Genomic DNA, 144179 nt, shown 5'->3' on the forward strand with positions numbered 1-144179 from the left:
TTAATCCCCCTTCCTAATTTAATTGAGTTCATTAAGCAATTTGATTAAATTCCCCCTTTCATCTACTTATTAATAAATCTAAGGATTTATTTAATAGGTTCATTTTCATAGTCCCCTTTGATTAATTAATTCAAATTAATTAATCCTCCCCCCACTTTAAATCAATTCTTCTAATCCTCTAATTAAGTAAAACAAATCAATTTATGAGTTGTTGAGAATTAATTAGTCTTTTTCTATTATTTGAATTTTTGAATTCAAATTACCCACATGCCTCTTAACTTCTAACCACCTAACCTAACCATCCCTCTAACCTAACTCATTCCACCTAACCTTGGGTTTAGCTAACTCTATCCTATCTTGCACATTCTAATCTCCTTATCCTAACCTCCTATGGTGTGGATATTTTCTTCTTAAGACGCATGGCACTTTGGCCACATGTCTCCTCTCTTGGACACTTACCCTTGTTGGCATATGGACACTCCAATGAGACATTGTGTGTGATTGAAGGTTTTGTCATTGATGGCAACCTTGCAATCCTATGGCACCAACAAAGACATTATACCGACAAAGCATTACACAGGCAACCTTGCAATCCTATGGCACCGGCAAAGACATTATACCGGCAAAGCATTACACAGGCAACCTTGCAATCCTATGGCACTAACAAAGACATTATACCGGCAAAGCATTACTCAAACAGAACAGTGCACCGACATCAACAAAATCAATGTACACCGGCACCGACACAGAAGGAAATATGTATACTGGCACAGAGGCCGACAGGATTTTTGATATGTAATATTTTGTTTATCATTGTAAGCCAACTTGGCAAATTGTAAAATGACTCTTGTATATAAAAGAGATCATTGTAGGCATTTGTAGGATATGGAGAGAATGTAATAAATAAATTATAAGGCAGACCTAATGTGCGAATTGTAGGTCAAGGGTATATGTAAAGAACAGAGCAGGAACTGGTACTGAATCTGGCATTGAAGATGCGATTGTAAAGCAGTACATAATATTGGATTTGTGTAAATCCTCTTTGTAAGTTAGTGTGACTTCTTGTTGAGCAGTGAGCTCTAGGCAGTTGGCCTTCCTGCATGTGCAGGCCCCTATTGTAAGTAATATTCTCTTATTGGCCAGTAAGTGAATATTGTGGGTCACAAATCCCATCAAGGTTTTTCCCACACCGGGTTTCCTCGTTAAAAATCTTGTGTTATGGTGTTCTTTTCATGTGGATGCTTTTGATTTTGTTATTTGCATTAATTCTTGCATACTGGTATACTATTACTTTATATTCTGCATATTCAGTTTTAAGAAAATCTCATAACCAGTCAGATACTGATTCACCCCCCCCTCTCAGTATTTGTGGGAACTCTAACAATTGGTATCAGAGCCTGGTCCTCTATTTTCAGAAGCCTAACAGCTTGAGGAAGATCTTGACACTGGTAAAGATGGAAAATCTGATGAAGCAACTTGAAGGAGCTCTTACTGACTATGATGCAAAGAAGTTGAAAAATATCAAATTAGAAGATGATTTAAAAGCAGCTCAGGACATTATTCAGGCACTTCAAGAAAATCTTACTGTTACAAGAAACAAGAGAAGAGAACTTTGTGAAAAGTTGCAAAATGAAAATGATGAAAAGGAATCATTAAATGATATGATGAGAAAATTGAAACAAGAGATCATGACAACAAAAAATGAAATGCAGGATATGACTATGAGATTCTGCAAAGAGATTGAGGACAAAAAGAGGAATCAAGAAGAATTGACCAGAAGACTAAGTGATGCAGCAAATGAGAACACAAGACTTAGCTATGAAAATGATATGTTGAAGACAGATCTGATGCATACTCAAAATGACTCGAATGAACTAATGAGACAAAAAGAGATCTTGGAAAGGGAATTGGAAACTGCAAATCAACACAAAGAAAAATTCAAGAAAAGCTCAGAAGAACTTGGTACCTTATTGAAGAATAAAAAACCCAAAGGTGACACTTCTGGAGTTGGATTTGAAGTTGGAGAAAGCTTTGGTACTGCAAATACCTAGGATCAAAGCAAACCGGTAAGACCCTCTAATACTTACAAATTCAATGGAAAATGCTTTAACTGTAATAAATATGGTCATAGGGAAAATGAATGTAGATCTAGGAATTATCAGAACATCAATCCTCCCACCGGTCAATGCACCAAATGCAACAAAATTGGTCATAAGTCTGAAAATTGCAGAATGAATGTAAGATGTTATGTTTGTGGAAGATTTGGTCACTTATCAAATAAATGCAGAACGCAAACTGGCATAGGTTATGGGAAAGCTATTCAGAAAAATAATGTAACTTGTTATGCATGTAACAAAATTGGTCATATTGCAAAATTCTGTAGAAGTAAAGGTACACCGGTAGATAACAAAAGTACTAGCTTGAAAGGTAAAGAAAAGGTTGAAGAGGTTAAGCAATAATTTTCAAAGAAATGGATTAGAAAAGGTAATCTAAATATTGGGGTTACTCCTCCACCGGTAGAACCAACAAATGCTTCACCGACAGGACAATATGATGCTCCACCGGTAGGACAGAGCAATGCTCCATCGGCAGGATGTTCTTCATCAAATTGAAGAAAATTATCTTGAGGGTTTGGCAATTTAATGACACATGTGCTATTATTCCCTCGGTTAGAGAAAAGAAGTTGAAAATCCTTCATTACTGACAAATAAAGTTGAGTTAATACATTACCAGCAAACAATTAATGTGGTAGGTGGCAGAAAAGACTTTATAAATTAAGTTTTTGGCTCCATTTCATTTCACTGGGAATTCAAACTTTCAGAGAGCGCGAAGATTTCCGAGCTAAGACATTCCAAGCAAAGAGTCAAAGCACTTCAGCAATCAGTCCATCCAAAGGCAGAAAAAGGTATTTATCATCATGGCATCCTCCTCTGCACCTGAATTCATAGAAAACCCTATAGTAGTCGAGGTTATAAAATGACCTAGGCCCGTGTTTGAGCTAGTTCCCGAGGTAGCTAAGAAAGATGACAACACAGGTGCTTTTTCCCAAATTCCAAAGGGTGTTGTTTATGCAGAAGACCCTAGAATGTACATTCATTGCAACATAGAGGAATTAGGTGATGAAGAAATCAAAGACATGTACAAATCTGTTATATGTGACAATGCCGGAAATGTGAAACCTGAACACCAAATTGTTGAAACCCTAGGATTCACTGAAATCCTCTGCATTCCTAAATTTCCCAAGGAAGTGATTAGGATAGTTCTCAGCAGGGTACATGGCTCATTCTTTTGGTTTGACTCAATACACAAAATTACAAAGGTAGCTGTGAAAGCAGTAATAGGGTTACCTTCCACCGGTACCAGACCTGACAAAACCAAGAAGGTCTCCAATGACCTAGTAACGAAACTAACTGGTGCAACATCAAACAAAAGATCATTGAGGGTTAATGATGTAACTGATAAAAATGTGAGATTCATTAGCATGATTCTCGGTTACAAAGCAACTCATGCAAATAGGCTTAATTCTATTTCCAGTTTATGCATAAAAAGTGCTTATGACATGGTTAAGAACAATGTAAAAATTGACATCTGTGAATGGTTAAAAGATGAGTTAATTGACAACTTGGCAAAAATCAAGAAGGATAAGAAAGGAACCTTTAGATTTGGAAATTTGCTTGTATTCTTAATGCTACATATAACCAAACAGCCTCCCGATATAGGCAACAAGGATTTTGGATTTGACATACCGGTAGGAAAACAATTGTCTGACTTATTCAACAACATGGGTGAAAACAAAGAAAAGAATATCCATGAGTATTTTCAAGCACTAAAGGTCAAAATGAATAAGAGGATCAGACTATCATAGGAAATTATCAACAAATACAAGGATGACATTTGTTTTGTAATAAAAAATGATGAGATCTAGATGGAAGCAGTCATCCCAAGAACAATCTGGGTTACAGAAATGGGGTATGAAGCAGATGACCACATAGTGGAAACTTATGCCAAAGCACTTCTGGAAGCCCCCCATGAACCAAAGGAAGAAGTATTTGGTAGTGCTGAGCACATTGAAAGTCAAATTCAATCCAAGAAGAGAGTAAATAAAGTTGAGGTATCTGTGAGGAAAGGAAGCAGGCAGGCAAAAGCCTTAAAAGATGATATACTAAAGAAAACCGGCATAACCGAAGATGAGTTGGCAGCCCAACAACCTGAAACTCACCTATCACCGGTAGATACCTCCTCAGAAGGAGATATGCCAGCAACTTTCAAAAGAGTTGTGAGGAAAAGAGACCCCTCACCGGTATCCACTCCTTCACCTAGAAGGACAAGATAGAAGCAATAAGCTATGAGGTCTCCAGTCAAGAAAGCCACACCTAAGAAAAAGCTAACCCCCAAAAGGAAGAAGAAGACAGACACTGACTTGGCCCCTTTTGACATATTACTAGGTGAAATCACAGAGGAAGGAAAATTCAAAAACATAGGAAAAATCTATGACATCCTATCAGAAGATGAGAAAGGACAAATTGAGGAAAGTGTTATACTACACATGGACATGTATAAAAAGTTTTTGATGCAAGTCCTAAATGAAATTCTTGATGAATTATATAAGAGACTTGACACCTGAAGGCAAGGAATAATTGAGTTGGATAAGAAAATAAAAATAGAAAAATTACTTGCAGTATACCCGGCCAACTCACCTAAGGAAATTGATGATTTGATAGCTCAGGCCAACCAGACAGTCTTTTCCACTGCACACCGGCAAATATCATTAATGGTAGGTAGAGTTACTGAAGTCTCAACTAAAACAGAAGATGGTTGGGATAGATTCTTGGTTGAAAAAGAAAAACAAGAAGAATATATGAATCCCAAGCCCATTCTGGTATATCAAAAGGACAAAGGGAAAGGTAAAGTTGGTGCACCGCCAAGTATCAAGATTAGAGACAACTTACCCCCACCTCCTTTAAATACTCCACCGATAAAAACAACTGCAGAAGATTAACCGACAGCTGAGAGCATGGACACAGATGATAACAATCCTAATCTTGAAGTCCTATATACTGTGAATGTTGATACTAAAAAAATCAACATAGTGGTAGATAAGGATACCACAGATAAATCTGATAATAAAGAGCAACCGGAAACAGTAAACCAAGAGCAACCGGCAATAGATTCAGAGAAAAAGAAGGAATCTGGAACACAAATAGAGCAACCAATAGAACTAAAGGCTCCAGAACAGATGCCACCGGTAAGAAATGATGCAAGAAAAACTGTGGAGACACAAACAGACCTACTAGAGGTCAATACCAGCATGGTCCCTTCCACCGGCACTCAGTTTACTGGGTCATCATCAAATGTAACAGAGGTATTGCTTGATTCTATCAAGAAAATAACTGATTATAGCGCACAAGCATATAAAGCAATAGATGATTCAATTACAGTTTTGAAATTAATAGCTCCAAATTGTAATATAGCCAACAAAGATTCTTTAGGCCAGTTGGATACACTTTGTAAATATATTTCTGGAAATTTTGAGCAAACAAAGGTAGAAACTATAAAGGAAAGTGTAGAAAAAGAAAAACAAAAATTCTTTGAGGAAGGAATAAAGAAGTGTAACAGGGAATTTGACACACTTCTACCGGAACTGTGCAATTTATTGAAAGAATACAAAACTTTGTATAAAGACACCTATAAGATAAACTTTTTGACCACGGATGTAGACAAAAAGATAAGCAAGGTACAGGAAGAGATCAATAAACTTGCTGATAATTTTGTTAACTCACCCGATACATTATCAGTTTTTGAGGAAAAGATAACAAATTTTGAGGAAGAATTGCTTAAATTAGAAAGAGAAAAAGAGAAAATAATAAACAAGGCAAAATTTTTGAGATCTAAACTAAGTCCAAGATTGGACTATTTAGCATCTCTGCATAAGGAAATCTTAGAGGCACTAAAACAGGGTAGCAAAACATCGACAGAGCACTTGCAACATCTCACCGGTACAATACACAGAACTGAGATAGCAATAAAGGAGAGCAAGAAGTTTATGGATGGTATAAACTTAATTTTGGGAGATATTCTTCAGCTAATAACTACCCAACTACAAGGTTGAGGTTATGTATTGGTACAACTACAAATCTACTAACCTTTGTCATTGATGCCAAAGGGGGAGTAGTAGATGAGAAAATTCAAAACACAGGGATCACATGCTCAGGGGGAGCCCTCATATTTTTGGTATACACATTTTTGGATATCTTTTTGAAATTTCTCATGAGTGTTGCCATCAATGCCAAAGGGGAAGATTGTTGGCATATGGACACTTCAATGAGACATTGTGTGTGATTGAAGGTTTTGTCATTGATGGCAACCTTGCAATCCTATGGCACCGGCAAAGACATTATACTGGCAAAGCATTACATAGGCAACCTTGCAATCCTATGGCACTGGCAAAGACATTATATCGGCAAAGCATTACACAGGAAACCTTGCAATCCTATAGCATCGGCAAAGACATTATATTGGCAAAGCATTACTCAAATAGAACAGTGCACCGACATCAACAAAATCAATGTACACCGGCACCGGCACAGAAGGAAATATGTATACCAGCATAGAGGCTGATAGGATTTTTGATATGTAATATTTTGTTTATCATTGTAAGCCGACTTGGCAAATTGTAAAATGACTCTTGTATATAAAAGAGATCATTGTAGGCATTTGTAGGATATGGAGAGAATGTAATAAATAAATTATAAGGTAGACCTAATGTGTGAATTGTAGGTCAAGGGTATATGTAAAGAACAGAGCAGGAACCGGTACTAAATTTGGCATTGAAGATGCTATTGTAAAGCAGTACAGAATATTGGATTTGTGTAAATCCTCTTTGTGAGTCAGTGTGACTTCTTGTTGAGCAGTGAGCTCTAGGCAGTTGGTCTTCCTGCATGTGCAGGCCCCTATTGTAAGTAATATTCTCTTATTGGCCAGTAAGTGAATATTGTGGGTCACAAATCCCACCGAGGTCTTTCCCACATCGGGTTTCCTCATTAAACATCTTGTGTTATGGTGTTCTTTTCATGTGGATGCTTTTGATTTTGTTATTTGCATTAATTCTTGCATACCGGTATACTGTTACTTTATATTCTGCATATTCAGTTTTAAGAAAATCTCATAACTGGTCAGATACTGATTCACCCCCCCCTCTCAGTATCTGTGGGAACCCTAACAACCCTTTTATGAGAAAATCTCCTTGACACTTGTCACCATAGAGATGAAAAGTGTCTCTTCCTCCAACCTCTTCTTCAACCTCCTCCACTTTCACCCTTGATATCTTGAGACTCAATCTTGACCATTGATTCCTGCCACCTCACCCCTGGCCTTGGAAATCCTCTAAATATCCCCCATTTTGGAGCAATAAGTATCCCATCTCATTTTCATCTTATGCATTGTTACGATAGGCATATCCATTCTAGCATATCATTTGAGCATTGTTATTATAGGCAATTGTATCTTAGATCTAGTTTAAACTGATCATTTTCTAGCATAATTATTGAATCATGTAGCTTAATCAATCTCTTTTCTAGCTTAATTGCATGATTGTAATAGCTTAATCATGCATATCATTAGCTTAATTTGTCTCTTGGATAAATCTAACATAATCAATCTCATCTTTGCATATCATTATCATTTCAAATCCTCCATCTAGGTGTACTCAAGTCACTAGGATTGCTTATCTAGATTTGAGAGAAAATCCATACTCGCATCTCTTAGGAGGCAATAGGTCACTTTGTCATGGTTCATCTTTGTTTTCTTATTATTTTCTAACCATGCTTGTAATGATCTATTGAGTGTTTTGTGTTGCAGTAGCAGGTATCACACTTCACAAACACAATAGTTATTGCTATTGTCTTGTAAACCAGTATGATAAACTTTGAGGAAGATGTTGTAAACTAGTATATGGTAGTTTGTAAGTTGAAACATTGTAAAGGGTTAAACCTTTCTATGCTACGTAACCGGTAAACCCTACCAGTTATTTTTGTTAAACCCTAACCAATCAAGTTTGTTGGTTTAAGATCTAATGATGAGCGGTAATGATGGAGACACATGTGATCATTGTATGAGGATAAGTTCATATTGTTTTGGCACATTTGTTTTCTTGGAAAGGAGGAAAGTGGATTGCATCTAATGCATAGCACGTGATGAGTTACAAGTCCGATGAAGCGGTGATCATGGAGTGGTTGGAATTTTCTTGATTAATGTGAAGAGATTGTTATGATTTCTAATGGTCAAGATTGTACCAACTTGTTTGTAATCTTGATGATGAGAATTAGGTTTTTGTTGTGTTACCAACCTAGTTGATTTGTATTTAAGGTTGATGATATTGCTTTGTTAAGTGTTGGCAAAGTTGGCAAGATTGGCAGAAACCAGTTGAGTGTGTGGTTGCCTAACCGGTGGATGGATCTGTAGTTTGAGTAAAGGCAGATTGAAGCTTAAGAAGGATCTGATCAAGAAAATGTAGTGCTATTCAGATGGAACAAGAAAACCTATTGTTTTCTAACAATTACAACAAAAATTGAAATCCCCTAACCGGGTAAGCTCTAACAAGCTTGGTTACTTTCTAAAACCTCTAACAAGGTGTTCCATTAGTTTGGATTCTAAATCCTCCAACGAGGTTACTCCTAACAAGGTATTGTGCTTTTCATCAAGGCATATATGTAAATCCCTTAACCAGGTGATTCCTAACAGAATAAGTTCTTAATAGGACTTATTGTAAAAGCTTTAATAGGCTTGGATCCTAACAGGGAGAACTTCAGAAGAGTTCAGATAGATATCCTTGTGAGTATCATCTCATCATGGTTTTTACCGATTTGGGTTTTCCACGTATAAATATTTGTGTCAAGTGGTGAATGCTTTTGTGATTATGATCTTATTTGTTGATTTGATCAACTAGTTAACTATTCTGATAAGGCATGATAACTGGAAGCATTGAGAGATGAATATGTTGACATATGATTAAGCATTTTTCATGTTTACAAGATTGAAGTTGTTTACTATTAATTTGTCATAACAGTCAAACCGGTTGATGTTGGTAATCTTTAAGATATTATATTTATAGAGTTATTTGTTGATAAGTTTATTTTGAGTTTGGGAGTTTGTATCAGTTTTTCAGTTTACTGATTCACCCCCCCCCCTCTCAGTAATCTACCAGATACTTATTCTTTCATCATACCATCAACATATATCTATTCGGTATCGCTTCTTGATGGAAAAGGTGTTGGATAATGAAGTAAAGCTTGAGTATGTACCTTCAAAAGAAAAGATTGTAGATATATTTACAAAGGAATTGTGTAAAGATACTTTTGAGTATCTCTGACAAAAGTTAGGGGTATTAGCCATTCGTATTTTTAACTAATGTACATTTGGTGTGCATTAGTCCAGTGAACTACTTGCATATTCCTATCTAGAGGAATCCTTGGATGCTTCCTTTTAGGGGGAGAAAGAGTGCATTTATTAAGGTAGTTTTTCCTGCCTTTGTCATTATTTTCAAAGGGGGAGAGAGAGAGATGCAGAGATATGCATAGAGAGTTATGTGTTTTTTGTTGGTGGATGTTGCCATCAATGACAAAGAGGGAGATTGTTGCAAATGTGATGTTGATGATTGTGTTGGTTGTGATTGATGTCAACACATGGTTTTGGTGTTGGTTATCCAGAAGATGTGTTCCCAGAATCCTTGGTGCTCTGGAAGATGTGTTCTAGTTGGTATTCAATGCATATTAGTTCAGTTGATGGTGATCCAGATTACTATGTTTTTGGATATGGTGTTGATAAATTGTATTCATGTGTATCTTGGTTCCATTCTTATTTTTGTTGCTTTGGGTAGTGCTATTTTGGGTTCGGGTTAAGTCTGGAATTTGAGGATGAGTAATGACATTTGTGTAGCATGTGAGTCATGATTTGGGTCCATAATTCATGAAGGATGTAACATGTTGATCTGACCGATTATGTGTGTTGTGGTATGGTCTACTTCTCATTTATTCCCACCATTAGAATGTTTAGTGTTGACCTATTTTAGATCTCTATCTTGGCCAACTTAGAAGATTATGCTTTTCGGAGATAGTATATATATTAGGATGATCTGAATAAGGTAGTATGGCATTTTGTGGAATATATGCGAGACTTAAAAAGAAAATTCCTATTGATGTTGATGTGTGAAGTGTGTGATTGATATTGAGGCACCATAAGTAGTCTGATATTTCTAATTGTGTTACAATAGTGGATTCTTTCTTTTCTTTATTTCTTTCTTTCTTTGATAGTGAGCCTTTTCTAGGCAGTGATGCCTCCTACAGTGAGCATTCTAGCAATGAGCCACCCTTTATAAAAATTACCTTAATTGATGTTAAATATTGAGAACTAACATTCTCCATGGTTTTTCCCTTCTTGGGTTTTCCACGTTATATCTGGTGTTCATTGTGTGATGTGTTGTGTGTATTTGTTTTCATGTTATATATGTTTTAATTAATTATGTTGGTTACTCCAAATATGTAAAAGCATTGAAGATATTGTTTAAGTTGTCAACTGATTCACCTCCCCCCTCAGTTTCTTAGATATTTAACATAGAGAACTACACTAACCATATCATATGTCCTCATCATAACCCCCTAACCAATCTCATAAAGATCCTATATACCTAGCTCATCCACCTCACACTCATACAAGTCACACAATGTTGTGATCCTTGATTAACGATCATTTTTAACCCTTTCCCCATGGATAGGAATGTGAAGCATATGTCATATGTCCTCCGAAGTCATAGATGCCTCTCCATTAGGTAATTTAAAGGAGCTCATCTAATAATTCCATCACTCCACAAGTACTGTAATCAATTCCATATTGGTCGTAACCTTGAGAATGAGTAAAATATGGTACAAACTAATTTGACAAAAGAAATCTCGCTCCTCTTCTAGCTGATGACGCAAGGCAAGGCCCTTAGGCCTATTCTCATGCGCACTAAACATTGGGAGAATTTCCTATAAACACATTTTATTGTCAACCTTGACCAATCACAATCCCTAATTTTCCAAGTGCAAGTACCTAATTAGAATCACAAATGTAGAAAAAAAATCTAAATTAACAGTTGCAAAAATTTGTCAAAACAAATGTGACACTTTGAGACAATTACAAAACTCAAAAATCACATGTAAAAATTAAAATACAAATGTGAAAATGAATGAATAATTACAAGATAATTAATATACAAATGTGAAAACCGATAACCAAATGCAGAACACTAAACAAATGCAAAAATGTATGAACAGTTGCAAAACAAAATTAACAAATTCAAAAAAATTGCTTTACAAATGTGAAACCTTTTAAAAATTTGACATTAGACAAAAATTTTTTTAGATGCAATTAATGGTACAAATAAACACAAAGGTATGATTTACATACTCCAACATGCAAGCCAACTATTTTTCAGAATTATCTGACTTGATCTTAATGGCGTTGCCTCTACCTGACTCTTGTTAGAGCTCCTTATACACTCAACTTAAGCTCCAAATTTGCTTTGAAATATCCAAGTTCCAAGGTTGCAAATGGTCAAAATGAAACCCTAAATTCCTATATATAGCCCAAAATGGAGCCCTAATTAGGGTCTCCTACCCTATTGGTCACTATGAATTTTAACTTCAAACACCTTGTAGGTCATTCATATGAGTCTGAAACTTCTCCAAACTTCATATTTGAGATCCTGGTCACATTATTGTCAAATTGGTCTGTACATCATAGTATTTTGACCAATTTCTCAAGGGGGAACCATTATACCCTATGGTTGTTGGGGCATACAGGGGCATGTTTTCTTGATTATTCTTTGAAACTATTCATGAAAAAACATTGTCTCAAACAAGGGAAAATGTAGATACTCAAAATTATCTTGCATCTCCATAACGTAAATCTCGCTAATTATTCTGTTATGTTTTTTATTAAGGAAAAAGTAGGTTTTGAAGGGGGCTTGAAACCCTTTACAAGTAGAACTTAAACAGAAAAGCTACGAGAAATAGAAAAGAACAGAAACCACAAAAAACCAACAAAAAACCAAAGAAAACCAAAAAAAGCCCCAAAAGGCCAGCAGGCCTTCCAGCATTCAGATTTTTTCCAGGGCTTTAGCCAAGGTCTTGCTGATATCATACAACTCTTTGATGTTGTCTTTGAAGTTAGGGGGATCCTTTGCTGAAGCAGCCACAACTTTCATGATACTGGCCCTGGTTCTGTTCGTAGTACCATCCACCGGATTAGCATCACCGCTTCCAGTCTAGATGGTCTCTTCCTCCAAGTCAAGATCCATGACCGGTTTAGGAGTGCAGGCATGATCAATGACCTTGGTGATGTCCTCCAGGTTTTTAATGACAGCAAAGAGGATACTTGGGATAACTCCCATCAGATTTTTCATCGCTTCTTTTCCCTCTTCCAGCGATTTAACCTTATTCTCCATTTCCTGCTTCCAATTAATCTGCTCTCTATTTTCATCCTCCCTCTTTTCATCCATTTTAATCCCTTTCTTATCTAGGTTTTTTAGGGTCTCATAGGTCCATCTATTGAAATCCATTCTCGTCTCAGAGAGCTTCTTGAGGTTATCCAGGATAAGCCCTTTACTAGCACTTTCCTTGTCCTCACTATCCCTATCCTCAGTTAGGTCCTTCTGAGAGTCTTTGTTCATTTCCTTCTCAAAATTCACTTCAGTTTCCTCATTATCCTTAGGATCCACTTCTTCCATTAGATGGTTGTTGTCCTTACCAGGGTATTCACTGAGGGTAGGGCTTTCTTGACTAGGCTCATTGTTGCCGCTTTCTTCCTCCTTACCCAACTCCTCATCTTCCAACTATCTTCACCGTTGGAGTCATCCATCTCCATTTCACTGCTTTCCTTAACAATGTCCTCTGTTTCCAACCTAGGGACACTTTTACTTTTTTTGTTGGAGGACATCTTCTCCTTGCTAGTTTCTCCCTCCTCCATCTTTCTCTTGCCCGGAGAGGTGAAAATCCTCTTATTCTCCAGCAGGGCGAGGGTTTTGTAATGCTCATAGATGAGGAGCAAAAGCCCGCAGTGGAGAATCGGGCTGGAAGGGTTAGTCCTATGTTTGTTGAGGGACCTGGAGAGGGACCGAAAGAGGTAGTAGGGTAGGGACATCTTTTTGTCATGTCTGAAATGGTTTAAGAGCATGAAGTGGTAGGTGTGGGTCCTGGAAAAATGACCTTCAACCGTGATGTACTCCATAATTGTGTTCAGAACCCAGCCCCACAACTTCTTGATGTTTGTAGCTTCGTAGTAGCCCCCAGTAGCCTTGCCAATTTTAGCTCTCTCTTTCTCTTTTCACGGGAATAGGTTAACCGCGTTGTTGGAGACCTTAAGGTCTCGAAAGAAATTAAGCCCAGAATGGGGCATTCTGGTCATAGTGGAAATGAGCCCAGCATCCAGCTTAAACTTAACTCCATAAAGTTTAAAAGAGCCATTAGACCAATTTTTGGAAATCTTGGAAATGACTAAGTTAACCCTACCTTTGTCATAGTCCTCAAGTTTCTCCATGAAGCTGGTAAGAGAGCCCTTCTCCAATTTTGCCCAGACTTTTGGTATCGCTTTCCAGGTCGACGTATTGTTTGGTTCTTCCCGCCTTAGGTCTCCTTCCATCTTCGGATACGGGTTGTCTGCTCTATTTCTCTATAAGATATCACCTTCTTTTCTGATGTTGCTCAAGTTTTTGAACTAGGTAACCCACAAAGCATGCGACACTTTATTAGAGATAATAGAAGATTTGTCGTGGTGCCAAGTAATGATGGCCTCTCTAGCAAGGCATAAATGATTCTTTTTACTTGTCATGATGTAAATTGTCCTTCTCTCCCCGTATAACAGTCCTTTCTAATGAACTCTTTGATATTTAAATTGAGATCCTCCTTGTGCCAAATCATTTCGGAGTCAGAGTTAACTCCAATATTCGCTAAGCAATCCGCCATGTTGTTTTTCTCTCTGAAGGCATGTTGAATAATTATTTCTTTAAAAATGGCAATGATCTTCCTAGCTTTCATGATGATATTTTCAATAGACCAAGAAGGCTCCGATTCCCCCTTTAGGCACTTTATGATATTGAGTGAATCTCCCTCAAGCCATATTTTATCATAATTTAGATTTTTGGCTATAATTAAAGTATTCAAGGCTGCAGAGGCTTCAACAAAATGGCTAGTTTGATTCCCCAGAGGACCAGCCACCGCCTTAAGACAACTTCCAGCAAAATTCCTGACAATGCCCTCATATCCAACTTTACCTGGATTCCCTTTAGAGGCCCCATCAAAGTTATCCTTAATCCATCCCTGTGGGGGAAAACACCAGACGAGACCTTCTCTTCTAGTCTCCTTGCTAGTAGTAGTGGTAGAAAGGTTCCACCTGTCTTTAAAATCATCTTTAGCAGCAGGTCCCTGATTAGTGTAGTAGACTCTTTCAAAGATACACCTAAAGATTTTATCTGCAACCACTTCAGGAGAAGCCCTTTTATCCCTAAAAATCTTGTTGTTGTGCTCTTTCCAAATATTCCAGATAATAATCGGCAGAGTAAGTTTCCAGGTCTCCACAATTTTAGGATTAGAATTAGGGCAATGCCATTGAAGCCAGGTGTCACCAAGAGAGTTCGGGAAGACCCAACTTAGGTTCCACCTGGAAAGGATGATTTTCTAGATATCCTTGCTAAAGGTGCATTGATTGAGAATATGACAAGTTGTCTCTTCTTCCCTGCAGCAAAGAGAACACCTGTTAGGAAAAATAATACCTCTTTTGTGAAGATTGTCTAGGGTTAATACCTTATTTTGGATGAAAATCTAGAAGAAGATATTGACCTTAGGAACTAACTTCTTGTTCTAGACTTTAGCCCAGATGGGAATTTCTTCCACCGGTACATTGTGAATAGCCACAACAGAGGAAACAGAGTATTCCCATCCAGAGTTTCCCTCCATATCAATCTATCATCTTTGTTGTCTCTAGGGATTTTGGCAGAGAGTGCTATTTGAAGGAACTTGAGTCCCGGACACTGCTGGCTAAAGTCAATCCATTTCCCATTTCTCCAGTAATCTCTAACCATTTCTCCATACCTACTTTTGAATCAGTCTTTCCAATCTTTAAGGATTGGGATTTCCTCTAGAGGTTTATCCAGGATCCATCTATCTTCCCAAAATCTTATTCTCCTCCCATCTCCAAGGTTCCAAGTTCTACCAGCAGCAACCCAGCTTTTAGCTGATTACACAGCATTCCATATGGTAGATCCTTCAACATTAAAAGAGTTGTCAAAGAATTCTTCTTCAGAAGGTTTCATATAGAGATATTTGTTTTTCCAGATAGAGTTCCATTCTCTTTCCTCCCCTTTGAATCTCCATATTTGTTTGGCTAATAAAGCTTTATTCATAGAACCAATGTTCCTTAAGCCCAGCCCACCAGAGGCCTTAGGGGAGCAAATTTTATTCCAGGCAATAAGGAGAATTCTATTTTTAGCTTCCACTCCTGATCAAAGGAATGTTTTTTGGATTTTTTCAATGGCTTCCACAAACTTTGAGGGGATTTTGAACAAGCTAAGAGCATACATACGAATATTTTGGAGAGTGGCTTTGAGCAGAGTGATTTTTCTTGCTTGACTTAGGACAACCCCTTTCTAGCTAGCAAGTTTCAAGTTAATTCTGTCAATTAGCTTGTTCCAAAAGGAATCCTCAGGCTTGAGACACAGAGGAAGCCCCAAATAGGTAGAGGGAAAATCAGAGATGTTGCAACCAAGAATCCTGCCAATCCTTATTTGCCTTTGAACCGAGGTATTGATGAAAAACAGAGAGCTTTTATCCCAGTTGATTTTTTGGCCAGAGGCAGATTCATAGGTATTCAAAATAATCTTCATATTTTTAGCTTCCATGATGGTGGCTTCCCCCATGGTGATAGAGTCATCAATGAATTGTTCATGAGAGCAGACAACATTGGAAGAAGAAGGTTTCAGGCCCTTAAGATTGCCATCTTCCACATTTTTAAGGATGAATCTTCCCAGGCATTTAGCAAGAATAGTGAACAGAATAGGGGATATGGGGTCCCCTTATTTGAGACCTCTATAGCTTTTGAAAAAACTGGATGGGGAGCCATTGACAATAACAGCAAAGGAGGAAGTTTCCATTAGTTGAGAGCAGAGCTAAATAACTTTGTCACCAAAACCAAATGCTTTCATGATCCTAAGGAGAAACTGCCAGTTCACTCTATCAAAAGCTTTAGCCATGTCTAACTTTAATAAGAATCCCTGGTTATTTGCCACTTTCAGGGAGTGGATGTTTTCATGAATGGAAATGATGGAGTCCAAAATCTATCTTCTAGGGACAAAGCCATTCTGCTGGACAGATATAATCCTTGGAAGAATCTCCAATAACCTAGAAGTCAGAACCTTAGATAAGATTTGTAGACAGAGTTACACAAGCTAATGGGTCTAAACTTGTTAAGAGAATCAGCTCCGGGGATCTTTGGGATTAGGACAATGAAGGTAGCATTCAGTTCCTTTAGGAGTCTTCTAGAGCCAAAGAATTCCTCAACACCATTGCATATGTCAGCCTCCACTATGTGCTAGAAATTTTGGAAGAAAAACATGGGGAAGCCATCCAGACCAGGGGATTTATCCCCCTGAAAGAACACCGCCTTTCTGATTTCCAGATTAGAGGGGATACGGGATAAAAGGTGGTTGTCAGCTTTCGACAGGATAGGAGGGATAGCTTGTAAAAGGGTGTTTTGCTTGCTGAAATCCAGGATTTCCACATCACCCAGCAGGGTACTGAAATGCTCGAGAGCTTCCTTCCTTATGTCACAGTCCTCTGTTAAAATGAATTGACCATTTTCCCTTTTAATTAATTAAATAATTTTATTATTTAATTAATCTCGATTATCTACTTTAATTAAATGATCTTTATTGTTTAATTAAAATTGTATTTTCATAATTAAACAGTTCTTTAAATTATTTAATTATCTTATTATGTCCTCTTAATTAAATAAATTAACTAAATTTATTTAACCTAATTTCCCCTTCATTTCAAATAAACCAAATTTCTCCCCAAATTCGATTTCAATGCATTTCCCACTAATTTCAATTGCATCTCACATTTTTGAAAACTCAAACACAACTTAAATGACATTTCCTCCTAATTTCCTACATCACTTGTGGAAATTGCTAACTAAGACTAACATCTAGTTCTAACCAGTGACTCAACAACCACCTTTTTTGACTAGTCAATTACTTCACCATTTTTGAAATTAGTTTTTCCTTACTTCTAAGTTAAGTCAATTCCACTCCCAATCGTGTCTCTAAACTAGTCAGTTAAGCGAGTTAATATCTTCTTTTTTTTTTTTCAATAAAAGTGGATTATTCCACTAAACTTTTTTATTAATATTTTTTTATTTTATTTTTTTACATAGGATTCAAAGAGCATACTAGAGGAAAGAACCCTAGGAAGAAAATCTCTAGTCACAGCTCATAAAATAAACCTATAGTATCTAGTAGATTAGTTTATACACCCCATGCAAACCACATACAAAATGCGGTCACAACACATATAATATCGATTTTACATAGAGCCCATATAATTTTCAAATGTAGACTCCATAGTTTCTTTCAATGGAAGAAGACAAAATTTTCCAAAGCCCTATGCTAAATCCCATGAGCCAAAAACCTTCCTGCCAAAAAAGAAAGTATCAAAAAACCTTTGGAAAAACACTATTGTATCAAATACCATGAGCTTGAACACTCCTCCAGACAATGAACATGAATACTTGAAATGAAAGGGGAAAGCGGGAATAATTATCATCATAAAATTTTATGTCAACATTATTCAAGAAAATCACATAAGTATTACTCCAAACCTTCCCATACCCTAGAAGGAATTTCCTCAAAACCCACCTCTTGTTGATTAGCATTGCTATCAATGGCTAAATTTTCCAAATAATCTACAATCTTATTAACTTCTCTGTAACAATGGGATAACAAAAAAGATTCAAACAATTCTATTTTTGTAAAATTAGATCAAGTATATATCGCAAATTCCAACAATTTGATTTCTTTTTCATAACACATTGAATAATCACCATACAATCACCTTCAATTATTAAGTCCTTAATTCCCAAAGAGATTGCCATATCGAATCCAAAAGACAAAGCATGAAATTCTGCATAATTGTTAGTTTTAAAACCAATAGCATGACACTTAGCTCGAATAAAATTTGCATTGTGATCATAAATTACCATGCCTACCCTAGCCAACCCAGGGTTACCATGAGAGGCCCCATCAAAATTTAGTTTAAAGTGCCCCTTTGGAGGAGGTTTCCATCTAGCAGAGCATCTCTTACCTATTGCATCATTCTTTTTCAAAATTGAACCATGAGAGGGTAAAACTGACAACATCTTCCAAGCTCTAGTAACTCTACTATCCCAGTGTGAAAAAGAAGTAAGATTGTCCAAATTCTTATAAATAAATGACAAAGCAACCTCAGAGATTGAAGACTCAATTTTTGATAGAACCTCAGACACAGGAGAACTTGTTTTTTTAAATATCCTATTGTTTCACTCTAGCCAAATATTCCAAATCACAATAGATGGAGATATGATCCAAAGGCATCATAAAAAGATGAGGCAAACATAAAGGGCCAAGATCTAAAATGGGAATTGAGATCCTTACCAATAACAAAGGATGTATTTAACTTCTCAAACAACCACTGCCAACATTCATAAGCATAATCACAATGTCGGAACAAGTGTGAAGAAGATTCCAAATTTTTGTTACAAAGGACACAAGAGAAAACAATAGTAATACCAAGCCTATCAAGTCGCATACTTGTAAGGACTCTATCCTGAACTGCCAACCACGAAAAGGCTCTAGCTTTAGGAAGACAAGCCGAATGCCAAAACAACTTATAAGGCCAGGATGACAAATCTTTAGTAACCATAAGAGAGTTGTAACCATTTTTAACAGTGTACTTGCCAGAAATATTCTTTGTCCAAATAAGTTCATCCTCAAAATCAGAAAGAAATACAATTCTATCCCCCAAAATCTTCTCAAAATCTAATTCCATACTTTGATCAACATCTAAGAAATCAATCGACTTCCATCTAGCTAGCTTAAGGGGTCCACTAGTCACAATTTCAAAATAATCTACTACAAAAATACCCCAAAGGGAGGAAAGAATAGTGATCAGAGGAGACCAATCCCTAATATTCACCAAAGGTGTGTATCCATTCCATACTTCATCCCAAAATGTGACCTTTCTACCATTGTGAACAATGCATGAGAGGTGAGGCAAAATAACTGATCTACATTTACAAAGGAAATTCCAAATGGCAGAATGCAAAGGCAAATTTGAGACTTTAAAAATGTACTCTCTCAGTCCATTATTTAAATATTTGGCAAACATAATCTGTGCCCATAAGGAGCTAGGCTTGTCATATAAATTCCAAACCAACTTAGCACCTAAGGCTAAATTCTGATTCTCTAGACTCTAAATTCCTGTTCCCCCAAGTTCCTTAGGCAAACATACCTTATCCCATGCAACTAAAGGGAATTTTTTCTTGCCATCTTTATTATTGTTCCAAAGAAAATCTCTAAGGGTATCTTGTAAACTAACAATAACTGCTTTTGGAGACTTCAAAATAGACATGAGATATATGGGAACAACATTCAAAACAGACTTGATGAGAACAATTTTACCCGCCAAAGTTAACCATCTATGGTTCCATGAGAGAATTCTTGTAGAAATGACCAAAATAATCTTATCCTGTTTAACAAAGAAAGGAATCCCAAGGTAAGTACATGGAAGATTTCCAGTCTCAAATCCCCAAAAGGATTGCAACCTATGCTGAACCTGTTGTGATGTATTAAGGAAGAAAATCTTTGATTTATCACCATTCACTTTCTGACCAGAAAACGATGCATAATTTTGTATTATTCCTTTAATCACTTTTGCCTCAACTAATGAAGCATGTCCAAATAACAGAGTATCATCTACAAAGAGACAATGAGAAATAGTTTGGGAAATATTATGAATCCTTATACCTTTCCAAAGCCCCCCCACTTTAGCAGCCCTAATAGCCCAACTAAGGTTTCAGCTAGGAGAATAAACAAAAAGGGAGAAAGGGGATCACCCTGTCTCAAACCCCTGATGGAAGAGAAAAAACCACAAGGAGAACCATTAATTAAAACTAAGAATCTTGCAGAAGAAATACATGCATGAATCCATTTAACCCAGGCTTTGGAAAAACCTAACTTCTCAAGAACAACACATAAAGCCCCCCACTCTACTCTATCATAAGCCTTCATCATGTCTAGTTTAAGTATCATGGCCGGTGTTCTTTGGGTGGAAATAGAATGAAGAACCTCATGTGCTACAATTGCACCCTCTGTCGTCTCCCTTCCAGGAACAAAACCACCTTGCTCCAATGAAATGATCCTAGGTAGAATTTTTGCCAACCTAAGGGAAATTGCCTTCGTAAATATCTTGTACAAAGTGTTACATAAAGCAATGGGGCAGAAGTCAGCAAAATTCTTAGTATCGTCTTTTTTTAGAATAATTGCAATCATTGTAGTATTAAGTTCTTTTAAAATAGACCTATTTCTCCTAGCTTCCTCGAGAGCCAATAAAACATCATTTCCCACAAAATCCCAACATTTTTGAAAAAATAAAGGAGTAAAACCATCTGGTCCCAGAGCTTTATTCGGATTATGGAAAAGATAACACTCTTAACTTCTTCTAAGGAAAAGGGAGACATCAACATCTTATTGTCTTCCAAAGATACTAAAAGAGGAATATTAGATATAATATCATTGCTAAGATTTCCATTTTCTGAAGATAATAATGACTTAAAAAACCTAACTGCCTCTGAAGCAATATCCTCTAGCTCTATCAATAAATTCCCATTCTAACACTGAATACAAGATATCCTATTCTTACATCTTTTAATCTTAGTTGAAGAATGAAATTTTTTTGTGTTCTTATCACCATCTGAAAGCCATAACTCTCTAGATTTTTGCCTCCAATAGATTTCCTCTCTAGCTAACACCTCCTCAAGCTGTAAGTTTAGTGACTTCAATTCATCAAAAACTTGTGGCACCATACCATGTTGAAGCACATGAGTATTAAGACACTCAATCATATCTTGAATCCTTTGTTTCTCCTGAAAAATGTTCTTAAAATGCGAGATATTCCATTCCCTAATATTCAATTTCAAATAACTTAACTTAGAAATCTGAATCATACGGGACCCAAAATAGAAAGGAGCAGAATTCCACCATTTTATAAGTAGAGGCAAAAAGGAAGAATCCCTAAACCACATGGGCTCAAATTTAAATGAAGACTTTAAAGAAGCCCTATCCTCAATAACTGATAGGGAAATTGGAAAGTGATCAGAACTCGAGACCGGTAGAATAGAGGAAAAGAATTCAAAATCTGAATCAATCCAATTCTCAGATAACAAAAACCGATCTAATCTCTCAGCAATCTGAGAAAAATCCCTTCTCATGTTTGTCCATGTGAAAACCCCATTTTGAGGCTTACAATAAAAAAGGCTCATATCAGAAATGAAATCCCCAAAGTCATCCATAATCTTTTTATTAGGGAAAACACCTCCTCTTTTCTCATCTAAATCAGTGATAGCATTAAAATCACCCCCAAAGATAATAAAGGAACCATGTCTTAAGGGAAAAGAAATCCTCTTTAATTCACCCCATAACTTACTCTTCCCTTGAATTCCTGACGGGGCATAAATATTAAAAAGCTAGAATTTAACCTTTGAAATCTTGCTTATAACTAAAGTCAACATCCAATTTGTAGCAGATGCCACTAACTGTACCTCAATATTATAATTATTCAAAAGTAGTGCCAAACCTCCTGAAGCACCACAAGAAGGAGAAGAAAGAAAATTCCACCTTCTCCAAGATGAAAAAACCAAATCAGCAGACTCCTTTGACAACTTTGTTTCTTGCAATATAAAAATATCACACTTAAATAAGTCCATCTGAGACTTAATTAAGCATCTCTTGTTAGGGGCATTTAAGCCCCTAACATTCCAAGAAATAATTCTCATTTTCCTTGAGGGGAGGTCGAAGCTCCCCTCTTCCCATTAGTCGGAGAATTTTTGCTTTCCCCAAAGCAACCTTGCAAATTCGTTTTACAGCCCCTGACCTTGTCACAGGAGGTCTAGTCATAGATCTTTTACTCCTCTTTCTTTTTACACTTACAGGAGTTAGGCATGTTTTCTTAGGCCTACCAAGAGAGACTGAATGCCTTAGATAATCTAGTCACAATCATTACTTGTCTAGATTACCAACCTGTCTCATTGAATATCAACTATTGATCAATCCTATTCCCAAATTGATCTCAGCCATTGAATAAAACCTCTTGAGATCTATAAATTGAACATCAATCTCCCCTTTTCAATAACCACAATCTTCTTAATTCTTGTGCTAACAATATTTCAGGTATTTTCCAAAGTGCAACTTTGAGAGCCACATTCGACTACAAGAAGAAGGACAATGCAAGCTAGATACATTGGAGTCAACATGGATTTGATTATCTTTTTATTATGATTTTGCTTTGTTGATTTCCATTTTGTATTCCTTTATTGATTTATGATTGGATGATTGCTAATAGATATAGGTTTGATGGTTACCTTTTAGTCTATTAACATTGAAGAATTTTCCTCATACATAGACATCAAGGAGGCAATTGAAAAATACATGTTGTGTAAGGCCCACCCCAACCAAGCTTTGATTAACTTAGTTGACCATGTTTGACCCTGTTAATAAATGCTATAACTCAATAGGATGGGCTATGTTAGATAGATAGATTGGTGAGAAAAGTAATTGAACCAAGTTATAAAATCATTTCACCTTGTGGTGTACATTTTGATGTGTTATGAACTTGAAAATCCTAAAAGATCCACTGATTTGATAATCTTGATCTAACGTATGTTAGCTATATATGGATTTGCAGAACTTTATTAAGGTGTTGGAAATATGATGTGTATCTTATGAATGAATGAAATTATGAGGATTATGATAATGTCTTATGTGGATAAATTGGGATATATGTGTAGACATCTAAAAATGGTCAACGCTTGTGAGTCATACTTTAACATTTGCGCATTGCTTTTTTTTAGGGTTCTTGCGTCGCATTAACATTTCTTCTATGTTGCGCACTTGGTCTTTATCATTTGCGAGCATTGAGTCCTTCTTCTGCATTCCTCATTTTTCTCGCTTTCGAATTAGGTCTTGTTGATAGCAATCTTCAGTCATGATTTTGGTCGATCTTTGTCCTTGTCAATCTCATCATTTTGCGATCGATTTGTCATTGTTCCTCGTCAATTGGCACCTATCAATTTGATCTCCTTGTCAATCTTGGTCAATTTGTCATTTATTTTTTGTCAACCAACCTCAATCAATTATCAACATTGGTCCTTTGTCAATTAGAATCATGATCGAACCTACATTAATTTCTTGTTGTCTTGACCTAATTCCTTGTCCTCTTATTTCTAAGGTTTTATGATTTGTTCATTTAATCTTTTCTTCTTCTTTGTGGGTTAAATAAATCTATTTATTTAGTCCTAGGTCTCTTTCATGAATTAATTAATGGATGAAAACCTATTAATTAATTCACCTAATTTCTATTTCATCTTTTTCCTCAATTTTCTAATTTGCTAATTTCTCCTAATTCCTAATTTCTATTTCTCCTATTTTCTTTAATTTTTCTAATATTTCCCCTAATTTCATTCCCTCATTTTCTCCTATGTTTATGCTTCCACTTGCCATAATTTGTCGTGCATTTTGCATAGCAACTTGTCATAATTTGTCATACTCCTTGCATAGCAAATTGTCATTTGTCATAATTTTGCCATTCTTGATTTGAATTTCCTTTCAAATCTCTTCATGCTAATCTTGTCCTCTCTCCAATTTGTCCATAAATTGGATGATTTTCTTCAATGAAAGGGGGAATCAATCACATTTTCAGAATCAATCACATTTTCAATCAATCAACCACGCTTCTAGTATCCTTATGCTGCAATTTTCATCTTGTCATCTTGCTTGCTTTCATACTTTGCTCTTGCACTTGTAGGTGAGATCCACAAACAAGATAATTTGAAGGAGAAAGAAGGAAAATGGAGGTCAATTGAAAGAGACATTGGTGATGATTTTTCATTTATTTTGAATGTCTTATTTTCAATTCTTCTATTGATTGTAATAGGATTTTATTTCATTGCAATTTAGCTTTGTGGTTAGCTAATGTTTATTGCTTTGATGCATTCCATTTTCCTATCTACAATATGAGATATTGATTTGTTAATGTCAATTGTATGCAGAGTGTTTGATGTGTATTCTTATTCATGTGTTTTATATTATATGAGGTTATTTGGAATTACTAATGTGTAATTGGGATGCGCAGGAAAATTATCCATGTGACCATGGAAACATTATGGAGAACCAAACCTAGACCTATGTACGTTCGTAAAACCAAGGTTTGTCTATTTGGAGAGACAACACCCCATTTGTATCGTATTTTTAATTTGTGAAAGTAAATCTTGCATGTGTGTTAGATTGAATTTATTCATTTGTGTAAATCCAACAAGAGACAATTTCATGTGTAAAATTGTAAAGTATTTTATTGTGTCACTTGACACATGTGATTGATTTATGTCTTGATTTTTGAATTTGTCTCTTGGAGGGAGTTGTTTCAACCATAGCTTTTTCAAATAATTTAATCTGGTTCTATATTTTCCTTGGGTAGAGAATCTTTGGGGTGGTCAACTTAGATTTGACCCGAAAGTTAACTTTAGATGGGTTTAAAAGGGGTTAAATGGACTCCTAGGGGTAGTTTAAAGGTGTTTCCTAAAGCCCATAAGGTATACCTAAGGGTTAGGAGTAATTTTAGGCATGTGACAACTCCCATGTGACTGTTTAGTAACCCTAAAAAGTGAGTTTTCTAAGATGTGTGAAAATTGAACTTAGAAGTCTTCATCTAGGTTAGTTAAGTTTCCTTTTTGGTGAGAGATCCCTTTTGGATTTTTTTTGGACTTTTTCCTTTTCAATTTTAGAAACCTGTGAGAACTCTCATTGAGGACTTCTTAGGCAAGAATGAGAGATTTTGCGGGTAATCACCTACTCTCCATTTTTGGAGACAAGACAATTTTGAAAAGAAAAGATTTGGTATAGGAAATTGGCTAAGTGTAGAGAAAGAAGGATTGAGGAATTGGGCTACTCATCCTCAACTAGATCTAGCATACCTTTGGGTAGTTTGAAGGTTGGTTTAACTTATCTTTGTAATGTTTTCATGTTGCATGTTATGTTGAAAAGGTTTGCTTGTAAGAAAAGGCTAGTTTTTTTGAAATTTCTTTTGGAAAATTTGTACGCGTTATGTCCTTTATTTCTTGTATGCATTCTGTGTTTTGGGAGTAATCAAGACCTCCTACTCTTGGGAGAGAGAATGGTCTTGTGGGTGGTAGAATTTTGATAGCCCTTGAGTGAGAGGCTCTCATTATGAGAGTGATCTTGAGGGATATCTATGTGACCCTTGCTGCATGGCTTGTTTATGCATTTGGGGGTCATAAGGAGGGAAATAAGGCATGAATGCCTTGGGGGGCATAAGGATGCAAGGTTATTAAACTTATGATATATCTTGTTTGCCATGAGGTGGCTTTGTGTTTTTACCATACTTGCAGTCTCCTCAGGGTATTTGGTCCACTACCACCCGTGTAAAATCATCACATTGTGTGGTGTAGTGTAGCCTTGATTGGGAATATGTTGTTGTGATTGTTTTCCCCTGCTTGTTGTGGTTGCATGTGTGTATCATGTCTAGGGTTTGGTTCTCCAAGCTCGGGGGTGGCTACTAGTTAGCCTAGGCTGGGAGGTGAGCACTCCATGGTCATAGACCTATTGGTTTATTTGCAGGTTGTTGAAAAAAAAAAAAAGACAAGTCGAAGATTGCTAGATTTATTGTTTGCAGAAAAGCTTTGGGAATGAAATAATTTATATTTTAAAGTGCAGCAATGTGAAGGAGATTGTAATTACTTTGAAATGAAAATGTATCTATTTTAATAGAAGACCTCATTTAATAGAAACGAGGGACTAGTTTGGGTATTTTCCTCCTCTTGTAGTAATGTCTATATTGTATTCTAAAAAATGCCTTAAATAAATGCATTATTTCTGTTAATTTTTTTTTGCATAAATGAAATGATTTTATTGGGTTTTAGCTTGTTTTGTTCTTAAAAAGTTAATGAATGTATGCATGTTACTTTGAAAATAAATATTTAGTTTGTTTCCTATTTGCATATCTCTAAGGATAGATTCAAATGATTCTAGATAAATAAAGTTGCAGAAATTAAATTCACATATTTATTTGCAAAAATTTAAATCTAGAAATTAAATGGTCTATCTAATTTAAATAGTCACATATTTATATAGTTGTTGTTAAAATTATTAAACTCTATTATTTACTTATTACATAATATAAAATCTAAAGTTAAATAGCCTAGCTAGTTTGATTAATATCTTTTTATTTAGATGTTGTTTAAATTTTGATTTCTGTCATTATTCTAATGTTAAATAAATTATTTCTGATTATAGCAACTTGGAATTTAAAAAAAAAAAAAATGATATATGGTTTCTTAAAAGAAAATTTAGCCCTAAATCTAATAAGTATCCAAAATATTGGAATATAAATAAATATATATCTATATATATTCATTTATATTTATATTCAGAATAAATGTGTGTGGCACCCCACAGTGACGGCGCCGCCGGGACTGCGGGTCGTGCCACATAGTGGTGGCCAAGGCTGCCACTGTGGGATGCATCCCACAAAGCTCGACTGCGGTCATCCCTGTGGGGAGCCCCCTCTTCATGGTTGTTGCCGCCTTCCCAATAGAACTGTCACTCATGCCCTCCGCCATACTATCGTCCAGCCCTACGAAATTTGGAAAACAACAAAAGAAAAAGATAAAATCCCTAACCCAAAATTTGGGGTTAGGGCAAGTAATGTGGTTAAAATAAAATAAAAGGGGGTTTATAATAATAAAGAAGATTAGGGTTTTCATGGACATTTTTAATAATGGGAAAATATAAGAGTATTATATAAATATATATAGAGAGAGAGTTAAAATAATATGGGTGGATAGGGTAAATCATAATTTTAATCATTTAGATGTTTATGTTACAAATATGTTTGTAATAAACATATGGATATAATTTATTATGACGTTTTTATTTCTTTTTAAATTTGTAATTAATTTGGAGATTAATTACCTAGGAACTTATAAAAAAAATTATTATAAGTTATTTTGACTATAAGGGGATATTTTTAGTCCACCCAAATATAGGTAAATGAGGATATTAAACTTTATATGAAAATATACATTATGTATTTAATTACCGCTATAGTCGATTTAGTCTAGACACATTTTAATCAAATGTTAAAATAAAAATATAGACATTAATGAATCTAAGTGCTAGGACTAATTTAATTAGTTCCTAAAAGTAATTAATGGTTTTGGGGAGCAACATTATCTTTGTGAATGAATTTACATATTTTTGGTTAAATTAATTTGTTGATTAAAGAATGATGAGATAATAAATAATCTTTTTAGTATTCCACATTTAATTTTAAATTATTTTCGTTTACTTGAGTTAGTGGTTTAAGTTAACTCAAACATAGTTAAGACAAAACTTGCTAGTACGTTTCATGTTAGCAAAATTAATGTTTTAAGTTGTGATTTAAAAAAGAAAATTATCCTGTTCGTGCCCAAAAGTTTGGGCATGACATTTTGGTATCAGAGCCCTAGGTTCATACACTGGTGAAGATGGGCTACATTCATAACTTAGTTGAAACCAAACTATGTCTTGAAGTATAACACCTAGGTGGAACTTGCGAAATAATAAAGTGAAACATAGTGAATATCCTTCGAAATCAACAGTTCAACATATATCAATTCAAGGGGTTCCAAGGGCCACTAAAAGCCCTAGAATTTGAAACTAATTTTGTCATAATATTTATGGCTTAAATAAAACCCCAAAGGCTATGAAATTTTGAGTTATTTATTTATATGAAGTATTTCCGGTGTTTAATCACAGAATTTGGTTCTTTAGTACTTATGGGGTACCATTCAATTGGAACCTAAATGCAATAATTGCCCTAATCCAATCAAGTATGAGGAGTTAATTCTTCACGAAAATACGCTTGATGGTAACTAAGAGAATGCCTTCCATCGAGATATGTTCTTGACATGGCAAGTCAAGCAAGATAGTTAGACCTAAGATAAAGGCACAATAAACAAGATAAATAAGATCGAGACAGTTCAAGTTAAGTTTTTAAGCTATGTGAAATTATGATAGTTAAAAAGATCAAAGCCGCCATTGGAGACATAAATGAAGAAGAGTTAAAAGGAACTCTTGGGAATCTCAGATAGAAGCATTAACCTATCCTATTGACTAGGTACCTTAAGAATGTGGTCATGCTAGATTTCTTATTAAGAGCATTTGTTAGATAGTTTTTTTTGTAGTAATGCAGTGAAGCTAGAGTTGGATAACCCTGAAGTTTAGAACAAAAATGATGAATGACAATCTCCTTGATTAGAAAACCCTAGTGGTACTATAGGTGAGTTAATTAAGGAGAAAGGAGGCATGAACTTCTTGGGTGAAAACGTGTATTTACAATAAACCCTAAGTTCATCCGTGGTATATAATTGGGGAAACAAGCAAGTAAAACCTCAACTAGTTCCTCTATGGGAAGACAAGTAGAAGATTGTTGGATTTATTGTTTGCAAAAAAGCTTTGGGAATGAAATAATTTATATTTTAAAGTGCAGCAATGTGAAGGAGATTGTAATTACTTTGAAATGAAAATGCATCTATTTTAATAGAAGACCTCATTTAATAGAAATGAGGGACTAGTTTGGGTATTTTCCCCCTCTTGTAGTAATGTCTATATTGTATTCTAAAAAATGCCTTAAATAAATGCATTATTTCTATTAATTTATTTTTGCATAAATGAAATGATTTTATTGGGTTTTAGCTTGTATTGTTCTTAAAAAGTTAATGAATGCATGCATGCATGTTACTTTGAAAATAAATATTTAGTTTGTTTCCTATTTGCATATCTCTAAGGATAGATTCAAATGATTCTAGATAAATAAAGTTGCATAAATTAAATTCACATATTTATTTGCAGAAATTTAAATGTAGAAATTAAATGGTCTATCTAATTTAAATAGTCACATATTTATATAGTTGTTGTTAAAATTATTAAACTCTGTTATTTACTTATTGCAGAATATAAAATCTAAAGTTAAATAGCCTAGCTAGTTTGATTAATATCTTTTTATTTAGATGCTGTTTAAATTTTGATTTCTATCATTATTCTAAGGTTAAATAAATTATTTCTGATTATAGCAACTTGGAATTTGAAACAAAAAAAAATGATATATGGTTGCTTAAAAGAAAATTTAGCCCTAAATCTAATGAGTATCCAGAATATTGGAATATATATACTAAAATATATTTCCATATATAATATAATTAAATATATATATATATATATAAAAAAAAATTTATTTTTGTTTTATAAAAAAAAATTTACAACAAAATAAAAAATATATATATACTTTTGAAAGGGAAGGGCTCCCCCCCCCCCTGCTCAGTGGGCGACCGTAGCCGCCACCCATAGTGGAAGGCTTCGGCCCCCACTGTGTGTGGTGCCCCATAGTAATGACACCGCAGGGACTACAGGCCGCGCCACATAGTGGCGGCCAAGGCCGCCACTGTGGGATGCGTCTCGCAGGGCTTGACTGCGGCCATCCCTGTGGGGAGCCCCCCCTTCATGGCCACCGCCGCCTTCCCAATAGAACCGCCGCTCATGCCCTCCACCATACTATCGTCTAGCCCTACGAAATTATGGAAAACAACCAAAAAAAAAGATAAAAGCCCTAACCCAAAATTTGGGGTTAGGGAAAGTAATGTGGTTAAAATAAAATAAAATGGGGTTTTATAATGATAAAGAAGATTAGGGTTTTCATGGACATTTTTAATAATGGGAAAATATAAAAGTATTATATAAATATATATATATAGAGAGAGAGAGAGAGTTAAAATAATCTGGGTGGATAGGGTAAATTGTAATTTTAATCATTTAGATGTTTATGTTACAAATATGTTTGTAATAAACATATGGATATAATTTATTATGACGTTTTTATTTCTTTTTAAATTTGTAATTAATTTGGAGATTAATTACCTAGGAACTTATAAAAAAATTATTATAAGTTATTTTGACTATAAGGGGATATTTTTAGTCCACCCAAATATAGGTAAATGAGGAGATAAAACTTTTTAGGAAAATATACATTATGTATTTAATTACCCCTCTAGTCGACACATTTTAATTAAATGTTAAATTAAAACTATAGAGATTAATGAATCTAAGTGCTAGGACTAATTTAATTAGTTCCTAAAAAGTAATTAATGGTTTTGGGGAGCAACATTATCTTTGTGAATGAATTTACAGATTTTTGGTTAAATTAATTTGTTGATTAGAGAATGATGAGATAATAAACAATCTTTTTAGTATTCCGCATTTAATTTTAAATTATTTTCGTTTACTTGAGTTAGTGGTTTAAGTTAACTCAAACATAGTTAAGACAAAACTTGCTAGTGCATTTTATGTTAGCAAAATTAATGTTTTAAGTTGCGATTTAAAAAAAAAATTATCCCATTCATGCCCAAAAGTTTGGGCATGACATGTTGTAAGAAATATTTATATTAATCAACCTAAATTGAAAACATGTCAATATAGATTTTTCATTAACATGTAAAATTTGTTTAATATTGTTTCTATTATGATATGTTGTTGTCATTGATGTCAACATATTTATGTGTTTTGGTGTTGCAGAGAATTGTTTTAGTGATCTGGTGATTGCAATGAGTTGATCTGATTGGCTTCTCTGTTTAGGATTATGAATCAACTAGAGATACCTCATTCTTTATTGATTCCATGATGCTATGTGATGATTTGGTTGTGTTGGGGATTCCGGTATGGAGACTGGTTTTCAGTGTTTAGTGTTGTAGTGTTTTGGTGTTTGATTCGTTGTGCATTGGTATGATCATATCTTATGTTGCAGATTTGGGATAGTGTTTGGGATGCTCTTGTGTATCTTCATTTCAAATGGTTCATGATTTTGTGCTCTGAAAGCTATCTTTCTTATCTGGGTTGCTATTGTTGAGTATTCTTGAGTGTTAGTGTGTTGATCGATGAAGATTTGAATAAGTGGTGTTGGTGCAGCTATTGCGGATGGTTATAACATTCTTGTTGGTGTTTTCTAATCATGCTCTATTTGTTTTGGTGGTCCACATTGATTATTGTGTGAGTTCTTGATAATCTTCTTGGTCCGATGACATTCTTCGTGTTATACGGTTTTTTGGTGGTGTAACATGTTACGTTGATCTTGGCAAGATTTCTGGTGGTGGTGCATGTTTGAGGAATTGATTTAGGTCCATGTTATGGTGCCTATGAAACTGTATTGGTCTGATGGTTTATTTATGTATCATATAATGTAATTTTGTAATTAGGCATTATGGGTTTGGCCGACCTTGTAGTCAAGGTTGATGATTTGTATAAATAGGTGTTATATTTGTGGTTCAGTGAGGTGTGGTTGTTGAGTCTACATTATTAGAGAGTGATGTATGTGCAATCAAGTGAATTTATCTTTCAATGTGGTGTGTTGAGCAGAAAATTAGTGGAAGGCAGACATTTGAGCTTAACCTAAACTGTCATCAGGCATTAGCAGATGCTAATTTTTCAGTTCATTCTTTTCGTATTGTAGTTCGAATATTTTTATAAGGTAGTGAACCTTCCCTGAGGGTTGGAGCCTTTTGGGTCATTGTAATTTGAGAAGTGAGCTCTAGGAAGTGTGTCTGAATGCATGTGCATTTCCCATTGTAATATTTACACATACTACTACAGAGTATCATTTCATTGTGGGTAGGTTCCCACCATTGTTTTTTCCTTAACCGGGTTTTCCACGTCAAAAATATTGGTGTTATGTATGTTACTATTATTATTGTTGTATTTATTTTTGTTGCAGTTGATTAGATCTGAGATTGTGCTTAATTGGTTTAATCCAGTGAAAATTGATTCACCCCCCCCCTCTCAATTTTCCTAGTTGTTGCCAACAAGTGGTATCAGAGCTAGATCCTCTGGAAGAAGGTTAACCACTTGAGGAGATCCAGGATGACAACCTATGTGTTTAAGAAGGAGAGTCCTAGATTTGATGGAAATAATTGTACTATATGGAAGGAGTAGATGGAAGTTCATTTGAAGTGTCTTGGTGAAGATTATTCAAAGATTACAAAGAATTTCTACAATGTTCCTTTGAATGGACCAATTACAACTGATGAAATCAAGGAAGATGAACATAACATAAGGGATAAGGAAGCCTTGTTGAGTTCTTTGACTGATTTGGAGATGATTAATATGACAGGACTTAATACTACACTTGAGATATGGGAAAAGATAGAGGTCTTGTATGAAGGAGATGCACAAGATAAAGTTGCTAAGTTGTAGAGTTTGAAGGGAAAATATGAGACATTGAAGATGGGAGAAGATGAGAACTTAACTTCCTTTATGGATGAAGTGAATGAGCTTTCTATGAATATCAGATGTGCTGGTGGAACTCTTGAGGAAGATGAGATTGTTGCTAAGGTGTTGAGATCCTGTTGGCATTTTTGATGTTTATGTTGTGATTGTCATTGATGGACACACACTTGCATTGAGATCCCCTTTATATGTATGAGCTAGAGCTCAACCGGTATCTGTTCCAACTGGTATGTTGTATTCTAGTCTTTAGACTATTGGTGATTTTGCAAAAAGTGTTTCCTGGTCTGAAGAGGCATGTCAACCCCAAGCGGTACGAGGGAGAAAAGCGGCATAACACATTCTTACCAGTCTTCATTTTTGTCAAACCGGCAACCGGTATTTTGTATGAATTGGTAATACTCTGTGATGAGTTACCAACCAATATTTTGTGATGAGTTATCAATCCACTGATTTTTTGACGATGCTTTTTGTGTCGTGTTACTGAGTATGTCTAGATTCATTGAACCTAGGAAATTGAAATGTAATCCTATTGGACCAACATGAAATCAAACTCCTTTAAAAGGACATCATGTCTAGGGTTTTAGATTGTTGTTGAAAGGGTTTATGTTGTGACTAGGGTTTAAGGTGGTTGAGGAGTTGGAAAGAATATGAATGTGTAGAAGACTGAAGTAATGCAGGAGTGCATTAAGAATGAGCTATCAAGGATCTAACCGAGCAGTCTGTACTATTAGATAGATCAAACACTTGTTGATTACTCACATCTTTGACAAGTCTGTAGCCCTTAACCGGGTAGGCCCTAAAGCCTTTTGTAAAATCCTCTAACAAGGTGGTTCACCTCTGTGAATCTAAAATCCTCTAGCAAGGTAGTCTTTAATCAGACTTATCTCCTAACAGAGATTGAGATTCCTAACAAGATCTATTTTGGTGAAGAACATTGTAAGACCTTAACCAGTCTGACCTTAACTGGTCTGGTTTCTATTCGGCAGATAGTAACTTGTGAGTTCCATCTCACTATGGTTTTCCCATTTGGGTTTCCACATCAAATATCTTATATTATGGTTGTATTGCTTTTGTGGGTGAATTCTTTATTTGCATTTTGGTTTGCATGTGTGATAACCGGTCTGTCTATCAAACTGTTTTACCAGTTTATCTTTAGACTGTTTAAGTGTTTTAGTGCAGTAATTATTGGCATACTAATTCACCCCCCCTCTTAGTATTCATCAATTGGTATTAGAGCCTACCATTCTATAAGTTTAACCACTTGGAAAGAGATATGGGGGAATACACCTTGAGGGAACTTACTCAATGGTTCACTCAGTTTGAGAAAGCCTATCTTATGGTCAAATACAAGGCATCTCAAGCAAAATGGAGAGAACATGCAGAAAAGATGATGGAGCTATCTAAAAATAGTTCTGCAGATGAAGCAGATATGGAAGCCATGATAGAAAAAGTAAATAAGCTGAATAATTCAAACTCCAATCTGAGAAAGGAGTTGGAAGGACTAACTGTCCGGTTTAGTCAAGAGCTTGAGAGCTGGAGGAAAGCTGAAGATCTAGTGAAGGACAGAGATCATGAGATCTCCAAGTTGAAACAAGAGATTAGTGCACTGACTGCTTGCCTTCATGAGAGCAGAATGGAAAAAGGAGTACAAGATGAACTGAACATAGCCATCTCTGAAAATGCAAGCCTAATGGAGACAAATACTGCTATTTCCAAAGAACTCTCTGAGTCAAAGGAAATACTTGCTAAGTTCAACAAGAGCACTGTTAAGCTAGAGCAAAAGCTTGAGTCATCTAGACCGGCAAAGAATACCAATGGACTTGGTTTCTCTGGTCATGAGGAAGGAGAATTCTCAAGAACAAATGCTAAAACATCAAAGAAGCAACCAACATTCAAAGGAAAAGGTAAGCAAAAATACAAACCTATTTGCTTTAACTGTCTTAAAGAAGGACACACTGCCAATGTATGTAGGAGCAAAGCCTACAATAATTTTCCTTACTTTATTAACAATGTACCTAGATCTAATAAGTTCAATGGTCATTGTTATGCATGCAACAAGTTTGGGCATATAGCATTTGAATACAGGTTTGTCATGAACAACACCGGAAGATATCTTCAGAGGACCCAAGGAGTTGGTCCAGAATCTTTTGTGAATTGGAACCACAACCGATTTAATGTCTTCAATCATCAGCCAAGAAGCAATGGCTATCAACCGGCAACCGGATGGAGAGAAAACTATTGGGTTTGTCATGGTCATGGTCACATTGCTACTACATGCAGAAGGAAGAATGGAAACATGAAGAATGGACCTTGGAGAGCACCTAGAATGATTTGCTATCATTGCAACAAAACGGTTCATGCGGCAAGATTCTGCAGAAGTAGAAAGAGTGTATTTGATGATATACTTGTCACTCTGGAAGGAGAAATTGATGTTGAAATAGTTCAAGTAGACATGAACAAAACTTGGAGGAAGAAACCAACAATGTTGGAAGAGGGACCGGTTTCTGCACCTAGTGTGGAAATATTAGAACCAGCAAACTAAGCTTCAAAAGGCTTAGGGGGAGCAAATGGTGAAATGTTTTCGAACCCCCGGTTTACACCAGTAAAAGACGTTAACTGGTATGTGATACCTGTCACTTGGCAGAAGACCGGAAATGGTAAAAAGGCAAATTAGGGTTTACGCCCTAATAGAGGAGCATTAATGGCAGTAGGTGAGAGACATGTATAAAACCATTTTTCAAATCATTTCTCACTATCTGTTTTCGAGCGAAGAAAAGTTTTTCAAAGAGTAGAGCGAAGAAAAGACGATTTGAGCTGAGATTTCAAGAAATTGACAAATCATGAAGGAGATTCAAATTTAAATTGCAAATTGTCAAGTGGAGAACACAAAGCGGTGATTCAGCAACTGATGGAGTGTGGAGTGAAGGAGAATCAGAAAGCCCTAAATTCACATTTTAAAGGTATTTCTCGAGTTCTTAAAATATTCTATAATGGCTTCCGCATCTCATACCAGTTCTAATGCACCCATTGAGTCTGAAAGTTTCATTCAAAGGAAGTCAAAGTATAATGCCCTATCACAAGTTCCGGCTGGAGTGATAGTAGAAGAGGGAATTTCTGACTATAATGATTAAAAGATTGAAGACCTAGGGTCTCTAGCCATCCACTCCCAACTAGGTCTATTTTGTGGAAAGGATAAGAAAATCAAACCAGAATATAGTATCCTAGAGAAGAAGAAACTCCATAATGCTGTATACTTTCTAGAAGACTTTACAGAGGATCATATTAGGATCATTTTGAGCAAAGTCCATGGTGACAAGATGTACCTAGAGAGGACGCATGATATCACACCACAGGTAATTCATGCAGTCACCGGTTTTTGCAACACAGGGGAAGTGCCAGCCCTAAGGACAATAAGCAAAATGGAAATGTCAAGGCTCACTAGTTCAGTGAGCGATTCACGAGGCATGACAATCAAATCCATCAAGGATGATCTGGTTAAGTATGTCTGCATGGTGATAGGCTACCAAACATTCTCTGCTAGTAGAATTAACTCTATATCTGCTGCAGTGGTAAATGCCGCTTACCGAATGATTGAAAAGGATGCATCATTTGACCTGTGCACCGGTATGCAGAGGCAACTCTTGTCTAATCTGAAGTCGATCAAACAGGATAATGCACTGAGATTCAAGTTCGGACAACTATTGGTTGGGTTGTTCTTCTATTTCCAAGGCTACTTTTCTGGAGTAGGAGATGTCCAGTGGTCTCCTGACCAACTGATAACCAAGCAGATCAAGGATTGCATTCAAGCAATTGGAACCAGTTACCCTGATGTGCTGAACAAGTATTTTGATGAGTTCAGACGGAAAATGAGTCAAAGGATGAGGATCTTAGGTGACATCATCAAGAAATATAAAGATGACATCTATTTCACCATCCAGGTGGACAAATGCTTAATGGAGGTTGTTGAGCCTAGAATGGAAGAAGTGGAGCCAATGGGCTATGAGGTGATGTATGATATGCTAGAAGGGTATGCCTCAGCCCTTATTGCCTCACCTCTTGATCCTAAGGCAAAGAGGACCAAAACCTATCTGGAAAGGATTGCACCGGTCGAGGAACCCTCTGTTAAGAAAGGAAAAGAACCAGCAACAAAGAAGGCAAAGGTAGTGCCTGCAACATCGACACTAGCTACTACTGCAACTCCAAGAGTGACCAAGTGGTCACCTGCAAAGAAGAAACCGGAAGTGGCACCAGCAAAATTCTTTGAAAGAAAAAGGAAGACTAAGTCAAATGAACTGGACTCTAAAGAGACTAAGTCTGAGGAGATGCCAAAGAAGGCCAGACAGACAAAGAAGATGAAGAAGAATGAACTGGTAGCATCTACGCCGATAAATATTGATATCTCCTCATATAAACCTTTGACACATTGTCAAAGAACAATAAAGAATATTAGGAGAAAATTACTTCATGACTTAGTAGATTATTATGATGATTTTAGTGATGAGGAGAAAGAAGAAGTACTAGAGGAGATTATTATTTATTTGTGTAAGAATGACCGGTCACCATCAAAGATTAAATCTCAGACACCAGATTCCTTATATAAGGCATTAGATAATAAATGGCGCATTGCCATAGAAAAAGAACAAGAGATTAGGGAAAAAGTCTTTGCACAGTACTTTTCCGACCTCTCAAACTCAGAATTATTTGATGTTTTGGACCAAAATAAAGGACTCTTCTTCACAAGGAGAAGAAGACTCTGGCTGTTAGAGGGAAGAGTTGATGATGTTGAAAAAGACACTCATCAGTATATGGATCATGCTATCCATGCTCACAAAGCACGTATAGCCAACCTGCAAGCGGAAAAAGAACCGGTTATATCCAAACTGGATGAAGTTTTTGATGAAGAAGGAAACTCGGTTGAAGAACCAATCGACACTATTAATTTCAATGCCCTGGACATAGAAGATGTCACTCAGGACATACCTTCTGAGGGAACAGGATAGGTACAATAGGCCGAACAGGGCAGTGAGCAAGCCGAGGACAGACAGGAAATGACTAAGGAATAGGCAGAGAAGAAGAAGAGGGATGAAGATGAGAAAAAGCAGAAAGAGGAAGAGAAGAGAAAAGAGGAAGAGGAGAAAAGAAAAGATGAAGAGAAAAATAAGCAAGAAGATGAGAGGAAAAAGAAAGAAGAAGAGGATAAGGAAGAAAAGAAGAAGAAGGAAGAGGAAAAGAAAAAGAAGGAAGAGGAAGATAAAGAAAAGGAAAAGTGGAAGGAATAATAAAAGAAGAAGAAGGAAGAGGAAGAAAAAGAAGAGGAGAAGAGGAAGGAAGTTCAAAGGAAAAAGAAAGAAGAGGAAGACAAGGAACAAGAAAAGAAGAAGGAAGTAGAGAAAAAGAGGAAGGAAGAAGAAGACAAGTCAACGGAGAAAAGCAAATCGGAGAAAAAGAAAGTAGAAGAGGACAAGGCAGCAGAAGCGGTGAAGAGCACACAGATGGAGACTCTGAAGGCAACTGGGAGTCAAGCCAAACCGGCTGATATCACCAGTCCTATCGATCTCCAGTCTGCAAGTGAATTGGAGCTAATGCAGAGCATCAAGGTTGCTCAAGAGCACCTTGAAATCATTCAAAGGAAAAAGGAGAAAGATATAATTCAAGCGGCTGTAGACACCCTTAATGTTTTGATCCTTGGTACCAATCTTCCCAACACTGAATCATCACTAGCAAAGCTTAAGCTACTATGTACAGTAGTGGATGATCAGGTGCATAGCCTGGAAGAAGCAACTGAGGAAAATGTCAAGAAAGAGCATCAAAAGGCTCTTAACATTGCTCTGGTGAAGAAGTTGAATGAACTCCAGTTTGAACTACTGAAAGACCAAAAGGATATAAGGGATGCTTTGGATGAGGGAAATCTACTACTAAGCAAAATCTGTCAACCCCATCTATTCTATGATGATGTGCTAGCTCAGAAGCAAAAGCTTCAAATGGACTTACAGTCTTACTTGAGCACATTTAAGCCACCTTATGATTCCTTTGCAACTTATGGGCAAACCGTTCACCGGTTTCAGATCTAGCTAGCCAAAATGGAGCAAGAGATTAGTACATGATCTAGAGATTTGCATGAGCTACAACTAGTTTTACTTCCACATCTACAAATTCTTCAGAAGTGTTATCTGAACCTGGATGCCTTAATAGTTACACAGGAGATGAGCACAGTTGATGCCATGGAAGAATAGGTCTCCCAGATGCAAATAGAGAAAGAAGTGGCCACCTCCCTACTTGAGTCCTGGTCTCTATCAATGAAACAATTTTTGCAAGACTATAAATCTGTTTTTGACAAGTACTACTCCTTATTGTCATAAACTTTTATTTTTTTAATATCAAATGGAAACAGGGTTGTTCAGTGGTACTTTGTCATTGTTGGCAAAGGGGGAGAAGTAATCTATCTATTTTGGAGAAGTATAGGGGAGAAGTATCTGGCTTTAAAATTTTTCTATATGCTTTGATATATGCTATATGCTCTGATATCTCAATGTTTATGCTCTGTATGCAAAATTGCTATACATTGTATTAATTAAGGGATAGTGTATATGCTTAGGGGGAGCAATTTTGTTAATGGCATGTTTTTGTTGTAAAACACTTAGATGTCAAAATTTTATTTTCCTAAGTGTTGCCATCAATGCCAAAGGGGGAGATTGTTGGCATTTTTTATGTTTATGTTGTGATTGTCATTGATGGACACACACTTGCATTGAGATACCCTTTATATGTATGAGCTAGAGCTCAACCGGTATCTGTTCCAACCGGTATGTTGTATTCTAGTCTTTAGACTATTAGTGATTTTGCAGAAAGTGTTTCCCAGTCTGAAGCAGCATGTCGACCCCAAGTGGTTCGTAGATCTCAAGTGGTACGAGGGAGCAAAGCAGCATAACACATTCTTACCAATCTTCATTTTTGTCAAACCGGCAACCGGTATTTTGTATGAACCGGTAATACTCTGTGATGAGTTACCAACCAACATTTTGTGATGAGTTATCAATCCACCAATTGTTTGATGGTGCCAACACACTGATGATGCTTTTTGTGTCGTGTTACTGAGTATGTCTAGATTCATTGAACCTAGGAAATTGAAATGTAACCCTATTGGACCGACATGAAATCAGACTCCTTTAAAAGGACATCATGTCTAGGGTTTTAGATTGTTGCTGAAAGGGTTTACGTTGTGACTAGGGTTTAAGGTGGTTGAGGAGTTGAAAAGAATATGAATGTGTAGAAGACTGAAGTAATATAGGAGTGCATTAAGAATGAGATATCAAGGATATAACTGAGTAGTCTGTGCTATTAGATAGATCAAACACTTGTTGATTACTCACATCTTTGACAAGTCTGTATCCCTTAACCGGGTAGGCCCAAAAGCCTTTTGTAAAATCCTCTAAGAAGGTGGTTCACCTCTGTGAATCTAAAATCCTCTAGCAAGGTAGTCTTTAATCAAACTTATCTCCTAACAGAGATTGAGATTCCTAACAGGATCTGTTCTGGTGAAGAACATTGTAAAACCTTAACCGGTCTGACCTTAACCAGTCTGGTTTCTATTCTGTAGATAGTAACTTGTGAGTTCCATCTCACTGTGGTTTTTCCCATTTGGGTTTCCATGTCAAATATCTTGTGTTATGGTTGTATTGCTTTTGTGGGTGAACACTTTATTTGCATTTTGGTTTGCATGTGTGATAACCGGTCTATCTGTCAAATTGTTTTACCAGTTTATCTTTAGATTGTTTAAGTGTTTTAGTGCAGTAATTATTGGCATACTAATTCACCCCCCCTCTTAGTATTCATCAGATCCTTGCCGCCTTCTTATAAAGCTAAAGTTTCTTGTATTGATGAGATCCAAAGTGTGAATACTGTGACAAGAGATATGTTGGTTGGTAAGCTGGCTGCATTTGAGTTGAGAAAATTTGGAGAATGACATTGTAAATTTGAGACTGCATTTAAAACCTCTGTATAGGGGAAGCAATTGTATGATCCGGGAGAGAGTTCATCTAGGGTTTCAAGATATGAGAGAGATGGAAGAGTAGGAGAAAGAGTTGGATGAGCTTGAAGATTGCTTAAGGGAGCCAATAAGTGTAATGGGAAGTTACCTATGAAATGTTTCTCTTGTAATAAGATAGGACATTTTGCTTCTAGGTGTCCTGAAATAATTTCTAGGTATGATAAGCATGAAAGACGTGATAGATTTGATAAGCATGATAGATATGAGAAGCATGATAAGAATGATAAGTCTTACAATACCTACCAGAAGTATATAAATAAGAAGAGATGCTATTATGCTGCCGATGAAGGTGTGATAGATGAGGAATCAAACAATGGAAATGTAGGAGATGAATTTGTATTTATTGATATCAAAGAAGATGATCTGGTACTAGTGAATCCTACAAGCTGCATTGTTGAGGAAAAAGCTTTGGCTGCTAAGATTGAAGAAAAAGATGAATGGGTAATTGACAACGGTTGTTTACATCATGTGATAGGTGATAAAAGTAAATTTGTGAGTATGAAAAGGTATGATGGTGGTATAGTAAGATTTGGTGATGATAAAGATTGTGTGATTCATGGTAGAGGTTCTATATCTTTTGATGGTAAGAATAATACTGATGATGTTCTGTATGTTGAAGTTTTAAAGAATAATCTTCTGAGTGTTGGACAAGTGGTTGATAGGGGATATGATTTGCAATTCAAGATTGGTAAATGCAAATTTTGAATGCCTCTGATGCAGAGATTGCAACAGGGACTAAAACTAAAGGCAATATCTTTCACTTGAATGCCAGTGAGAAAAGTTGTTTGATTGCTCAGATAGATGAAAGTTGGTTGTGGCATAGGAGGATGTGTCATGTTAATTTTGACTATATGATAAGGATAAGTTTTACTCAAGCTATTAGAGATTTTCCTAAGATTGTGAAGCCCTCTAATCTGGTATCTAAAGAATGTTAGTTGGGAAAGAAAACAAGAACATCATTTAAAAGTAAGTTGTATACATCTAATGGATTATTAGACCTTGTGCATACTGACTTGTGTGGACATACAAGAGTGAGAATCATACAGGGTGACAAATATTTCATGTTGTTGATTGATGACTACTCTAGAATGATGTGGGTGACTTTTCTAAGGGAGAAATCTAAAGCATTGGATAAATTTAAGATATTCAAAGCAAACATGGAAACTGAGACATGATTGAAGCTAAAGTGTTTGAGATCTGATAGAGGTGGAGAATTCACGTCCAATGAGTTTGATACATTATGTGAGAGGAATAAAATTAGAAGATAGTTATCTACTCTTAGAACCCCTCAACATAATGGAGATTTTGAAAGAAAGAACATAACAATCTTGGATACTGCTAGAATGATGTTGATCAAAGGAAATGTTGTGCAAACCTTTTGGAAGGAAGCTGTTAGCACTGTTGTTTACACATTCAATTGGATGCATATAAAAGGTGATTTTGATAAGACTCCTTATGAGCTATGGTTTGGTCATGTTCCTACAGTTAGATATTTCAGAGTTTTTGGAAGCAAATGTTATATTAAAGAGATGAGGATATAGGAAAGTTTGATGCAAGATGTGATGATGGAATCTTCTTGGTATACTCTACTAAGAGAAAGGCCTACCAGTGCTACAATAAGAGGTTGAAGAAGATAATGGAAAGTGAAAATGTAAAGTTTGATGAATGTTTTGGAAAGTAGATCAGAGCATGTGGATATGAGATTGATGATCAGGATATTGTTTCTAACCTTACATAGACTAATATATTGAAGCAGAATGATCCGGTAGAGATAGTTAATCTAGATATTGCTACTAACAGTGAAGGTTAAAGAGCCTGAGAATTAGAATAATCTGAAGACTTTGAGGTATGTGAAATTGAATCATTTTGAAAATGAGATTATTGGTGATAAAAACAAGGGTGTGATGACTAGGAGAAGACTTGCTACTAAAGAGATATGCCCGATTTCTAAGATTGAACCGAAAGATATTACTGAAGCATGTAAGGATGAGAATTAGATAAAAACTATGGAGGAAGACTTGAATCAGATTGAGAAGAATAACACTTGGGAGATTGTTCTGAGACCTAAAGACAAGAATGTGATTTGCACTAAACGGGTGTTCCAGAATCAACTGAATGAAGACGGTGAAGTGGTAAGGAACAAATCAAGATTGGTATGCAAGGGGTGCTCTCATATGTAAGGTATTGATTATGAGGAAAATTTTTCTCTTGTAGTTAGAATTGAAGTTGTTATATTGTTGCTTGCATATGCTACTTACAAGAATTTTAAGGTTTATCAGATGGATGTCAAGTCAACCTTTTTGAATGGTGATCTTGAAGAGGAAGTCTACATTGAGCAACCAGAATGATTTTCCTTATTAAATGAAGGATACATGGTATATAGATCAAACAAAGCACTTTATGGACTAAATAAAGCCCCTAGAGCATGGTATGAAAGATTAGATACGTATTTGATGAAGTTGGGATTTTGTAAAGGTGCCACTGATAGTAACTTATACTTTAAGATTGAGAATGATAAAATTTTGATTGAAGTAATTGTAGATGACATTATTTTTGGAGATGATGATTTGAGTATGAAGTTTGTTGATGATATGAAAAAGGAATTTGAGATGTCTATGATAGGTGAAATGAAATTCTTCTTAGGATTGTAGATTATTCAGACTAGTAAATGTATTTTCATTTCTCAATCTAAGTATGTGAAGGAACTGTTGAAGAAACTTGGTTTAGTTGATTCTAAACCTATTGGAACTCCTATGGTGGTTGGATGCAAGTTGTCTAAGGATGATAAATCTCAAAAAGTGAATTAGACCTTATATAGATCTATGGTTGGTGGACTACTGTACCTGACTCGAACTAGACCATATATTATGAATGTTGTTTGTCTTTGTGCCAGATTTCAAGCTGATCATAAGGAGACTCATGTTACTATTGTTAAAAGGATTTTCAAATATATGAAGGGAATTGTTGATTATGGGTTGTGGTATCTGAAGAATGATGATTTTATGCTATGTGCCTATATTGATGCTGATTGGGCAGGTGATGTAGATGATCGGAAGAGCACTACCAGTGGATCTTTATTTTTTGGGGAAGAAGTTGGTTTCGTGGTCAAGCAAGGAACAAGATGGTATATCTCTATCTACTGCTGATGTTGAATACATTATTGTTGCTAGTAACTATACTTAGGTAGTTTGGATTAAACAAATGTTGAAAGACATTAGAGTTGTGTAGGGTGAGCCTACTGTTATTTATTGTGACAATTCAAATGCTATTAATATTTCCAAGAATATGACACTACATTCTAAAACAAAGCATATATCAATTAAGTATCATTTCTTGCAGGAGAAAGTCAGTGATGAAGAAGTAAAATTGGAGTATGTATCTACAAAAGATCAGATTGTAGATTATTTCACTAAGCCTTTGCCTGCAAAAAAATTTGTGTATTTGAGAGACAAGTTAGGGGTCTCTGCCCCTCCTGATGAGAATTAGGTGCATTCAGATGCATCAATCTGGTGGACTTCACAATCTTATTTCTTTATTCGGGTTGATGAGTTGATCTTGCTACTCATTCAAAGTAGTTAGTGTGTTGTTCAAAGTTGTGAGTTTATCCTAAAATAAGAGATTATGTTGCTTGATCAATTTAGATCTTTGGCATTGCTATCAAAGGGGGAGAGATGCTTGTGAAAAAATGATTTATCCTTGGAGTTTGGTGTGCATAATCTTAGGGGGAGTCTGTTGGAGTTTTGTTGGTGTTAATTTATTCCTTTGAATTGATTTTTTTTTTTCGTTCATATGTTGCCATAAATTCCAAAGGGGGAGATTTTTGGATATTGCTACTGCTAGGATATGTTGTTGTCATTGATGTCAACATATTTCTATGTTTTGATGATCTGGTGATTGCAGTGAGTTGATCTGATTGTCTTATCTATTTAGGATGTTGAATAAACTAGATATGACTCATTCTTTGTTGATTCCTTGATGCTATGTGATTATTTGGTTGTGTTGTGGATTCTGGTATGGAGACTAGTTTTCAATGTTTAGTGTTGTAGTGTTTTGGTGTTTGATCCGTTGTGCTCCGATATGATCATACCTTATGTTGCAGATTTGGGAGAGTGTTTGGGATATTTGTGTGTATCTTTGTTTCAAAAGGTTAATGATTTGGTGATCCAGAAGCTATCTTTCTTATCCAGGTTCTTGTTGTTGATTACTCTTGAGTGTTAGCGTGTCGATCCATGAAGATTTGAATAAGTAGTGTTGGTGAAGCTATTGCGGATGGTTCTAACATGCTTATTGGTGTTTCATAATCAAGTCCTATTTTTTTGGTTGTCCATATTGATTATTTTACGAGTTCTTGATAATCTTATTGGTCCAATGACATTCTTCATGTTATGAAGTTCTTTGGTCGTGTAACGTTTTGCAGTTGATCTTGCCGAGATTTTTGGTGGTGGTGTGTGTTTGAGGAATTGAGTTAGGTCCATGTTATGATTCCTATGACATTAGATTGGTTTGGTGGTTGATTTGTTGGACATTGTTGCTGCTAGGATATGTTGTTGTCATTGATGTCAACATATTACTGCTCCAGTGATTACAGATTGGTTTGTTGGGATTATGGTTTGGTGTATGGAGTATCTATATTGTTCTAGATTAGTTTTGGTGATCCGGGAGGCTTAATTGATCATATCAGATGATTTGGTTTTGTAGTTTATTTTTTTGATCAGTGCTTTGCAGAGTTCAGTATTTCCTTTGGTATATTCCAGTGTGATTAGATCATGTGCTGATTTTGTGGATATTTTTTGGGATGGTCTTGTGTATCTTCATTTTAGATGGTTCATGATTTAGTGCTCCGCAAGTTATCTTTCTTCATTATAGTTGCTGCAGTTTGATTATTCTTGAGTTTTAGACGTTGATAGATGAAGATTTGATGTGGTGTTGATGCAACTATTATTGATAATTCTAACGTGCTTGCTTGTGTTTCCTAATTGTGTCCTATTTTTTTTGATGATATGCATTGATCGTTGTGCGAGTTGTTGGTGATCTTATTGAACCGGTGATGTTCTTCATGTTATGCAGTTTTCCTGGTGGTGTAGCATGTTGCGGTTGATTTTGGCATCATTTTCAGTGGTGTTGTGTGTGTGGAGATTTGGTTTAGGATCATGTTATGTCATGTATATCATTATATTGGTCTAGTGGTCGATCTTTGAATCTTGTGATGTAATTTTGTAATTATGAGTTGAGGGTTTAGCTGACCTTGTTGTCAAGATTGATGAATTGTATAAATAGGTGATATTGTCATGTAATTTAGGTGTCATGGTTGTGTCTACATTATCAGAGAGTGGTGTATGTGCAATAAACTGATTCATCCTTCAAAATTGTGATTGAGCAGAGATTGGTGTTGCAGAGCAAATAATTGTGCTTAACCAAAACTATCATCAAGCATTTGGAGATGCTATTATTGTAGTTCATTCCTTCTAGAGTGAAACTTCCCTAAGGGTTGTAGCCTTTTGGGTCATTGTCTTTTGAGTAGTGAGCTCTAGGCAGTGTTCCTGAATGCATGCACATTCCCCATTGTAATATTTCCACATACTACTGTAGAGTATAATCTTATTGTGGGTAGGTTCCCACAGTGGTTTTTCCTTTAACTAGGTTTTCCACATCAAAATCTTGGTGTTGTGTGTTGTGCTATCAATTTTATTATCTTTGTTCTTGTTGTAGTTTACTAGATCTATTTTTATGGTTAAGTTTGTAGATCTGGTGAAAACTGATTCACCCCCCTCTTAGTTTTCCCTCATTGTTGTTGCCAACAATTGGTATTAGAGCTAGATCCTTCGAAAGAAGCTTAACTACTTGAGGAGATTCAAGATGGCAATTGGAACTAGAGGTGTTATCTTTAAGAAGGAGAGTCTAAGATTTGATGGTAGTAACTACGCTATATGGAAGAACTGGATGGAAGTGCACTTGAGGTGTCTTGGAGAAGATTACTGGAAGATTACAAATAATGTCTATGTTGTTCCTCCGAATGGACTAGTTACTACTGATGAGATCAAGGAAGATGAAAATAACATTAGATCGAAGGAAGCATTGCTGAGTGCCCTGACTGATTTAGAGATGACAAATGTAATGGGACTTCAGATCACACATGAGATCTGGGAAAACCTTGAAACCCTATATAAAGAAGATAAACAAGTGAAAGTTGGTAAATTGCAGAGTTTGAAAGGAAAATATGAGATGTTGAAGATGGGAGAAGATGAGAATATAAATACCTTAATGGTTAAGGTGAATGATCTTGTCATAGGTATTAGATGTGTCGGTGGAACCCTTAAAGAAGATGAAATTGTTGCTAAGGTGTTGAGATATTTGCCTCCTGCTTACATACATAAGGTAGCTACTATTAATGAGATCCAGAGTGTGACCACTATGACAAGAGATATGCTGGTTGGAAAGATTGCTGCATTTGAGCTGAGCAAATTTGGTGAATCGCATGGAAAGCCTGAGACAATATTTAGAGAATTTGTATCCATAAAGAGGAAGTATGAATAAGAGGAATCCAAAATATCCAGACATGAAAGAGAAAGAAGAGAGATGGAAGAGAAAGAAAGAGAATTGGATGAGCTTGAAGCATTGATTTCTCAAAGATTGCCTAAAGGAGCTGGTAAGTATGATGGAAAATTTCCTTTGAAATGTTTCTTTTGTAATAAAATACGACATTTTTCTCCTAGATGCCTGGAGAGAATGGCTAAGTATGAAAACATGATAAATTTGATAAGTGTGATATGAATGATAGATATGAGAAGCATGATAAGTATGATAAGCCTTACAAGTCTAATAGGAAGTATAAGAATCAGAAGAAATGATATTATGTTGCTAATGAAGGTGTTATAGATGAAGAAGTAGAAGGAGATGAAGTTGTGTCTCTTGCCATAAAAGAAGATGGACCGATACTTGTTGATTCCACTAGCTACACTATAGAGGAGAAAGCTTTAGCTGTTAAAGTTGAAGAAAAAGATGAATGGGTAATTGGCAGTGGTTGTTCACATCATATGATTGGTGATAAAAGAAAATTTGTGAGTATGAAAAGGTATGATGGTGGAATAGTGAGATTTGGAGATGACAAAGCCTGTGTGATCCGTGGTAGAGGTTTTGTATCCTTTGATGGTAAGCATAACACTGATGATGTCTTGCATGTTGAAGGTTTGAAGCATAATATTTTGAGTGTTGGACAAATGGTTGACAAAGGTTATGATTCACAATTAAAGAATGGTAAATGCAAAATCTTGAATGCCTCCAGTATAGAGATTGCATCTGGAACTAATACTGAAGGTAATATTTTTTATTTGAATGCTAGTGAGAAAAGATGTTTGATTGCTCAAATTGATGAAAGTTGGTTGTGGCGTAGGAGAACATGTCATGTTAATTTTAATTCAATGATTAAGATCAGTTCTATTCAAGCTATTAGAGATCCGCCTAATATTGTTAAGCCTATTAATCTAGTATGTAAGGAATGTCAATTGGGTAAGCAAACAAGAATTTCTTTCAAGAGAAAGCAACATACATCTGATGGATTGCTAGATCATGTGCATACTGACCTATGTGGACCTACAAATATTAGAAGTGTGTAGGGAGACAAATATTTTATGTTTCTAATTGATGATTATTCTAGGATGATGTGGGTTGTCTTTTTTAAGGAGAAATCTGAAGCATTGGACAAATTCAAGATATTCAAAGCAAAGGTTGAGACTGAGTTAGGATTGAAGGTGAAATGTCTAAGATCTAATAGAGGTGGAGAATTTTGTTTTGGTGAGTTTGATTCATTATGTGAGAAGAATGGGATTAGAAGACATTTATCTGCTCCTAGAACCCCTTAACAGAATAGATTTGTTGAAGGAAAGAACAAAATTGTCTTGGATGTTGCAAGGACTATGTTGATTGAAGGAAATGTTCTTAACATCTTTTGGAGAGAAGCTATTAGCACTGATGTTTACAAATTCAACTGAGTTCATATTAAAGGTGATACAGGTAAGAATCCTTATGATTAATGGTTTGGTCATGTTCCTACAGTGAGATATGTAGAAAATGTTATATCAAGAGAGATGATGACATAGGAAAGTTTGATGCAAGAAGTGATGGAAGAATTTTCTCTAGATATTCAACAAAGAGAAAGCCTACCGATGCTACAATAAGAGACTGAGAAAGATAGTGGAAAGTGCAAATGTGAAGGTTGATGAGGATTATAGAAAAGAGATTAGAGCTTGCAGATATGATGATGGTCAACATGTTGATCTAAATCGTATTCAGACTAAAGAATTGAAGCCAAATGATTTGGTAGAAATTGTTAATCCTGATGTTGCTGCTGCCAGTGGAGAGGTGCAGGAACTTGAAAATCAAAACAATCAGAAGACTTTAGGGTATGTAAGATTGAATCATTTAGAAAATTAGATTATAGGTGATAAAAATAAAGGTGTGATGACTAGAAGAAGGCTAGGTACTAAAGAGGTATGTTTAATTTCTAAAGTTGAACCTAAAGATGTTATTGAAGCTTGCAAAGATGAAAATTGGATGAGAGCTATGGAAGAAGAATTAGATCAGATTGAAAAGAATAACACATGGGATCTTGTACCTAGACCTATAGATAAGAATGTTATTGGTACTAAATGGGTATTCAAGAATAAATTGAATGAAGTCGGTGAACTTGTCAGAAATAAAGCAAGATTGGTATGAAAAGGACATTCATAGAAATAAGGAATTGATTATGAGGAGACTTTTGCTCTGGTGGCCAGACTTGAAGCTATTAGATTGTTTCTTGCATATGTTTCCTATAAAGATTTCAAGGTGTATCAGATGGATGTCAAATATGCCTTTTTGAATGGTGATCTTGAGGAAGAAGTCTACATTGGGAAACTTGATGGATTTTCATTATTAAATGATGGTGACATGGTATGCAAACTGAAGAAAGCTCTTTATGGATTGAAACAAGTCCCTAGAGTCTGGTATGCTAGATTGGATAAGTATTTATTGAAATTAGGATTTAATAAAGGGACTGCTAATAGTAATCTATACTTTAAGATTGAAAATGATAACATATTGATTGTTGAAGTCTTTGTTGATGATAGTATCTTTGGAGGTGATGATGACTTGAGCATGAAGTTTGCCAGTGATATGTAGAAAGAATTTGAGATGTCTATGATAGGTGAGATGAATTTTTTCTTAGGTTTGCAGATTTCATAGACTAGAAAATGTATTTTTATATCTCAAACTAAATATATGAAGGAATTGCTGAAGAAGTTTGGGTTAGATGACTCCAAACTAGTCAGAACTCCTATGGTGGTTGGTTGTAAATTATTTAAGAATGATGATTCTCTACAAGCTAATCAAAGCTTGTACAGATCTATGGTTGGTGGACTACTATATCTTACTCAGACTAGGCTGGACATTATGCATGATGTGTGCATGGATACTATATATCAAGCTAATCTGAAAGAGAGTCATGTCATTGTTGTTAAGAGAATATTCAGATACTTGAAGGGAACCGTGGTTTATGATTTGTGATATCCAAGAAATGATGATTTCATGTTATGTGCTTACACTAATTCTAATTGGGTTGGTGATGTTGATGACCAGAAGAGTACATCCGGTGGTGCTTTCTTTGTAGGTAAGAAACAAGTTTCATGGGCTAGTAAGAAACAAGATTCAGTATACTTATCCACTACTGAAGCTGAGTACATTGTTGTTGTTGGTAGCTACACTCAGGTAGTTTGGATGAAGCAAATGTTGAAGGATATCAGAGTTATCTATGATGAGCCTACTGTCATATACTATGACAATTCAAGTGTTATTAACATGTCAAAGAATCCAGTGCAACATTTAGAAACTAAACATGTGTCAATCATATATCATTACTTGAGAGAAAAATTCAGTGACGGGAAGTGAAGTTGGAGTATGTGTCTACATAGGAACAAAATGATAATATTTTCATTGTCTTTGCCTATAGATACATTTGTCTACTTGAGAGATAAGTTAGGGGTATCTACCCCTCTTGATGAGAACTAAATGCATTGAGTTGCATCAATCTAGTGGACTTCACCGTCTTATCTCTTTATCCAGATTGATGAGTTGATGTTGCTCCTCTAGTGGAGTAGTCTAGTTATGTGTCAAAGTGGGAGAGATTCATGATTTATATTCTAGGGGGAGAGTTTGATTATCTATTTTGAGATCTTTGACATTGTTGTCAAAGGGGGAGAGAAGCATGTAAAAAATAGTTTTATCTACTTGATCTTAGGGGGAGTCTATTGGAGTTATTTTCTTTCTTTGGATTGATTGTTTTTCACATTCATATGTTGCCATCAATGCCAAAGGGGGAGATTGTTGGACATTGTTACTGCTAGGATATGTTGTTGTCATTGATGTCAACATATTCCTACTTCGGTGACTGCAAATTGGTTTGTTGGGATTATGGTTTGGTGTATGGAGTATCTATATTCTTCCGTATTGGTTTTGGTGATCTAGAGAAACTTAATTGATCATATCAGATGATCTAGTTTTGTAGTTTATTTTTTTGATTAGTAATTTGCAAAGTTCAGTATTTCCTCTGGTATATTCCGGTGTGATTAGATCTTGTGCTAAGTTTTTGGGATATTGTTTGGGATGGTCTTGTGTATCTCCATTTTAGATGGTTTGTGATTGGTGCTCTATAAGTTATCTTTCTTCATGACGGTTGTTGTTGTTTGAGTATTCTTGGGTTTCAGATGCTGATAGATGAAGATTTGATAAGTGGTGTTGATGCAGTTGTTACTAATAATTCTAACATCCTTGCTAGTGTTTCCTAATTGTGTTCTATTTATTTTGATGATCTGCATTGATCATTGTGCGAGTTTTTGGTGATTTTGCTAAACTCATGAGGTTCTTCGTGTTATGCAGTTTTTCTTGTGGTGTAGCATGTTGTAGTTGATCTTGGCGTGATTTATGGTGGTGTTGCGTGTTTAGAGATTTTATTTAGGACCATGTTATGTTGTGTAAATCATTATATTGGTTCGGTGGTTGATCTTTATATCGTGTGATGTAAGTTTGTAATTATGAGTTGAGGGTTTAGCCGGCCTTGTTGTCAAGGTTGATGAATTGTATAAATAGGTGATATTGTCATGTAATTTAGGTATCATGGTTGTGCTTGCATTATTAGAGAGTGGTGTATGTGCAATCAAGTTATTCATCATTCAAAATTATGATTGAGTAGAGATTGGTGTTGCATACCAAATAATTGTGCTTAACCGGAACTATCATCGGGCATTTGGAGATGATATTATTGTATTTCATTCCTTCTGAATTGTAGTCTGAATCTTGTTGTAAGACAGTGAGACTTCCCTCAGGGTTGTAGCCTTGTAGGTCATTATATTTTGAGCAGTGAGCTCTAGGCAGTGTGTCTAAATGCATGTGCATTCCCCATTGTAATATTTTCACATACTATTGCAGAGTATCATCTTATTTTGGGTAGGTTCTTACCATGGTTTTTCCCTTAATCAAATTTTCCACATCAAAATCTTGGTATTGTGTGTTGCTCTATTGATTTACTTATCTTTGTTGTTACTATAGTTTATCGGATCTATTTTTGTGGTTAAGTTTGTAGATTTGGTGAAAACTGATTCACGCCCCCCTCTCAGTTTTCCCTCATTATTGTTTCCAACTTGATTTATGTATTGTATGATGTAATTTTGTAATTAGGTGTTATGGGTTTGGCCAACCTTGTAGTCAAGGTTGATGATTTTTATAAATAGGTGTTATATTTGTGGTTCAGAGGTGTGGTTGTTGAGTGTGCATTATTAGAGAGTGGTATATGTGCAATAAGTGAATTTATCTTTTGATGTGGTGTGTTGAGTAGAAAATTGGTGGAAGGAAGACATTTGAGCTTAACTGGTACTATCATCAGGCATTAGTAGATGTTATTTTTGCAGCTCATCTTTCTAGACTATAATCCGAATCTTTTTCTAAGGTAGTGAACCTTCCCTGAGGGTTGGAACCTTTTGGATCATTGTAATTTGAGCAATGAACTCTAGGCAGTGTGCCTTAATGCATGTGCATTCCCCATTGTAATATTTACACATACTACTGCAAAGTATCATTTCATTGTGTGTAGGTTCCCACTGTGGTTTTCCCTTAATCAGGTTTTCCACGTCAAAAATATTGGAGTTATGTTTTTTACTATTATTATTGTTGTATATATTTTTGTTGCAGTTGAATAAATCTAAGATTGTGCTTAATTGGTTTAATCTGGTGAAAACTGATTTGGCCCCCCTCTTAGTTTTCCTTGTTGTTTCCAACAAAATTAGGTCTGTAACTCAAAATATTAACCTTTCAACAAAACACACCTAAAAATAGAATTCTAGAATACGTTTTATAACATTATAAGATCCTTATATAGAAAAGTAAGACATGTTGGCCTAAAACTAAAATGCATTACTTATGTATATCTTTTCAATTATGTTTGAACAATTCATTTAATAAAAGTAGCTTGGGGGCGTATGCCCATTACAGTATAAGATATTCATTATAAATGGACTCTTTGGGTCAATTATAGCCATTGAAGAAGACAAATTTTGATTTCGATGCCACCTCATGAACCAAAATTATTGTGCTACTAGAAATTGTTCAAAATTAGGTCACTTACTAATTAAGACATTTGATTATTGAGGCACAATGATCAATTGAAATGTAAATATGTCCTAATTATTATACTTCTCTATTAATGTTGCACACATCTTCTCTAAGAGCCATTGGAAAGATTAATTTAACAACTCTTTCATTATGTGTAACATACTTTACATCTGAAATCACCCTTTTATCTTTACCGAAACAATCTAAATTCATATCTAGGCTAAGTAATTTATTTTAGGTAGTGTTCAATAAATTCATATTTCTCTCCATTCACACATACAAAAGATAATAAAGTGGGCACAACTACATTAAGTTCCCTTTCCATTGATCGAGAGGCTTAATCTTATAATCACTATCCAAAATGTTTGGCATAATTATTTTTCTATTGTTTTGAGAAAATTCAATTTATCCTTGACCTACCTATAGTTGTTATATTTTGGATCAAACTTTGCACTTTTATATACCTACTTAATTACTATAATCTTTGGAATTCACCTATCAATCATCTATTTTAAATTTTTGTTGTGTTGCATATATTTCACATAAGATGACTTTAAATATGGATAACTGTTGACTAATTTCATGTCAACCTTAGCCCTGAAAACTACTGATCTGAGATCAATCTTCACTAGCTAAAACACTGCTATAAACCTCGTAAAAAATCCCTAGAACCCTAAACCCTAATGGTTTTATCCCTTTTACATCTTTTGGGCTCTTAAAAATCTAATTTTATGTTGAGTGGCTTCACTGGTCAAATCACTTAAAACATACCAGCTGAAGGGTCTAAGTCCATGGCGGGACTGGTTCCCCCCTTTTCCCCTTTACTGACAAGCAAAGCTTCATGGATTTTGCCATTTCACGGAGTGGGGGACTTATTATTTTGTTCCCTTTGTGAAATGGTGAAAAGGCTAAGCGTTTCGTTGTTTCGTAGTGGCCTTGAGGAATATTCTACCCTTCACCGTGAAATAGTGAAATGGAGAATGAAAGTACAAAGGGACTTCCTGGTTTTGTGAAGACAGATAAAGAAGGTGGGTCCTACCTCACAGTTTGGCAAAAATGCTTTTTCAGGGGGATGATTTTAACTATTTCTCAAGGGAATATAGCGAAGACTTTTCAAATGCTATGAAACAATGATAAGAGATGGTGGATGTAGCCTACCATGTGGCATGCTAATGACTGTTGATTTTCACTTAAGGGTTGATGGAGAAGTCATATTTTAAAAAATAATTAAGATCTGTGTAGGGATATGTGGTGTAATCTTACGTGTCTATCTGTGTGCACCATAAATGATCTGATGGCCAAAATTCAAACTCACAGGCAGGTTAATATTTATTCCTTATGCAGGGTGGTTAACGACTTGATGGTCGAAATCCAATTTCTTCCCAATTAGCAGCCAAATCTGATTGGATTTCAACTCACCCACTCTCAAGGTTTCTCTATAACTCCAGCCTTGACTCTGCAACCCAATTTTGAATGCCACCTATGGCTCTTCAATGTAGATTGAAGACTTTTGTTCCCTACAAGTTGATCTCAGATACATCATGCATAGGGGTTTCTTTACTTGTAGAGATGTTTTGTTTTCCCCTAGATGAGAAGACATTCTCAAAGGCTTTAATAAATTCATATCACATCATCTTGGTGAATCTTCTCTCTTCTCTAATATTTTGTAACCTAACCCTAGCTAGGGTTAGGGTTTCTTAACTGTAATTCATCTTAGTTATGCCCGAACTATAAAGGCAATTTTGTAAACCTCTTATAGGGATATTCTTTCTTTCTCCTATATAAAACTTATGTGTTTCTATATTTTTAAAAATCGCCTTGCCTTGCATGAATAAAATTCACCTATTTCGCCTTCATTCAGTTCTTGCATTTTGTTAACTTGTTTACCTTGTTGTTTGGATGTATTATAAATTGTTTCCTTTAGCACAAGTGATTGTGTTGATCCTTTTATAGATGTCATCTTTGGACTGAACCAATTCATCTTTCTATCTTGCAAGAATTCCAACCTTCACTCTTTCTTAGGGCACTAGTTAGGATAAAATCTTGTGCATGCTTTGGGTATTAATCCTATTGATGTTTTGTACAGTTATAGGTAGGGAAGATCACATATTAAATCTAGGTACAAACCTTTTTTCCTTTCATGCATTCCTTCTTCCCCTTTCCCCCCCCAAAGTCATTAGATTAGATTTATTAGTGTTGGGTTAGACCAACACTTGCACTTAGATTGGAAAGGAAGCTAACCTTATCTGGAGATTCAGCCTCAACTATACAAGGTCCCACACTTGGAGGTCATTTCATTGTGTGAAAGGGTTGATGAGCTTGAGAGTTCATCAAGGGTGCACACTTTTGTGACAACAATTTTTGGCATGCCTAGTGGGACACACATTTCAACTTTTTGCTAAGGATTCAATTCTTCTCTTAGCAATTCAATCTTTGGAGGAAATCAATAAAAGCACTTGGTGACTTTGAGGAACAAATTCAGACTCTTGGTGATGACCAATTTCCACTTTCATTCCAAGAACACAAATTAGAGCATCTTCTAGAGGTAATTTCCAATACATTGAGCTTTCAAGTTCTATTTATAGAAAAAGAGGTGGTATAAATTCCTTGTCACCTGTTATGGGAACCCAAACTGAAGTATCCACACCCCTAAGATCCCATTCTACCCCTCTTATTACAATATTAGAACAACCTAAAGGCCCTTCTATCCATATCAATAGACCCCTATTTTGTATGGCAGTGCCAAGAGCACATACGTTTGCCACCATTAATAGTCATAACCCCTTAGTTCTAGCCCAAAAGAATGATATCCCAATTACAGCCCTAAAGGCTATACTTTTCTTTACCCGAGAAACCTTTGTCACCCAGGATGAACACATTAAAGATGTGGCAAGAATATGCATGGTGTTTGATGTCATAGAGGATAATGTTGCAATGAGGCTTCTTGCTTCTTCATTCAAGGGAAAGGCCTTACAATGGTACTAGGGTCTGCCCTCTGACTCCATTCACAATTGGGATGATTGGGAGAAAAATTGTGCAAACACTTTAAGGACAAAAGTGACCATCTGTTACTTGTGGAGCAGCTAACTACCATCAAGAGAGCACCCCATGAGTTCATGGGTGATTTCAATTATAGATTCTAAAAGACATGGGATAGAATCCCATCACTGGTGAAGCCTTCATCAAATCATTATTTATTGTATTTTCTTAGGGCTTTAAATAATTATATTTCTACAATGATTTAGTTAATGTGATGATATAATCTTCTAGGATCATACGATACTTCCATAAGGGTAGAAAATTGCTTAATTCAGGCAGGGAAGTTGTCTCCTAGACCTCCAATGCCTTTGTTCCTAGATGCTCCTACACAACAAACTACTTTGGCACCAATACCAATGATATCAACAAGTCAAATACTCACACCTACACTAATTCCTCAATCTTCAGAGATTCAAGAGCTTAGATCAGAAATCAAGACAATGATGCAGGGATTAGGTAATGAACTAGTTTTAATCAAGAGACAGTTGTCACAGGCTAATATGCCATATCAATCTTCAAATCAGAACTATCAACAAATGTCTAACTTTCAAGGACAAAGCCAATGGAGTAATGTTAGGCCCTTGAATAGTTTTAATCTTATGGTTGCAAGTACTTCAAAAGAATTAGTGTCAACATAGAAAAACCTTGTTCAAGAGCAAGAATGGTGCAATCAATGCAATCAACCTCATAATCAAGTTGCTTATAAGAACAGTGAGTTTTCTCAAGCCTTAGTAGCACAAAATGAACCAACTACATCTGGACAACAATAATTTGATGATTGTCCAAATCATCCATAAGGAGATTCCTCTTTCATGAATTGTTAAGAGGATGACTTTTGTGTTATAAATCAGATTAACAATGATCTTGTGGCTAGAAATACAAGATCCAAAAGGAGGGCCATAAATCCTAATACTTCTACCACAGTAGCTCAAACTTCATATCCTGTCATACAAGCTTCAATGCCAAAGACATCTGATAGGGTGGTTTCTCCAAATAAAGATCAATATTTGACACAAAATGTCAAAAAAGGGGAGCTACCTAAGGCTCCTACAATATCAAAGCTAGACCTCATTGCTACAAAGGTCCCTCATAAGGCTACCATTCCTTTTAATATTGTGGAACAAATGAAGAGCGCCAACCATAATTTCTATATGTGGGATGCTCTTTCTATCCCATCTCAGAGAGACCTACTTATAGAAGCCTTGAAGGACATAAGTATAACTAAGAATACAAGTAAAGGTTGCATCTCTTCAACTCCTACAAGTTTAGTGTAGCCTTTGGAGGAAAATAATTCAAAGAAAATCAGTAAGGCTCCCCCCTTATATCTTTCTTTAATCACATGAAATAATATTATTCATAATTGTATGATAGATAGTGGGGCTAGTAGTTCAGTTATGCCTAAGGGAATGGTTGATCACCTAGGTATCAAATATGAGCCTATATCAAGAGGGGTTGCACAACTTGATGGCACATCAATTCAAACTATGAGGGTCATTAAAGACCTAAATTTGACCTTGTCTTCCTTCCTAGGTTGTAGTGTTTTGTGAGATATCTCAGTAATTGACCTCCCGACCTACTTTTCCATTTCTCTATCTAGGGAATTCACTGCTAAAATAGGTAGCTACCTATTTATTTAGACCTTGTTGAACCCTATACCCCAAGTCCTATTAACATTAATTGCACCCTTCATGAGGAGAAAAAAGATGTTTCAGTCAGAGAGCCTGCAACTCAATTGGAGGAAGTTCCTGATTGTCTACTTGATGAGTGGGCAAATGCATTTAAGTTTGATCCCATTGATGAGGTCAATGACATCGACCTTGTCACATATTGTATTCATGAGGAAAATGCCCCTATTCCCAAACTCTAAAAAGAAATAAATGATATGCAGGGATTATGGGATATGTTCTTTGATGGATCAAGGAATAAAAATGGTGCAGGAACCAGGGTATTACTTATTTCTCCTAAAGGGGAGAAATACTACTTTTCTTTCAGACTTCATTTTAGCTACACTAATAATGTAGAAGATTATGAAGCTTTGATATTGGGTCTCCAAATGACACAAAGAAGAGGAATAAAATCCTTAAAGTGTTGGATATTGTTGAGAATTTTGCTAGAATGATGTATTGTCATGGATGTCAACATATTCCTCAGTGTGTTCCAATGTTATAGTCAGATTAAATGAGTTGGTTCAGCTAGTGTGTTGCAAATTAGTTGTTGTGGATTAAAGGGTTTTGAAATAAGTATCTCTAGTTGATTCAAATAAAGTTTCAGTTCTCCGCATGGTTATTTGATTGAGTTATGAGATCTAGTATTATGGTTGGTTTCTTAGTTGTTTGTATTGATAAATGTTCTGGATTTTGCTCCGCATTGCAATATCTTGGTTTTCTGACTTGGTATACTGTTTGGCACATTCATATATGTCCTCAATTTAGATGGTTTATGATTTGGAGGTCTACAAGTGAATCTTTCATTTTGACACTCAGTTCAGTGAGTGTTCTTGAGGTTCAATATAATGATGATGGAGATTATAGTAAGTGGTTATGTTGCGGTTGTTGTTGTGGTAATTCATAATTCTTGTGGATGTTCTAGATCATGTCCTATCCATGTTTATGGTTCACATTGATCATTGTGCTTGTTATTGATGAATCCATCAGTGTGTTTGTGTTCTTGTTAGGTCCAACAATGAAAGCTAATGTACTGAGAGGGGAGGGGTGAATCAGTACTTCAAAACTTTTCTTCAAAAATAATCTTACTGATAAACATAAACTGTAAACTATTGATCTCATAATATAAAGCTAACACATAATTATAGAAATAATATTCATACACATTTCACTCCATAACACAAATATTTTGGTTACGCAGAAACTCTTTGTTAGAGAGAAAAATTGCGGTGGGGATGGCACCCACAACTTCACTACTGCAATAATAAAGGTTGCTTGGTTAGAGCTACATGTTTATCTATTTCTGATAGCTTACCCTGTTAGGAGTATCAAGATCTTTAGATCTACCTTGCTAAAGGATTTTACAACACTTATACAAAATGTTGCACCTGGTTAAAGGCTTTACAATTTATAGACTTTGTTAGAGTCTTTTACCCTGTTAAAGGTTTCTATTACAACTCAAATGATTCAATAAAATCTTTACAAATATCTGCAACTTTACATCTAAAATGTTATAGTAGATTCTATATGATCAATATGAAATTACCTTGCTCATAGCATACCTCGGTAATTGATAAATCAACTCGATAAACCCTTCTATTTACTCTGTCCCTTAAACTGTTCTCTAAAGACTTTCTCAGTGACCTCTAAATATCTTTGTTAGTCATAACAATCACAACTCAATGTGTCCTCTTATGATTTTCCTTTTAACTCTTCTATCACACATGTCTCTCTCTTTTTGATTCTCAAATCACTCTATATAAATAGATCTTTGGGACGGTGATCTATTCATGCTTCGATCTTACAAACAAGATTCATCGAATGAATAAACATAAAAATTGTTTCATTGGATAAACTTCCTCAAAATCATACAAAATCTTGAAGTTCAATTTCCTATGTGATAACGGTTCCTTGTTCCTCAATTCTTGTAACACGTTTCCACATATGTGTCCAGGTTCATTGAATCTGGTAACACATTTCTACTTAGTTCAAATTACTTGGTATACCTTCTTTGCTGCTCGGTAGACATAGAATGTTACTCGGTAGACAACTTAGTATATACTTAACTGTGTGACTCCTTTCTTCTGTAACCAACTACTTTAGTGCTTACCGACTGAATATTTTGGTAGAATTAACCAATAAGAGTATATAGGATGACTTTGGACATAAAACTAATGACAACTTACTAAATAATAACAATCTCCCCTTTTGACATTAGTTTGGTATGTTTGACAAAACTCCTTTCAAAGTCATAACTCAAAATCTATATACTTATAAAATTTGACTAAAATGATAGTATATACAATTGTCAATGAATAGTAACATACTCAAATATATATATATAGATATATACTGCCCTTATCAATATACTGTACATAACTTAATTTGCATGCTCCTATGATCAATGCTTGGTGTTCATTGCTCTGTGTTCTATGCTCCCCCTATCAAATTCAACTATACATTCAAATACTCTATTCTACTTGGTACACTCCCTCTTATACTTGGTAAACTCCCCCTTTTTGACAAGCATCAAAACTAGTTACCATTAGGTGGAGGCAGCTGGTCAAAAATAGATTTATACTTTGTACTAGCGTCAGTGAGAGTAGTGGAGAGTACATCCTTGACACTATCCATTAGGGAATTCTGAGCTATAATATCAGCTAACAGTGAAATCAAACCATCTAAAGTGCCTCCCTCTTGTTGAGTGGATAAGTGGGTAGCTCGGTTGATCTTCTCTTGGACTGATGATAAGTAGGGAATAAATAAGGTTTGAAGAGTCATGATATCCATCCTTATTTTGTGCTCTTCATTCCAAAGTTCTAACTATTGAGCCATAAGAGTTTGTAGCTTGGTATAGAAATTCTGAACAAAATTTGGCTTGGTGGTCAATTTATTGGAGAGATCGGTAATCTCTTGTTCAATAACTTCGGTCTTATGCTTGATATCCTTAATAAATAATGAAAATGTATAGAGCTTCTGAAATAAATAAAGAATATGTTTGAGTTGAGTGGACAACTCAACAATGAGTCTAACAAGCTTGACTTTACCTATGGCAATTGCTTTCTGCACTTCTTCAATCATTTTGGCAGTTAGCTCTTTGTCCTTCAACTTGCTATGGTATTCTAATGCATCTACTCCCAATGCTTCTAATTTAGTGAGTAGTTAATCCAATTGCATATGGATGGCAGCATCTTTATTCATGGTAGCTTCAAGTATAATCTCTGTCAATAATGCTTTAACCTTCTGAAGTACTTGGTTCTTCTTCTGAATAGCCATTTGTCTTTCTTGTTCTGCTTTGGCTTTACATAGTTCTCTGAATTCAATAAGTGCTTGCCCTTTTAGTTTTGAAATGTCAACATTTGGCAACACAATAGGCTTTGACAGATCTACCTTGAAACTTTGCTTCTTCACTTTCTTTTCTTTGGATGATGAGGCTTTCACTGGTTGAATGAGTACAATGGCTTTGGAGGCTTGTTCACCCTTGGTAGGGTGCTCGGTAGAGGCAACACTTTTGTCGGTTCCCTTAGCCTCTGATATGTCCTTCGATGATTCCTTGCTTGGGGTCTCAGTGGCAACAATTTCAGTGCATGCAGGTGCTTGAGAAGTTTGTTCCTCGGTTGCCTGAGAAGTAGATTCTCCTTTTGTAGACTGTTGAACCTCTTTGCCTTGATCAATATCTTGAGGTTTCTTGGTTGAAACTTGCTAAGTTACCAGAGGATAGGACTTGACTTGTTCCAAAACTAATTCACTTGATACCAGTTTGGCATAGGCATTTCCTTCTATCATCTCTTGTTCTGGTGCCTTAGTGTCCATGACATCCTCATCTTGTTGAATAGTTGAAGCAGGATCTTGCTTGGTAATATCAACTATTTCTACTTCACCTTGAGTTTCTTCAGTCTGAATTCTAAAGATTTCTTACCATTTTTCTTTGGTTTCCTTTTGGACTTCAAGATAAAGTCCATTCATCATTTTCAAGGCTCTATGCTTCACTTGAAAATTTGTCTAGTAGTTTTTCAAATGGTTTCTAATATCATCTACCGACATGTCTAGAAAGAGATGTACTAAAACTCTTTCTCTTATTTGCTTCTCTGAGTCCATAGCATATTTCCATCTATTGTCAATGTGAGAGTATAATGCATTTGGAAGAAAATTACTTACTTCCAATGGAACTACTCAGAATTTGAGAAGTGTGCATATAAATGATTCTTTTATTTGCCTCTTCTCATCTTCTATTTTGGAGTCATTTTACATACCTGAATGACCCGAATCCTCCATATTGTTTCAATTTGGCACAAAAGTTGTCAACACTGTGTACATCTTCCTTTGTGCTTTTAACAATCTGAAATTTGTTTTTGTCTTCAGATTTTGTGTCACTTGACTCTTTATTCGGAATGAGTCTCTTGGTCGACTTTCTATAAGCCTTTGTAACTTTAGGCAATTCAACCTTTTTCTGCCTCTTATCGGGTGACATTGCAGATGATCTAGTGTTAGGTCATTTCATTGGTGGAGTCGGTGATACCTTAGGTGTATCTTGTTTCTTCCTTTTCAATATTTTTCCCTTTGGCAACTCGGTGCTCAGAGTAATTGCTACTTCTTGAGCCATAGACTCTTCCTCAATTGTAAGTTGATCACTCTTGATAGGAGTGGAGGTAGAACCTTCTCAAAATTTCTCAGTTAGCACTTTGATCATTTTAGTGGCTTTTCGTGTAGCCTTCGATACTACTATGCTCATTTTTACTTTTTCTTTGACCTCTTCATAGGTACCATACCTGATCTCGGTAGCATGCCTAGGAAGTGTCAAAAAGGCATCTATCTGTTGTTGAGAAATATCAAGGTCCATCTCATAACCCATGGCTGGTAGAGATTGATTTCTAGGATCTACTGCATTGACATAATAGTAGTCGGTGTCCACTTCAAAACATATATCATCCTTATATTTTTCCACTAACTGAGGTGGGATTCTGTACCTGTTATGCATCGTTTCTTGAATTTTTCTGAAGTAGTCATCCATTATCTCATTGAAATTATCACCTAACTAATTGATAAAGTCATTTATTTGATGGGTGATTGGTTGGTGTAACTCCCAAACTATGTTATCGACTGATGGGAAGAATTTCTAAAAATAGAAAAACATGCACACTAAGAGTGACCCAAACTTTAGTGTGTTTGTTGAGTTATTCTTCTTAGGTTTCCTTATAGTGTTGAGATTTTCAAATGGGTTTTTCAACAACACTTCACATAGATCAATCTTCATACCCTTTTTCACAATCTTGTAGGCCAAATCTATAGCTGCACAAGGTACACTATTTTCTCTTGTCGATTGAAAGAAACAATAACCGATGACTCTAATTGCAAACTTTAGCTCTGCATCTATAACATTATTCAATTTAAGACCTCTGCAATCAGACTCAACTCCGGTTAAAGTTATCAATTCCTTCTGTGAAATCATTTTCTATGCTTAGGCATGATCGTATATAAGGTATCTAGTTATTATGTGAATGATCTCCTTGGTGATTTTGAATGGTTGCTCCTCTAACCACATAAATTCATCATGAACTCTACTCAAAACAAATTTAACCCATTGGGGTTTGAAAACTCGAGGGTAGGTTAGGGCTTCGGTCAATCCCTTGACTTTGATATGCTCATATTTGCTATTTAGGATTCCATCAGTGCATAACTCATCATACATGTCCTTGATCTTGGTATGACCTAGCTCTTCAACACGACACTTAGTGTAGAATCTGACATCTTCAACCAATAGAACCCTATCTAGAATAAGAGAAATTGCAGTTTTCTCATCGGGTTCAGATGCAACTTTGGGAGGTAAGGAATACTTCAGTGAGGGCTTCTCAATAGTCTCAACTACAATAGGTTTCTGCAACTTAGGAGCCATTTCAAACTTGGATTTCTACTAACGAAAGAGCTTAGGGTTTTAACTAACTAGAAAATGCTTTCGACTTAGTAAATATAATGCAGATGTTCACAACTGATATTGACCAGTTAACTAGCTTAAAAATGTGTTTGAGATTGCTGTATAAATACCTTGAAATTCGCTCAGGAGATGTTTGATCACCTTTGAATCACTTAGCTCTGCTCTTGATAACTGGTAAGTGTAAAATGACTGCACGAAGAACTTCAAGTACACATTTTACCTTATCGGGATTTGTGCAGTTAGGTAAGAAAACATTAAATGCACTCGGTTCCACTAAACTGAATAACTTCCTTTTTTATGCTTTTACCGACTAGACAGGTTTCTTGCACTTACCGACTTCTCTGGTACTCTAAAAGACTCGACAAAATTTCAAACTTGCTAATGCATCTTAGCTATACAAATTTTGAAATTAAGTACATGATAAAATAGGAACTGGTAAGATCTAACTTTGAGAAAATGCAGTCCCTTCATATCTTTACCGATTAATTCGAAGTAGATGCACCTAACTCGGTAGGTAAGGTGCTTTCTTCATTTTTATATTTGACTCAAACTAGACCAGATATTATAAATGTTGTTTGTCTTGTTGCTAGATTTCAAGTTGATCCTAAGGAATCTCATGTTGTTGTTGTAAGGAGAATTTTTAGATATTTGAAAGGGACAGTTGATTTTGGTTTGTGGTATCCTAAAGATGATGATTTTACTTTGAGTGCTTTTACTCATGATGATTGGGCAGGTGATGTTGAAGACATAAAGAGTACTAGTGGTGGTGCATTTTTCTTGGGTAAGAAGTTGGTTTCATGAATGAGTAAGAAGTAGATTGTTGTTTCTTCATATACTGTAGAAGCTGAATACATTGCTACTACTAGCAAGTGTACTCAGGTGATGAGGATGAAGCAGATGTTGAAGGATATTAAAGTTATTTTTGATGAGCCTATTGCTATATACTATGATAATTCAAGTGATATCAACATTCCTAAGAATCTAGTGTTGCATTCAAAGACTAAGCATATATTAATCAAGTTGCATTTCTTGAGAGAAGGTGAATGAGAAGGAATTTAGATTGGAGTATGTATCTACAAAGGAACAAATTGCAGATATCTTCATGAAGCCTTTGTAAGGATACTTTTGAGTATCTTAGAGAGAAGCTAGGGGCGATTGCCCTTCCTGATGAGAACTAAGATGCATGAAGTTGCATATGTCCAATGGATTTCATAGTGATATCTTGTGATCCAAATTGATGAGTGAGGCTACCACTCGGGGGGAGTAGTCAGTGTTGTGGTTCAGATGTTCAAATTGGTTAGTTCTAAGGGTGAGAGAATCATGTTCTGCATATGTACCTTTTGCATTGATGTCAATGGGGGAGAGAATCATCTGAAAACTACCATATCATGTGGAGATTGTTGGTAGTTAAATTATTTCTTTGCGTTAATTTTTTTTCACATTCATATGTTGCCATCAATGCCAAAGGGGGAGATTGTTGGATATTGTTGAGAAGTTTGCTGGAATTGTAATGCCCCTACCCTGGTCGGACTTGTAAAACCCGCTTGACCTTGATTGACTTCCTATGTGTCATTCTTGAATGGTAGGTTAACCGTGATGCAATGTGGAGTTTAGATAATATAAATAATCGTGCGTACCTATTATTGTGCTTTTGCATCGATTCTTGTGTAAATGTAATTGTTTCCTAACTCTTGTGATAAATCTTGAGATAACACCTTCATTGAATATGTATATGTATATGTATGCTTGCGTGATTCATGGGTGCAGGAGATTTCAAGTACAACACCACCTAGGGCGAGGTTCATCTCCTTCGGGATTCACAGGTGTGAGTAAACCTCCTCCATCCTCAGAATTCGGATTTGGGGGTCATAAAACTCTCGTCTTGCCTTAGCCATGGTTAGGTGAGTGTCGTGAGTGGTTCATGGGGCTTTCTTTTCATTGGGTTGCGTGTCATGTGATTTGGTGGACTTCCTCGGTTTGCATGCCTTGCGCGGGGTAAGTGGAGTTTGTTATCCTAAGTATTAAATTCAATTTAATGAGTAGATGTACGCATTAGTAATTTAGAAATTTAAATAGGTAGCTTCTTTTATATGATTAATCATTAATTTAAAGAGATCGCTTTAATTATAATTGTAGCAAGCTTAAAGTAGTTAACTTGAATTAATGTGTTCATTTACGCATTAGTAGTTGAGAAAATTAGAGTAAATAGATTTCTTTCATGAGCTTAGTCATTTATTAAAAAGGTCGCTTTATTATGTTAAAGCGAGTTAATTTAATAGCTAATTTTAAAATAACGAATTTAATGAGTTATGCGTTTTAGAAAGGAAAGATTTAAAGTCATTTGGGAAATAGAAATAAATTAATCATTTTCGCATTTTGGAAGGGAAAGGGTAAATTTTATTATTTAAAAGAAATTATTTTCTTTTTACTTGTTAAGTTGATATAGTATACGGGATTGATTTTTGGAAATTTAAATTAATTTAAATACCTTACCCTTGGTAATAGTTCAAAATATAAATGTTGGCTAAAGTAATATGGAGAAATTAAAATTAGAATTAAATAAGAAATAGAAGCATTTTAATTTTAAATAAGAAAAGCGAATAAGATGTATTGAATAATGGAAAGGAATGAGTTCCATTTTTCATTTTCTTTTATTTTAAAAATAAATGCCTAAATTCGAAATTGAAAATTAGGTCAAAAAATGGGGTTTCTCATTTAACCTAGTTTTTGAAATGTTTTTGGGGGTTCTTTCCTTGGGTCATCTTTTTGGAATAAAAAATGGTTTTGGAAGGGAGATTGGAGGTTTTGGAAAAAGATGGAGTTTTAGAGTAGCAGATTTGGGGGCTCATCATCAAAATCCTTCCAGGAAAGCTTGTTGAGGTAGGAATCTCTTTTATCCCAAAAAAGAAATGAAAAAAAAAAAGGGGGCTTGTATGTTGTTCTTGCAATTTTGGTTTTTCTGATTTTCCATTGTTTGCCCATGAGTAAGTTTCATTGTAGAAAATTGTTAAAGATTAGTTTTGTTGGATCTTTGTGTGAGAAGAGAGCTTCCTTGTGCCAAAGATTTGCCTAATGGGAGGGATATTCAACAATTTCTTCTATTATTTTGAAACCCTTGTCATTCAAAAAAAAATATATTAGTGACTGTGAATGAAAGAAAATTGGGGGGTTTTTAGTTTATTATTGTTTTACTTTTATGGGGTTTTGATTTATTATTAATTTGTGTAAATCAATCTCCCTGGCCATGATGGTGTTTGATTTTAAAAAAAGGAAAAAAAAATTAAATATGAGAAAACCATGCTACTGGAAAATGAAATTTTAAAGTCTCTGGGAGACTGTATTTTTTTGCTGTGTGACTTTTTTTTGACAGTAGATAAATTTTTTTTAAAAAGAAATTTCCAAAGAAAAAAATAATATAAAACAAAAAAAAAATAACAAGAAACCCTCATGGCAGGGATAAACCCCCACCACGGGGTGTAGCGTCTGCTACCATGGTAGCGGACTGCTACCAAATGGTAGCAGCGCTGCCCATGGCAGCCGCTTGCTACCATTTGGTAGTAGCGCTACCAATGGTAGCGTGAGCTACCATGGGGGCCACGTGGGGTCCACCTAGAACCCCCCCCCCAATTGTTATTTTAGTTTTCTTTTTTTTTTAATTTATTTTTATTTAAAAAAAAAAAAATTACGATATGATAAAATAATTAATTTGGTTTTATTAATAGTTTTTTTTTAATAAAGTTTTTAAATAATAATTAATTTTTATTAATACATATTTAATGTGAAGGTTATTATATGTATTAATAAATAATAAATTTGAAATTCGAACGTTATTAAATAATATGATTAATATATATATATATATTTTAAGGAAATTTATATGTATATATTGAATAGTATTTAACAATTGGTGATTTTTTTTTTAAATACTACGATATTCAGGAACAACTTGTGATTCGATCTGATCATTCTGAGAACTTAGAAATGGAAATCTGAAATGTATAAGTATTTTTAAGTTCGTCAAGGGAAATTTTGAAAGCTCAAATGATATGCTAATAGGATCATCAGAAATTTAGTAATGTAACGATTGGAAGTTTGGAAGTTAATGATATCTTCTTTAGTAAAATAAATGGTTTAGTTACTTCCCTTCCCGATAACAAGAAATAGATAATGGAAAATATGGCCAATTTAATTTATGTTTTTAGCTTGTGTTAAGTATTGGCAAGGCCTTGATAGGTTTGTTTGGACCCTGTCATCTGGTTGCTTGTGTTGGTCATAGCCGGTCACGTCCCTAGTCAGAGTATCATCCGTCAATAGAGCCTGTAATTGCTTTGATGTGTTCAGTTGGATCCTCTTCAAAAGGGATCATTATGTAATTTCTGACCAAGTTGTCTGTTGTATATTGGTTGTTTTGCCTAAGTGGCAAAGATGTAAAAGACATGTAATTATGTATTCCTAACTATATTGAATGTCAGAGGGGTCTTGCAGTTGAGCAGACCCGGAGATGTAGCCCTTTAGGGGTGAACTCCGAGATCATATCCGTGTTATGCAATGCCTTGTTTCTTTAATTCATACTTTAAGTTATCATGTATGGTTGCTTTTCATAAGTGTATAATGGGAATTTAATGAAGCTAAATCAAAGTGCATAAATTTAGTCATCTTGATAAATGTAGTAATCAGGTTCATAAAAGATTGTAATTATGATTATGGAAAAGTATTTTGTTTATGTTAATTAAAAGAAGTAATAGTGGAAAGAACCTCGCTAGGTCACCATTATTGGATTAACTTGTTATAAAGCTTATAAATGGAACGAATGTGAATGGGAAACAAAGTTAGAATTAATATCGTAATTTCTAGATTGAAATCTAAAGGATGAACATCATATAGGTATTTACCTCCTTATCTTAGTAAATGAGTATCGCCATGTTAATTATATTTCACTATATTGGATGAATTTATTTAGTTATTTATGTTGTAATCATAACAAATAATCCTTACCAAAATTAACTTGAAAATGGGGTGAACTCAACTAGTCATCCATAATTATAACCCTAATAAATGAATTTCTTTATGATTGCTAAAATTGAACTGAAAAGGGAAGGATTCATATAGTTGTTTATATCTTAATCTTAGCAAATGTATCTCTTCATATTAACTTCATTTAACTAAAAAGAGTGATATGCAATTAGATAATTTTATTTTAATCCTAATGGAAGAACGTCACTATGAACTTATATTTTAAATCCTGAAATGATGAATTTCATCTTGCTAACTATATTTTAATTTAAAGGATGCACTCATGTGTACCTAATACATTTTCACCTTAATGAATTGAGCTCCTTTTATTAGCATTATTAAAACTTCAATGAATGAACTCTATGGCTACTTGCACTCTATCCTCCATAAAGAAACTACGACCCATTAGTTGGGTATGCTTGAATTCAAATGATGGAACCTCACTCTATTAATGGTAGTTTAATCCTTAATGAAAGAATCACATCTTATTAGCCATACTTTAAATATTAAAGAAAGTTATCAGTTGTTGGTGGTTACCTTAAACCCAAACGAATGGACTTCGTGATATTTGTCATATTGAACCTTATGGGTGGCCTCTTAGTTTAATTATGTTTTAAAGTGCATTGAGTAAATAACCTCATGTTGGCCTCCTAACCACCCAAAGTAAATGAGCGCTTCCTAAAATTATAAGATGTCAAATCATTGAATATATATATAATCATGTCTTATGCATTATCTCGTAATTAAGATATCTGGCTTATGGGATCAATTGACACGAGTTGAGTTAGGTGTAAGGTTACGTAATCACATTGGGAAACTCCTTAGGTTCGTTTAGCCTTCCGCTGTGTTATCTAGTTTTAGATAACTCCAAAATTATCTTAATGTTGTAACTAATCAGTAATACTCTTAAATATTATTAAAAAAAATATATTTACACTCTATTTGAGTGTTTTTATCTTAAACCCTTTGGGGTTTCCTGGTGGGGCATTACACTTGGTATCAGAGCTCATGTTGCAACACTAGGATCTCTAGTTTCGCTTGTGCCCTTAGTTGGTGTGTGTGTGTCTACCTTATGTTGTATGCTTGTCCACCTTGATGTGAGGGTGTGATTTAACAAACCCTACTTGTGTGTAACGTGTGCGTTCACACCTTCTTTTCACCTTATTGATGTGGGTGTTTTGGAAATAATTATGGGTGTTTTGTCTGCTTATTGAGGTCTTGGTCTACGATTTCTCTTACTTTGAAAGGGAGTCGTATGTACCTTCATTTTTTATTTATTTTACTCTTTTGACTAATCCATCTGGGTTGGTTGTTAATATCTTGAATCTAAAAGTACGGTATGTGCTTGTTTATGGTTTTGATCTATCTTAATGATTGTCCACTTGAAAGACTAGTATGGCAAATATTAATGCTTATTATGTAGTAAATTGAGTGATTATGACTCTTCCTCTTCTCTCTCTAGTTAATTAGAAGGAATTGATATGTGTAAATTATCTCTTACTTAAGTTTTCTTATTGCAAAAGAAAGGATGATATATCTTGAGCCCTTGTGGGAGCCTTATAACGTTTTTTTTTGTGTTTTAGATTGTGAAAGGGATTGGTTTGGGAGTTAATTTTTGGTTAATGATAGAAAATGGTATGTTTGCATTAAAGGGTCCTCTATGTGCTTGGTAGGAGTAATATAATTAAATTCCCTCTTAAGTAAGGTGCATTAAAATGCGCATAGTGATTTTGTGAAAATTGCTTGATGTGAAAGGAATACCAAAAGAGGACATGTTGTAGTAGCTTCAAGAGTGTATTAATGTGCTCCTCGAAAGATTGTTTTATGTGCTTATTCAACTAGTGTGATTTAGGACCTATTAAGTGATGCACCAATTAACTTGCTTTGGATATGGGTAATTGTCTTATTGTGTTTAAGAAAGAGTAAATGAAAGACTTGTTGAATTGTATGCATTAAATGTGTAAAATCTAGTAGATAGCTCTTCATTTGCCTTCTTGTCGTATTATGAATTTTCAATGTTAGATTTGATGTGTTATTGTATTGTATTGTATTACGAATAGTGATTGTTCTCAAGAAGACTTGTATTACAAAAAAAAAACAATTGGTTGTCTTGAATTCTTGTTTGGAAAACTAGAACATTATAGTGCAACAATAATGATTAGAAATGTCATGTTGGGATGCTTTGACACCTTCCTAAAAGATAGCGAAATGAAAACCATGCAACTAAAATGATAAACTTATATCCAAGCATATGGTGTGATCTTGAAATTCTTGTGTATTTGTAGGAAATAGTTGATTTTCCAACTCTCTTCCTCCTCTTGCCTAAAATATAGGAATTGTTGTTTTTGAAATACTATTTAGAATGCAGTGATTTAAAGGAAATTCTTATAACGCATATGAAATTGTATGTTTGTTTTCAGCTCCTAATTGAAAGGGGAAAGTTTTTCACCTTGGAAAAAGAAATTGCATAGTTAGTAATGTGAATGAAAATGCTTAGGGGAAATTGAGCAAGATATCAGAATGATGTTATTTCTTTGTGTAAATTTGAATTGTTGAGAATTTCAGTACGTGTGTCTAGAGTAAACCTTGTTTGGTGATTCATGTGTAAAGCATAATTAAAACTTCCCTTAAGTATATGTTAGCATAATGTAAAGTACTCCCCATAAATGTGACTAAACCAGTAATGGTGCTATTTTGTGTGTGTTGTGAGAAAACCCGTACTTGTTTGTGTGCCCATGGGATGGTGAAGTAATCAACCATGGGGAATATGTTTGCTTATGAGTATGGGAAACCATACCTATCTATGTGATGTTTCTTATTTGTTTCCTTACTGAGTGCCAACCCACGGGTTGTTGATAAGTCAGTATGTGAAGGGGTAGTAGTAGAAGTCACCATTCCTTGAATAGTATGAACAACGTACGAGAAATGTCGACGCGAAGCGACTTTAGCTTCCCTATTTTGAGGAAAAATATAGTTTTGTAATGAAACTATAACATAGGTGTACTCAATACTTCCCCTTGTGATGAACTGATTTACGAGGTTCATGTGTGCCAGCCTAATTCCTATCCTTTATTTTGAGCATATAGATGATAGTTCTTGAGCATATGGATGGATCTTATTTGAGCATCTTTTGCCTTGTCTTCATGAGAGGCGTGTTATTTTTCTTACATGAGTTGTCAACGGACTAGTGTTGGTAGACTTGTGGGTAGACCTTAGCCATGTATACCTCTGGCTTATGGCGAGTATCCTGAGAGGAACATCGCTATGCGGGGTGTGATCGACACTGGCCTTATCTGTGAGGTACACTGCCATGCGGGATACGTCCATAGCATGCCCTGTCCGCTTGGAGTATTGCCATGTCATGCTGAGACACGATGTGGGATGTAGTAGACATTTCCATGCGGCCTACCAGTAGGTATAGGGTAGAGCCATGCCGCGTGATGACATGATGTGGGGTGATGTCGAGGTGCACACTGCCATGCCATGTGGATGTGTGACTTGGCCACACCACATGATGAGCTACTAGGATAGCTAGACGATTGTTCCTTCCTTCCTCGTTGGTGGCTAGCTACTAGTCACGTAGTGATGTAATGTGCACTTATGATTTTCTTTTATTTATTTCCTTGTGGGCCAGCAATTTATTTTACTTTGACCTTGACAGTTTAGCCACGATCTTGCAATCTTGATCTTACTTGATTTGATGTTGCAAATCTAGAAATTATTTTCTTGTCTTATTGTTGGAATTGACAATTATTATCTTTATTCTTTTGTACTTTGGTGGCTAAACCGGTTTATCCTTGTTGTTTTCGTATGCTGGTCTTGTGTTGCAATGTGAATTCCTCTCCAAGAACGTAGGAGACGGTCTTGGATGAGTGTATACGAGGAAGTAGATGCAGGGAACCTTGAGGATGGAGGTATGTGAGGCTGTGAAACAGCTAGGATCCACTACCTACCTATGAGTGGTGACTATCTCTTGGAGGCTAAACACCTTACGCAACAAGGGATATTCACGAGGGACTTGTATGGAAGGTAGCACTGCTATGGTGTACCCTAGCACCATCAAGCCCTTGAGTGAGATGTGGGATCTTTGTTGATCATGTATTTGTTCTGAGAGCAGGCATAGAGATGTGGATCATATATGTTACCTTTGACCGAGCATTAGACATGCTCACATGTGGCCTTTTGTGTTGTGCAAACTAGTCTTGTGGATGGATATTATGTGTAATCATGGATTAAATGGTATTAACTTGTCACTATGTTATGGGGTATAGTCATTGGAAAGGTTCTTGTATGTCTAAAAAGTGTAAACAATTGAGTTCTTACGTTGCTCTTATTTGTCGAAAGTGAACTTGGTTGTAGAAATTGATATTTGAAGCTAGTTCTATGAGATAAAGTTTAATGAAAAGAGATGAATTGGTGAAAGAAAGTGATCTTGAGGGCATATCTTCTTGTCATTTTTGATAGATGAGTATGATAACTGTGTCTATATATTTTAATTTCTTTAATTTGGTGTAATAAAAAGGGAAAAAGTCTCATTTCTCTACTATGATTGTGTGTAAATTCTAGAATATTTTAAGAAGTGAATGATGTTAGATGCATTCTGTTAATGGATAATGACAGTCGTAGAGGATTTATAAATAATCTTGAAAAAATAGTTGTTTGTGCAAATTGATAATTGTTAATTGAGTTTAAGGGCTAATATGTGTTGTATGACTTCCGTTTAGCCTTGCGACTTCCAGGAGTAAGTCAGAGCTTAGGGGGGGAGAATGTAATGCCCCTACCCTGGTCGGACTTGTAAAACCCACTTGACCTTGATTGACTTCCTATGTGGCATTCTTGAATGGTAGGTTAACTGTGATGCAATGTGGAGTTTAGATAATATAAATAATCGTGCGTACCTATTATTGTTCTTTTGCATCGATTCTTGTGTAAATGTAATTGTTTCCTAACTCTTGTGATAAATCGCAAGCTAACGCCTTCATTGAATATGTATATGTATATGTATGCTTGCGTGATTCATGGGTGCAGGAGATTTCAGGTACAACACCTCCTAGGGCGAGGTTCATCTCCTTCGAGATTCATAGGTGTGAGTAAACCTCCTCCATCCTCAGAATTTCGATTTGGGGGTCATAAAACTCTCGTCTTGCCTTAGCCATGGTCAGGTGAGTGTCCTGAGTGGTTCATGGGGCTTTCTTTTCGTTGGGTTGCATGTTGTGTGATTTGGTGGACTTCCTCGGTTTGCATGCCTTGCGCGAGGTAAGTGGAGTTTGTTATCCTAAGTATTAAATTCAATTTAATGAATAGATGTATGCATTAGTAATTTAGAAATTTAAATAGGTAGCTTCTTTTATATGATTAATCGCTAATTTAAAGAGATCGCTTTAATTATAATTGTAGCAAGCTTAAAGTAGTTAACTTGAATTAATGTGTTCATTTACGCATTAGTAGTTGAGAAAATTAGAGTAAATAGATTTCTTTCATGAGATTAGTCATTTATTAAAAAGGTCGCTTTATTATGTTAAAGCGAGTTAATTTAATAGCTAATTTTAAAATAACGAATTTAATGAGTTATGTGTTTTAGAAAGGAAAGATTTAAAGTCATTTGGGAAATAGAAATAAATTAATCATTTTCGCATTTTGGAAGGGAAAGGGTAAATTTTATTATTTAAAAGAAATTATTTTCTTTTTACTTGTTAAGTTGATATAGTATACGGGATTGAATTTTGGAAATTTAAATTAATTTAAATACCTTACCCTTGTTGATAGTTCAAAATATAAATGTTGGCTAAAGTAATATGGAGAAATTAAAATTAGAATTAAATAAGAAATAGAAGCATTTTAATTTTAAATAAGAAAAGTGAATAAGATGTATTGAATAATGGAAAGGAATGATTTCCATTTTTCATTTTCTTTTATTTGAAAAATAATTGCCTAAATTCAAAATGGAAAATTAGGTCAAAAAATGGGGTTTCTCATTTAACCTAGTTTTTGAAATGTTTTTGGGGGTTCTTTCCTTGGGTCATCTTTTTGGAAAAAAAAATGGTTTTGGAAGGGAGATTGGAGGTTTTGGACAAAGATGGAGTTTTAGAGCAGCAGATTTGGGGGTTCATCATCAAAATCCTTCCAGGAAAGCTTGTTGAGGTAGGAATCTCTTTTATCCCCAAAAAAAAATGAAAAAAAAAAAGGGGGCTTGTATGTTGTTCTTGCAATTTTGGTTTTTCTGATTTTCCATTGTTTGCCCATGAGTAAGTTTCATTGTAGAAAATTGTTAAAGATTAGTTTTGTTGGATCTTTGTGTGAGAAGAGAGCTTCCTTGTGCCAAAGATTTGCTTAATGGGAGGGTTATTCAACAATTTCTTCTATTACTTTGAAACCCTTGTCATTCAAAAAAAAATATATTAGTGACTGTGAATGAAAGAAAATTGGGGGGTTTTTAGTTTATTACTGTTTTACTTTTATGGGGTTTTGATTTATTATTAATTTGTGTAAATCAATCTCCCTGGCCATGATGGTGTTTGATTTTTAAAAAAAGGAAAAAAAAAATTAAATATGAGAAAACCATGCTGCTGGAAAATGAAATTTTAAAGTCTCTGGGAGACTGTATTTTTTTGCTGTGTGACTTTTTTTTGACAGTAGATAAATTTTTTTTAAAAAGAAATTTCCAAAGAAAAAAATAATATAAAACAAAAAAAAAATAACAAGAAACCCTCATGGCAGGGATAAACCCCCACCACGGGGTGTAGCGTTTGCTACCATGGTAGCGGACTGCTACCAAATGGTAGCAGCGCTGCCCATGGCAGCCACTTGCTACCATTTGGTAGTAGCGCTACCAATGGTAGCGTGAGCTACCATGGGGGCCACGTGGGGTCCACGTGGAACCCCCCCCCCCCCCATTGTTATTTTAGTTTTCTTTTTTTTTTAATTTATCTTTATTTAAAAAAAAAAAAATTAACGATATGATAAAATAATTAATTTGGTTTTATTAATAGTTTTTTTTTTATAAAGTTTTTAAATAATAATTAATTTTTATTAATACATATTTAATGTGAAGGTTATTATATGTATTAATAAATAATAAATTTGAAATTCAAATGCTATTAAATAATATGATTAATATATATATATATTTTAAGGAAATTTATATGTATATATTAAATAGTATTTAACAATTGGTGATTTTTTTTTTAAAATACTACGATATTCGGGAACAACTTGTGATTCGATCTGATCATTCTGAGAACTTAGAAATGGAAATCTGAAATGTATAAGTATTTTTAAGTTCTTCAAGGGAAATTTTGAAAGCTCAAATGATATGCTAATAGGATCATCAGAAATTTAGTAATGTAACGATTGGAAGTTTGGAAGTTAATGATATCTTCTTTAGTAAAATAAATAGTTTAGTTACTTCCCTTCGCGATAACGAGAAATAGATAATGGAAAATATGGCAAGTTTAATTTATGTTTTTCGCTTGTGTTAAGTATTGGCAAGGCCTTGATAGGTTTGTTTGGACCCTGTCATCTGGTTGCTTGTGTTGGTCATAGCCGGTCACGTCCCTAGTCAGAGTATCATCCGTCAATAGAGCCTGTAATTGCTTTGATGTGTTCAGTTGGATCCTCTTCAAAAGGGATCATTATGTAATTTCCGACCGAGGTGTCTGTTGTATATTGGTTGTTTCGCTTAAGTGGCAAAGATGTAAAAGACATGTAATTATGTATTCCTAGCTATATTGAATGTCAGAGGGGTCTTGCAGTTGAGCAGACCCGGAGATGTAACCCTTTAGGGGTGAACTCCGAGATCATATCCGTGTTATGCGATGCCTTGTTTCTTTAATTCATACTTTAAGTTATCATGTATGGTTGCTTTTCATAAGTGTATAATGGGAATTTAATGAAGCTAAATCAAAGTGCATAAATTTAGTCATCTTGATAAATGTAGTAATCAGGTTCATAAAAGATTGTAATTATGATTATGGAAAAGTATTTTGTTTATGTTAATTAAAAGAAGTAATAGTGGAAAGAACCTCGCTAGGTCACCATTATTGGATTAACTTGTTATAAAGCTTATAAATGGAACGAATGTGAATGGGAAACAAAGTTAGAATTAATATCGTAATTTCTAGATTGAAATCTAAAGGATGAACATCATATAGGTATTTACCTCCTTATCTTAGTAAATGAGTATCGCCATGTTAATTATATTTCACTATATTGGATGAATTTATTTAGTTATTTATGTTGTAATCATAACAAATAATCCTTACCAAAATTAACTTGAAAATGGGGTGAACTCAACTAGTCATCCATAATTATAACCCTAATAAATGAATTTCTTTATGATTGCTAAAATTGAACTGAAAAGGGAAGGATTCATATGGTTGTTTATATCTTAATCTTAGCAAATGTATCTCTTCATATTAACTTCATTTAACTAAAAAGAGTGATATGCAATAAGATAATTGTATTTTAATCCTAATGGAAGAACGTCACTATGAACTTATATTTTAAATCCTGAAATGATGAATTTCATCTTGCTAACTATATTTTAATTTAAAGGATGCACTCATGTGTACCTAATACATTTTCACCTTAATGAATTGAGCTCCTTTTATTAGCATTATTAAAACTTCAATGAATGAACTATATGGCTACTTGCACTCTATCCTCCATAAAGAAACTACGACCCATTAGTTGGGTATGCTTGAATTCAAATGATGGAACCTCACTCTATTAATGGTAGTTTAATCCTTAATGAAAGAATCACATCTTATTAGCCATACTTTTAATATTAAAGAAAGTTATCAGTTGTTGGTGGTTACCTTAAACCCAAAGGAATGGACTTCATGATATTTGTCATATTGAACCTTATGGGTGGCCTCTTAGTTTAATTATGTTTTAAAGTGCATTGAGTAAATAACCTCACGTTGGCCTCCTAACCAACCAAAGTAAATGAGCGCTTCCTAAAATTATAAGATGTCAAATCATTGAACATATATATAATCATGTCTTATGCATTATCTTGTAATTAAGATATCCGCCTTATGGGATCAATTGACACGAGTTGCGTTAGGTGTAAGGTTATGTAATCGTGTTGGGAAACTCCTTAGGTTCATTTAGCCTTCTGCTGTGTTATCTAGTTTTAGATAACTCCAAAATTATCTTAATGTTGTAACTAATCAGTAATAATCTTAAATATTATTAAAAAAAAAATATTTACACTCTATTTGAGTGTTTTTAACTTAAACCCTTTGGGGTTTCCTGGCGGGGCATTACACTTCAAAAACTAGGTTAAATGAGAAACCCCATTTTTTGACCTAATTTTCAATTTCGAATTTAGGCATTTATTTTTAAAATAAAAGAAAATGAAAAATGGAAATCATTCCTTTCCATTATTCAATACATCTTATTCACTTTTCTTATTTAAAATTAAAATGCTTCTATTTCTTATTTAATTCTAATTTTAATTTCTCCATATTACTTTAGCCAACATTTATATTTTGAACTATTAACAAGGGTAAGGTATTTAAATTAATTTAAATTTCCAAAAATCAATCTCGTATACTATATCAACTTAACAAGTAAAAAGAAAATAATTTCTTTTAAATAATAAAATTTACCCTTTCCCTTCCAAAATGCGAAAATGATTAATTTATTTCTATTTCCCAAATGACTTTAAATCTTTCCTTTCTAAAACACATAACTCATTAAATTCGTTATTTTAAAATTAGCTATTAAATTAACTCGCTTTAACATAATAAAGCGACCTTTTTAATAAATGACTAATCTCATGAAAGAATTCTATTTACTCTAATTTTCTCAACTACTAATGCATAAATGAACACATTAATTCAAGTTAACTACTTTAAGCTTGCTACAATTATAATTAAAGCGATCTCTTTAAATTAATGATTAATCATATAAAAGAAGCTACCTATTTAAATTTCTAAATTACTAATGCTTACATCTACTCATTAAATTGAATTTAATACTTAGGATAACGAACTCCACTTACCCCGCTCAAGGCACGCAAATCGAGGAAGTCCACCAAATCACACGACACACAACCTTACGAAAAGAAAGCCCCATGAACCACTCACGACACTCACCTGACCATGGCTAAGGCAAGACGAGAGTTTTATGACCCCCAAATCCGAATTCTGAGGACGGAGGAGGTTTACTCACACCTGCGAATCCCGAAGGAGATGAACCTCGCCCTAGGTGGTGTTGTACCTGAAATCTCCTACACCCATGAATCACGCAAGCATACATATACATATACATATTCAATGAAGGCGTTAGCTCGAGATTTATCACGAGAGTTAGGAAACAATTACATTTACACAAGAATCAATGTAAAAGCACAATAATAGGTACGCACGATTATTTATATTATCTAAACTTCACATTGCATCACGGTTAACCTACCATTCAAGAATGCCACATAGGAAGTCAATCAAGGTCAAGCGGGGTTTACAAGTCCGACCAGGGTAGGGGCATTACAGGAATGATGTGTTGTCATTGATGTCAAAATATTCCTTTGTGTGTTCTAGTGTTGCATTCAGATTAAACGAGTTGGTTCAGCTAGTGTGTTGCAGATTAGTTGTTGCTACCTTGTTGCCAACATAAAGGTGTATGGAGATAATGAGCTTGTTGTGAGTCAGATTAGTGCTTAGAGTATCATAAATAACAACCTTCTCAAGTCATATAAGCATAAAACATGGGACCTAATTGAAGGATTTAAGGCCTTCAATATTTCTAGTGTCCCTATAAATCAGAATAAACATGCTGATAGATTAGTAGTAGTTTGTTCTTAGCATGAAATTCCATCTCATGTTGCAACAGAGAAAGAACATCAAATCATGTTATAATCAAGGATAACTCAGAGGGGGGGGGGGTCAATCAGTGATTCACACACTTATTGTTTATCCACCAGTTATCAATGCATAACAGAAAAGAACATATACATGCAACAAAGAATCCACAAATCCACAACACTGAAATTTTTATGTGGAAACCCGGAAACAAAAAAACCACAGTGGTACTGGAACCCACAATATTCATATACTATGGCCTATAGTACATAAATATTACATAGATGGGGAATGTAGTTGCATTCAGGCTCACTGCCTAGAGCTCACTATTCAATTACAATTGCCTGGAAGGCTACAACCTTCACGAAAGTCTCACTGACTTATAATTTTATTATAATGAGGAAATACAATAAAATAAACTCTCAAGAAGAATTTGACAATGCAAGAATGAGTTCTGGTTAAGCACCAAATCTCTGATTGTCTTCGCTCTACTGAATACTCTGTCTCAATCAGCAACAATGAACAAAATCTTGATGAGACTACCCACAAGCTGACGATACAAAGTGACATCAACTGGTGGAGAAGAACACTGAGCCTCAAGCTTGACTTCGGAAAGAAAGGGAGTCGGTGCAGGCTTACAATCAGCCATATGAAAGCATGCAAGTAGATCAAGAGCATACTTGGGCTGCGATAGTGTAATCCTGGAAGTTGACTGTGAAATCTCTATCCTGAGAAAGTAGTGCAAAAGACCCAAGTCAGTCATACCAAATCTATCATGCAAAGAAGATTTGACCTTGCTAATGATGGATGCGGTACTTCTTGTAATGATCAAATCATCAACATAGAGCACAAGTATCAAGTGAGAGTCATCCTGTCACAAAATATAGACATTCGGATCAGAATGACACCTGGTGAACCCTACTGAGAGAAGAAAGGAATCCATCTTGGCATACCAAGCCCTGGGGGCTTGCTTAAGGCCATAGAGAGATTTCCTTAATCTGCAAACCAAAGAAGTATCTTGGATGAAACCCTGTGGTTGGTCCATATAAATCTCCTCATCAAGATCACCATGAAGAAAAGAACTCTTCACATCTATCTGATGTATAACCCAACCATGAGCTGCAGCAATAGCAAGTGTCAAGCGAATGGAGTTCATCTTGGCTATAGGTGCAAAGGTCTCAGTATAGTCAACACCTACAACCTGAGAGAAACCTTTCGCAACAAGCCAAGCCTTATACTTATCCACCCTACCATCCGCAGCATACTTGGTCCGATAGATCCACTTACATTGAACCATCTTTCTCCCCTTAGGGAGATGGACTAAATCCCATGTGTTGTTCCTCATCAAGGAACTATACTCTTCCTCCATAGCTTGGTCCCACTCAGGAACCCCTAATGCTTCCCAAAATGTCTATGGATCAGAAGCAGTAGCAATGAATGCATGTGGAAGATCCTGATGTTGTGATCGAGTTCTCCGTGTATCTAAAGGATCCCCAACAAGAGAACCCGCAGACTCAAGTGTCTGTCGAGTCCAACAAGGTCTAGGTGGAGGTGGAGAATGAGGCTCCTCAACTACAAGTGGACCTTGTGGAGGTGTAACCTTGCGAGTCAGAGTTAAAGGAGTCTCATCATCTGAATCACTAGCATCACTATCCATAATGGAGGAAGGTGGAGGAGGTAGAGAGGCTAAGCTAGGAGAGCTTTCTTCAAAGTGAACACTCCTCTCAATGAACACCTTATGTGTCTTAGGATCCATCAATCTATATGCCTTAACACCCTTAGGATATCCAACAAATATGCAAGGCCGACTTTGAGGTTCCAATGCCTTGCATTTCTGCGGATGTATGCGAGCCCATGCTGGACACCCAAAGACTCTGCAATGTCTCACAATCAGTTTCCTACCAGCCCAAGCCTCAAAAGGAGTAATACCTTGCAAAGCTTTGTGAGGAACCCGATTCTGGATGTGTGTGGCACAACTGATAGCCTCGGTCCAAAAGGTGGGATCAAGAGAATGTGCATGAATCATACAACTAGCCATTTCTTTGAGAGTTCTATTCTTGCGTTCTGCAACTCCGTTCTGCTGTGGAGTGTATGCTACAGAATGCTGAAGATCAATCCCCTCAAATGTACAAAAATCCTCAAGTCTTTTGTTCACATATTCCCTTCCATTATCTGTGCGAAGAATCTTCACCATTTTCCCGGATTGCTTCTCCACACAAGTCTTGAAGTCCCAAAATCTGTCAAATACTTCACTCTTATGAATAAGAAAGTAGACCCAAGTGAAGCGGGAGTAGTCATCAATGAAGGTGAGGACATAGCGGGTCTTACTAAATGAAGGTGCTGGAAATGGACCTGCTACATCGCTATGAACAAGTTGAAGAACTTCCAAAGCTCTCCAAGCTTTCCCTTTATCAAAATTTTCCTCAGGATGCTTGCCCATGGAACAACCTGAACATACACCCTTTGAAAAACTAATTTGAGGTAGACCTGTGACCATGTCTTTAGTGCTGAGCTGCTGAAGATAGCGGTAGTTGAGGTGACCAAACTGCTCATGCCATAGCTTACTTTCTGAATTTGAATGAGTAAGCAAGGCCCTAGAAGGTGAACTTGGCACAAAGTGGGAGAATGAATAAAGCCTTGAGTTGTCATTGACTTGTCCCATTGCTACCAAGGCATCATCCTCAAGTTCCTTTACGACAACTGAATCTGGTGTAAACTCAACCTTTTTCCCATTCCCATAGTGAGTGATTTGGTAGATAGAGAGAAGGTTGGTAGACAAGTTAGGAACATAGAGAACATTCTCAAATGTTCCATCATCCATGTCAACTGAACCTTTCCCTTCAACCTCTACTTGTGTATCATCACCTATGTAAATGTGAGGTACCTTAGATGGCTTCAATGAAGAAAACTGCTCCTTTGTAGAACTCATGTGATATGAGGCACCCGAGTCAAGTATCCATTGCTGTGAAGAACCTGTTGTAGCAACAAATGCTTGCCCTTTTCCCTTAGAATGTGCGGAAGAGGAAGGAGATGAATCCTTCTTTGTGTAGGCAGATGGCAAGTTGATGTTGTTTTTCTTAAGAAGATTAGTTAACTCATCAACTTGCTTTGTGTGGCATCGATGCTCATCATGACCATACTTCTTGCAATATGCACAAGTTGGCTTATCCTTCTTAGGTGGTGTCCCCTTCTTAGAAGAGGATGAAAAATCACCTTGTGATGGAAAAGATGATTGTCCTTTTTCCTATTGTGGCTTAGACTTGGAGTGCTTCTTCTTGTTGGAATCTTTGCCTTGACTTTCTTGATTCCCTTGATTAGCCACCAAAGCCTGGGACTTTGAAGACTTGAGAAGCCCCATGTTCAACAACTTAGATTGTTCCAATATCAACATTTCTGAGAAAGCATCAAATGAAGGCATAACATAGGAACTCCCCATTGTCAAACGATGAGTTTGGAAGCTAGACACAAATGTTGCATATTTTGGTGCAAGCTTGTCCAACAAGTTGAATATCAATTGAGCATCCTTTTTGTCAATTCCACAATGCTTAAGCTTTGCTCTTAGCTCATTTGCTTTGGTGATATCATCTTGGATTGTATCAAAACTCTTGGGATCCAAGTTGGTGAGCTCATTGTCAATCTTATAACCTCTGATTTCATCAACTTGACCATACAATTTCTAAAACATATCCCAAGCATCTTTGATTGTAGTACACTTTTCAATATGAAAGATGAGGTCATCTAATACATACTTGCGCAAAGTTCTAAGAGCCATGCAATTCTTAGTGAGCCATTCTAACTGAGCATTAGGATCAGCCTTAGGATCAGGTGGTGTTGCTACTGTTCCATCTATGTAATGCATGGGACCTTTTTCCATTAATTTGCTCCATACTTTAATTTTTCATGATGCATAATTATGTGGAGTTAAAGGTGGAAATTTATGAGGACTCATTGCAACAAAAATGAAAGAGCACAAGGAAAGAGAGGCACAATCACACAAGACACCCCCCCAAATTCACTCAATCAAAGAACCCCCCCCCCAAAAGTGATGATTTGGCACTTTATACTTAGTGCATGTACAATGGGCCACTTGCAAAAAATGGCAAAGTGGTCTTCTGATTTCAATTTTACAAATGACTCAATAAGGCCAAAAGAGACTCAATCTAATAATGCAAGAGATCTAAACTAAGATCCAAGCAATTTACAAGTACCAAATAGGCCAAATAAGACCAATATCTGAAAGTATAATTTCTACTTAAAATATTTGAAATCTTATCATAGATTATGAAAGTAGATGAAAAAACATGCACTTTCAAAAAAAATAGCACCTAAAAAGGAGGTCGTATGAGTTCAAACGAGGCCTTTGAAATTGTAGAATTGAGAATTGGACAGGTACAACTGAGAGAATCTGAAAATTCTGAAAAACCTATGCACCAAAACCAAAAAATAACCACACCACTACGAAGAGCACGAACAATTAGCCCAAATCAAAAAAAATTGCACCCAAAAAAGAGCAAAATTGAGCAAGTTATGGGCCTCCAAAGTTGACCCAAAAATCCAAACTGCTCAATAGAGAGGGGTCTAAAAATTTCCAAAGAAAATGCTTACTGGGTGCTGACTGTGCATTGCTAACTGGGCAGAAGGTACGGATCCCAAAAATAATTTTCAAATTTTTTTTTTCTCAAAATTTTGTTTCAAACTGGAAAATAATTTTTTTTTTGAAAAAAATCCGAAAATTCCGTACCGTACCACCCGAATTGGGCTGAAAATTTCCTCCACACCCAAAAATTGATTTTTGCCAAAATACGTCAAATTTATACTCGATTTTTATGGAAACGGCCTCTCGGACGCAATGGTGAGGTTGAAAATGCTCTAAGATGCCTCCAAAAAATAGAGTCCCTCAGATCCGAAAATAGAAGCCTTCCACGATGTCTCCAAAAACCAATCAATGAAGCCCCAATGGCTCTGATACCATGTGAGATTTTGCCAAGATCAAGGGCATAATGAAAAGTATAAAAAATAGATACAAAGGAATGACAAGAACAAACTGTATTCTCATCAATATGAAAATGATCAACTAGATTCACCAATACAATGAATATAGGCCTTCTTATATAGGCAAGGCCATATGGATGTATGAGCACACAATCATGACATGTGGCTCAATGAGAAAAAAGGGTAGGTAAGAAATACTAGGTGTAGGTAAGAGAAATAATATAATGTTCCACAAGAGGTGGATGACCCACCGAATGTGGAGTGTAACAACAAAACAAGACCACAAAAGGTGGAATTTATCCTACAAGCTCTATCCCTATGTGCACACTTTCCTAAGTGTCTCAAATCCAAACTATGAAGAAATGCATTATCCTAAGTTAACTTAAGTAAAGTTTAATAATATCCATAATGAATATTTATTTACACCAACAAAAGCTTCTAGGACACATCGTATCTAAAGAGGGTCTGGCCATTGATCCAAAGAGAGTGGAATCAATTGTGTCTCTTCCACTCCCAAGCCATAAGAAAGGGTTACAAAACTTTGTTGGAAGGATTAATTTCGTTAGAAGGTTCATCCCCAGTTTGGCTACCATGGTGAAGCCTCTCACAACCATGTTAAAGAAAAACATGATCTTTAGATGGACCAAGGAGGGTAAGGAAGTATTTGATCAGATCAAACAAGCAATTCCTTAGGCTCCTACCTTGGTCAATCCAAATTATGAGAAAGAATTCATCCTCTACACTTTGGGAGGAGAAAAAAGTATATATGTTGTCCTAACATAGGTAAATCGAGATGGGTTGGAGCAACCCATTGCTTTTTTTAGTGAGGGCCTGAAAGATTATGAAATCAAGTATAGTTATGTTGAGAAACAAGTCATCATAGTTGTTAGAGCATTGAAAATTTTTAGACATATGCTCTCTAACAACCTGATTCAGCTTCTAGTTCTTCATGCCAGTGTTAAAGATTTCCTCCTCAATAGGGACATTGGTGAGAAGAGAGCTGGATGGATTAAAAAGGTCATGGAATATGACCTTAAGATCAAGATAACTAAGATAGTAAGAGGTAGGGGACTGTGCGAGAAATTTATTTCAACATTTGGAAAAGACCCAGAGGTCTACCTCTTGTTGCAGGAAGAAGATCATCTTGACAGTCAAGGAGATGCACAAACTGGTTGGTTTGAGAATATGTTCGCCTTCCTAAGGGATGCTAGCTACCCTCCTCACTTTGAAAAAACCAAGAGAAGGAATCTCAGGTTGCAGTCCATCTCTTATGCTTTGGTGGATGGTATTTTATTTAAAAGAGACTTAAACAATGTCTTGTTGAGGTTCATAACTAGAGATCATATCAATAGGTTGCTAGAATAATTGCATAATGTCCCCTCAGGTGGCCATTACTTAGCTAGAACTAAAACCATGAATATTATGAGGCCAAGATACTATTGGCCATCCTTATTTAAAGATGACAATGGAAAGAGTGCACACTCTTTTCAGGAAAACAAGGGTTAGCTCCCTCCCTCTTCATCCTATTTCAACTGATCAACCCTTTGCACAATGGAGGCTTAATTTTATTGGTCCCATTAATCCTGTATCAAGTTTAGGCCTAAGTGGATTTTGACCGCCATAGATTATTTTAATAGGTGGATAGAGGTAGTTGCTTTGAAGAATGCAACTCAGAACTCACTGGTGCAATTCCTCAAGGGGATTGCTGCTAGATTTGGAGCCCCTTCCATAATCATATCATATATCACAAAGGCCTTTGTTGGATCATAGATCAACCTATGGGCACTCCAACATGATGTTTACTTGAAGACACCATGAAGTTATTACCGTCAAGGTAATGGCCTAGTTGAGTCCTATAATAAGAATCTTATCAGGATCATCAAAAGGACTCTTGATGATAATCAGAGGTCTTGGCACCTAAAGTTGGGAACAACCCTATGGGGTGATAGAATTACCCCAAATAGAGAATTAGGTAACTCACTCTTCATGTTAGTATATGGAAGGGAAAAATGACTTCCCTTATCTCTTGAGTTACCTTCTCTAGATATAGCACACGAGCTAAAGCTCCTAGAAAATGATGCCATGTCAATTAGGTATGCAAAACTCACAAAGTTGGAATAAGTTAGAGAAAAGGGTATGTAGACCCTAAGTTTCCATCAGGGGAAAGTGAAAATATATTTTGACAAGAAGGCTACTTTTAGGACCTTTAAGGTCGGAGACCTTGTCCTAAAGTAGGATGTTGATAGAGAAAAGTCAGGAAGACACTCAAAGGTTGATGCTATTTGGGGTGATCCTTATGTGATTACAGGATACAAGGAGGCAAATTCTTTCAATTTAGCCTGGCTAAGTGGTGAAGCCCTCCCTATTCCAGTTAATGGTATCCACCTTAAGGCTTGTGCTTAAGATGATTTTTTGTTTTTTTTGTAAATATTTTCCAATTTTCCAATAAGTGCATGTGTACAGGTTGTTCTTCTAGAATGATAGAAAATTTTGACATCCTACAGGTTGTAGGGGTAGAAATCTTCCTATTTTCCCACATATTGACTCTATGCCCAATTAATATTTTTTACGGCCTTTGGTCTATTTGCCAAGCAGGCTTGTCACCCCTTTGAGTCGCCAAAAATGTTGACTAGTTTCATGTCAACCTTAGCCCTAAAAAATTACCGATCTAATATCAATTTTCATTGGCTAAAACATTGCTATAAACCTCCTAAAAGAGATATAGAACCCTAAACCCTAAACAATTTATGCCTTTTACATTTTTGGGCTCTTTATTCTAACCAACTTCATTGGTCAAATCACTTAAAATATACCTACTGAAGGGTCTAAGCCTGTGGCAGGACTAGTTCCCCCCCTTTTCCCTTTATTGGCAAGTAAAGCTTCATGGCTTTCACCATTTTGTGGGGTTGGGGACTTAATATTTTGTTCCCCCCGTGAAATGGTGAAAATGCTAAGCATTTCGTTGTTTCATAGCGGCCTTAAGGAATATTCTACCCTTTTCCACGGACAATGAAACGAAGAACGAAAGTACAAAGGGACTTCACAAATTTGCAAAGACAGATAAAGAAGGTGGTGCTCACCCCATGATTTGGTGAAAATTATTTTTCAGGGGGATGATTTTCTTTGTTTTGCAGGGGAACATAGCAAAGACTTTTCAAATGTTGCGAAACAATGATAAGAGATGGTGGACCTAGCCCACCACATCGCATGCTGACAGTTGTTGATTTTCACTCAAGGGTTGATCAAGCAATCATGCTTTAAAATTTCATTAAGTCTTGTGGAGGTCTATGTGGCATCATCTCATGCATCTATTTGTGCAAGACATAGATGAACCGATGGCCAAAATTTAAACTCACAGGAAGGTTAATATTTATTCCTCGTGCAGGGTGGTTGCTAACTTGATGGTTGAAATCTAATTTCTACCCAGTCTGCGGCCAAATATGATTAGATTTCAATTCACCCACTCTTTGGGCTTCACTATAACTCCATCCTTGACTCTGCAACCCAAATTTGAATGCCACCTATGGCTCTTTAATGCTAATTGAAGAATTTTGTACCCTACAAGTTGATCTTAGATACATCGTGCATAGGGGTTTCTTCACTTGTAGAGACATTTTGTTTCCCCCCAGATGAGAAGATGTTCTCAGAGGCTATAATAAATTTAGATCACATCGGCATTTTGAATCTTCTTTCTTCTCTAATATTTTGTAACCTAACGCTAGCTAGGGTTAGGGTTTCTTAACTGTAATTCATTTCAATTATGCTCGAACTATAAAGGCAATTTTGTAACCCTGTTACAGGGATCTTCTTTCTTTCTCCTATAGAAAACTTATGTCTTTCTATATTTGAAAAAATTGTCTTGCCTTGCATGAATATAATTCACCTATTTTTCCTTCATTGAGTTCTTGCAATTTGTGTAACTTGTTCACCTTGTTGTTTGGATGCATTCTAAATCATTTTCCTTAGCATAGGTGATTGTGTTGATCCTTTTGTAGATGTCATTTGTTTACTGAATTAGTTCCTCTTGCCATCTTGCAAGAATTCCAACCTTCACTCTTTCTTAGTGCACTAGTTAGGATAGAATATTGTGCATGTTTTGGGTAATTCTATTGACGTTTTATGCATTTATAGGTAGGTAAGATCACATATTCAATCTAGATGCAAAACTTTTTCCCTTTCATACATTTCTTCTTCCCCTCCCCCCCTCCCCAAAGTTATTCGATTAGATTTATCAGTGTTGGGTTAGATGAACACTTGCACTCAGATTGGAAAGGAACCGACCTTCTCCAGAGATTTAGACTCAAATATGCAAGGTCCCACACTTGGAGGTTATTTCAATGTGCTACATGGCTGATTAGATTGAGAGGTCATCAAGGGTGCACACTTTTGTGACATCAATAACCTTTCCAAGTTTCACCAACTTTTCCCATTATTTTGAATAATATGTAATCAATCAAATCATTGACTAGTTTGCAAATTTAGTTTAATTTATCCTTCTTGGACTCTTTCATTTACTCTTTTTAAGTCCTTAATATCTACAAATATGTCCTCCTTACTTATATAGAAGACTCTATAGAACTAGGTGTGGAAATGGCATACACTATTATACTAGTAGGTGAAAGTGGAAGATACTTCAACTATTTCAAGTCAACTAAAACTTTCACAAATTGTTCATACAACTTGTTAAAATATGCTTTCAAAATTTTAGTTATTGTCTTACTAAAAATAGCTATCTTTACTATCAGGGATGTAGCTTGAAGGATAGTAATGTAATACTATCTCTTAATAATGAGATTTCTAATCAAATATTAAATTTTGTCAGCCACATTTTATTCATTGGTGTTAGCGGCCATTACCAGCATTGCCAAGCTCTCAAATTTTGAGTTGTATCCTGATTTGAAGAAGGTTTACTCTGCTTGTGTTGACCATTTGGAGGAAATGATTATGTGTTGCATTGATGTCAACACTAGCTATTTTTGATGCTTTACTGGCACCCTTCTAGTCTCATTAGGTTGAGTGGTTTCTCATTGGTTTGGATCTGGCATGATCTGGTATGCTCCGGTATGATTTGGATATGGAATTGGCTTATTCATGTTACTCATGTTCATATTCAGTCAGTTGGTTTTAGTCTGGTGATCGGATGCTATCCTATTTGCTTGGAAGCTTGGTTTGTGGTTTCGGCGAGGGTTTCATCGACATAGCTTTGATGAATATCTTTGATGATATGCATAAGTGGTGTTGGTGAAGCTTCTGGTATGGATTTAAGATGCTAATGGTGATCATGTTTGAGACTTGGCAGATTGCGATCATTGCTTTAGCGTATGGACCTATATTGGGTCCCGGTTGATCTAGGTTATGGAGTGGCTTAATGTAACATGTGGATTGGACCTCTCGATGTGTTTCCGGGATGTCTTATGAGTTGGATATTATTTGTTTGTTCTAAGGCTGACATGTTTTTTAATTATGTAATTGGTTTATTGTCTGGTGGCTGACCTGATTGTTTATGGTTGAGGGTTTTTATATATATGATGTAAGATCTCATTTTAGATTATGGTAAGAAGGATAGAGGAATGGGATATGGATATGTAATGTGCGAGTAATGTAATATCATTTAGGTAGAGGATTTGGTCAATCATTGGAGATCGAATTGGGTTTATGTAAGAGGATTTAGTCCTCCGATATTGAGCTTAACTAGAACTGTACTCAGGCATAGGAGATTTTATCTTTGTAGTTCACTCATTCTTTCAGATTGTAGTCTAGATTTCTATGTAGTCAGTGAGACTCCTTTTGCGATGAGCTGATGAGGAGGCAACAGACTGCAAGGAGGCAACCTTGAACTAGCAAATCTCTAAGGCATATAAACTCAACTGGTAATCCCTAATTCCAAAGATCCTTATATAACACCAAGTCAAGAAATGGTTCAATGACACCAAAAAACACCTGGGAAGACCCAAAGGATCCACTATGTCCACTTACAAATGACTAACACTTCTCAAGTTCTTATGTGACTACCCACACCCTTGCATACATGAGTGGGCTACTACTAGGCTTTAGGGTTTGAATGGCCCACTTGACCAATTCAATAGAATGATCCTTGGAGGGGTTTTCTCACATTATCTTAACACAACTGAAACCAAATTTCATGGTTTAGATCCACTGAAATATTAATTTTAACTCACTCGCCCACAACCTGAACCAGTTGCTATTAGGCCTCTATTTGAAGGAATCGGGTGATAAATTTTGACACCCTAAGGATCTAAGAAAAAAAATTATATTTTCAGATACCCTTTAGGGAGTTCTTAACAATATCTTAGTTTTTGGTACCGGTCCAGCTTGTAGATATTCCAACGAGTGTTGCACTAACAGACCTAATAGGGCTTTTAGACCTATTTGGCTGAATGCCTTCCACAAACTAGTTTGGTTCTCCTAACAGGTGACCATCACTGAAGATGAAATGTTATGTAAACCTCCAAAGTACTCTTCTACCACATTCAAACCCTTTTCTAGTGCTCTACCACTCAATTCTCAGGCACTGCACTCATCAAACAGATCTATCACATAGAGATGCTAGACCTAGGGTTAGTTCTCCATCCTCTTTGTCCTATTGTATCCTCTTAATGGCTTTTGAAACTGACATATGATACAATATTCTATCATCTCCTATAATGACAGAGTGTTCAATTAAGGATTGATAGGCCAAACCCCATTATTGCAGTCAAACCCTAGGGGTTTAAGGGTTTTAGGCTACCCGATAGAGATTTGCTTGTAGAATGGGGCAACATTCGCTTCAAAGATTCACACTGAAATTAAAACAAAGGTAAAATGATCTAGTTATAGGAACTATGCCATGAGCATTCTTGCCAATCCACCTTCAGTATGCAATCAACATAAATTAGATAGTTTTTTGAGTTCCCAATAGTTCTTTATGCTTCAATTTATTTTCAAATCAACCAACATACATTCTTCAGTGTTTGGGACCTTTAAAGGTGTTTCCCAAATGACCACAACCTCCTCCAACTATTTTTCAAATTGACTAATGGTTGGAGAATCACGACTTACAAAAAGTGCAAAATTGTCATGACAACAAATTGATAATATGACAACTTTTGCATAATTCAACCAACTCAGACTCTACACTATCATAGTCCCCCTAAATGATTACATTTCATTCTAAAACATCATAAATGACTCACATAGACTTGTGGTCACTTGATCCCTCAGTTTGCTCTACTAGACTCTAGATGACAATTTGACCCAAACATGGACAAACTTGTCACACTCCTAGGACATTGAATTACAAAAAGGACCCATAGGGTCTTATTACATTCCTTCTAGGCAAATAGAAAATCATCTTGTTCTTGGTTCATGCCTTCATAGGTAGGTGCTCTTGCACCATACTCCTCAGGTAAAATTTGTCTTAAGTCCTCTTAGAGACCAACTGCTACAAATCAACACCCTATTTTTTGATATCTTCCTCCAGGATCTAGGTAGCTTCTGAGTCAGGAAGGCCCTTCCATTTAACTAAGTGCTCAAAATAGTTCTTGTGCCTTGTTTTCTTGGCTTCCCTACTATCCAAAATGCACTCCATCTTAGGCGGCTCCTTAGGTGGTATGTGCTTTATCCATTCTTCACTTTCCTGAACAGATTCACCTACACATTCTCCTGCAGTAGGACTCCTATATAATGTTAGATCAGAAACATTAAATATAGGTGAAATAGAAATATCTTTAGGATGTTAAATTTTGTAAGCATTAGGACCATATTTATCCAAAATTTTACAAGGTCCAATCCTTCTCATCAACAACTTCCTATGGCTTCCCTTGGGCAGCCTTTCCTTGCTAAGATGAACCATGAGCATGCCACCCACTTGATAATGCACATCTCTCCATCTCTGATCCGCTCTTGCTTTAACCTTTTGACTATTCTATTGTAAGGTATCTTTGACTTGCTAGTGCACCTCTTTCATAGCCTCTGCAAATTCATCAACATGTCCACTCCTCTTGTCTAACCCCTGGACATCTCTCAATTCAAAAACTCCTCTTGGATGAATACCATACACAATCTCAAAAGGATTCAGACCTGTACTTTTGTTTATTAAATAATTATAGGCATACTCTGCCTGAGGTATCACCACATCCTAACTACTACCATGATCCTTTGTCAAACATCTAAGAAGCTTTCCCAATGACCTATTCACAACTTCAGTTTGGCCATTGGTTTGAGGGTGATAGGGTGAGCTAAAAGACCAATTTGTTCCTAATCTTTTCTATAAGGTTCTCCAAAAATGCCCTACAAACTTGTTGTCCCAGTCAGATACAATACTCAAAGGCAACCCATGGATTCTCATAATTAATTTGAAAAACAACCCTACAATATAGCTAGCATCATTTGTGGTTTTACAAGGAATAAAGTGAGCCATCTTACTAAACTTGTCTATGACAATAAACACACTGTCATGACCTATCTTTGTCTTGGGTAATCCCATCACAAAGTTGATACACAAACTTTCCCATGGTCTACTCGGTATAGGAAAAGTTTGTTACAACCTTGCATTGGTTGAGACTCTCTTTGCTCTCTGACACATAGTACAACTCTCCACAAACTTTTTGATATCAGTCTGCATCTTTGGCCAAAAGTAAAATCTTCTAACTAGGTCCAAAGTATTATTTAGCCTAAAGTGACCTCCTAAACCACCACTATGTTTCTCCTTTACTACATTATCCCTCATTGAACACCTAGGGATACATAACTGACATCCCTTGAACAAAAGACCATCCTGCAAGGTGTAGTCAGAAAATTCTCCATGAAAAGCATTTGCAAACTCACTGCATACCTTATATATTTCCTTGAAATCTTGGTCCTCTTCGTACAATATTTTGAGTGCTTCGACACCCATACTCTGCAATTGCACTTCTTGCACTATCAACACCCTCCTACTTAGAGCATCTGCAACCTTATTGCCTACCCCTTTCTTGTGCTTGATGATGGAGGTTTATTATTGAAGACTTTCAACCCATTTCATATGCCTATGACTAAGCTTCTCCTATTCATTCAAAATACTAAGGGCAGGATTGTCTGTATACACAATAAACTCCTTAGGAAGCAAGTAATGCCTCCACTTTTTTAGAGCATGTACCATGGCATACAACTTTAAATCATATGAGGAATACTTCCTATTTGCTTCATTTAGTTTTTCACTAAAAAAGGCCACCAGTATCCCCTCTTGGCTCAATACCACTCCTATATCCAACCCACTTGCATCACATTCAATGGTGAAGACCTTACTGAAATCAGGTAATACTAGGACTGGGTACTTGGCAACTTTTTGTTTTAAACACTCAAAACTCTTTTCTGCTTCTTTGGTCCACACAACCCTCACCTAACCACCACCCTTGATGGTTTCCAACATAGGTGCACAAATATCACTGTAATTTCTAATGAATTTCCTATAAAATGTTGCCAAACCATGAAAACTTCTTACCTCTCTAGCTATCTTAGGTGTAGGTTAGTTCAGAATAGACTCTACCTTGGAAGAATCCATCTTCAAGTCACCCTTAGAGATGACAAAGCCTAAGTACACCAACTCCTACTTCATGTGGTCACATTCTTCTAAATTTATCATCAACTTCTTCTCCCGTAGTCGCTTCAAGACTACGTCCAAGTGTTTCAAGTGCTCCTCCTTGCTTTTACTGAACACCAATATGTTATCAAGGTAGACTACCAAAAATTCCCCTGTAAACTCCTGCAACACTTCATTCATTAGTTTTATAAAGGTGCTAGGGGCATTTGAAAGACCAAAAGGAATCAAAAGCCACTCATACAACCCTTCATTGGTTTTGAATGCAGTCTTCCATTCACCCCCCTCTCTTATCCTTATCTGATTGTACCCACTCTTGAGGTCAATAATCCATTAGGTCCTCTATCCTTGGAATAGGAAACCTATATCTGATGGTTATCCTATTGATAGCCCTAGAATCAGTACAAAGCTGCAATTTCCCATCCTTCTTTGGGGCCAAAACAATAGGTATTTCACATGGGCTAAGGCTCTTTCTCACAAACCCTTTATCTAGGAGCTCTTGAATTTTCCTTGCTATCTCTTCATTCTATTGTGGGGTCATTTTATATGCTTCCTTGTTAGGAAGTACTACTCCTGGTATGAGATCAATCTGATGACAAGTATCTCTGAGAGACGGCAGGGAGTTTGGTATGTCTTCTGTAACCACTCCTTTGTAACGGTCTAGAAGTTCCCTAACCTCCTTAGGTCCTACCTCACTCACACCCTTCTTCCTTTCTTCCTTGGGCTTCATAATCAAAGCAAAACCTACTCCACCTTCCTCCTTTAGTGTATCCAGGAATTATTTTTCCGTATCATCATCACACTAGATCCTAGATGTTGTGGATCCCCTTCTACCACTAACTGTATTCTAAAAGTTACACCATCCTTTTAGAAAGAGTAGGCATTCTTTTCTCCATCATGATGAGCCTTTTTGTCAAACTGCCATGGTCTGCCAAGCAAAAGATGGCAAGCATCCATTGGAAGGATGTCACACAAAATTTTATTCTTATAACCCCCAATACTAAACTCTACCCATGCTTGTTCATTGATGAGTATGTGTTACCCTTTATTCAACCAACTGACCCTATATGGACAACTATGGGGTATCCTTTGTAAATTCAACTTGTTTACTGCTTCCAAAGATACAATGTTATTAGTAGATCCTGAATCTATGACAACTTTACAAATCTTACCTTGAATCTTGTTGTTGACTCTAAACAAAGCCTTTCTTTGGGGTGGCTCAGTCTTCATTAGTTCCTTGAGTAGTGTGCTCTTGATCACCAGGTTCTCTCCCATCTCTGATGTCAAATTCACTTTAGGAGATGTCATACTCCTTGCATCTTCTTGAGTCAAAGTGGTTCTCCTCTCACCACCATGAGAGGTTGAGACTTTCTTTAGACACTTGTAGGACGGGTGCCCCATCTGATTGTAGTTATAGCATCTCATATTGGAGAACTTGAATCCTTTTCCTGATCCATTTGTCCCATCTCTTCCATTAGGTCTTCTCCCACGGTAGCCTCCTCTACTACTTGAGTCCCCAACTTGCTCTCCTTGGCTAGACTCACCACTAGACCTTTGGTTAGGACTTCTTCCTCCAAAACTGCCTTTGCCTCTGAAACATCTCCCTCCTTTACCTCTATTACTTTTCTCACTTCTTCTTTTTAGTTTCTCTTCTTCCCTTAGGGCCAATTGAAAACACTTGTTCATTGTCTCTGGTGCCAAGATGCTAATCTCATCTTGGATGTTCATCCTTAAACCATTCAAGTACCTGGTCACTTTCTCTAACTCTTCTTCTTGTCTCTTTGATTTGAGACTGAGTTTATGAAACTCCTCCATATATGCATTCACATCAAGGTCTCTCTATCCGAGGTTCTGCAATTTTCTATACACCTGCACTTCATAGTCAATGGGCATGAATTGTGCCTTGAATTTAGCCTTCATCCTTTCCCAGGTGGTTATCATACTTTTTCCCTCCTTAAATCTCCCCCCTTGTGTGTAGTTCCACCATGTAAGAGAAGACCCCTTCAACCTTTCTTTTTCCAACTTAACTCTCTCATCTTCAGAGATTTCTTTGTACTCAAAATGACTAGTCAATGCCTCAATCTAGTCTATCACCTCTTTTGCTTCCATACTTCCACTATATATAGGAAACCCATCAATGGTGTCCCTATTGACTGACCTCAAGGCATCTAAAAATTCCCTCTGATATGCAGGTATCTCCTCTACCCACTTAGATGATTCCCCATATTATTTATCACCTTCTTCATTAGTGTCACTTCCATCTTCCTCATCCTTAGTCTTTTTCAATTCTTCAATCAACTTCTTCACCGCATCTTGTGACATACTCTTAGGAGGCATTTTGTCAACCCCTATTTTAATCTCTTCCTCTAACATACACTAAGACCACACCACCCACGTGATCTTCAAAAATCATGCTCCGACACCAATATGATGAGGAGGCAACCAGAAGGAGGCAACCTTGAACCAGCCAATCTCCAAGGCATACAAACTCAACCGGTAATCCCTAATTCCAAAGATCCTTAGATAAAACCAAGTCAAGCAATGGTTAAATGACACCAAAAAACACCTGAGAAGACCCAAAGGCTCCACTATGTCCACTTACAATTGACTAACACTTCTCAAGTTCTTGTGTAACTACTCACACCCTTGCATACATGAGTGGGCTACTACTAGGCTTTAGGGTTTGAATCACCCACTTGACCAATTCAATAGAACGATCCTTGGAGGGGTTTTCTCACATCACCTTAACACAAATGAAACCATATTTCATGGTTTAGATCCACCGGAACATTAATTTTGACTCACTCACCCACAACCTGAACCGGTTGCTATTAGGCCTCTATTTGAAGGAATCAGGTGATAAATTTTAACACCCTGAGGATATAAGAAAAAAAATAAATTTAGATACCCTTTTGGGATTTCTCAACAATATCTTAGTTTCTCATATTGGTCCAACTTGCAGATATTCCAACCAGTGCTACACTAATAGGCCTAATAGGGTTTTTAGACCTATTTGGCTGAACGCCTTCCACAAACTGGTTTGGTTCTCCTAATGGGTGACCATCACTGACCATGAAATTTTATGTAAACCTCCAAAGTACTCTTATACCACATTCAAACCCTTTTCTAGTGCACTCATCAAAACGGTCTTATACATAGATATGCCATACCTAGGGTTAGTTCTCCATCCTCTTCACCAAGTTGTATCCTCTTAATGGCTTTTGGAATTGACATATGATACAGTGGCCTATCATCTCCTATAACAACAGAGTGTTCAGTTAAGGATTGATAGGCCAAACCCCATTATTGTAGTCAAACCCTAGGGGTTTAAGGGTTTTAGGCTACCCAATAGAAATTTTCTTGTAGAATGGGGCAGTGATCACTTCAAAAATTCACACTGAAAGAAAAACAAAGGTAATACGATCTAGTTATAGGAACTATGCCATGAGCATTCTTGCCAATCCACCTTTAGTATGCAATCAACATAAATTAGATGATTTTTCAAGTTCCCAATAGTTCTTGATGCTTCAATTTCTTTCCAAATCAACCAACATACATTCTTTAGTGTGTGGGGCCTTTAAAGGTGTTTCCCAAATGACCACAACCTCCTCCAACTATTTTTCAAACTGACTGATCATTGGAGAATCATGACTTATAAAATGTGCAAAATTATCATGACAACAAATTGACAATATGACAACTTTTGCATAGTTCAACCAACTCATACTCTAGACTATCATAGTCCCCCTAAATTATTACATTTGATTCTTAAACATAAAAAATGACTCATATAGACTTGTGGTCACTATATCCCTCAATTTAGACCATTGTGACCCTTATTGACTCAATTTTCTCTACCAGACCCTAGATGACAATTTGACCCAAACATGGACAAACTTGTCACACTCCTAGGACATTGAATTACAAAAAGGACCCATAGGGTCTTATTACATTCCTTCTAGGAAAATAGAAAATCATCTTGTTCTTGGTTCATTCCTTCATAGGTAGGTGCTCTTGCACCATGAGAAGTGCGCTCTAGGCTGTTGGCCTTCCTACAAGTGCAGGCCCCTCAATTGTAATTCAAATACTTACTACAAAAGTATTATCTAACTATGGGTAGGCTTCCCACTATGGTTTTTCCCTTTACCGGGTTTTTCATGTATAAATCTTGGTGTCATGTGGATGGTATTTATTCTCTGATTATTGTTTATGCTTAATTGGTTTAACTACTATTCAAGTATTTGGTTTAAGCATTCCCGTATTAATGTTTTGGGTTCTGGTATTAAAGTTTTAATTGATAAATGTTTGGTAATCTATGACAATTGATTCACCCTCCTCTCTCAATTGTCTTCTAGTTATTTGAATTGTCTAACAATTCGTATCAAAGCTTTGGTCCTCTCTGCAAAAATCTTAACTACTTGAGGAAGATCCTATGGCGACTAATAGTTCAAGTTCATCTAGTTCATCTGGATATGTTTTTTGGAGAGATATTCCTAGGCTTGATGGAAAAAATTACACAATATGGAAGATTTAGATGGAGACTCATCTGAGATGTCTTGGTAAGGAGATTTGGGAGATCACACAAAATGGTGTTACACCTCATAATCCGGCATCTAGCAATCCTCCTCTGACAAACTTGGATAAGGAGCTTGAGAATGATTGTAGAGTAAGAGAAGCCCTCTTGTGTGCACTTTCTGATTAGCAAATAATGGGATTAACTGACAAATCATCTACAAAGGTTATATGGGATAAGTTGGAGACTCTTAATTAAGGTGACCCTATAGTGAAGATTGCTAAAGTTGATGGTTACCGGGTGAGATATGAAAACCTGAAGATGGAAGAAGATGAAAGGATTACTGCATTCATGGAAAAGGTAAATGAGATTGTTATGGGAATTCAATGTTGTGGTGGAACTCTAAGTGAAGATGAAATTGTTTCTAATTTCTAAGAGCCCTACCACCGGCTTACAAGATGAAGGATACTGCAATTAACAAATTGAGAACAATGGCTAATACATCTGTCAATAGAGATACCTTGGTTGGGAAATTATCTGCTTTTAAGGAGTTGTGAAGTCTGAACCTACTTTTCATGCATCTGCATCATGAACTAGTAAGCAAGACTGGAAAGCTTTATATGCAAAGGAATTGGATGATATGAAGAGAGAAGATGATGAGTTTGAGCAAATTGAAGCACTATTTTCTAGAAGAGTACCTAAAGGACCGATAGGAAGTAAGTATGAAGGAAAAACAAATTTTAAATGTTTTTCATGTAATAAGATTGGTCATTTTGCATCTAGATGCCCTGAAGGGAATTCAAGATTTGAAGAAAGAGTTAGAAGATCATTTAAGCCTAACCTTGGATATCAGAACAATTATAAGTACAGGAAAAACATCGACAAATCATGCTATTATTGACTCTGATGATGAATCGACATAAGACTCTGCTAGTGGTTCTAGCAATGGAAAGGAATGGGTGTTCTTGGCTATCAAGGAAGATGTTCTGGCACTAGAAGAGAATGTACCTAAAGAGAAGGCACTTGCTGCTAAAATTGAAGACAAGGATGAATGGGTAATTGACAGTGGTTGTTCACATCATATGACTGGAGATAAAGGGAACTTTCTATCTTTGCAAGAATTTGATGGCGGTCTAGTTAGATTTGGAGATGACAAAGCTTGTATGAACAAAGGAAAATGAACTATATCATTGGTTAGTAAGAACAATAATGATAATTTTTATTATGTTGAAGGTTTAAGGCATAATATTTTGAGTGTAGGACAATTGGTGAATAAGAGATTTCAATTATAGTTCAAGGATGGAAAATGCAAAATCATTAACAGATCTAGTTTGGAGATTGCAATAGGTACACAGACAAAAGGTAATATATTTCATTTGAATTCTGATGAGAAGACATGTTTGATTGCACAAATTTATGAGAGTTGGCTATGGCATAAGAGGCTATGTCATGTGAATTTTGATTATATTGTAAAGATAAGTTCAACTAAGGCAATTAGAGATATACCTAAGATTGTGAAGCCCTATAATCTGGTATGTAAAGAATGTCAAATGGGTAAACAGGTCTGAACCTCTTTTAGGAGTATACAAGATAAATCTAATGATTTTCTTGATCTTATTCATATTGATTTGTGTGGCCCTGCTAGAGTTAAAAGTTTTCAAGGTGATAGATATTTAATGCTAATAATTGATGATTATTCTAGAATGATGTGGGTTACTTTTCTAAGGGAGAAATTTGAAGAATTTGAAAAGTTTAAAATCTTTAAGGCTAAAGTGGAAATTGAGATAGGATTGAAGATTAAATATTTTTGGTCAGATCATGGTCGAGAATTCACATCCGGTGAGTTTAATCTTCTGTGAGAAGCATGGTATAAGGAGACAATTTTCTTCTCCCCAGACACCTCAGTAGAATGGAGTTGTGGAAAGGAAGAACATAGCTATCTTGGATTCTTCTAGAACAATGATGATGGAAGCTAGTCTACCTCATATCTACTGGAGAGAAGTAGTGAGCACATTGGTTTATACATTCAACAAATTACATATCAAAGGAGAAACCGGTAAGAAACCTTATGAATTATGGTTTGGCAATACACCTACAGTTAAGTATTTCAAAATATTAGGTTGTAAATGTTATATCAAGAGAGATGATATCATTGGAAAATTTGATCCTAGATGTGATGAAGGCATATTTCTTGGTTATTCTAATGAAAGAAAAGCATATAGATGCTATAACAAGAGATTGTAGAGAATTGTGGAGAGTGTTAATGTCAAGGTGGATGAGCTAAATAGAAGTCAAAATTAGAGTTTATGAGCAAGAACCGACAGTGGAAATGATTATATCTCACTGGTAGCATCTTTATCGGAACAAAGTGTTGAACCAATTACTCTGGCAGTATCAGAAAATTCAACAGTAACTGAAGAACTGGGAAGAGGAACAGAGAGTCAGAAGACTCTTAGGTATGTGAGATTAAATCTTTCAAAAGATCAGATCATTGGGGATAAGGAGAATGGAGTGATGACAAGAAGAAGATTGGGAACTAAAGAGGTATGTTTAATTTCTCAAGTTGAACCAGTATGAATAATTGAGGCATGTAAAGATAAATGTTGGTTGAAAGCTATGGAAGAAGAATTAGATCAAATTGAGAAGAATAACACATGGACTTTAGTTTCCCGACCTAAAAAACAAGAATGTTATTGGAACTAAATGGTTTTTAAGATATAAATTAAATGAGGATGGTCAAGTTGTAAGGAATACGGCTAGATTGGTTTGTAAAGGATATTCTCAGAAGGAAGGGATTGATTATGGCGAGACTTTTGCACATGTAGCTAGGATTAAAGCTGTAAGATTATTTCTTGCCTATACTGCCCATAAAAACTACAAGGTTTATCAGATGGATGTTGAAGTGTGCATTTTTGAATGGAGGTCTACATGAGGAAGTTTATATTGAGCAACCTAATGTTTTTTCACTTTTAGATGATACAAACATGGTTTGCAAGTTAAGGAAAGATTTATGTGGATTGAAACAGGCACCTAGAGCTTGGTATGCAAGGTTGGATGAATATCTTTTGAAGCTTGGTTTTACTAAGGGTAATGCTAACACTAATTTATATTATAAGATCACTAATGATGATATACTGATTATTGAAGTATTTGTTGATGACATCATTTTTGGAGGTGAAGATAACTTATGCATGAAATTTTCTAAAAATACGGAGAAAGAATTTGAAATGCCTATAATTGGGGTAATGAATTTTTTCTTAGGTTTGCAGATTACCCAGACTAATAAAGGTATTTTCATCTGTCAAACTAAGTATGCTAAGGAATTGTTGAAGAAATCTGGTATGGGAGATTCTAAATCAGTAAGTACTCCTATGGTTACAAGTGATAAATTGACAAGGAAAGATGTTTCTGCATCGGTAAATCCTACAAGATACAAATCTATGATTGGAGGTCTTCTTTATTTGACTCAGACTAGGCCTAACATAATGAATGTTGTTTGTATTGTATCTAGATTTCAGAGTGATCCTAGAGAAAATCATGAGAGTGTCGTGAAAAGAATTTTTAGATACTTGCAAGGTATATCAGAATATGGTTTGTGGTACCCTAAGAATGATGCCTTTACTTTATGTGCATATACATATGTTGATTGGGCTGGAGATGTTGATGACCAGAAAATTACTTCCAGTGGAGCTTTCTTTCTTGGAAAGAAGTTGGTTTCATGGATCAACAAGAAATAATCATGTACTTCTTTATCTACTACTGAAGTTGAGTATGTTGTTGCTGCTACTAACTATACACAGGTTTTATGAATGAAGCAAATGTTGAAGGATATCAAAGTGCATTGCACTAGACCAGTAGTTATTCACTGTGATAACTCTACTGCTATTGACATATCAAAGTGTATGCACATAAAAATTGGCTATGAGTAATTAAATAAATATTTTATAATTATTTAATAATTATTCTTCTATTAAATAGTTAATTTGAAAAGATTAATGTATTTAATTCATTTTCATGTCTTTCTATTAATTAATATTTTATTATTTAATTCATCTATCCTATTCTTCTAATTAATTAACTATCTAATATTTAATTATTCTTTTAACCAAGTTAATTAAATATCTAATATTTAATTATCTCCTCCAATCAATTAAATATCCAATATTTAATGGTTATTCTCCTATCCTATAGTCTCAAATATTAAATAACTCTCAAAATTATTTAATCCCTTTTCCAACTCATCTTCCATCTCCACTTCATCTTTCCCTTTGCCAACACATCCATCATGTGGTTAAGGAAATTAATATTTCTTAAATATTAATTCATCATTTATCTTCAACTTCCAAACTTAATGAAAATTGTGTACGTACACATATTTCATAACCATTTCCTATATTCTCTCCAACACCTTCTACATCATAGGAAGGACTTGAGTCCACTTATCCTATCATGCCTAAATTTCTTCCAACCATCCCTAGATTCTCTTAGTCAGCAACCCAGTCAAGGTGAGATGAGTGACACTTGTCTTCTCCTTCCCCCTTTCTCTCAACCTTCACCTTTGCTCACAACCATTCAAATCTGTAGATCTGATCAGGACCGTTGATTTGAGCCACATCATCTAATCCTCTCAAGGTCTATAAAATCAAGAGCTTTAGTTGAGAGAGAGTTAGTCTTTAAATTAATCATATGCATCCGTGAGTTTTAGTTTTGAAGAAAATAGAAAATAGCAATTATCATATAATATCATTTAGCATAATCATGTAGTATTTGCATATCATAGTATCAGCTAACTAAAAGTTATCAGCTCATTCTTCATATGCCATCTTGGAAGCTACCAGTGCATTGTCTGAGAGCACACCATCTGCAACCAGGAACAGTGGAGTTAGGACATAATGAGACATAAGCCATGAAGGTAATATTATTATTTTATTTCATATGTAATTCATGTAGTTTCATTGGTTGAGTTTGGATTTCCTGTAGTATTTACATTTGTATTTTGTGAAACTAAATTATTGCAGGTAACATTCTGAGGATGAAATTCAAGTCGACACATTTTGGCACCCATCGTGGGGCTCATAGACCTCGCATATACCTTTAAAAATCTCGCAAAAAGTTAAATTAATGCATTTGTAATGCAGATTCACACATGTGTGAATTCTGATAGTGCTTTGGTTCCATAGGTTAGCGCATTTGCCTTCTAGGTTAGAGCATTTGCACTATAGGTTAGCACATAAGCATTTTAGGTTAGCACTTTTATTTTAAAGTTTGCGTATTTGCATTACAAGTTCACGCATTTATGTCCTAGGTTAGCCCATTTGTCAAAAAAAGCACACTTTTGTATCCATAGAGCAACGCTTTTGCAGTCTAGGTTAGCGCTTTTGAGAAAACAAATAGCGCATGTTTTAGATTAGCGCTTCTGTTTACAAACTGACAAAAATTTCTTACAGGTCCGAATGTCCAAGAAATCAGATTTTTCAAACTACTAACATGCATGTGCAGGATGGTGTTTAAGGCAAATTTTACGCATTTCCTCATCTAGTTAATTAAAAGTCTTTATTTGGAAGTAATATATCATATCTTGTTCATCTAGTTTAACTAAGAGGATGAATTGACAACATGCAACTTGCATTTTTAGTATTTTCTCTAAAATAGTTGCACATAGACTTTTAAAAGGGCTAAAATGAACACCATGCTTATTGGAGCAACATCTCCAAATAGGACTTAACCAACAATTGCTTTGAAAAGGTTAAAAAGAACACTTGTATTTCATGTCTCGAAAGTGGTAGGTATATGCTCTCCCCTTAATTGGGTGACCAAAAAGCCAAACCCACTCTTTTAAGCTTTCTTTACTTTCAAGCAATTAAATCCTTTAGAGGGCCTACCTTCCCGAGTTGCCTTGAGGGGGCCAGTGAGTCCTTCCAATCCACTATAAATAAATCGTGTTTGTGACAAAAGTCCCAAACAACATGTGTTGATAAGTTCACACCAACACTATGTTTCCCCATAAACCCTATGGAGCGTAACCTCTATAGGCTGGGAACCTTCTGTATTTACAGAGCTGAAAGTGCTACATGTATGGCCACATGACCGGAAGCCTTTACTAAAAACCACTTGTACTAGTTGCCAAAATCCTTCTAGTTGTTGGCGCAGGAGGTCGGACCTCTAAAGCGACTCACATACATACGGTTCCTAGTAGAGATATAAAGTTTGCCATGGGGAGTTTTCATGGAAACTGGTGCTTGGCTGCCCCAAAGAAGTGAGTGCCGAGGGTGGAGCCAGTGGGGTCAAGCATCTAAATATCTGCTTTGAATAGCGTAGCCTCAGGGGAAACCCCACGTGAGATTCAACAGCTATTGTCTCAGCCTGCCATAGGGATTTTACTTGCTTGTGCATTTTGTTTATTAAGCATTGTGTCTTCTATGTTTGTAACATGTTCCAAATGGTAAAAAAATGAAGAAAATTATCATCTACAAGAGAGAAAAAAATCCAACAAATTGCTGAAAAAGTGTGATCAAAAGGGTAATACAAAAAGCTTTCCAACACTTGAAACACCATATCAAAATCAAAGTGTCAAAACATCAATATCAAAATAATTCTTGAAGTAAGTTTGTCTCTATACCATCACATATTGTCAAAACTAGCTCAAACAACTAGGTCACTAATCCAACAGGTTATTCCCAAAAAGTTCTATAAACATCAACATTCAACAAGCTATTGATTCAAACATCTTAAGTGTAAAAATCAACATCCTTATCAAGTTTCTCATCAGGATAATCAAATCCTCTATCACGAAGCTTGATCAATCTATACTAGGTTCCTAATCTTGGATATATCTTTCCTATTTTGAACCTAGGTTATATCAAAACTAGAATCGCACCAACATTGGAATCAAACAAACTTGTGAATTGCCAAATGCTTATATGAATTTTAAGTATCACCTTAAGAAAAGAAAACCTAGTTATAAAGCTACTCAGAAAAGGATAAGATTCTTGTATATCAATCGCAAGATCTTATTGAAACATGAGACATTCCTACACCATTTTTGTCACTATCTACGTGGCTGTGGTACATAATTTGACGGTGAAATTTTGCAAAGAAGTGATATTCAACAAAGAGATGCTTTATCCCAACGAACAAACAATAGTGGTAAAATCAACAAGGCATATCTTCCTAAACCAATAAACACCTATTGACTTTGTACTTTGGAACTTTCAACAACTTTGAGAAAATCACATGCCAGTTTGGACTAGAGCCCAACATGAACAACTTAGAAAACAACAAATGGAGGAAGAAGATACTCCTGTATTCCACACTTTGGGATTTACCATTGTTGATGAAGAAGCAGTCAATAGTACCATTAGAGACCTTGAGAAAAATTTCAAATTTGATAGGCTAATGGAAAAATTGTTAGCAAAACAAAAAGAAAAATATCTCTTGATGTTGGCAAAATCTGGAGCTAAACTACCACAAGACTTTAACATAGAAAGCTTGAAACAAGATGCGGAGGCAAGTAACACCCAAAACATAGATGATCCAAATAACAAAGACGTGAACTAGGAAATTCATGAAGAAACAAGGAAAGAAAGGGACGACACAAGAAAAGAGCGTAGTGGTAAGAGAACTCACGAAGAAAGAAGGAGAAACTATGTGGATAATCCATTGTCAAATCTTACTCAAAAAATACAAAATATACAACAACAGATGCAAGACATGCAAAATGGGACAAGCTCCAAGAAGTATTCACTAGAAGATATATGCCCATATCCATTTGATAAAAATCTGAATATGATACCATCTTCCCAACATTGCGAGATTCCTAAATATGACAAATACGATGGAAAATCTGATCCTCAAGATCACATTAGGGAGTTTTGTACTATGAGCATGGAATTTTCTCATGATGAAACTTACCTTTTGCGTCTTTTTCCTAGGAGTTTAAATGGACAACCAATGGAGTGGTTTTCAAGATTACCATCTGGAATCAAATCCTTTGAAGAACTTGTGAATAGGTTTATTTCACAATACTCCTACAATATAAGGAATGAAATAACAATGTTGGATCTTTGCAATGTTAAACAAAAGAATGGTGAATCCTTTATGATTTTCTTACAGTGATGGAAATGCATGTTTAATAGGTATCCCTGAGATGTACCTGATCAAGAAAAAATGGACATATTCATTGATAATCTTATCAATGAAATGAGTTATCGACTAAGAATGCAATGTCCTCCCTCTTTTGCCAAAATGATCGAGAATGGTCTGAAAATAGAGAATGCAATGGTAAAGAAAGGAGAGCTAAAACTTTACAATAACTCATACAACAAAAACAACAACAACAATGAAAAACCCAAGTTCTGGTCAAATAATAGGAATGTCAACAATGAAGGGAATGATGATAATAGTACTACAAAACAACAACAACCAATTTTTAATCTATCAAGTCAAAACCTAAGCAATAACAATCTAGAAAACCATAAAACCAAGTCCTTTTTTTCCAATCCTCAGAGAAAATTCACAAACATTGGAGAATCTTTGGAATCAGCTTTAAAAACTCTGCTTGCCAACAAATTGATTGTTTTACCAGAAGCAAGAAGTTATGAACCACAAGTCAAGCCTAAATGGTGGAATGACAATCATTTTTGCAATTATTATCGGAATAAAGGAAACCTAACAAATGATTGTTAGAGATTGAAACACCTTATCCAAGATATAATCGATAATGGAACCATCATAGTGGATATCCATAAGATAAACAAATCACACTTGGCTTTCAAAACTCCACTTTTGAATTATGACAAAGGTGAATCATCCCAATTAAAGGATGATAGAGGAAAAGCCAAAGTGAATTACACTTATACATACAATGATGTAGTAAATGTGATCATTGTTAACAAAAATCCATCTTCAGAACCAAAGAAAAGGTTACCTTTCCAGGTATAGCAAGAGATTCAACATCCACATCACAACAATACAATTTAGTAGAGCAATTACAAAGAATACCCACTCAAATATCAATTCTGGAACTTCTCAAGGTTTCACCTATGCATAAGGAAATTTCGAAGAAAGCTTTAGTGGAAACAACAGTTTCAAAAGATTTGGATGTAGATCAGTTCCAAAACATGGTAGGACACCTTATAGCTCCTCATTGCTTATCATTTTATGAAAATGATGACACATCCTTACAACATCCTCACAATTCTCCCTTACATGTTGAAGTCTCCATTAATAAAACTCATGTCAAACGTGTGCTCATAGATGGAGGAGCTGGCTTAAACATTTGTGCATTAAGTTTGATAAAAGCTTTGGGATATTCAAAGAATGCAGTAGACCTGAAAAAGAAAATAACCATCAAGGCTTATGATGAAGTGGAATGCTCTTCTAAAGGAACTGTTGTGCTACCAATAAGGATAGGACCTGTGGAAAGGGATACATTGTGTCAAGTTTTAGATTTGAAACTCTCTTACAACATTCTTCTAGGGAGACCATGGATTCACAAGATGCAAGAAGTTCCTTCTACATATCATCAATGTGTGAAATTTCCTCATGAAGGAAAAGAAATCACTATAATTGCATATTCCAGTCAATATTGCAATAATTTGAAGCCAACACAAGGTACAAGAGTTCCAAATAACAGAGAATCAGTATATCCTACCAAACAAATTCAAGAAAATTTATGGGAAACTTTTGAAGAAAAACTCAAGTTAAATGATGAAGGAATGGGAAAGTATTCTTTGCAAAATTTTCCACTTTCCCCGAAGTCATATGGAAAGCCTATAGATATTCAATCAAAGATATTAGGAAAATCAAAACATATGTTCAAAGGAACTTTTATTAGTGTTGGAACTCTTGAAGAGGAAAATGAAGACAACAACATTCTTGGTTGGTTGTACAAGGATGAAGATAAAACTATAGCAATAGCAACAGAAGTCAATATTCCCATAAAACAATATGGCAAAGGGTATGAAATTATGCAAAAGATGGGATATGAAGGAAAAGGACCAATTGGTAAGCAACATCAAGGTATTTTAGAACCTATTTGTCTGCACTCACAATCCACAGAAGATAAATCTGGGCTGGGATATCTAAAGTCTAATCAAAAGCAACATAATCATGAACAACAAAAGTGGAGAAAGAAACCAGTTTCTAGAGAAGAAAATTGGCAAGAAAAGATACATCAAGTGGTCAAAAGAGTAACCAATAAATAAAAAGAGGAAGAAGAACATGAAAAGAAAGAAGAAGAGATTACCATCGAAGGTGAAGAAAAATATTGTCAACAAAGGCAAAATATGAACAAGATATTCCGAAAGTAGTAAAAATAGAGATGGCAGAAATCAGAGAACATTTTGCACCATACGACATTCCAGTATGGTATAGTGGAATGATCTTAGATAAGGATTCAGAGACTAATTCCAATGAATATGAATGGATTCCAAATGCCTTATCCACTACATCAAGTAAGGAACACAATGAAGATCAAGTAGCTATCATGAAAGAAGACTTGTCTATTACAGAACAAAAGATTAAGTTAGAAAGAAGACAAGAAAAACTCAGAATTCAGAGAAAAGAGGCATATGCAAAAAGGAAAGGAAATGACAAAGACAAAGAAGTAATGCCACAAGAAGTACAAATAAGGATAGATCAAGCATCTAAAAATATAATATTTTCATCAGAAGAGGAACAAGATGTATCCAGATGTGACAGAACCCTAGAAGAACTAAGAGATAGTCAAGTTGGATTGACTATTAGTCCAGAAGAAGTTGAGTTTGAAAGGAGACAAAATCTATTAAAATAATCCTCTTTATCATGTGCACAAATATGTCAACTTCTAAATGCAAATGAGGTCAATCAAGAAGGAATTTGTAGTGTTAAATATGTGTGTGTGGACATAATCCATTCATTTAAGGGACAAACGTCAGTTGAAGATCCACTTGAGTGTGAACTACACAATGCTAATATTAATTTTGTTAAGACTAATTCGGAGATGCTTGGGAAAGACAATTCTCTAAAACATTTAATCTATGACAGTACCTATTCTATGCCAAGCTATAATCATTATGTCATGAACGTTGAAACACCTAATGATGACAGTGATTATGATTTACCCCTTCTTCATCCTGAATTAATTGATTGGGATAATTTAGACAACCCCAAACTGAATGTCTTTTCCAATGATCATGACTTAGCTGTGTTCCTTAACATTGTTGAACCCATCCCAACTAAGATATCTTCCATTGCAAAATCAAGTGATGTTTCTCATAGTCAAGAGAATGCCAAAATTTCCAATCGCAAAAGCGAAATAAAACAAGGAAAGAGACCTATTGTTGAAAACCATTTCTTGGCAACATTAGATCAATCAAAAGAGAAAACAAAGGACGTATTTGATGGTGAAAACCTCCTTGAGGCGCCAGAAAATAGAAAGTTTGACATTCTTCCTGCACATTTTCAAGAAAAATCTGCTATCTTGATAGAACCAACAGAAGCAATAAACATTGATACATCAAAGGATCCTAAAATACTTCATTTTACTGCCTCATTATTAGAAAAAGAGAGGAAAGAATACATGGAATTATTTAAGCAAAGACAAATAAATTTTACTTGGTCTTATGCCGATATGCCAGGACTTAATCCTGATCTTATCATGCATCATCTTTATGTGGATTTAAAAGAAAAACCTGTTAAGAAGAAGCTAAGAAAGATGCATCTGCACATTGCTCTTCTTGTAAAGACCGAGCTGAAGAAACTATTAGAAGTGGGTTTCATAAGACCAGTTGCTTATCCAGATTGGGTTTCAAGTATTGTCCCAGTATCAAAGCTAGATAAGAGCATAAGAGTCTGTACAGATTTCAGAGATCTGGATAAAGCATGTTCAAAAGATGATTTCCCACTACCAAACATTGATAGCATAGTGGACTTATCAATAGGACATGAGATGTTTTCATTAATGGATGGCTTCTCAGGATATAATCAAATAAGAATAGCACCTGAAGATCAAGAGAAAACAACTTTCACATGTGCATGGGGAACATATTGCTGGAATGTTATGCCATTTGGGCTCAAGAATGCAGGAGCAACTTATCAAAGGGCTATGACGACAATTTTCCATGATATGATGCACACATTTATGGAAGATTATGTTGATGACATACTTGCGAAATCTCACACAAGAAAAGAACATTTGAACATTTTAAGCAAGATTTTTGATAGGTTGGAAAGGTATCAATTGAGATTAAATCCAAAGAAATGCACATTTGGGGTAACCTCTGGAAAGCTCCTTGGGTACATTATATTAGCTCATGGCATTGAAGTAGATCTTGAAAAAGTCAAAGCTATCATGGAGATGGAGTCACCCAAGAACATAAGTCAATTGTGATCTTTACAAGGAAGGTTGCAATCAATCAGGATATTTGTTTCTCAGTTGGCCGATAGATGTCTTCCATTTACCCATCTTCTACATAAAAATGTTCCATTCAAATGGAATCTAAAATGTGACGAAGCTTTCTTGCAAATAAAAGAATATCTTATGAGTCCTCCAATACTGATATCACCAACCAAAGGGAAACCATTATTACTCTATATCTCTGCAACAAGTGTATCATTAGGCGCTCTCCTAGCTGAACATGATGAAGGAAAAGAAAGAGCTTGCTGGCTATGAATTAAATTAATCCTCAATTGAAAAGATATGTCTAGCAGTTGTATTTGCAACTTAGAAGCTGCGACATTATATGTTGATTCATTCTGTGAAACTAATAGCAAAGATAGATCCCCTCAAATATTTGATGAGCAAGTCAACATAACAGGGAGACTCACCAAATGGGTTATGATACTGAGTGAATTAGACATACAATATGTTGACCGAAAAGCTATCAAGGGACAAGTCATTGCTGATCAATTTGCTGATGCACCTTTACAAAATGACATGCCTTTGCACATCAAATTTCCTGATGCAGATATTCTAACAGTAAGTACAAAATTTTGGGAATTGTACTTTGATGGTTCTTATACACAATATGGATCAGGCATAGGAATCTTTTTCATCACACCTCAAGGACACACAATTCCGAAATTGTATAGATTGCGATTTCCATGCACCAATAACACTGCAGAGTATGAAGCATTAGCTATAGGGCTTAAAATGGCCATTGAGTGGAACGTCAAAGAACTCCATGTCTATGGTGATTCACAACTTATCATTAATCAAGTAAATGATGAATATCAAACAAAGGATGATAAGCTTATGCCATACAAACAACTGGTGGAGGAATTTAAAGAACACTTTAAAGAAATCACATTCACCTAGATTCCTAGAAATAAGAATAAGACAACAGATGCAATGGATACAATAGCATCTCTCTTGCAAAATAAGGAGAATCAATAGCATTATGAATTTCTCGTGGAAGATATCTTAACCCCTACCATCCAATCCCAACATACCTATCAAATTTGCCATATATCAAGAACCAATCAATCCTTATATGGTCAAACCTACCAATATTTGAAAGATCATATCCTTCCTCTTGAATTATCTCGTAATCAGAGAAGAAACTTTACCCGCCAGTGTTGGCATTTCAGTAGAAAGAAAGATTGTTAGCATTTCAATAAGGATATTGAGAAGGTTGTTGCAGATTATTGATATAACTGAAGAAGGATGATTACTATCTTAATAATATTATTTTGTCATTGATGTCAAGAAATTAATTTTCTAATTTAGTATGATGTTGCCATATCTTAAGAAGTATGTTTTGATGAAAATTAAGAAGTCGGTAAAGTGACATAGAAAGAATGTGATAATAAAGGGGAGAAATGAGTTATTCAATGGGAAACTATTACCGAGTTAGACAATGATGAGATCATGTTGTTTTGATTGTTTTGATATCCTAAATATGATGTTTAATACTGTACTATTTTACTGAGCAAAGAACCTAGTCGGTAAACCCTAAGGAACCTAGTTGGTAAACCCTAAGGTTATTGATATTGGTTAAAGAAGGCAGAATGCCTACCAAGTGAAGTTCAGTGTTAACCGAGTAACAACGGAGTTATAAAAGATCACATTGGATGAATACAAGCATTATTTAATGAAGGACAATGATGAGCTGGAGTTGATTAAATGATTGGTATGCCGTGCATGAAGTTTGTTAAGGATCTATGGCAATGAAAGATCGACAGGAAGATCTACAGCTCAGATTGAACCGCAATAACCTTGTGCAAGTTCCAAGAAAGGAATGCAAGTCCCAAGGCAAGGTAAAACATTTTCAGATCGAAGGATGTATTGAACTTGGTCAAGTTTGAAGATCTAATGGCTAAGATTGATCATGGGAAATGTAATCAAGGAGATTAAGCAGTTAGAATTGTTTATAAATAAGGAATTATTGATGAACAATGTATGTGGGAAAATGTAAGCACATTGATGCTATAGTAATGTTTACCGAGCACAGAAGCTTGGAGATCTAATTGAACAATAGATTGAGGAGCCCAACAAGCCCTACAAGGGACAAGGTAAGTCTTATGACAAGATTGTTTTGAGCAAATAGGATCTGCTTTAGCATTTCAGATGTGAAGTTGCAGATATATTTTATTACTCTTGTTTATGTTGTAAGTGATAGAAAATCTCTTAACCGAGTGGACTTAACAGTCTTATTTGTAAATCCTCTAGCAAGGTAACATTCTAAATGAGTGTTTGAAATCCTTTGACAAGGTCACTTCTAACAAAGTGCAAGATCCTAACAGATCTGAGGGAAATCCCTTAACCGGGTCACATCTAGCAATGTGTTTGTAATCTTTAACAGGATTTACTTTTAACCGAGCATACTCTAGAAGAGTATATTTCTTAGTGGGTCCAAAATCCCACAGCAGTTTTTCCCTATTTGGGTTTCCACGTTAAATCTAGTGTTATATGTGTTGTGATGTTATATGTTCATGAATTTAAATGTTTTACAGTTTTTTGTAGTATATGCTACCGAGGTTGAATCTATTGAATATATTGAAGATTAAGTTTGTATGATTCACCCCCCCCCTCTCATCTTATTATCTATTGACTTAGAGATTTACAATTGGCATTTGTACTTAACAATTAGTATCAGAGCTTTGGACTCTAGAAGAAAAGTTTAAAGGAACTTGAGGCAAAGATCTGAAGATGTATAAAAGGGATGCACCAAAGCTGAGCAAGTCAAGTTTCTCCACATGGAATAAAAGGATGAAGCTGCACTTATCAGGAATTAGAGAATATGCAACATATTATCTGGAGAATGATTACATTGCACCGAGCACCTACCCTATGATAATGGAGGAGATAAAAGAAAAGAAAGAACATGATCAAGCTATGATTGAAATAACATCAGCATTGACCGACTCAAAGTTTAATGATCTAGAAGGCTATAATGATGCAAAGGCAATGTGGTCTAAGCTCATATCTGTGTATGGTGGTGATGAACATGTTCCAAGAGAAAAAGGTAGATAGTCTAAGAGGACAACTTGAATCCATGAGAATGAATGAAGTAGAAAACATAACACAATACAGTACAAGGTTAAAAGAGATTGTTAATCAAAATAAAGGAGCAGGTGGAACTATTGAAGAAAAGGATGTAACAAGTAAGTTATTGAGAACCCTTCTACTAGCTTATGATATTCAAGTCTCTGCAATCAATGAATTAAGGTTTGTACCAAACATGCCAGTCTCTTTGGATGCTACTATCGGTAAGCTACATGCATTTGAGTTAAGTAATTTTGATAACAGTGGGTCTTCAGTAAATAAAGTTGAATTTGCATTCAGTTCTTTTCATCTTAGTGAATCTAATGATTATAATGATGAAACGAATAAGTATTCTGAAGGAAATCACAGTGGAGAAAGTGAAAGATTTTGTAAAAACATGGAGGAAGTACACAAACTATATGAGGAAATTAGAAAGAAAGAAGAGTTTGAAGCACTATTGGCTAAGAGGTTACCGAGAGGCAAAGGTAAGTATAAAGGAAAGCTACCTTTGAAATGTTTCAATTGTGATAAAATAGGACATATGGCTTCTAATTGTCCTGATAGAGAATCTAGTGAAAAGAGAGAATACCGAGAAGACAGACAGAAAGACAATCACTACAAAGGACACCGAGACTTTAGAAGGAGAGATAGAAAGACATCTTAGCAGCTGATGAGGAATCCAATGATGATGAATCTGATGAAACTAAAATAGAGGAAGTTGTTTATGCGGCTATTAAAGATGGATCAGATGAAGAAAGGTATGAAGAAAAATTCCTAGTATCTCACATAAATAATAATGATTCTTGGATCATAGACAGTGTATGCTCTCATCACATGAAAGGTGACAAACACAAGTTTGTTAAACTAGAAGATTATGATGGAGGTTATGTAAGATTTGGTAATGATGCCCCATGTCTGGTGAAAGGTAAAGGTTCTATCACACTTCTTGACAATGCTAAATGCAATGATGTATACTGGGTTGAAGGTTTGAAATACAATTTGTTGAGTGTAGCACAGCTAAACAATATAGGATACTGAATAGAATTTCAGAAGGGAATTGTCAAAGTTCATGACAAACATGGAAAACTAGCTGCTACCGGGACTCAAACAAGAGGTAATACATTTCATCTTGACTCAACTCAGAACAAATGTCTATATGCTAAAATAGAAGAAACCTAGTTATGGCATAAAAGGTTTTGTCATGTAAATTTTGATAATCTGATCAAAATAAGTAAGAAGCATCGTGTAAGAGGTCTACCAAGCTTGGAAAAACCTGAGAATGCTATGTACCAAGGATGCCAGATAGGTAAGATGACAAGATCAAGCTTTACATGTAAGTCCTACACCTCTAAAGGAATTTTAGATCTTGTACACACTGATCTTTATGGTCCCATGAAAGTTCAGAGTTATTATGGTGATAAATATTTCATATTATTTGTGGATGATTACTCAAGGATGATGTCAGTAATATTTTTAAAAGAAAAATCAGAAGCTTTTCAAATGTTTAAATGGTACAAGGCAAGAGTTGAAAATGAAACAGGAAGACAACTGAAATGTCTCAGATCTGATAGAGGAGGAGAGTTCACTTCTGACAAATTTAACTTATACTATAATGATCATGGTATAAAAAGGCAAGTATCTACACCGAGAACTCCATAGTAGAATGGGATAGCTGAGAGAAGAAATAGATCTATTGTAGATTGTGCTAAAACCCTTTTGATTGAAAAGAAGGTACCCCAAATATTCTAGAGAGAAGCAATAAGCACTGCAGTCTACACCCTGAACTGAGTACAACTGAAGAAAGGAACTATGAAGACACCATATGAAATCTGGTATGACAAGAAACCTAATGTAAGTTACTTTAAAATCTTTGGAAGTAGATTCTATATTCACAAAGATGACGGAAATGGGAAATTTGATCAGAAAAGTGAGGAAGGAACATTCCTTGGTTACTCTTCTAGAAGTAAAGCATTTAAATGTCTGATCAAATCATCTAACAAAATAGTGGAAAGTGCAAATGTGAAAATTGATGAATTTGCTGAAAGAAATGATGAAGGAAATTCCAAAGAACCAAAGAATTATGAAGAATTTGTGTTTGTTCAAGCAAGAAGTCCTACCGAGAAAGCTGCTGAAGAACCTGAAGATTGTATTTAGTTACCGAGTGATGAAGAAGGTCATACAGAGCCTACCGAGCCTATATTAGCCAAATATGTCAGAAGAAATTATGCATCAAGTCAAATTATAGGAGATAAGGATGATCCAATAATGACAAGGAACAAACTGAGATAGAACACATGTCTAATATCTGAATTTGAACCGAGAATAGTAAAAGAGGCATTTAACAATAAAGATTGGGTAAATGCTATGACAGAAGAGATTGATCAAATCAAGAAGAATGAAACATGGACATTGGTTCCAAGACCAAAGGATAAAAATATAATTGGTACAAAATGGATTTTCAGAAACAAGCTAAATGAAAAAGGTGAGGTCGTTCAGAACAAAGCAAGACTAGTTTGCAAAGGTTATGCTCAAGAAGAAGGAATAGATTATGGTGAGACTTTTGCACCTGTGGCTAGACTTGAGGGAGTAAGAACATTGCTGGCATATGTTGCTTTCAAAAATTTCAAAGTATATCAGATGGATGTTAAATCTTCATTTTTGAATGGTATATTAGAAGAAGAAGTTTACATTGAACAACCTGAAGGATTTGTTGAAGACAAGAATAAAGATCAGGTATGTAAATTGAACAAAGCTTTATATGGTCTAAAGCAAGCACCCAAAGCATGGTATGAAAGACTGCACTCTTACTTAATCAAGATTGGTTTTATAAGGACAATTGAAAACAACAACATGTATATGAAGAATGATGAGAACAATGGTATACTACTTTCAGCCATATTTGTTGATGATATTATTTTTTGTGGAAATGATTCTCAATGCAATAACTTTGGAAATGAAATGTGCAAAGAATTTGAGATGTCATTAATTGGTGAGATAAAGTATTTCATAGGTTTACAAATACTGCAAATGAAAAATGAGATTTTCATTACTCAATCCAAGTATATAAAGGAAATCCTGAAGAAATTTGGAATGGGGGATTCTAAACTGGTAAGTACTCCTATGACTACCAACTGTAAACTGTCAAAGAATGATGAATCTGCATATGTTGATGAGACACTTTACCGATCTATGATTGGAAAGTTGCAATATGTTGTTCACAGTAGACCAGATATAGCACATGCAGTAGGTATAGTTGCAAGATTTTCTATAGATCCCAAAGAAACCCATATGACAACAATCAAGAGAATTTTCAGATACCTGAGAGGCACTGAAGATTATGGATTAGTATATGAAAAGAGGAATGATTTTGATTTAAAAGTTTATACTAATGATGATTCGGTAGGGAACATTGATGACCGAAAAAGCACAAGTGTTGGAGCTTTCTTCTTAGGAAACAGACTAGTAAGTTGGCCTAGCAAGAAACAAGGATGCATTTCACAGTCAATAGCTAAAGCTGAATATGTTGCTGCAACATTGAATTGTACCAACATAGCATGGATCAAACAAATGTTGGCAGGTATAAATGAAAAGGTTACCAAGCTGGTAACTATATTTTGTGATAACACTAGTGCCATTAACATTTCAAAGAATCTGGTAATGCACTCTAAGACAAAGCATATCTCTATAAAGTATCATTATCTTAGAGAAGAAGTTCAAGTGAAGAATGTTGTGCTGGAATATATCAGTTCAAAGGAGCAAATTGCAGACATCTTCACCAAGCCACTACCAAAAGACACTTTTGAGTATCTCAGAAACAAGTTAGGGGTCCTACCCCTATCTTATACTCACTGACAGAGTTCAGTGAAAGCATCAATTAACTGATTTCGTAGAATATTATTTGTGGATTGTGTTGGTATTTTGGTATGGTTTTTTCATTGATGTCAACACCTACTAAAACACTAGTACTCTAGAGATCCAACAACATTCACCGGCAAGCAAGTAACTATTGCATAGTTACTGGTATATGGTTCACCGGTAGGATATAATGATCACCAACACTTGGAATGATATGGAAGACACCTGGTAATGTTGAAGACATCATGTGGACACTTTGTTTTGAAGAATTAATCATTGGTATATTCATACTTTCATATTTGCTTTTACTGGCAAATAGGTCCAGGGTTATCTAGGGTTTCACCAGTAGGTTTATCTTTTCCAGATCAGCATGACACACTATGAAGATGATTTATTATTGTTGTAAATGCATTAAGCTAACATGTTTAATCGGTTATTGCATCAGATATTATATTGATTGTAAAATGTTTTTATTGTAATATCTTGTTGAGCCGACCTACTAAAATTGGTCCTAGGTTATGGTATAAATGTAAGATCTTATTTGTAAGATCAAATGTGGAATGTGAAAAAGAATTGTGTGAAGGTATATGCGAGATTAAGCAGAGTTATACACGAAGACATCATTTGAAGGTGAAGCTAGGTTTTTGTGAAAGCATATCAGCATTACACCAGTACTGAATCTATCATATGAAGATGCTATTTTGTGCAGTACATTCTTATTGGATTTAACCATCCAGCTGTAGTCAATGTGACTCCCATTTTGTGATTGAGCAGTGAGCTCTAGGCTATTGGCCTTCCTGCATGTGCAGATCCCATTTATGTACACTTACTATCTGTAGTAGTATCATCTGATTGTGGGTAAGGTTTCCCACCATGGTTTTTCCCCTTACAGGGTTTCCAAGTACAAATACTAGTGTTATGTGTTGTGGATGACTTTGTATTTATGTTTCATGCATTAATCTTTACTGGTATAGCAATTTACTGTTAACACTATCTACTGGCATACTTAACTAGTTTACCGGTATTAAGCATTAAGTTGGTTAAGTGGTTTTTGGTTTGAATTTATTAGACAACTAATTCACCCCCCCCCCTCTCAGTTGTCTCCGGGACCTAACAATTGGTATCAGAGCTTAGTCCTCTTTTTGTAGAAGTTTAACAACTTGAGGAGATCCAACGTCTACTAACTATTTCAGGAAGGACAGTCCTAAACTTGATGGAGCCAACTATGGAATATGGAAGATCAGAATGGAGACACATCTAAATTGCATTCGTAAAGACATCTGGGAAGTTACAAAGAATGGTTATACTACTGTTGTAGTTGGTCAGACTGCTCCAACTACCTTAGCTAAAGATAAGGAGAATGATTGCAAAGCAAGAGAAGCACTTTTAAGCGCATTATCAGATTAACAAATCATGGGATTATTAGATAAGTCTACTACTAAAGCTATTTGGGATCATTTGGAAACACTGAATGAAGGAGATTCTATAGTCAAGATTACAAAACTTGATAGCTTTCGAGTTAGGTATGAACATCTAAAAATGGAAGAAGATGAAAGGATTTTTGCCTTTATGGAAAGAGTAAATGAAATTGTTTTGGGTATTAAATGTTGTGGAGGAACCTTGAGTGAGGATGAAATTGTTTCAAAAATCTTAAGAGGATTGCCATCGGCATATAAAATGAAGGTTACTGCTATAAATGAGTTGAGAACAATGCCTAATACATCAGTAACTAGGGATACACTGATTGGAAAACTTTCAACTTTTGAAATTGAGGAATTTGGCCCTGTTGCTACTATAAAGACAGATTTGGCCTTCAAAGCATCAACATCATCTGCTCCATCATTTGACAAATCAGATTGGAAATCCTTTTATGCAAGAGAACTTGAAGAAACTAGGAAGGAGAATGAAGAGCTTGAAGAACTTGAAGCACTATTTGCAAGGAAAATGCCAAAAGGTCTAGTTGGAAGTAAGTATGAAGGTAAAGCACACTTTAAATGTTTTAACTGCAATAAGATTGGTCATATGGCTTCGAGATGCCCTGATAGACATGCTAGACTAAGAGAAGAAGCTAGAAGAACATACAAGCCTAATCCTGAATATCAGAGATACAGATTTAAGAAGAACAAAGAAGAACAAAGACAAATCTTGTTGCATTGCTGATGAAGGTATGACTAATGATTCTGATGAGGATCCAGTAGACAATGGATGGGTTTTTGTTGCTATAACAGAAGATCAGCTAGCACCTACTGCTCAACCAGTAGAACAAGCAGTAGTAGCTAAAGTTGAAGTAAAGGATGAATGGATCATTGACTCAGGATGCTCACATCATATGATAGGAGACAAAGCTAAATTATTGAACTTTCAAGAATACAATGGAGGTTTAGTAAGATTTGGAGATGACAAAGCTTGCTCAATCAAAGGTAAGGGTACAATATCTCTTGATGGTAAGCATAACACTGACAATGCCTACTATGTTGAAGGATTAAAACATAATCTTTTAAGTGTTGGTCAATTGGTTGAGAAAGGATTTCAGTTACAATTTAAGAATGGAAAATGCAAAATCATGAATAGAACTGGTTTGGAAATTGCAACTGGTAATCAGAGTAGAGGTAATATATTTGATTTGAATAACAGTGAAAAGGCATGCTTGATTGCACATATAGATGAAAGTTGGTTATGGCATAAGAGACTCTGTCATGTAAACTTTGATTGCATTGTGAAGATCAGTACTTCTAAGGCAGTTAGAGATATACCTAAAATTTTGAAACCTCAGAATACAATTTGTAAGGAATGCCAATTTGGAAAACAAGTTAGAGCTAGTTTCAAAAGTATTCCAAAAAAATCCAATAATGCTCTTGATTTGATTCACACTGATTTATGTGGTCCAGCTAGAAGTAAAAGCTTACAAGGTGATAGATATTTCATGCTAATTATTGATTATTATTCTAGAATGTGTTGGGTTACTTTTTGTAATGTCCCTACTAGTTAGGAATCACTGTCCTGCAAAACAAATCGTTAGAATACAACATATACACTAGTTTGTCACTAAATCATCTTGCAATTTAATTTTAAGATTACTTAATTAACATTAATCACAATTCTTATCTATAAAAAGGATATGATGCCATTCAAAGTATGTCCTTAGGCAGCTGTGAGGCTCGCCTTCTTAGAACCACTCTTGGTCCCAAGCCATCCAGGAAAATGAAGGTGAATTCGTTTCCTGTCTTGGATGTAATTTCTTACATCCAAGCCATCCAAGAACCAAGGTTTTAATTTGATTCCTATCTTGGGTGTAATTTCTTACACCCAAGCCATCTAGGAAATTGAAGGTTAATTTGATCCCTGTCTTGAGTGTAATTTCTTACACCCAAGCCATCCAAGGCAGACCATAAGTCAATTCCTTACCTTGGGTGATGTTCCTCATCACCCAAGTCCATTAGAGGGGACTGGCAAGATCCGTCTCTTCTTGGATGAACATGTCAACCAAGCCATTCGTATATACATATAGATCATCAATATATATATATTTATATACTACCAACCAGGGATTCGCGTATCCCTCCATTAGGCTTAAGGGAGTCCCCCCCCTATTGCCTTCATTATTTAATCATTTTTATATTGCATTTGACAACTTAATTATTATTTCCATTTCTTAATTCACATTATTAACACATATTTTTAACCATTCCTTGATATGTATTTATTAACATATATTTAAATATGCCTAACTATCACATATTGTTATTAATTTCATTAATCAAATATGTTCATTCCCTAATGTGTTAAACTGTATATTGCATTCATTAACGAAGTAAATAATATTAACATGCTAATTACCTATGTTCTTGATATTCACATATTACTTATATTCATTATTAAAATAAAACAAATTGTATAGCATGCTGACCCTTATACTCCATTTACATATATTAACATATTATTAATGTTATTTAGATATTAAGATTTATTAACATTACGTGAAACCCATTACACATACCTGTTTGTGCACAGCCAATGTCTCCTTCCTTCCACACCGGTTGCTACCCCCTTACCTTCTCCTTTGACCATATTTATTAGCATCCTGTGAGGGGTTGTACCCCTTCACGGTGCCCTTCTACATGGAGGGGTGCGGCGGTGATCATAGCTTAAGCTGTGATTACTATCGCACCTCTTGTGCGGAGGTAATCGAGGGGGGGGGGGCATTAAATGTTTTAACTTGTTTATGTATTTATTATTATTTGCTTTGTTTATTATTATTATTTTATTATTATTTTTTTTGGTAAAAGATTTATTAAATATTAAATAATTCTCTTTTGTCATATTCAAATATATTAAATATTTGATTGACATTTATTATATGTTTAAATATATTTTATTAGTTTAATCATTTATTTATTTGGAACTTATTTAATTAATCTATAAATGTATTGACATTATGTAAATACTTTTACATTATGTGATACCTTAGGGGTTATCACAGTCCCTCCATCTCAATTTTGCTTGTCCTCAAGCATCTTTAGATCTTCCTCTTTTTCCCAAGTGGCATCCTCATGGGGAAGATTCTTCCATTTAATCAGGTGTTCGGTAATGGTCCGGTTCCTTAGTGCCTTCTTCTGTGATCTAGAATGACCTTAGGGTACAAGGTGAGTTTCCCTTCATCATCTAAGGGTGGTAGTTCACTGCACGGAGTCAAGTGTTGTCTGAGAACCTTTTTGAGGTAGGAGACGTGGAACACATTATGTATTTTACTGTCTTTTGGAAGTTCTATTTCATAAGCTACTTCCCCAATCCTTCGAGTTACTTTATAGGGTCCGTAGAATCAGGGTTTTAATTTTTCAGCCCCATTCTTCTTGAGGGAAGATTGCTTGTATGGTTGTAGTCTTAAAAACACCAGATCTCCGACCTCAAACGTCCTTTCTGTACGCTTTCTGTCTGCATAGATCTTTTGTTGATTTTGGGCTTGTTGTATTTTCTCTTTCAAGGTCTTCATGATATCCTTACTCTGTTGAACAAAATCTTGTGCTCTTGGTACTTTACTTTCCTAGTTTATTAGTTCTCCAAAGCTTGTGGCCTCATAGTCGTACAAGGCTTGGAAGGGGCTCATCTCGATTGACATGTGGTGTGTCATGTTGTAACAATGTTCTCTTAGGTGTAACCATTTTACCCATGCCACTTGTTGCCCTGTAACATAATTCCTTAGGTAGCCTTCTATCCATTTGTTCACTATTTCGGTTTGCCTGTCTATTTGGGGATGGTAACTAGTACTAGGGGTCAAGACTGTTCCTGCCATTTTGAAGAGTTCCTGCCAGAATTGGCTAATAAACTTGATATCTCTGTCGCTGACAATATTTAGATGGAGTCCATGGAGTCTAAAAATTTCCCTGAAGAACAAATCGACTATTTGATAGGCTTTGTATTCAGTGGAGACTGCCAAGAAATGGGCATACTTCATGAGTCTGTCTACCACCACAAAAATGTTGTCTTTCCCTTGTGTTTTTGGTAACCCTGTTATGAAGTCCATCGAAATGCTCTCCCACTTCTGATTAGGAATAGGTAATGGTTGAAGCAATCCAGTTGGGTAAGTGAGTTCGATTTTATTTCTTTGACAAGTTAGACACTCTTGTATGTATGTCTGGACATCTCTTTTTTGGTCTTTCCATGCATACTTTTCTCTTATGTGTTTATAGGTTTTATAGTATCCTTGATGTCCTGCCAGGGGGTTACCATGGAATTCTTTTAGGAGCTTGTGCTTGAATTTGGTTTGAGGGGTCAAATATACCCTTCCTTTGTACAAGATGAGGCCTCCCCTAACTTTAAAGTCTTCATTGGGAAGGTTTCCCTCCAAGATTTCCTTAGTTTGTGGATCTTGGTTATATTCCTTTAAGATTTCCTCCTTCCAGTCCTTCGAGAGGCTGGTAAGGGCATTAAGGTGTGCCCTTCAGGATAATGCATCTGCTGCCCTATTATTCACCCCTTTTACATATTCTGTATCAAAGTCATAGGCTTGTATTTTGCTCACCCATTTTTGTTGCCTATCATTCAGGTCCCTTTGGCTCAAGAAGAAGCGTAGACTGTTATGATCGGTATTCACACCAAACTTCACACAGACAAGGTATTGATGAAATTTGGCCAAGGCATGCATTATGGCTAGCATTTCTTTATCATAGATGGAATAGAGTCTTTTTGCTTGGGTAAGTTTACGGCTCTCAAACGCTAGGGGGTGTTTCTTTTGCATGAGGATTGCCCCAATTCCCTCCCCCGATGCATCACATTGTAGTTCAAAAGGTATAGAGAAGTCAAGAATGGCTAATATTGGGCACGAGCTCATGGTTATTTTCAATTGTTCAAAGGCCTATTGGGCTTGGTCATTCCATGTGAAGGCTCCTTTCTTGGTTAGGTCGGTGAGGGGTGCTGCTATTTTGGAAAATCCTTTTACAAAACGTCTATAGTAGCTGCATAGTCCCACAAACCCTCTTAGTTGTGTTAATGTTCTAGGGGTAGGCCATTCCTTGATGGCCTTGATTTTTTCCTCATCCACACTTACTCCTGCCTCACTAATTTTGTGTCCTAGGTAGATGATTTCCCTCATCCCAAATTCGCACTTGGAGGCTTTAGCATATAAGGATTCAGATTCAAGGATATTCAATACCTCCTCAATGTGCAGGAGATGTTCTTCCCATGTCTTGTTGTAAATGAGTATATCATCGAAGAATATTAGAAGGGATTTTTGTAATTATTGCTTGAATGTATGATTCATGCATGACTGAAAGGTGGCCGGGGCGTTAGTGAGGCTGAATGGTCTAGAACCAAAAACTCAAAATGTCCATAGTGACATCTGAATGTTGTTTTGGGTACATCCCCCTCTCTCATTCTAATCTGATGATATCCCGACCTTAGATCGATTTTAGAGAAGTATTTTGCTTTGTGGAGTTCATCCATTAGTTCATCAATTCTTGGGATAGGGTATATGTTCTTTATAGTCTTTTTATTCAGGGCTCGGTAATCTATGCACATTCTCATCGTCCCATCTTTCTTCTTGACCAATACTACTAATGAAGCAAATGGGCTGCTGCTTGGTTGGATGTGTCCGATTTCTAATAATTCTTTTATGGTTTTTTCAATTTCTTCTTTGAATTTGTGGGGGTGGTGGTAAGGAGTGGTAATGACCGGTTTTGCTCCTTCTTCTAGTTCAATGGAATGTTCAAATCCTCTTTTTGGGGGTAAACCAGGAGGAATGTCTTCGAAGACTTTTTTGTGTCTTTTAAAGATGGATTGTATATCATTTTGAATGATTTGGCCTTTGGTTGGAGATTTATCCAAGACCATACATTGGGTGACCCACTCTCCTTGATCATGTCTAAGGATTTTCTCCATTTTATTGCATGATACTATCTTTGGAGTGCCATCAGGAATTCCCTTTAATGTTATCTCTCTCCCTTCATGTTGGAAGCATATCTCCCGATTGGGACTATCCATGGTAAATCATCCCAACGAGTTTATCCATGGCATTCCCAAAATGATGTCATTCTCTAGGTTCACCACAAAGAAGTTCCTTGTAATGGTATGTCCTCCAAGGGTGACTTCCAATTGAGGTATATTTTTGGTGCATCTGTCTATGACTCCATTGCCCATGATTACTTCAAACCCTTCAAACTCTTGCATTTTCAACCTTCTTTTTGCTGCTAAGTGTTTACTAATGAAGTCATGTGAGGCTCCTGTGTCAACTAATGCGATTACTTTCTGTCCTTTGATAGTTCCTTTAAGTTTGAAGCATATATTCTCACTCCCTTAGGTGATGACAGCCAAGGTACTTGGTTTGTTGTTCTCAAATCTGGCCCTTTTATAAGGTCTTCTCTCGTCCCATATTTCTTCTGTGTTATTTATTTATCCCTTTTTACATTCATGGCCTCTTCCCCATGGAGTCTTATATTTGAAACATAACCCTTTCTCCTTGAGTTCCTCTTTCTCCTTACATTGGTGATTCACACTCCAAGGTTTCTTGCAGAAGCAGCAAGGCCTCTCCCAATGGTCCTTTTAGAATCCCTCATTCCTATGTGGTGTTTTGGCTGAGGTACTCTTGGGAGCACTAAGTTCGACCATCCTAGTTTTTTTAATGGCCTCCCCTAAATTTTTTGGTTCCAGGGGTTTTACAAAATTTCTAATAGAGTCTTTCAAGCCTTCTAAAAACATGTAGTTAAGCCTTCTCTGAGATAGGTCAGGGACCATTACTGACAAATTTTGGAATTGGTCTATATAGTCTTCAATGCTTCCTAATTCTTAAGGTGTGTTAATTCTTGGAAGTACCACTCGGAGTCTTTCTAGTCGAACCGGCTGATGAGCTTTTGGGTAAATTCATTATAGGTGGAGACATTTTTGTGTCCTAGGGTAATGAGACCATTGTGCCACCAATTATGGGCTGCTCCTATTAAATGTAGTATGGAAAATTTTATAGCATTTCCTTCAATCATGGGACTGTATGAGAGGTATGTGTCTAGTTTTTGTACCCAAGCTTGGGCGATGTCTTTCCCTGACCCATCAAAGCATGGTAAGGACATTCTGTTGATTTTAGCTTTGAGGTCATTACTCATAGGCTTCCTTCTTCTACCCTCGTTAGCCTGGGATTCACAGAAGTCTCTGAAGGAAGCTACTCTTTGAACTTACGGCTCTAATCTAGCATAAATTTGGGCAATTTCCTCTACCCCAAGTGTGGTTGGTTCCTCTTCCTCTCCCGCACGTTCCTCTCTAGGTATAAATTCGGGAATTGTTTGTCTAGAACTTTGAGGAGATCATTCATTATCGACATGATTAGAGTGTGTCTCTCTCCTAGGGTTTGTCATATCTCTATTGTTGATATTTGTACTTTGGATGATTAATTGGCTCATCCTTTCGAATTTCTCATTGGTTTGCTCCATGAAGGCCTGAAGTTGTTTGGCTAATTGATCGGCCATTTCTTTTGCACCTTTCTTCCTCTGATATGTGATCATCAACTAAGAATCCCTCCCACAGGTTGGCAGGATTATACTCTGATACCACTGTAATGTCCCTACTAGTTAGGAATCACTATCCTACAAAACAAATTGTTAGAATACAACATATACACCAATTTTTCACTAAATCATCTTGCAATTTAATTTTAAAATTACTTAATTAACATTAATCACAATTCTTATCTATAAAAAGGATATGATGCCATACAAAGTATGTCCTTAGGCAGCTGTGAGGCTCGCCTTCTTGGAACCACTCTTGGTCCCAATCCATCCAGGAAAATGAAGGTGAATTCGTTTCCTATCTTGGATGTAATTTCTTACATCCAAGCCATCCAGGAACCAAGGTTTTAATTTGATTCCTATCTTGGGTGTAATTTCTTACACCCAAGCCATCTAGGAAATCGAAGGTTAATTCGATCCCTATCTTGAGTGTAATTTCTTACACCCAAGCCATCCAAGGCAGACCATAAGTCAATTCCTTTCCTTGGGTGATGTTCCTCATCACCCAAGTCCATTAGACGGGACCGGCCAGATCCATCTCTTCTTGGATGAACATGTCAACCAAGCCATTCATATATACATATAGATCATCAGTATATATATATATATATATATATATATATATATATATATATATATATATATATTGCCAACTAGGGATTCGAGTATCCCTCCATTAGGCTTAAGGGAGTCCCCCCCTATGGCCTTCATTATTTAATCATATTTATATTACATTTGACAACTTAATTATTATTTCCATTTCTTAATTCACATTATTAACACATATTTTTAACCATTCCTTGATATGTATTTATTAACATATATTTAAATATGCCTAACTATCACATATTGTTATTAATTTCATTAATCAAATATGTTCATTCCCTAATGTGTTAAACTGTATATTGCATTCATTAACGAAGTAAATAATATTAACATGCTAATTACCTATGTTCTTGATATTCACATATTACTTATATTCATTATTAAAATAAAACAAATTGTATAGCATGCTGACCCTTATACTCCATTTACATATATTAACATATTATTAATGTTATTTAGATATTAAGATTTATTAACATTACGTGAAACCCATTACACATACCTGTTTGTGCGCAACCAATGTCTCCTTCCTTCCATGCCAGTTGCTACCCCCTTACCTTCTCCTTTCCCCGTATTTATTAGCATCCCATGAGGGGTTGTACCCCTTTCACGGTGCCCTTCCACATGGAGGGGTGCGGCGGTGATCATAGCTTAGGCTGTGATTACCGTTGCACCTCTTGTGCGAAGGTAATTGGGGGGGGCATTAAATGTTTTAACTTGTTTGTGTATTTATTATTATTTGCTTTGTTTATTATTATTATTTTATTATTATTTTTTTTGGGTAAAAGATTTATTAAATATTAAATAATTCTCTTTTGTCATATTCAAATATTTTAAATATTTGATTGATATTTATTATATGTTTAAATATATTTTATTAGTTTAATCATTTATTTATTTGGAACTTATTTAATTAATCTATAAATATATTGACATTATGTAAATACTTTTACATTATGTGATACCTTAGGGGTTATCACACTTTTCTCAGAGAAAAATCAGAAGCACTTGGAAAGTTTAAACTGTTCAAAGCAATGGTTGAAAATGAAACCGGTAAGAAAATCAAATGTTTAAGATCAGATCAAGGAGGAGAATTCACATCTAAGGACTTTAATACATTCTATGAAGTGAATGGAATCAGAAGACAGTTATCAGCACCTCAGACACCACAGCAGAATGGAGTTGTTGAAAGGAAAAACAGAACTATCTTGGATGCAGCAAGAAGCATGTTATCAGAAGCAAATCTACCACATGTGTATTGGAGAGAAGCAGTCAGCACAGCTGTCTATACATTCAACTAAGTTCACATCAAAGGTGAAACCGGTAAGACCCCTCATGAACTATGGTTTGGTAATATTCCTACTCTTAAGTATTTCAGAATTTTTTGAAGTAAATTTTATATTAGAAGAGATGATTATATTAGCAAATTTGATCCTAGAAGTGATGAAGGAATATTTCTTGGTTATTCATCTAATAGAAAGGCATATGGATGTTTTAACAAGAGATTGCAGAAAATTGTTGAGAGTACAAATGTAAAGATTGATGAACAATTCAAAGGAACTTCAAGGTATATAGACTCTGAACCGGCAATAGAAATTGTGACAAATGAACCTACACTAAATCCACCGGTATAGAATGAAGATCTAGTTTCCCCAATACCATCAGAGGATTCCACGGTAATTGAAGAACTACAACAAACTAAGACACCCCGGTATGTAAGATTGAATCATTCTGAAGATCAAATAATTAGAAACAAAATTTAAGGAGTTATGAAAAGAGGAAGATTGGAAAATGAAGAGGTATGTCTTATTTCTCAAATTGAACCATCATCTATTAATGAGGCATGTGAAGATAAATTTTGGATTAAAGCTATGGAAGAAGAATTAGGACAAATTGAGAAAAATAATACTTGGACATTAGTTCCCCGACCTAAAGATAAAAATGTAATTGGAACTAAATGGGTATTTAGAAACAAACTTAATGAAGATGGTAAGGTTGTCAGAAATAAAGCAAGACTAGTGTGTAAGGGATATTCTCATAAAGAAGGAGTTGATTACAATGAAACCTTTGCACCAGTAGCTAGAATTGAGGTAGTCAGATTATTATTGGCTTTTGCAGCTCACAAGAACTACAAAGTTTATCAAATGGATGTTAAATGTGCATTCTTGAATGGAGATCTTGAAGAGGAAGTCTATATTGAACAACCCGATGGATTTTCTTTGACAGATGACAATGATATGGTTTGCAGGTTAAGAAAAGCTTTGTATGGATTGAAACAAGCCCTAAGAGCTTGGTATGCAAGGTTGGATAAGTATCTTTTAAAGATTGGTTTTACTAAAGGAAATGCAGACATCAATTTATATTACAAGATAACTAATGATGACATCTTGATTATAGAAGTATTCATTGATGATATAATTTTTGGAGGAGAAGATGGATTAAGGAATTTTCTATTAAAATGCAACAAGAATTTGAAATGTCTATGATTGGAGAAATAAAATTCTTTTTAGGATTGCAAATTTCACAGACTAATAAAGGTATATTTTTGACTCAATCCAAGTACCTGAAAGAGTTACTAAAGAAATTTGGAATGGAGAACTCTAAACCGATAAGCACACCTTTGACTACAAATGACAAATTATCTCAAAGGGATGAATCTACGCCTATTAATCCAACTAGATACAAATCTATGATAGGAGGTTTACTGTATTTGACACAAACCAAACCTGATATTATGAATGTAGTATGTATTGTTTCTAGATTTCAAAGTAATCCTAGGGAAAATCATGAATCAGTAGTAAAAAGGATTTTCTGGTACTTACAAGGCACTGCAAATCTTGGATTATGGTATCCTAGAGATGAAAATTTTGATCTATATGCATACACAATTGGGCAAGAGATGTGGATGATAGAAAAAGAACCACCGGCAAAGCATTATTTCTTGGAAAGAGATTAGTTTCTTGGTTGAGTAAGAAATAGAGTTGTACATCTTTATTAATAGCAGAATTAGAATATGTTGTAGCAGCAACTAACTGTACACAGGTACTATGGCTTAAACAAATGTTGAAAGACATAAAGGTAAAATGCAAGGAGCCTATCACTATATATTGTGATAACACTGCAGCAATTGATATATCTAAGAATCCAGTATTACATTCTAAAACAAAACATGTTTCTATCAAACTGAATTTTCTAAGGGAAAAAGTTGAAGTAAAGGAGATAAAACTAGTTTATGTGAATACTAAAGAATAGCTTGCAGATATTTTCACAAAACCTTTGCCTAAGGAGACTTTTGAATATCTCAAAGATTAGCTTGGAGTAATACCACCACCAGTAGAAACTTAGACAGTTGATGATTATCATCAACCGACAAAATTGAAAGACAAATCTTTTACTTCGGTCTTAGATGAGGAAGCTACTTCTCAGGGGGAGTAGTTGGTATATTGGGAGAGATATCTATGGAAAAAAGCATTATCTTTTGGAGAAATTGGTATGAAAATCTTTAGATAAACACATGTTGTTCCCAGGAGGAGAGATTGTTGTTTAAAGGAGATTGTTGGTTTTTGGTTTTTGGCATTTCTGTTTTGGCACTTTGATGGTTTTTCCATCTTGTGTTGCCATCAATGCCAAAGGGGGAGATTGTTGGTATTTTGGTATGGTTTTGTCATTGATGTCAACACCTACTAAAACACTAGTACTCTGGAGATCTAGCAACATTCATCGGCAAGCAAGTAACTATTGCACAGTTACTGGTATATGGTTCACCGACAGGATGTAATGATCACCAGTACTTGGAATGATATGGAAGACACCTGGTAATGTTGAAGACATCATGTGGACACTTTGTTTTGAAGAATTAATCATTGGTATATTCATACTTGCATATTTACTTTTACCGGCAAATAGGTCTAGGGTTATCTAGGGTTTCACCGGTAGGTTTATCTTTTCTAGATCAGCATGGCATGCTATGAAGATGATTTATTATTGTTGTAAATGCATTAAGCCAACATGTTTAATTGGTTATTGCATCGGATATTATATTGATTGTAAAATGTTTTTATTGTAATATCTTGTTGAGCCGACCTACTAAAATTGGTCCTAGGTTATGGTATAAATGTAAGATCTTATTTGTAAGATCAAATGTAGAATGCAAAAAAGAATTGTGTGAAGGTATATGCGAGATTAAGCAGAGGTGTACATGAAGACATCATTTGAAGGTGAAGCTAGGTTTTTGTGAAAGCATATCAACATTACACCGGTACTGAATCTAGCATATGAAGATGCTATTTTGTGCAGTACATTCTTATTGGATTTAACCATCAAACTGTAGTTAGTGTGACTCCCATTTTGTGATTGAGCAGTGAGCTCTAGGCTATTGGCCTTTTTGCATGTCCAGATCCCATTTATGTACCCTTACTATCTACAGTAGTATCATCTGATTGTGGGTAAGGTTTCCCACTATGGTTTCTCCCCTTACAGGGTTTCCACGTACAAATACTAGTGTTATCTATTGTGGATGACTTTGTATTTATGTTTCATGCATTAATCTTTACCGATATAGCAATTTACTACTAACACTGTCTACCGGCATACTGAACTAGTTTATCGGTATTAAGCATTAAGTTGGTTAAGTGGTTTTTGGTTTGAATTTATTAGACAACTGATTCACCCCCCCCCCTCTCAATTGTCTTTGGAACCTAATAGATTGATGTTGATTTACGCACTTTAGAAGATTTACTAAAGGTGTGCAGGGAATTATGAATAGAGACAAGTTGCTTTGACCAAGTCCGAGATGATACATGTGTAACACAGTGAGGCAATCACTTCATAGGTGAAGGAACCCTGAATTAGTTTTCTTTTTGACATTGTTGTCAAAGGGGGAGAAGATAATAGAAGACTAATGACTGGGGGAGAAGACTTCAGACATAGTTGAAGAAGTTGATACAACAATCTGAATTCGAATCAGTTAAATCAAATCAAGATGGTTTTGCCATCAATGCCAAAGGGGGAGATTGTTGGCATTTCAGTAGAAAGAAATATTGTTAGAATTTCAATAAGGATATTGAGAAGGTTGTTGCAGATTATTGATATAACTGAAGAAGGATGATTACTATCTTAATAATATTATTTTGTCATTGATGTCAAGAAATTCATTTTCTGATTCATTATGATGTTGCCATATCTTAAGAAGTATGTTTTGATGAAAATTAAGAAGTCGGTAAAGTGACATAGAAAGAATGTGATAATAAAGGGGAGAAATGAGTTATTCAATGGGCAACTATTACCGAGTTAGACAATGATGAGATCATGTTGTTTTGATTGTTTTGATATCCTAAATATGATGTTTAATACAGTACTATGTCGTCGAGCAAAGAACCTAGTCGGTAAACCCTAAGGTTATCAATATCAATTAAAGAAGGCAGAATGTCTACTGAGTGAAGTTCAGTGTTAACCGAGTAACAACCAAGTTATAACAGATTGCATTGGATGAATACAAGCATTATTTAATGAAGGACAATGATGAACTAGAGTTGATTAAAGGATTGGTATGTCATGCATGAAGTTTGTTAAGGATCTATGGCAATGGAAGATCGGCAGGAAGATCTACAACTCAGATTGAACCGCAATAACCTTGTGCAAGTTCCAAGAAAGGAATGCGAGTCCCAAGGCAAGGTAAAACATTTTCAGATCGAAGGATGCATTAAACCTGGTCAAGTTTGAAGATTTGATGACTAAGATTGATCATGGGAAATGTGATCAAGGAGATTAAGCGGTTAGAATTGTTTATAAATAAGGAATTATTGATGAACAATGTATGCGAGCAAATGTAAGCACATTGATGGTACAGTAATGTTTACCGAGAACAGAAGCTTGGAGATCTGATTGAAGAATAGATTGAGGAGCCCAGCAAGCCCTACAAGGGACAAGATAAGTCTTATGACAAGATTGTTTTGAGCAAATAGGATCTGCTTTAGCATTTCAAATGTGAAGTTGCAGATATATTTTATTACTGTTGTTTATATTATAAGTGACAGAAAATCTCTTAATCGAGTGGACTTAACAATCTTATTTGTAAATCCTCTAGCAAGGTAACATTCTAAATGAGTGTTTGAAATCCTTTGACAAGGTCACTTCTAACAAAGTGCAAGATCCTAACAGATCTAAGGGAAATCCCTTAACCGGGTCACATCTAGCAATGTGTTTGTAATCTTTTAACATGATTTGATTTTAACCAAGCATACTCTAGAAGAGTATATTTCTTAGTGGGTCCAAAATCCCATAGTGGTTTTTCCCTATTTGGGTTTCCACATTAAATCTGGTGTTATATGTGTTGTGATGTTATATGTTCATGAGTTTAAATGTTTTACATTTTTCTGTAGTATATGCTACCAAGGTTGAATCTGTTGAATATATTGAAGATTAAGTTTGTATGATTCACCCCCCCCTCTCATATTATTATCTATTGACTTAGAGCTTTACAATTGGCATCTATACTTAACAGTCAGTCCTCTTGCTATACTCTAATTTCTGATATCCTATATAGGCATGGTCTAGATGGTACTTTGTTGACATGTCTTGAAAAAGATGAATCTGAGAGAGTTCTTAATGACATTCATGCGGGTATTTGTGGTACACACTCAAGTGGTTTAACATTGGCCAAGAAACTTCTTTGTATGGGTTACTTTTGGCCTACTATGGAAAGAGATTCATTCACCTATGCTAGAAAATGTAAACAATGTTAGATCCATGGAAATCTCATTCACACACCAGCAAAAGAGTTATATCCTATGACAAGATCATGGCCATTTTCATAGTGGGGCCTTGATTTGGTAGGAAAGATCAATCCCTCATCTTCTAGTGGACATAAGTTCATTTTGATTGCTACTGAATATTTCACTAAGTGGATTGAAGCAGTGCCTCTAACAACAGTGATAGGAAAACAAATATCATCATTCATTTTTAATTACATAATCTGTCACTATGGAGTTCCTATGACCATTATCACTGATAATGGAAGACCATTCAAAAATCAAGATGTGAAAGAGCTATGTGAACAGTTTCATATCCAACATAGGTTCTCTACTCCATATTATCCACAAGGTAATGGTCAAGCTGAGGCATCAAACAAAACTATCTTGAAAATCTTGAAGAAAATAGTCAATGAAGCTAGAAAAGACTGGCACATTCAGCTAAATCTTGCTCTTTGGGCATATTGAACTAGCATCCACACTCCAACAGGGGCAACTCCATATTGTTTGGTCTATGGATCAAAATCTATATTACCTATAGAAGTAGAGATACCTTCTCTATGAGTATCCTTGCAAGGTCTTATACCAGAAGAAGAACAACGAGTCTCTTGACTCCAAGAACTAGAACTGATTCAGGAACATCACCAAAATGCAACAGAACATTTGAAATTATACCAACAAATAATGGCAAGAAGCTATAACCATAGATTCAAGCCACGTATTTTCCAAATTGGAGATATAGTTCTAAGGGAGAATCCAAGAAATCAACAAGACTAGGAAAAGAAGGGAAAATTTGAACCAAATTGGCTAGGACCTTTTGTCATAGTAGAAACATATGGATCAGGAGCATATAAGTTATCTACCCCTGAAGGTGATTGGTTTGATTAACCTATCAATTCTATCCATCTCAAGAAATTCTATGCTTGAGATATAAAGTCTTGAAAAAATCAATAAAAAGCAGATAAAGTCCTGAAAAATCAACAAAAAGCATATAAAATCCAAAAACAAAATGCAATAAATTTAGATGGTAAAAACCTGGTAAACAGACGCTATCTAAGAAGTAGGTTCCTCCATCTATGAGATCACTTTGCACACCTATCCACTCCATCCTATCGCATCTACTACTTCCATATATTTTAGCTTATTCATTCCATCTTTCACATCCATTTCTCTTAACCATTTAGCAAGAAATATGCAACTTACCAACAATTATCAATCTTTGACATACTTGTCATAGTCACTGTCTTGGACCTTATCAAAATAAATCAATCTGCATTTGTATCCCTCCATGGTTTGGATCTTGATCAATTCATACATCCATAATAAATTTATGTTTCCACTGGGGGCAAAATCCTAATTCCTTTTGCTAAGGTGATCTTTTAAATCTTTGAAAAATCCAAAACATTCAGAAAACTTAGAAAAACCAAAAACACCTAGGGTTTTGAAATAGATAACGAGCAACAAAGCAACGACAATCAAGGCATTTTATCAATAACTGAATCATGAAACTCAAGAAAACGAAGAATCGATCAGCAAGTAATACAAGTTTATTCAAAGATCATTCATCAAGATGATTATATCAGTTAATGACCATAAGAACATGTGAATAACATGCAAGATTCAGTGTTTATATCTTGATTTTATTGCTAATCATGTACTCTATGCAACTCAAGGATGTCCATGACAAGAGAAGCTATGATGGGGCATGATTATTTTCTCTGATTGTTGTCTGTGGTTTATCTCTTACTACGGTATGAACTTGTCTCAGGATATGATCGGAAAAAGATCAAGGAGGACGTTCCAAGTCATCCATGAAAGGGGATAATCCTTGTCTGTTCTGCAAGCAATACTCAGGTCAACTTAATCCATTATACCAAGTTGCTTGTATTAACTTGCTGTATCAAAATCCATGTAAGGAATACTCAGGTCATATTGAATCATTATGTCAAGTTGCTTGTATTTTCTTACAACATTTTAAAGCTCAATGATGAAATCAAATCACTGTTAAAAGATAGCATATGAAGAATGGCAGTACAATTTTTAGTTAGATCATTTTAGATTAGCTCATTTTTTTGCCTGCATTATAAGCATTCATTTTTTAGTTGCATTATAAGCATATCATTTTATTAACAGATCAACAGTCATAAATAAAGATTGAGTATACTAGACAAACAAAAATAATTTACATTTAATCATTATAGGTGCATTCATTTCAGAATCATTTTAAATCATTATCGATTTCATTTAGTTGCATTTCAAAAATTTGCATTAGTTTGCATTCAATTAAGTGCATTTTATTCATCATATAGTGTATTATCATTATAGTTTACATTATCATTTCATTTAAGATCATTTAGTTACATCTTTGCACTTAGATTCATAATCATCATAAACATTACATATAAAAATACAAAAACATTTTCATATAGATCATTTGTATTTACATCATCATAAGCATTAAAGAAATCATTCATTTGCATTCCATATAGATTATTGCATTTGCATCCAAGATCATCAAAATAAAAAATCAAAAGAAAAACATTTATCATTGCATCATATAGATTATAATCATTGCATCCATATCATCATCACATAGAATAACATGCATAAAGAAACATCATCTATATAATCACTTCATCCATGAAAACAAAGCATATAAAGCATCATCATCAAATAGAGTAACATGCATATAAATCATCATCATCATATAGAGTCCATGTCTGCATATAGATCATCATAAAACAATAAAAGTCCAAGAATACAATGATATCAGACAAACAATACAAATGTCTCATCAAATACAAATCAAGTCACGACTGTCTTGTACCACTACCACCTGACTTTGTCTGTCTCTGTGGTTGTGGGCGAGAAGATCCTCTAGATGCCTATCTCTCATGATCACCACTCCTCTGAGGAGGTCCCATGACCCCACCACTGCTTGTATCCATCAACATGGTGGTATGATAACTACCTGCTCTCTGGCTCTCTGTAACTGCCTCCTCATATCGTCTTCGCCTGTGGGAAGTATCCTTCCTGGCCTGAACTAATGCTCTAACAGTGTCAGCCAAAAGAGTACTTGATCCAACTTGTTGAATGTGATCAAGAAGGCCCCGAGCAAGCCTGGAATTTGACAAGAAAAATGGCCGTTTTTCACTTTTGAACTTTATTTGACAGCTTAAAAAATTAGTAGAACGTATGCATTGACATGCTATTTTTTTCTAAAACCATATAGATGATACTTCAAATTATAAATAAACTGTAAAAATTTATTTAGAATATTTTGAAATGGAAGGATTTAGAATATGGAAGGATGTAGTTGTTTCTAATTTTATAATATTTTAATATAATTTTTTAGAATAGTTCTATTTTTTCATATGAATTTAGAAACTTGTCATAATTGAAATGAGAGAATATAAGTGATAATATTTTAATATGAATTTTTACAATATATTCTATTTTTTTATATATGAATTTAGAAACTTAGTCAATTTAATTTTTTAAATATATTTAATAAGATTGTTATAGAAACTTGTCATAATATATAATTTTAAAATTTAAATGTTTATTATTACTAAATTAGTAATTATTAATTGATTGTCATTTAATGTTAATATATAATATATATTAATGTATTAATTTAGAAACTCATTTAGTAAATTTAATATTTTTGCATATATTACTAATTTATCATTATTTTCTCATTAAGATAATGATTTTCATTTCTTCCCAAGAAAGATGTGCATTGATTTTCATTGCTTCAATCTTCTACTTTTATATTTTTTGATAGTTAATATTTTTCTTAAAACGTCAAATGAAAGGCATTGAAATGACTAAACCATCATCAAAAAATCATATGACAAGTAGGGGTGACCATCAAATTCTAGGCCTGGCCCTGAGTATCCTGCTGTCTCCTAACAGCTCTATCCCTCTCAGTCATAGGAGTCTGCACCTGTGCTCGAAGCTGATCAATATGTTCTCTAAGACTATCAATGGTCTCCTGCTCTGGCACATCATGCTTTGGTGCATTGTGCTCTGGCATATCATGCTTTGGTGCATCTTGCTTTGGCAAATCCTATTGTGGTGCATGAACCCCAATCCCCTCCTCACCCCCAACCTATCCAACTGTTGGAATCTCGGTTTGAGTAACTCGTAGAACCCATCGTCTAATCAGAGGAACATGATCCTCAAGATCTTCATCATCTCCACTATGCACTGCAATAACCCTAGGATCTGACTGAATCTGACCAAAATCAATACCTCTCCCGCAACCCCCATCTAGTCCACTCACCCTGCCTCCTGTCAATGGAAACCCTCTCGATGATCTCATACCTGCTCTACCATGCTCGCTCCCAATCCTTCCAGCATCTCTCCCAACCATAGGATGTTCTCTCTCAATCCTGCCAGCTAGTCCAAATGGACTCTCAGTTGACCTCCCTCCCCGTCTAGGTCTCCTACCAACACCACCTCCATCCCCACCCTCATCTCCACCTCCCCCAACCTCATGAGCAACTCTGAGCTCTCATCTCCATCTCCATCTCCTAACAACTGGATCATCTGAATCATCATCCTCATCTCCTGAGCTGGGAGGAGGATATGTTGGATCAGTAATGTGAGAAAATGGATGAGCTAATATATACTGAGCATAATCTGCAGTAACCCCAGGATCAAGAATGTGCAATCTCATATCATAGGCCACTTTGGGAGTAGTAACAAACTCTGCACGAGCAATCTCAAATGACAAAGAAGGTCCCTAATCTCGCCTATCTCTATACCATCGAGCATATATCATCACACCAGTAGGCATAGGCTAGATGATACTAAACTGTCTCAAAATGTGACCAATCAACTGTCACTCAATAATATAAGGAGTCTGACCAATGAGATATCTACTCTGCATGATAAATGGTAATGTTTGTGCATCATCCATTCATGGCTCACAATCAACATATGGTCTCCAAGTAATGCTATCCAATGAATCAAGCACCCAATGCCAATACTCCATCTTACCCAGCTTATGCTTAGTAAGGATACCTGCATAAAAATATACATATGGCTTCCTCTCTCCATGAACTCTATGATGGATAGGCCGCATAATAGAAATGTGCTCCCATCACCAAATCTGCAATAAAGTGCATCCTATAGACAAACTCGCACTCTCATCATACACTACCTGATGAAGACCATGATATAAATGTGTCAGCATACAAACACTCCAAGCATATCGAGTATGATGCTGCATCATACTCAGGAGAATCTCCCCCCAACCAATGAAAAAACCTCACGATCTCCTATTAGGACATATAAATCCTCCAATCAAACCAGCAAGAATAACGGGAAGAGCCTTGTAATATATCACCATATCAACCCATCAAATCTCTCCTCTACCAATGCTCTCATCAGCAAACATGACTTTGCAAGCCTCTATCCCAACCCGATCCTAAAAATCATACTGCACTAGCTCACTAGTCACTAGGAGTGCAGTATCCTTTAGCCATCCTTAAGAGTCACACTAATCTCACCCATAGGCAGGTCGAAAGTGTTATGCTCACTTTGCCATCTCTCGGCTAACGTCGTCAATAATCCTCTATTATGCGTAATCTCAGGAATATACAATAAATGGCGTAAACCACAAGCATCTATGTGTCTAATCTCTGCCTGAGTTAGCTCTGGAACTAAATGATGCACTACAGGTAATTTCTCCCAACACTGGAGAACATCAAGTTTCTCCTATTTATTGAAGCAATCAAATTATAAATCATTATCTATCTATCAAATCAAACTATGCTACCTATCTATCAAATCAAATTGAAGCAACTTAAGCTATCAAATCATTTTAAAACCTATCAATCATGGTTTTCTATCAATCACTGAGTTTAAATAAAACTCTGTTAAGTTCTTGCATCAGAAACTAAATCGGTTTCTTAGAACTACTCTATCAATCTATCAAATCTATTGATCAACAATCTATCAAATCAATTGATCACACAATCAATCAAATCAATCAATCACACAATCACAACAATCCTATCAATCAATCCAACAATCAAAGCTATCTATCAATCTATCAAGAACAAATCGCTTAATCAAGTCCCTATTTCATCATCAATATGTATTAAACACGTTAAATCTAATCATCAAAGTGATTTTTCGCCTTTTCACTTATCAAAAACATCAAATTTGAGCAAAAGCACTATCCTATTGAGCATTTGCACTAAACTACAATAAATGCACTAAATCTAAAGACATTTGCACTAAACTAGTGCATATGCGCTATCCTTTTGAACAAATACGCTAAATATACAAGCATATACGCAAACCCATGCAAATGTGCTACCTTAATGAGCATAAGCGCTAACAAATGAAACATATGCGCTAATCTACGCATAAGAGCTAACATTCTTAACATATGCGCTAACAGAAAGAGCATATGCACTAATCTTTACGTTTGCGCTAAATTTTTTTTGCAAAAGTGCTAACCTAACATCGCAAAAATTGCAAAAAAATTTTAAAACTCAAAAACGCGCTAAAAACATGAAATTTTGCACGAAAACTTGAAAACAAAGCTCGAGATAAGATACCTACCGGATACCCATGCTCGACAGGTCGCTGATAACACTGAACACGCTCAAATCGATGGTTCTCCATGGGAATCATCATTTCGCCACCTTAGCAAGAATATTTTCTCCACAAGTTGACAAGGATAACAATGAAATTAAAATTAGCCTTGGTTAATTTTATATTTACTATTTGAAGAGTAATTAATTTCAATGGCGCAATTTAATTTGTTTTTTCCAAATGAATTTAATTGACTAAATTTATATCAATTATCATGAGATCAATCGTTCAAACAAATTTTTTTGACAATTTCACGATTAATCTCCTGAGGGGGCACACAATTAGGATTTTTATCTCTATCAGGCGCATTATCAAGACTTGATTTAATCTTTGAAACAATATTGTCTTGACATTATTTCAAAGAGGGGCAAAATGTATACACATAAAAATTGGCTATGAGCAATTAAATAAATATTTTATATTTATTTAATAATTATTCTTCTATTATATAGTTAATTTGAAAAGATTAATGTATTTAATTCATTTTCATGTCTTTCTATTAATTAATATTTTATTAATTAATTCATCTATCCTATTCTTCTAATTAATTAAATATCTAATATTTAATTATCTCCTCCAATCAATTAAATATCCAATATTTAATGGTTATTCTCCTATCCTATAGTCTCAAATATTAAATAATTCTCAAAATTGTTTAATCCCTTTTCCAACTCATCTTCCATCTCCACTTCATCTTTCCCTTTGCCAACTCATCCATCATGTGGCTAAGGAAATTAATAATTCTTAAATATTAATTCATCATTTATCTTCAACTTCCAAACTTAATGAAAATTGTGTACGTACACATATTTCATAACCATTTCCTATATTCTCTCCAACACCCTCTACATCATAGGAAGGACTTGAGTCCACTTGTCCTATCATGCCTAAATTTCCTCCAACCATCCCTAGATTCTCTCAGTCAGCAACCCAGTCAAGGTGAGATGAGTGACACTTGTCTTCTCTTTCCCCCTTTCTCTCAACCTTCACCTTTTCTCACAACCATTCAACTATGCAAATCTGATCAGGACCGTTGATTTGAGCCACATCATCTAATCCTCTCAAGGTCTATAAAATCAAGAGCTTCAGTTGAGAGATAGTTAGTCTTCAAATTAATCATATGTATCTGTGAGTTTTAGTTTTGAAGCAAATAGAAAATAGCAATTATCATATAATATCATTTAGCATAATTATTTTAGCATAATCATGTAGTATTTGCATATCATAGTATCAGTTAACGACAATTTATCAGTCCATTCTTCATATGCCATCTTGGAAGCTATCAGTGCATTGTCTAAGAGCACACCATCTACAACTAGGAATAGTGGAGTTAGGACACAATGAGACATAAGCCATGTGTTGGCATTTTTTATGTTCATGTTGTGATTGTCATTGATGGACACACACTTGCATTAAGATCCTCTTTATATGTATGAGTTAGAGCACAACCGGTATTTGTTCCAACTGGTATGTTGTAGGTATATTGTATTATAGTCTTTAGACTATTGATATTTTGTAGAATGTGTTTACTAGTTTGAAGCGGCATGTTGACCCCAAGCGTTTCGTGGATACCAAGCGATACGAGGGATTAAAGCAGCATAACACATTTTTACCAGTCTTCATTTTGAAAAACTGGCAACCGGTATTTTGTATGAACCGGTAATACTCTGTGATGAGTTACCAATTGACATTTTGTGATGAGTTACCATCCACCGATTGTTTGATGGTGCCGACACTATAACGGTGATTTTTGTGTCATGGTACCAAGTATGTCCAGGTTCATTGAACCTAGGAAATTGTAATGTAATCCTATTGGACTGACATGAAATCAAATTCCTTTATAAGGACATCATGTCTAGGGTTTTAGGTTGTTGATGAGGTCACAACAAAGAGTTTATGTTGTTGCTAGGGTTTAAGGTGGTTGAGGAGTTGGAAAGAATATGAATGTGTAGAAGACTAAAGTAATGCAGGAGTGCATTAAGAACTAGCTATCAAGGATCTAACCGAGCAGTCTGTGCTATTAGATAGATCAAACACTTGTTGATTACTCACATATTTGACAAGTCTGTAGCCCTTAATCGGGTAGGCCCAAAAGCCTTTTTGTAAATCCTCTAACAAGGTGGTTCACATCTGTGGATCTAAAATCCTCTAGCAAGGTAGTCTTTAATCGAACTTATCTCCTAACAGAGATTGAGATTCCTAACAGGATCTGTTCTGGTAAAGAACATTGTAAGACCTTAACTGGTCTGGTTCCTATTCTATAGATAATGACTTGTGAGTTCCATCTCACCATGGTTTTTCCCATTTGGGTTTCCACGTCAAATATCTTGTGTTATGGTGTTTGTGATTTTGTGGTTAAATGCATTATTAGCTATTTGGTTTGCATGTTTATTAACTAGTTTGTCTATTAAACTGTTTTATCAGTTTACTGCTAGTCTTGTAAAGTGTTTTAGTGCGAAGATTTTTGGCATACTAATTCATCCCCCCTCTTAGTATTCATCAATTGGTATCAAAGCCTACCTTTATATAAGTTTAACCACTTGGAAAGAGATATGGGGGAATACACCTTGAGGGAACTTACTCAATGACTCACTTAGTCTGAGCAAGCTTATGATGATCTTATGGTCAAATACAAGGAATCTCAAGCAAAAAGGAGAGAACATGCAGAAAAGCTGATGGAACTATCTAAAAATAGCTCTATAGATGAAGCATATATGGAAGCCCTAATTGTAGAAGTAAATAAGCTGAATGAATCAAATTCCAACTTTGAGAAAGGAGTTGGAAGGACTGACTATTAAGATGTGTCAAGAGCTTGAGAACTGGAGAAAAGTTGAAGACCTAGTGAAAGAAAGAGATTTTGAGATCTCCAAGTTGAAACAAGAGATGAGTGCCCTAAATGCTCAAATCCATGCAAGAAAGGTGGAAAAGGAAGACATGCAAGGAGAACATAACACTGCCATGTCTGAGAATGAAAACCTGTTGGAAACAAATGCTGCTATTTCCAAAGAACTCTCTGAG

The sequence above is a fragment of the Cryptomeria japonica genome, chromosome 10 (assembly GCF_030272615.1).
Source record: "Cryptomeria japonica chromosome 10, Sugi_1.0, whole genome shotgun sequence".
Classification (NCBI taxonomy): Eukaryota; Viridiplantae; Streptophyta; class Pinopsida; order Cupressales; family Cupressaceae; genus Cryptomeria; species Cryptomeria japonica.